The 117026-nt window shown below is 40.5% G+C and overlaps 5 protein-coding genes and 1 long non-coding RNA gene across 16 annotated transcripts; 4 read left to right on the top strand and 2 right to left on the bottom strand.

Moving 5' to 3' along the window:
- The first annotated feature begins 7723 nt into the window (after window positions 1-7723).
- On the top strand, window positions 7724-41778 carry PANK1 (pantothenate kinase 1). 7 transcript variants are annotated; one of them, XM_083865880.1, is made up of 8 exons: window positions 7724-7937; window positions 11648-11760; window positions 24112-24464; window positions 32614-32867; window positions 34310-34486; window positions 34886-35009; window positions 39549-39674; window positions 40305-41778. In XM_083865880.1, exons 1-8 carry the CDS (start codon window positions 7843-7845, stop codon window positions 40362-40364), a joined length of 1302 nt encoding a protein of 433 aa, XP_083722006.1. In that variant the 5' UTR covers window positions 7724-7842; the 3' UTR covers window positions 40365-41778. The 7 variants fall into 7 exon arrangements, with proteins under 7 accessions (XP_083722006.1, XP_083722007.1, XP_083722009.1 ...); XM_083865881.1 differs by lacking the exon at window positions 7724-7937 and adding an exon at window positions 8953-8972; XM_083865879.1 differs by lacking the exons at window positions 7724-7937; window positions 11648-11760 and adding an exon at window positions 16360-16618 and having other exon boundaries at window positions 40305-40404; window positions 40871-41778.
- Window positions 41779-41825: 47 nt separating this feature from the next.
- LOC310911870 lies at window positions 41826-52216 on the bottom strand. The gene is made up of 3 exons (XR_014590598.1): window positions 51881-52216; window positions 50546-50689; window positions 41826-41932 (listed from the first exon to the last, which is right to left on the bottom strand). It is a non-coding gene; the product is annotated as an uncharacterized lncRNA (long non-coding RNA).
- Window positions 50591-82234, top strand: SLC16A12 (solute carrier family 16 member 12). Of its 5 annotated transcripts, XM_083865873.1 has the most exons (10): window positions 50591-50704; window positions 51237-51319; window positions 52238-52290; window positions 69529-69723; window positions 71432-71535; window positions 72812-72955; window positions 75373-75964; window positions 77037-77296; window positions 78388-78646; window positions 81554-82234. In XM_083865873.1, exons 4-10 carry the CDS (start codon window positions 69617-69619, stop codon window positions 81573-81575), a joined length of 1488 nt encoding a protein of 495 aa, XP_083721999.1. In that variant the 5' UTR covers window positions 50591-50704; window positions 51237-51319; window positions 52238-52290; window positions 69529-69616; the 3' UTR covers window positions 81576-82234. The 5 variants fall into 5 exon arrangements, with proteins under 5 accessions (XP_083721999.1, XP_083722002.1, XP_083721998.1 ...); XM_083865876.1 differs by lacking the exon at window positions 50591-50704 and having other exon boundaries at window positions 50848-51319; window positions 71432-71532; XM_083865872.1 differs by lacking the exon at window positions 50591-50704 and having other exon boundaries at window positions 50853-51319.
- A 97-nt stretch (window positions 82235-82331) lies between these two features.
- On the bottom strand, window positions 82332-89672 carry LOC310911866 (interferon-induced protein with tetratricopeptide repeats 5-like). Its single transcript, XM_083865877.1, has 2 exons — window positions 88775-89672; window positions 82332-86664 (listed from the first exon to the last, which is right to left on the bottom strand). The coding sequence occupies exons 1-2, from the start codon at window positions 88777-88779 to the stop codon at window positions 85230-85232; spliced, it is 1440 nt and encodes a 479-aa protein (XP_083722003.1). The 5' UTR covers window positions 88780-89672; the 3' UTR covers window positions 82332-85229.
- Window positions 89673-92318: 2646 nt separating this feature from the next.
- LIPA (lipase A, lysosomal acid type) lies at window positions 92319-104408 on the top strand. The gene is made up of 9 exons (XM_083866223.1): window positions 92319-92489; window positions 94243-94363; window positions 97297-97495; window positions 97782-97891; window positions 98515-98651; window positions 100072-100218; window positions 100474-100545; window positions 101620-101691; window positions 102470-104408. The coding sequence occupies exons 1-9, from the start codon at window positions 92385-92387 to the stop codon at window positions 102707-102709; spliced, it is 1203 nt and encodes a 400-aa protein (XP_083722349.1). The 5' UTR covers window positions 92319-92384; the 3' UTR covers window positions 102710-104408.
- Window positions 104409-110606: 6198 nt separating this feature from the next.
- On the top strand, window positions 110607-111966 carry CH25H (cholesterol 25-hydroxylase). The gene has a single exon (XM_083866690.1). It carries the CDS (start codon window positions 110633-110635, stop codon window positions 111455-111457), a length of 825 nt encoding a protein of 274 aa, XP_083722816.1. The 5' UTR covers window positions 110607-110632; the 3' UTR covers window positions 111458-111966.
- Window positions 111967-117026: the final 5060 nt, after the last annotated feature.

Below are 117026 nucleotides of genomic sequence, written 5' to 3'. Positions count from 1 at the left end.
AAGTTCTTGAAATCATGCTGCAAGACTGTGGCTAACCTTTTAAAAATTATTTTGGTTTCTATCCTAAACAGAATAAGAACTACTGAACTTACCTAATGCCAAATCACCTTTTTCATACCAGGAGAGGACTAAGAATGACTCTCAAAATAAGGGAAAAAATTAATTCCTGGGAGAAAACGTGATCATTGGTGTCTTCTACTTGTTGGAAGGGAAAACTGAGGATCTCAGAATATTTAGCAAGGTATATTCCTAAAAACGTTGGGGTCTATGTCCTGCAGAAAATTATTTTTGCTAAGTTGGGGCATCACAAAGCTGCTTCTACAGGCAATGTTTTGATCTTGTTCAAATTTTAGATTTCTGAAACTGTTTTCACGATGCTGCACATGCTGCATAAATGAAACTAGACTCTCAAAGGACTCTCATCAGGATACTGGAAGGGCAAACTAAACCCCAACCTGACATGTGTTCCCAGCCTCACGCAAACCATGATAAAGAAAACATGAGGTCAGCGTAACCAATCCAGCCTGCTTGGAGTGGGAAATGATGAAACTCCATCTATGTAAATAAGCTTTATGGCTTTCTACCAAAATATTCTTCTTCAAGTGGTTTGTGCAAGGACACCGGTTGCAACAAAAATATCTGCTGCTAAAATAGCATTCAGTAACTCAGTCATCCCTGAAATTCAATTATGTTTCTTTTCAAATTCTTTATAACTTGTGTATCGCATTTGGCACTCACAAGAGGAAAAGATTTTATAAGGGACTTGTTAGAACTGTTACCATTACCCTTAGAAACTTCTGTTCCTTGTATTTGAGACAGGATTCAAAAGTTGTGCGTAGTCTGCTGATGACAGTGATGAGATGATGCCCTATGAGACAGCATATCTCAGCTTGCTTTTACATTGCTGTCAGGGGTAATTAGAGACACAGTCAACATTCCCCAGCATCCTTCAGCACATCTGAGTAGCAGCCAAACCAGAACTGGCTTCAGTTTCTTTGTACTCAACTCACCTTCCCCAGGGAATTAGCCAAGTGCTTGAGTTTTCTCTCATCACTCTTGGTTCTGCTGTGCTTCCCCGTGCCCTGGCAGCACTGCCTTCCATCCTGGGTGCAGGCCAAGTCCTTCTGCAGGGGTCATTTGGAGCTGACTGGCAAGAGCACTCCTGTTCCTTGTCACAGAGATGCCTTGGAGCAAAGTGGTGCATTGTGTAATCCTCCTGGTAGTCTGCCATGCCTTTTGAATTCCTGTCTTTCAGGGCAGTGTGTGTCATTTATCATGTAACTTGCACGGGCTGGTGGATGCATTTCACACTTCCTGTACCCTCATGGCCCCACTCTCATCAGTTGCCTTTAGGCTTCTAGTGCACATACAGCTGATTTTATGAACTCATAACTTCACAGCCTGTTGATTCACATTTTTTTCTTTAGCAATGTTTCCCTTTATCATCGATTTTAAGCAATGAGCTGCTGCTTCAGTCTCAGGAGTGCTCCCTGGCTTGGAAGGCTTTGTCCTGGGGGTCAGGTGGCTTTAGGGCATGGAAATCTCTGGTGCTGGACAAAGAAGAGCAGTTGGCTGAGGCATCAGACCCCTCTCTTGGGGAGGCAGAAGCTTTGTGTCCTCACTCTGCAAATACTGTTGCTGTTTTGTAGCTAATTTCATTAACTGTTGTGGGGTTTCAGGTGGGGTAGGAGGAAACCTAAGAGCTCACAGATGGTTGTGAGGCTATTCCTTTGAGGCTCTAGGAATATAAATACTGTTTGGAAAATGAATCATAGGCTCACTGGCAGAAAGAGGCCTTCAGGAGTGTATTTAGACATGAGAGGGCCAGTCAGGAGCCTGGAAAGGAAGGAAGGGATCACTGATGGGCAGCTGGAGGTGCCTGTAACATCTGGTGCTGGACTTAGGCCTTAAAACTTGTCCTCTGGACAGTGCTTTGCTTGTGCCTCTCACAATGCAGTGAGGCCACCTGGCCCAGGCTGGTGTTTTATGTAATGAAAATGTGCTACATGTGCTCAATATATCATTTTTAAATCTGAAAAGCTTCACGTGGAAATCTGTGCATGCCAAACAGAGTATTACTCCTTCAGCAACAGCTGTGTTGTCTTAGGAGGAGATTTGACATATTTTCTGAGATGTATTTCTTTTGCTTTGCATAATTCAAGACTTTGTCTTTGGAAAGAGTGCAGTTGAGACAAAAAAAGGTATTGCTGTGTCTTCCTGTTTTCCCCCCCACCCTCTGGAATTCCTTCTGTCCCTCTTTGAATTATTGCTTAATTCTCTGATGAACTAAAGAGATCATTTCAGCTGTAACCAACCTTTAAATCTTGTCATTAAGCCAAAACCTTTCAACTGTTCTCTGTAATGCTTTAATATAAATAATCACTGCTTTGAAGGTCAGATCTTGCATATATTTAGAATAATAAATAAGAATATAATTAATAAAATAAGCAGTCAGCAACTTCATCCTGTGAAATTCTGTGTATTTTTATGAGAAAAGATGATTATTCTTAAATTGTGTGCTGTGTGATTTTTAGGAACAAGTGTGCAAGATGGCTTTTCCATAGCTAAATATAATTGGTGGGGCATTTCTGTTGTGCCCCAGTAAATGAGCACCAGCCCAGCTAGACCAGATGTGGGTCAGAACCCTTTGGGGTTGAGTCCTGTAAATGAGGCATTTTTGAGTTACTGATAGTCACATAACTGGAAATCTTGACAGACAGTCCCTGGCAGGAAGACTGATGGCTGCTGTTGAATGGATGGTTAATATTCTTTCCTCCAAGTCAGCATTATACTGATACCTCAGGACACACTCTTAGAAATGGTCTACAGGTGGAATAATAAATTGAATACTGTACTTAGAGTAAATCAGGATGAGCTTTGGCACTGTTTTCCCATAGTCTGCATCTTGCATCTTAGTTTTCCTGTGGATTTCAAGTTCTTATAACCTTTTGTCATAAAAATGGAGTTGTATTGTTGATACAGATGATACAGTCCAGAATCCCTGGCTACTTCAGGAGATTATTTTTAATGTGTGTTGCTTATATTTCATGAAGGGTATTTGAACTGTGCATTCAGCTTTTGTTTGGTTCCTTGAAATGCCTCTTGCATTTTTTTTTTTTTTTTTTAATTTCTAAAGCTGTGCCTAAATTCTGCAAAAGATTTGCATAATGTCTTTTGACCTTCCAGGTCTGAGGCCAGGTATATTGCTACTTTTTTGTATATATGATGTTAACTATTTTATTTGCAGACAGTGTGCTAGCTCCAGGTTAAGGGCTGGAGGTACATTCCAAATCTTATTAGTAAAACTTTATTTCTCCCCATGTGTTATTGATTTTTTTTCAATCATCTGCTGAGCTGCATAAATACCAACAAGGGTAACTATAATTTGAAGGTAAAATCTCAGGGTTGGCTTTTCCTAAAATGAAACATATGTTTGAGTTTTATTTCAATTGAGGTTTCAGAAATTTTATTTCACTTCCAAACTGCTTGTGGATATTCTTCATGGTGTAAGAAATTTAAGCTTTAATCCTTAATATTACTTTTTGAAGAATATTGCTAGGGTTGTTGGTTTGTTTTTGTTTTTGTTTTTTTTTTGCAGTGCTGTGTAAAATGCAGGCTGTAAATAGCTGTCCAATGGTCCCAGAACCTTCAGAACAGCCCCAGAAAATTTTACCAAAGACACTCTGTTAAAAGTTACATTCTCAATTGTTACTCTATCATCTTACTAAAAGCTTAACAAGATAAATAAATTGGAACATGAATTCAATACATATCTAGAGTAATGCAATTCTGAAATAGGGAAACTGGCCAAGATACCTCTAAATATATATCAGATATATAGCTTTTAGGTGAGGAAGATGAAAGAATTCCAGTAAAGGGGTGGGTGTGCGTACAAACATCTGTAAGGTCTCTGTAGAAGCCTGGAGGACTGGATAATTCTGTGTTTTAGAAATATAAGGTGCCTCAAAAAGAAGTGGATCAAGAGCAAGAACTTAACTGCCCAAATAACATGGGCTAAAATCCAAGGAGCAGGTTATGTTGTAGTAGTATTACTCATCTTGCTGGCTCTGACACCCAAGACAGAGTTTCTTTTATTCTTGCCAAGTGTAAGCCATTTGTCTTGCTCTCAGGCATTAGTGCCATTCCCTGACATTGTATACCTTTCCTTGCAATGTCATCCTGGCTTTGGGCACTCAGGACTTCTGCTCTAACTCACGTGAAGATGCAATTGGAGTAGGAAAGTCACACCACTGACCTTCAGATGTTTTAACTTGGGCTTCCTGTAAAGCCTGTGTTGAGAAACACTCAGATGGATTCAGGCCTATGGTAAATTCTTGTTCTTGAAGTGGACTTAAAATACATGATACAGCTAAGCTATGTAATTATAACCCAAATTACACTTTGGAGGAACCTTGCTTTGCTGGCCTCTTAGCTTAGAGATCAAAATTAATGTCTAGTTTTGAGTAATAGGGTTATCCTACAGCATGATAAAAGGGTGAGGAATGAACATTGAGAAGTCATGATTAAGAAACCTGTTACCTTTAAAGGACTGAAAAAGAATGATTCTTTGACAATAGCGAATGGCCAGGGCTTACATTTTACTGTATTACCAGCTGGGCATTAGCCATGCTGGAGGAAAAACAAACAGAAGGCAGAGAGCTTGATACATGCTAGACATCTGCCCTGCAAAGAACAAAATCATAGTCTTGAATAGAAGAGTCTGCATTTGTGCTGTGGAATTGGACTACAGTGCTCCTTGCAGTCCTTGAAGAGAAACACAGTCTTCTTCACTCAAAGTGGACCAGCAGATGAAAGGCTGTGAAAACTCATGAAGTCTCAGTTGCTTCTCGAAGGGTGGATTAATGAGCAGATAATGCTTTTTTTGACACATTCTTTTGCCATTATTTTTAGCCAAATCAGCCAGTAGATCTGCCCAAACAGATGCTGGGACAGCAGAAGAGCAGGCAGAAATGCTGGTGGGACAGGAGGGCAGGGCTGCTTCTCTTTGGTTAGGCAGTCTTGGATTGGCTAAACTGTTTGTAAAGTTGCATCTTTGGCAATTCTTCAGCAAGGACTCAAATATGCAGGTGCCTGCCTGGATTGCAGCCTTTGAGCATATCCAGACTTGCAGAGTTAGAGAGTATTTCCAAAGGTAGTTTAACATCTTGTTCTCAGTTTGATGCTGCCTTGCCTGATGTTGTCACAACATGCTGCAGCCAAGGATAAGCAGAATTTTGAAACGGGTCAGGCTTCCTTACTGAAACTTTGCTCACAGCTGAAATCTGAAGAAACTGAAAGGTTGAGTGTTACTAAGTACTGGCTGATCTGACCCAGTACTCAGAATAAACCCTGTTTTGCAAAACTTGAGAGGTAAATGGTGAAATTCCATTGTTGCTAATTCAGTTTTGTGCATCTGAATTTTCCTGTCTTGTTTAAATAAATTACAAGATCTGACTGCAGTTTCAGTCAGGTGCTTTGTATACTGTTGCCAAGTACTGTCATACTGCCTCACTTCATTATGTATCTGGATGCCCTGAAGAACACACATTTAAAAATTACTGTGAAATCCTTCTGGGTGAAAGACATTATAAAAAGGAGATAATTATTTCAACATTTGATCCAGATATTCTATATAAAGCGCAATTTGGTATTATGAAAAGAACCAAAACATTTAACAATTTGAGGGGAAGAGAGGAGTCCTTTTTATTTTTAAGGATAATATTAGTATAAAGTTAAGAATGAGTCATACTCTAACTAATTTCTAGCTTGGTGACTCATGCTCTCGGCAAACTAATTATCCAAGACTAGTGACTCAGAAATAGATTCTATAGTTTTATGGCTGTTGCTGTTACAACTAAACACGAGGAGTGATTTTGGGTATAACAAATGTAGCTTTACCCTGCAAATGATGCCACAGTGCTGGTGGAGGGTGTATTACACATGCAGATTCCTTTAATCTGATGTTGTTTTTTTTCCTTTTGAGGTAGGTGGTGTAGCTGGCTTCTGGGTGTCTAAAGCAGCCATGGTCACCAGGAATCTCAGGAGTGTATTTGGACAAGGAAAATCTAATCTGGTATGTATTTCTTTCCATCCAGGAATGGTGATTTGTTAAAATCTCTTCACAGGAGCATTTCTCTGATTCAACTTTTCACTTCAGATTCTTAATAAGTCATTTGATGGTCATTATTGAGAATATTGATCTGGAGATGATGGGAAGATTCATGCCATATTTGCTCAGGATGAATACAGTACCAGGCTGTTAGCTGTCATCCTCTCTCTGTTTTGTTTCTTTTTCTTTCCATGCCCTCCCCGCTCCTCCTTGGCTGCGGTCTGTAAAGTCTTATCACAATGCATGTCTGATCTGATGAAACCACAACTAATGCCAATGTGATGGAAAGGAAATCCAGACTACAAACTTGAAACTTTTAGCCTCTAAATAGGTAAGTTTGTCACTTATCTTCCCCTTCACCCCCATCAGTTCCTTTTGTTTCTGTTCTTCCTCATTATGATTAACTCATATTGAAATTCAGTGTCAGTTTCCTGGGAACCCAGTTTTGTCGTGGCTGGGTGCTGGTGGTTAGGAGTGCCATGACCTTCCTTGGAGGAGTCCTGAAAAGGATGTCCTGGGGGACACAGGCATGTTCAGGCCGCTGGAGTGATCCAGCTCTTTTGCAAAAGCTGCATCATTCGAGTGACATGGAAGAAAGGGTTAGAGTCTTCTGGGGGAGTTCTCCAGGAGCTTTATTCCTCAACGAGATCTGGGAAGAGAAGACCAGAGAGCTGAGCAATGCAGGGACTTTTATACAGGGGAGGCAGGGGGCAGGGTTACACAACTTGGCCAGTCGGGTTAGGGATTGAAAAATGGACCAACCAGGGGAAGGATCGAAAATGGCTCCGTTAACTGGGGTGATAAGGAGGAAGGAGGGAAAAACACTGGGCTACAACCAATTAACCTGGTAGGGATAAGCTTTATGGAGCAATTAACCTGGTACTAATAAAGCTTTATGGGAGGGGGGATGGGGAACACACCTTATCACTGTGGGAGACAGCAGTCTCCTAAGGTTTCTTCCCTAGGGGGCTTACCACAACCCTGAAGCTTTCCACAGCCTCCCGTGGCTTAACTCCCTCTACACAGTTCCATTTGGGTGTACATACAGTCTAAAGAAATCACATGTTACATCCATGGTGGGAATTCATCATGCAACGAAAATAGAAAACAATTTTGTTTCAATAGTTCTGAATGATTTTCAGCTGAAGCAATGAAAAGTCAGGCATATTTTAGTGAAACGTTCATGTTTCTAAACTACGGTTTTTAAATTGAGAATTTAAGTTTATAGTAGGATTAGAAATGAATCATAATTATTGCAGATACCTATACAGCCTTATTCTCAGAAAGCAGGCTATTCAGTTCCTGAAATGATTCCTGCAGTGAGACAGGGGAATGTCCTAAGCAAGCTGCATTGGATAGTAGTTTGTATTCTCTTTCTGTTGGTCGGTTGTAAGTCTAGCGGACAACGGATGAAATACTTATTGACGCAGAGAATAACACAAATCATGTCAAACAAGGACTTCAAACACCATGCTTTGAGGTCAATTACCTGTGTGCCTGGAACTTTGATCACTCTGGTAATGGCCAGATGACATAACTTGGGTGGATGTACACACAACGATAAAAAGGCAGCTTTTCACTGAATTTTCAAGCAGAACAAGAAATGTTCTCGTGAAGTGAATATGTGTGTTTCTAATATGCTTAAGGAACTTCAGCAAAGGAAGCTAATACTGATGAATTAATTTGCTGAAACTGCAAGAAAGGTAGTTTGTTTGTTTGGTATTTAAACTTAAATGGATCCTGTTTCCAATAAGCAGCATGAAGGAGGAGTATTTCCAGGACACTGCCATACCACATGGAAGACAGCGTGTTCTCTGCCTGATGAAATGTAAGTTCAACTGCTAATCAGCCTGCCTAGAGCACTGCTAGATTAATAGCCAGTTTTTCTGAGAATACAGCTTCTGGGGAACTGAAGCTGTTTCCAATTTTTTTTTAAAGAAAATTAAGATATTCCAGTGTTTATCAAATAGAAGTCTTTCAGATTTCTGTTCCAGCATTGACCCTGCCTAGGCAAATGAGTTAAAAATCTGAGAGTGACTCTGCAATTCTGCTACTAAATTTTTCAGTTGAGGGGCATGGACGTTTAAATTTCTGGTTTGGGTCAAACTGATCCAAATATAGCTTTCATTTTAGAAGTGAGACCTGTCTGAAAGTCTTTTCTCAGCTCTCCTGCTACTTTTAATTTTAGCATTGTTGCTTTTTATTTAAATGGAAGGTGAGAAGAGCAGTTGTTTGGAATTTGTAAAAGGTTTGAAGATCTGTGTGCACAGAGCACTATGTAGGTAAAAATTATTTAAATTCAGACCTATGTTTTGTTTTCTTCTTTTTTTCCTTATATCAGTCTATGCTGTGACTGAAGTCAATCTGCTTATAATCAAATCTAAACTTGGTTGGTGACTTTTGGGATTTTTGTTTTAATCACAGACTTTCTAGTTCACTGAAATTAGGGTTCCAGCCTGATTTCTCTGTGCAGAAAAGATAAGAGGGTTTTTCTTGATGTTTTCATTAATTGTTTGTCTTTGCCATTCCTATGAAAATAGTCATGATGAGTTCATCACTGGTGGTCTTTGCATTTGCTTCAAAATATGGGAGTGAATCCACTCTAAAAATAACTTTGTCTATGTATGTCTATAGATGTTCTGTGAGGATCTAAGGTCTGTTGATGATAAGGAAGCCATAAATCAGACAACTCTTTTTTTTTGTTTAGGATTTTAGGTTACATGCATCGATTTCAGCTTGTATCAGATTGCAGTTATGCCTGTGAATGAAGACTAATGTCATATTTGTGGGCATTATGTTATCCATCCATGACCACTGATGCCTCATAACCACTGCATCAGTGGTTATACCTTTATCTGATGTGGTATGTGTACTTTCCTTTCTGATCTGTGTGCTTGTTCTGCTTATTCTCAATCTTTTTATTTTCCTTTTTGTGTGTGTGTGTGTATGTTTTGGGTTTTTGTTTGGTTTTGTTTGTGCGGTTTTGGTTTTTTGGTTAGGTTCCCCCTTTCCTTCTAAGAGGAAGTGGAATGAAGATAACATACATGTCTCCTCTGGTATATTAATTAAATTTCATAAATGAAGAAAAAGCAAATCAGTGAGTGCTTATTATTCATAGAGCATTCAGGAAAAAAGGATGAGGGATAGAAGTTTTTGCTGTATCACTTCCGTTTTCAGTGGATATACAAAGGTTTTGTGAACTGAAAAAAAGTATCTTTGTCTTCTATTTTACAGGAGATACACAATGCTTTTGTTTTCTTATTCCATGTGTGAGATCACTGGCACCAAAAGAAACGGTAGCTTCTTTATCTGACATCCAGGTCAAAGTTAAGGATAAATACAATCAATTTGGTTAGCAGTGTTCATGAGATCAAGTAATCTGATTTACCATTTTGGATTGAAAAGAACAATAAATGTGTATTATCAGAACTTTATATGTGAGTGTTAAAGTAACATCCCAGGGTGTTACGCTGTATGTTACAAGATACAAAATCTCTGTGCTCCATAGTACTTGGCATATGTTTCTCAGACACTTCCATGTTAATAATTGATCCAGAGAACTTGTTTTGATCACACATAAGGTATTTTTAAATCTTAGATTCCCGTTAGACCAAGTGTGTGTTTGCATTAGATTTGTTTTAGTAAAATAAAACAAATATTTTGGTAACACCAAGATCCCTGCAGTGAGATACAAATCACCTCCTATGCAGGAGAGACCCTGAAAGTTGCTTTCAGTGGTAGGATGTTTTTTCACAATGTATCTAATGAAGAAACAGAAGTCTATAATTCTGGTATTCTTTTTTAGTGTATACATAGTTTGTATTGACCTTGTGAAAACCTGAAAGCTCTAAATTGGCCACTTGAACATAATAAAATGCACAGCACATTTACTTTAAGGTAAAGTAACTAGTTCCAGAAATATTCAGAAGATATAACTATGGCAAACCCACCCAATGTTAGCATAAGGTTGTTTCCCTTCTTTGTTACCAGGTAGTTGGAGCATTTAAGGACAAATTTGTCATTTGTAGCATAGCTCCTTCCTACACAAGACTCTCATTCTTTGCAAATATTGATTAAAAAGGTATTTTTAGAAACATTAGCATTTGTGTGTTATTGTCTGTGGTTTCAACTTAAACTCACAAGGACATAATAAATTTTTTTTTTTAGCCTAAACAGATCTTTGGCTTATCTGTCTGAAAGCATATATTCTACTAAATTTTTAGCTCCAGGTGAGTTGTGTTTGGACCTAAACCCTGTGCTTAAATGTTCATTCCAACATAGGCTTCCTTGCTACTGGAGAAATACTAAAGGTGTGGTGTGTTTCCATTTTACACTAATTTCCATCTCTTGGCTAGTTTAAAAGAAGGAAAATTAAAGCTCTGTGTCCTTTCTAAGCTCTGATGGACACTGTGTTCCCATCTGAGTTAGAGGAGTAAGGCAGTTTTGTCTGCTTTGGAGGTATGTGTGAGCAGCTAGAATAGTTTAAAGAGATACCTTTTTTTATCTCTTCCAAACATAGGCATAGGAAGTCAGGTTTCCTGTTGTTACCTGATTCATTATCATTAATATCCATGGAAATTTCATGTCAGCATTTAAACCCCCGGAGTACAGACCAATGCATGTAAAAAGTCTCTTGTGCAGCTGACTATTGATAGGAGAACCAGTTTCTCCTCCTCTCTAAATGTGGCAGTGCTGACTAAGGAAGAGGTTGTCTGTTGTACTTGGCAGCCATTCATTCTTTCAAAGTGCTTGTTTTGAAACTATCACTTACCTCCTGATTGCATTGTGAAAGGACTACATGAAAATGCTGAGTTGAAAAGAAAGTGAAGACATTCAGCTGAGCAAAACCAGTATGTATACATACATGAGGATAATTGTCTGTGGGGGAGCAGTCAGGAGCAAAGGCCATTGTTTTTTCTAAGTGCTCTGCCACTTGTTGCAATAATTTATTTTTTTATGATGATGAACATTATTTCTCAATCAGTGGGTTGTGAACTTGCATGTTTTCTAATCACATTTTGTATATTTAAGTTCGATAGTTAAAGATTAGCAGCAGTACACTGAGCCAAATACTTGGGTACAAGGTAGACTTTATGGGGCAAAGGAGAGTGCATTGGAAATGAGTTTTTTAGCTTTTTTCCATACCTAAGAGTTTGAATCCATTAACTGTTTGTTTTCTTTTTTAAAAAGTTCTCTGCAGAATGGAAACTATGGCATGAACAAAAAAAGATTATTCACTTCCAACAACTGTTTTTTCTTCACTGTCTGGTACTTGCAAGAAATAAGGACCCTAAATGCTACTAATATTGGGAGTTTTATTTGAAATGTCTGCACTAAGGCATTTAAATTTTTTGTTTCCTGTAAAAGAAAAGCACCAACAGCTCTTTAACTACAAGGTATCAGTTAAAGTTGTAGAGAGTAAGTGTAAACTAAGTTTTAATTGTTTAGTTGGACATAGAAACAGAGGTACTGGCAAGGGAAGGCTTTAGAGAGAAAAGGTTATCACTGCTTTGTGACTGCTGCATGCTTTTTTTTCAGTTGGGATGAAAGACAGCAACCACAATCCTTAAACTCATCTCAGAACTGCCAGAGGAGAACTGTAGAAACCACTTGGACCACTGCAAAGTCTGGCCACAGGGATGGGCAAGATGGTAAGACCAGCCTACACCTATGTACCCTTCTGACTCATTGCCTAGTCTTGGCTGTTGTTGGATGTGTAAGTCAAGTCTGTTACACAGGCAGATAGTGATTGGACAAGAGGAACAGAGGAGAGATTTACATTAGGTGTTGTTAGGAAGAAATTCTCTATTCAGAGCATAGTGGGGCACTGGAAAAGGTTGTCCGGGCAAGTTGTGGGTGCCCCATTCCTGGGAGTTTTCAAGACCAGATCGGATGGGGCCCTGAACAACCTGATCTGGTGGGTGGCATCCCTCTACATGGCAGGGGGGTTGGAACTAAATGGTATTTTAAGGTCCCTTCTACCCAATACAATTCTGTGTCTTAGTTTGCATGCATTGCAGGTAGCATTCATGCTGCCTTGCCTGGCCACTGAGCTTGGCACTTGGGCCGGGAGATCTATGTATGCCCTATTTGTCATCAACAAAGAGAAAGAACATTCCTCCTCAGGGCTGTGCAGAATGCCAAAGCAATGCTCCTGCTTAGACAGAGTGCCTTTTTCCATGTTTCTTTCACTTGATGAAAAGTGAGGGGGAGATGAGCTTCCCCTCTCTGCAGGGCTTTTCTTCATAACATCAACAGATTTTCTTTAAGTGCCACAGAAGGCATAATTGAAAGAAGCCTGTACTAATAGGTGTGTGAAAAGGGAAGGAACTGATAGTCTCAGTATCTTTCGTGGCCTCAATCTGAGAAAGGTCTAGGCTTATGACTAAATTTATGCCATTCATTTCCTCTGTCATCTGCAATCAGTTTCCCCTCTCGGATGCATTAGTGTTTGGGGGAAGCAGAATTCTCATGTGAGCTAGCTGATAGTAAGACTTCCTTCTCTGAAAAACTTGCTTTCCTGAGTCACACCAATAGTTCCAGAGATCTTTATGTCTGCTTTTAAATACTCTGATGTTGCACTTTCCAGATAAAAATTTTACACAGTTTTAGAGTTTTTTTGTCCTGTTGATTACACATCTATCCCTTGTCACAACATAGTTATGTTTGACTGTTGGTCTTCTAGCCCTGCAATTTATGAGAAAAAGAACTTGAAAAAAATGTGTCCACCAAAGGTCCTGCATACACCAAAACAGTATGGAGATTTTTCCAGTTCTGAAAAAAAGTTAAGGAGAAATAACCAGACTCTTAGACTTGGCACTTTCTATTTGATATGTGCAAAATGTGAATATACCAAAAACAAATCAACAGTATCTTTTTTTTGTGTGTGTGTGTGAGGAATGTTCTAAATAGTTAATTTATTCTGCTTTACTGCATTTGCTTTATTTCAAAGAGGAAAAATTGAGTAAGAACTAGTATAAATGGCCTGCAGTATAGAAACAGGATAAACATGGAAATAATTTGAATAAAAATATAAACAGGAATGGCAGAGTGACAGCAACTGCTTGCTGCTATAAATCCTCAGGCAGCTATAGCAGAAGCCTCTTGCCTTACATTCTTTGCAGTCTTTGCAGTCTGTGTAGTTTGAGAAGATAGGTACATGTGTCTCATTACCACTCCTCTCCAAAATATGGCCAAACATTTATAGCTGGTTGGCTTTGAATTAGAATAATACCACTGGTGCTCTGTAAGATTTTTTGTTGTTGTTTCTGGATAACAGATTTACATATGGACTGCATCTGTTTGGTACTTATTTTAGCTTAGCCTTAGATCATGGATATAGGAATCCCGTGGAATGGAGGGAGATATAACCCTCAGAGGTTCCTAAAAAGTTGCAAGCCAGGTTGCCTGATGATAATATACCTGAAAGGATGGTGTATTTTCTTGTTTTTTCCAGTTGCATTGGTTTTGAAAGACCAATGGAAGACCTGGAGCACAGCACTTTTGAGCGTTCAATGGCAAATTATCCTAACTGCATGGGAGTCAGTAGTTTGCTGAAATTGACAGCGTTAGAGAATTACAGACTTGCCCTTTGTGTTTATAAACAAATAAAAAGAGGTGGCGGAAAGATGAGTGTTTGAAGCACAGGCAGGTATGGACTAATCCATGAAGTGTTTGCTGTGCAAATGTGTAATATGCAGTGAGGCAGTATAGCAGACTTGTTCAGTGATGTCATTTGTGTCCTGGATTGTTCAGCATAGAAGGTGTTTGTAGTCCTTTTCCCAACAAATTGCTGGTTTACAGTGAGATATATAGAAAATATTTTAATACATAAACTAGGAGCTACCACTGCTTCAGTTGAAGAAGAAAGACAGAAATACTGAGTAAGCATTAATTTTGAAAGAACTGAAATCATCCTTGACTTTGTTTGTCAATATTGCACCTAGATTCTATTTAGATTGTCTTACAAGTTTAACTGAAAACTGAACTGGCAAACAGGGTTTGTTTAGAAAGCTATGGTGAAAGGAAGGGGGAAAATTTACTTTAGTTGCACCAAGGTGTTAGAAACTTCACTTATAATAAATGCCATGACTTCATTTACAGATTTTATATGTTCCAGTCCATTTCTATCTGTGGCATGATTGTGCAAAATTAAAAGCGAAATATTAGGAAATACTCAGTTAGAAATAAAGGATTGGAAGGAAGTTCAGAGAGGTGCCTTCTCCTTGCTTCAAGTTTGGATTGGTTCTACGTAAACCATTCATCCACAGATACTTAGCTTCTCTTAAAAATTTGCTTGCAGTGAACAGCTAAGACTTGCAGTTCAGTCTAATCCTTGTCTAACTTCATGCTAAGAAATGCCTGCCTCCAGTGTGAAGTAAATTTCCCTTCCTGCAGTTGCCACTTGAGAATTTTCTTATTTCTCAACAACTGTGATATTTCCTTTGCTGTTACCTGTTCCAGAATGATTACCCCTTAAACTTTCATTTCAGAGACTAAAACCTGATGTTTTCATTTCATGTTTTCATTTCATTCTGTTAGTTACTCCAAAAGTTTCTTAGAAGCCTAAAATTGGACACAGTACTTGAGTACAGTATTCCAGTGAGCCAGTGGAAGAACTGTTCTGCTACAAGGAAATTTAAGTGTGCAATTAAAGGTGCTCTTGCTTTTGTTGGAGTAAGGTAAAAAGTTGCCACCTTTCAGCTGAGACACAGTAACTGCTCATGTGTCTGCTCCCAGCAAATGCAGAGAAAACCAGGTTTGATCTCCTGTTCCATATTGGACTGGCTGTATGTGCAGTCAGTTTCTGTGTCAGGGATGAGAAGGGACAACTGTTACCTGCTGGGGACAGTAGCAAGGATTCCTCATGCCCTGAGAGGTTGGACAGTTTCATAAAGTGTACCCAGCCAGCTGCCTAGATCTGCCATCAAATGACATGAGGGTCTGTGCCAGTCCAGGCAGCAGCCTTCTGCATTGTAGTTTAAACATAATCGTATAAGTTAGGGACTTCTCAAGGAATTTCACACTTTTAGAAGCACTAATCTCCCATGTAGCAGTGAATGTTTGTAGCCTGTCTTCCTTCTTACCCTCTTCAGGGCAGTTGCTTTTGAGCTGGCAATTACAAGTGCTTATGCATAAGAATATTGAGAAAAATCTAAGTATTTAAATCATCTTCAGAATATTGCTTGCAGGCTTTTAGGAAGAAAATTTTACTTTGTTCTCAAACATTCTTTCTTTATTTTCCCAACTTGGTGTGCACGTTTTTCTGTTGCTTGCTCCCAGTTACCTAAACATAATATTCTGATCCCAGCCCAGAAGTGGAGAGAATGCCACATTACCTCTCATGAAGCCATTTCTTAATGCAATATCCCTTTCTGGAGGCAGTTATAATAGCTCTTCATTCTTTGCACGGGTTCTACTGTGGAGGCCCCATGTCCTGAATTATTCTATGTGTAAGAAGGAGCCATTATGAGACCTGTTTTTACTTTAAGAACAACCATGTGTGTAGTGACTGGCACTGTCACTATAAAGAAATGACCTTCATGTGCAGAACAAAATTCAATTAGTGTTTCTTTTCAAGTGCACATGGCACCACAGCATAGTTCACCCAGATTTATTTTATCTCCACTTGATATTTGATATATTCCGTTCAGAAAACGCATTTTTACACTTGGATATTTCAGCGGTCAGAGAATAAATCACAGTCACAAGATTATCAGTGCTGTGCAGGGAAAGCCAAGACACTAAAAAAGCATGAGGTCAGACACATTCAAGGTCACCGTAGTCGCTCTAAGCTGTTGAGTGATGGCACGTGACAACGCAGACAAAAACTTGAACGTTCCTAGCGATGCATAAATAACTTTGTGTGAGGTACAGGGCGTACCTGTGAGCGCCGCACCGAGACACACGGGGCTACCTGAGTAGCGCCAGGGTACGGCGGAGCGAGAATGCCCGCGGTGCCAGGGGCAGCCCGCTCAGTGCTGTACCGGGGCGCGCTCCCGGGGCGGCTGCCGGGGGCCCGCAGGTGCGGGGCGCGGCGCCGGGAGCGCGCACGCTGCCCGGGCGGGGGGGTCGCCGCGTCCCCGGCGAGGGCGGCGGCCGCCCCTGTCTCTGCAGCGCGCTGCGGGCAGGACGCCTGCGCCGTGCGGGGGGGCGGGCGCCGCATCCCAGCGCCGGGAGCAGCGGGCACGGCCGCCGGCATGAGCGGAGCCTCCGCCGCGCCCGGCCGGACCTGAGCCGGGAGACAAAGGGGAGAGGCCGCCGCCATGGGCGAGCAGCTCCGCGCCCAGCCCGCCGCCCCGGCGGGGCCGCCGCCCGCCGCCGCCTCCTGCTCGCTGCTCGGCGGGCTGCTGCAGAACGGCTTCCACCCCTCGGGCCCGCCGCTCGGCAACGGGGAGCCGCCGCACCCGCTGCTGCTGCGCCCGGAGCCGCCGCCGCTCAGCCACGGCTCCCCGGCCAAGAAATGCAGGCTGCGCCGGAGGCTGGACTCGGGCCGGCGGCACAGGCCACGTAAGTGATGAGCGCGGCGGCTCCGGGGAGCGGCGCCGGCCCGTTCCCTCCGCTCCGCGCGGCGCTGCCGCAGCCCGGCCCGGTGCCGCTCCCGCGCCTCCTCCCTCCCTCCCCGCGGAGCGCCGCCCGGCCGGGGCTGACGGCACACGGGGCTGAGGCCGCCCGGCTCCGCGCCGCGGGCGTTCCGCCCCCCAACGCCGGTGCCGGGCGGGCGGAGCGAGGGCCCCGGGCCGGCCAATGCGGCGGCGCCGCCCGGGCATCGCCCCGCTCCCGCGTGGGCCGGGCCCGCCCTGCGCCAATGGGGCGGCGGCGGGCGGGGAGCGGCGGCCCGGCACAAACGCGGGCGAGGAGCGGCGGCCGCTCTTGCCCAGCCGCGCGTCGGGCGGTGCCCAGGCTCCTGCCCGTCCCGCCGCCTCCCCGCCGCACGCATGAAGCTCATAGTGCACAAGAAACACTGTGAGTAACGCCGGGGCGCTCCGGAGCCTGGGAAGGCTCCGCGGGCTTAGTGCCTGCTCCTTTCCCAAACGTTAGAATGAATCTGGGAACCTGGAGCGAGTTATTCTGAGTGGCAGGGGAAAAAATAATATTTCTAAACAGCTTAAATTTGTAATATGCTTCTTATTTAGGAAGTGTTCGTGAACTGGCTGTCCATTTCAGGTTTGGGTTTAAGGCTGGGACTCAAACGTTCTACTTGTTAATTCCGTATTTCCTTAATTCTCTCTGGTTTATTGATTAGTACTCTTTCTTACTAGTAGGTATGAAGGTACTGAGTAATTCCTTAGTAAACTCTGCAAGTGAAACAATCTAGGGAAAAAGTACTCTGTTTCTTTTCACTCTCACTTCACTAGCCCTTCACATAAACCCACAAATGTTTGCTTCTTTGTTACAAGTTCAGCATGTTCCAAAAGGGTAATAGGGATGGTCAGGATCACAGCTGCCTCTTGCCAAAACTTAAAGATGTTTCTACTCAGTAGGAAGCAGTGTGCATTCAGCTGCTCTGGGTTTTGACTTTTTTTCCTTTGTCTTGAAGTGGTTATTTAAAAAGCTTTCCTGGTTAAACAGAACAAAATATTCAGAAACAGCCTTGACAAGCTGCACCTTTCACGGGACTGTGTATTAACCAGTGCCTTTTCTGGCTTTTTCAATGCTTTTGGTGAGCTACTCATGCCCCTTTCTCTTAAATGTTCTCTGATTAATCACATAGTGCTTACAGTACTTGTTGGTAGTTAATTTAGTCCTCTATCAAGTTTAACCTATCAATGCCCTAGTTGCTCTCTGTCTCAAACTGTTTCTGTAGTCTTTGTCCTGCTTCACATTTTCTTCATGAACAAAACCTGCAGAACTTGGCTTGGCTTACATTTGGATTTGGTGTAATTGAGCAGAGTCAGCACTTGCATATCAAACTGTCCATAATAGTAAAAACTTTTTTGAAGCAAAGAATAAAGCTTTTTGGGATTCATGTAACCACTTGATTAAGAAAGAATGAGGACTTTGGAATTTCTTGAGGGAAAAAAGAGCCCATCAGAGTAAAAAGCATAGCTGGCTGAGTATATTGCCCAAGATGTGTGACAACTGAACCTTCATGTGTGGAGTTTTAGTGAAGTGAGGCTTTAATGAAAACAGCAGCTGAGGGAAGTGCTTTGTAGAACTATTTTGTGGGCAATGTATTTGTTGATTAAAATACATGAATGCTTGCTGATATGCTTTTTAATATATAGTTTATTTTGTACATGCAGAAGTTTGAAATTTAGTATTAGTCATATAGGGAATAATCATAGTACATTGTCACCATCTTAAAAAATTCATTACATTATTACCCAAATTATCCTGGTACTGCACACCTTCCCACTGAATCCTCCTCTGGTGAATACTACACAGTACCATTTTTACTGGTTTGTTTGATGCTTTTAGTCCTGGCCTTTGCAGTTGTTTGTTCTTTTCTTAAGGACAGATGGCAAAATGAAGTGCAGTTGCCACATGGCATGTGAGACCAGTATTGATTGCAGGGTTTGCTTTGTGTGGTGGTGAAGATGATGAGATAATTGGCATTTCCCAATATTTCAACAAATGAGGCCTATCTTTCTGCAGCAATTATTCCTTTAAACCCTTATTTTCTTGATTTTTTTTTTTTACTTTCTGACAAAGTGAGGTAGAATTTTATGTTCACAAGTCTTTTTCCCCTGTCAGAAGGGAAGATTCCCCATAAAATCAGTGTACTTTGCTGATAAGCCTGTGAGAGAGGGCTCACCTATTACAGCCTCTGCTGGGAAATCTGTTCTTTATTTTCTTTTTTCCTTAGTTTAACTAGATGGGTCGTCAGGGATATTTGGTTTGCATAGGTTTACTTTTTCTTTAGAGATCAGTTTGTGGTAATATCCACATTTATGTGGATGGTCACACCTGTTTGACAAAATGCTCTCTGCTTTTGGGTTTGAACTTTCTGGGGGGTTGGTCGTAACTTTTGGGTCTGTTGGTTTTCAGTGAGGAGGAGGATGTGCTTATTGCCCAAAGATGAACTGGAAGGCTTCACCTGATATGTGTGCATAATTTAGCTCTAACATTTTAACGTTTGAGGAAACTTTAATTACTAAGCAGATATAATTAGTTTTTGGAGCTATGTATTCTAGTATTTTTCAAAGAAAAAATGCTTCCTTTTTTTTTTTTTTTGTAACTGTGTAAAACATAAAGAAGTAGTTGAAAAATATGTATAAGCTATTATCCCTTTTTTAATAAAAATCATTTTTCAGATGCTGTAAGAATACTATGCCATGTTATGTGTGTGTTGTTTTGATTGTTTTTCCCCTCTGTTACTGTTTTTGGTTCTCTCATCTCTTCTGGACTCAATTAACAGAGGAAGTTCCTAAATCATCAAAGTGTCAAGCAATGCAAATGAAATGTAAATAAAGTAATAGAATTTCAACATATGTGTGTTCAGAAGGAAAAGCAGCTGAAACGAAGATATTTCATCAGAGATACTTATGACTAAGAAATCAGGGTATTGATACCACCATTCAAATTATTGATAAAAAATTGAAATACCTTGCCTGTCTTCAAGGGAATACAGATCTTTTAAGAGAGATGTATAAGCTGAAACAGTTTTGGCAAAAGAAGAAACTGCTGCGAATGAGTCAGGAATAAATCCAGGGCTCAGGTAGAGAGAAGAATGTTCTAACCAGCAGGATTCAAGCACAATATCTTTCTGAATGTTGAGGAGTAAAAAGATTCAGCTAACCTTATGTGGTGGTTGTTTAAATGTATGAAAAGGATTACTCTTGGTTATCTTTTTTAATGGGGGTAAATGTTACTTTGTGACCCAGGAGTTCCCTCTCATTCTCTCTTCTCCTGAGCTTATCTGTGAGGAGAATGTTGTGATTTGATATTTACTTTCCACAGAACGTTGTGATTTGATATTTACTTTCCACATGCCCTTGTTATATTGTATGTTACGCATAAGATTTTTCAAAGTCCAAGGTGTTGAAATCTGAATATAATAATGCCTTGTAGGAATAGGCTGACAGCCCAGAGTTAATGCAGAAAGTAGGTAAAATGTATCGTGGAATTTCTCGTGAGTGAACCTTTGCCCCAGATACACAGCTGTTGGTGTGCATCAGATTACCTCCTTATGCAATGCTGTAGATACCTTCTGTTTGCATTGTCACATGCTCCTGCACTAGTGCAGATTTTTATCTCACCATAACCAACCACTAAGTACTTGGGACACTTTATTAACATAAAGAGATTTTTTTTTTTTTTTTAAGAAGATAAGTACAGTCTTTGATTTATGCCAGACATTCGAGAACACATGATGCATTTTGATGCTTTCTGTATCGATATTATGGAACCTAAAACTAGATTTTACAGTGCTATTTTTTGACTTACTGCTGTGTAGCAATGCAATAGAATAGGTCTGGTTTTGCCACAGTTATAGATTCAACTGATCTAATAGGTATGTTGCATACCTACTGAAAAGAAAGAAATCATCTCATAAGCCTTCTCAGACAATTTTAATGAAAAAGTGCATTTTTTTATGTTCTGAGAACATTTCTCTAACATATCTGGTGTCTTTACTGCTCATAGTAAATTACACAGTTTTGACTAAGTGAGATCAGCCTGAGATGGGCGTGGGGTGGATTTTACTTTCCCCTCCTTGCTTTTCTGGCTTTTCATAATTCAGGGACACTTTTTAAAGTTATCAATGAAATACTGGACTTCCAGTTTAAAACAAACCAACAGAAAACCTCAAACACCACTCCCCCTCCCAAAAAAAACCCCCAAAAACCAACAACAAACAAAAAAACCGAAAAACAAAACCAACCAACGAAAAAAAGCAACCCACCAAAAAAATCTCCACTATTGTCTCCCCATTTTCCCTCAACTTCTTGGAAAACTTACCTACACAAAGACCTTTCTTTCATACCCCCTGTTTGTGGTCCTGGGCAGGCTTTGTTAATTTTGGTGGCTTCTAAATCATCTTACTCTCTGTATTCGTGGAGGCAGCAAACCCCAGGAGCACCTTTAGTCTGTGTGCACACTCCCATTAGCACCACATTCAGTGGCACCAGGAAAGCTGAAGTGTATAGGTACCAGCTGAGATGAATTATATATAGATACAGGAAAAACTGATGGTGGGTCCGAGGTGCATTTTGATTTGGAACATACTGGTAGTTACAAAAGATACAATGAATACATTTTAAAATAATCATTGGAATACAGAAGTCTTACAGAAGTGTTTCTCCTCTCACTCCAGTTCTGCAGAAGTTACATAATTTTCATTGCAACTTGTTAGAAACTTTGAGACTTCTATTTTCTTTCTTAATTGGTTAACCAGCCAAGATGGTTGTTGAATTATTGCAAGTAATTCAAACAGAGATCTAGTGTTAGAAGTTTAGAAGAAAACTAAGCTGGTTTTCTGCATAACTGAAATATCTGGTTTTGTTGTCAGATCTTGGGCTCTTTATTTGTGCTGAAGAAAACTGCTGGTGTTCTAAAAGCAAAGTTCCTTTCTTTCTGCAGCAGTCCATTTGGCTCACAACAAAATGAAAGGAACTTAGATTCACAGAGAGAATTAGCTCAAAAAAAAAAAGTTTCCTGGTATTTCTGCTCACTTTATAAATGCAAGCATTGTGTGTAGCTATCCCAAGAATTATGCAGAGTTGAAGAAACTTCATAGTTGTTTTCTACAGTACTTATTCTTCATGAATTATTTGGTTATAACTCCTTAAAATGTTAAGATCTAAAATGAAATGTCTTGGCAGTCCTTTATGAATAGCTCTCAGCTGTTAGTGCTTACTTTAACACTTTTATTGCTGGGTTTCTATTTGATAGGAGGATGGAAAACTTCTTCCTTTGCTTAAAGATGAAATTTGCACTATGGCTTTAAAACAAATGTTGGTGCAGGTAGAGTGTAGCAGGTTTTATGCCCTTAATGAAAAATAGTGGAAATTGGCATATACTTAGCTACAGGCTGGTTCTGTATTGCATTGTCCAGTCATGCTGCTTTTAAAATTGAACTTCCTGCTTGCAAAGTTGAGATACATCTGAGGAGGAGACTTACTGTTCCAGTGGGTCAGCTTTAATAAAGATTCGTGTAAATCACTAATAGGATTGGCATCCTGAGCTCCACTGCATTGAAATGTTGTGCAGTGTTGACCAGATAGCTTTCATATAAATATTTACCTTGTTCTTTCATAAGTGTTTGAGTTGCAGGTTAGTCTATAATGTATTTTTCTTATTTAAAATAAAACTTCTTTTAAAAACACTTGTTTTGAATTCTTCCTATTTCAAGGAACTCTCATGTATCTCCATAGGATGATGTATCTTCCCAAACCTCAAATTAGACTTAAATTTCACTGTCTTTGTGCTGTTTGTACAGCATGGAAAAAAATAAATTAGACTTTACAACAGATAACAGCTATTTCATTGGAGTTTATGCACTATGCCTGCCTTGTCCATGGGGAGCTGGGAGGGGAAACCAATGATTCAATTACTTGGCATAGAGCAATGGAGCAAAATAACTGTTTTAAATGTATGACATTTAGGGATTGGTTTGGGCAGGGAGAGCATATTAAAAATTGGGGAATTTAGACTTTTAAATTATTCAGCCAGATGATGCTGAGACACTTGTGGTAAGAAAAAAAGACTAAACCTCTTTCAGCCTGAAGCTGAGTAACTTAACAGTGATCTGTGATCATATGAGAAAGGACAGTGTGATAAGTACCTCCTATGCTTATTAAAGTGTTTGTACCAAGTTGTTTATTTTTAGGTTCACTGGCAGAAAAATCAGCTATGCATATGGTATTTATGGTTTCAAGTTTGTATCAACACTAAGTTGAGGTGCCCTAGTTGGTAGAATCATTTTTCTAGCCAGTCCGCCTGATTCTTTTTAAAAAGCAGGAAGGTGACTGTGTGACTGCTATTTTAGAAATGTCTTAGATGTTAATCGTATACTCAGTACTTTTAATTTGATTTTTCTAAGAAACATTGCTAGCTCCCTCCATCTGCAGTGCCTGTGTATAGATTATGTGTTGCTTCATCGATTCTTATTGCTTCATAGTTGCCTGGCTTACTATTTCAAATGTACATGTATATATAAGTGGAGCAGGTAGGCCAGCTTGATTGATTTACTGTCTTCTGCTGGGTGTTCTCCATAGTAATTTTCTCCTGCTATTAACAAAACAAAGATTTTGGAGGACCTAGGCCAGCTGTGGCAAGCTGAGAAACAAATGGTGGCATTTCTTTTATAATTGTATGATAAACTAACGCATATGCCAGCAAAGGGAGTCTATGCTCAAAGGACGGGTCTGTCAGTGGTAGATACTGAATATTAGCCAGCTCACTTTTGGCTGCTCTATGCAAGTGTTGCAGTCCAACAGAGCTGCTGGTTCTGGTGGGTTGGAGTCTGGAGGCCTCCTGCATAATGGGAGCTCTGTATTGCTGCTCTTCAGACACAGCCCTGTGACCGTGGAAATTCTGACTGTGCTTGGAAAGGCAATTGTAGATGTTACGCTGTGGGAATATGACTTGAGAAATCTTGTTCTTCTGTTTGTTTGGTTGTTTCTTCCTCCTCCTCATCCCCTTAATTCTTAGCAGAATTGGAGCCAATTGGGTGAAACACAATTTCATTTAATTTCTCACCCATTGGTGCCGATTGGGTGAAATGCAGTAAATGTTCTCTGTCAAGAGGTGGTAACTGAAGAGTAAAACAATTTCCTAGGAAATAAAAATGTTTTAATTTTATTAAAACCTGCTTCTTCAGACAAGAATAGTTTGAGATTTTCTTTATTCTTTCTCTTAACTTAGGCTTTGTGAAGGCTTAACCTAGAGATGTGTTTGAAGCATATAAATTGTATGTAAGTGACTCCCAGTTCTCAGGAGTAGATACTGCTATGGTGACTGCACTGAACTGTCATTCAGCAAATGATTTAAGTGATTTGTCTAGCCTGTATGTTTATAGTGACTTTCTCTTTTTTCCTCCCAAACCCCCTTGTTCTTAGCGTTCCCATGGTTTGGAATGGATATCGGTGGAACGTTGGTTAAACTGGTCTACTTTGAACCTAAGGACATTACTGCAGAGGAGGAACAGGAGGAGGTGGAAAACCTGAAAAGCATTAGGAAATACTTGACCTCCAATACAGCCTATGGTAAAACTGGCATTCACGATGTCCACCTGGAACTGAAAAATTTGACTATGTGTGGACGCAAAGGAAACCTGCACTTCATCCGCTTTCCCAGCTGTGCCATGCACAGGTTCATACAGATGGGTAGTGAAAAGAACTTCTCCAGTTTGCACACTACGCTCTGTGCCACGGGAGGTGGAGCTTACAAGTTTGAGGAAGACTTTAGAACGGTACGTGAACAGTTCACTGGGTTCAGTGGGAAGTACTTTGGGAAAACATAATGAGAGCCCATCTCTTAAAACTTGCTGGGAAATAACTTTGTTTTTAGTCCATCCTAACTGATTAGGAGCAACAGAATCAGTTCATATTTGTTAATTGGTGGCATTGCTGGACACATGGAGGGGAGAGGGAAGGTTATTCTATTTTCTGGGTATTCTATTGAAGTATTGCTGCGCAGAATGTTTTTAGTAAATGTGGAGGTTTTTAATGATACAGTTGTGATGATCAGATGCTTCATAATCAACTGAGGGTAGGTTATGACAACCTAGAAGCCTGACACTATAGCTACTCGCAAACTGGTTATCTGTTGGAAACCAGATACGAAACCATACAGGATGGAGATTTGATTCAGGCTCCTTTCCGTTTGTATTAACCTTCAAACAGACTGAAGTCAAGAGTATGGAAGACCCACCATGGAGCATGGGGGAGAAACAGTGTGTGGGAGCATAATAATACCAGCCAGCTTTTGATTTCTGTTCTGTGAGTGTGCCATTTTAAGAAAGGCAGTTCATGAGATGAGTAGGTCTCAGATCCCCAAGGATTTAAAAATAGCCATTTGCAGGGAACTCCAGAAGCTGATGTAAATGTGAAGTTTTGCGCTAGAGTACTCTTCAGAAATTGGTTGTGGTGCAGAAGCATGGAAGAGCTGTTGGACAAGCTGTGTTGAAGAGAAAAAGCATTCAGGAGGCAGTTGTCTGTTGTGTATCCATCTGTATTGGGACAGATGTATCTTCATTTGTATCTTCATTCATATCTTGTGTATCTTCATTTATTTTCTGTGAAAAAGAGACAAATCTGATTGTCTCAGAACAGCGTCACTAAGAGTAATGTGAATGATTTACTTGATTGGTGGGTCTGGCACTTCTGTCCATAACTTTTGACTTGATCTTGGGGCTGAGGGATGGCTGCTGGGTATGACAGGTTACAGCTGCATTTCTGTCTCTACTTCAGTGCAGGGAGCTCTCATACTGAATCACCAGCTTCTGTTGACTGCAGTCCTTGCCTCTGTGTGCTTAATTTTTAACTCTAAGCATCCATTCCTGCTGTACAAGAGGTTTTTTTCTTTGTCAATACCCTTCTGTCATCCTCACATACCAGATGACCTGGATTCTGAGGGGAAAAAAGGCTGCTGTAAGAGCTCACAATGAATTCCAGCTGTTAGGCTGTTGTGCAGTCACTTTCACTGAATGTTAGATTGTTTCCATGTCCAAGGAAGGACTATCAAGTTTCTGAATTGGTCTAGGAGTCCACCACTAGTGGACTAGCACCACTAGTGCTAGATTTCTTGTTGTTTAGGTTGATTGCAAGTCCCTTACAAGTTAGTCTGCTGAAGTCTCAAAAACTTGTTTGCCTCACATTGTGTAAGGATGTTGGCACCACAGTAGGAGATGAGTTTTAGTTCTAGTCAGTGTGGCCTCAGTTTGGGTGTTTTTGAGTAGATTTTCATTGTCCTGGGAATGATTCAGGCCACATTCTTTAGTGACAATGGGAGGTCACTTCAGGACATTCTGAAGAGGCTGACTGTCACCTTGGGATGGTCAGTCTCTCTGAATTCATTCTTCCTGCATCATGTAATAACAGCCACAGTTGCTTAGTAAGGAAGTTCATGTCCCTTGTTCCCACAGCTGTAGAAATGAGCTGGAAGGTACCTGGTGGCTCTCACAGCTGAGCATTAACTCTCTGTAGCTTTGGCTTTACAAGCTGGAAATATGCATTCTACAGCAAGGGATCAGTCTCATCTCAGCTGAAACATAGGCAGTATAGCAAGGGAAGCCATAGCTGGAGGAATTGGGGCTGTTTGCCAGCTATTGAACACAAATATGACTTTGGCATGAAATTCCACATCTCTGCAGTGTTGTTAACATCCTGTGTGCTACAACACCTGTAGGTAGTTTAAGACAAACCCTATAAAGGCTGGCCAGGGAGTTTTCTAGCATAAAGCAATCAGTGAAGTGCACTCTCACTAAAAGGAGGGTTTTGGACACCTTACAACTATCCAGTTCCATACCTTCCTTTATAGCAAGTGTTTCTTGGCTTAAACTGTAATATCCATAGAGAATTACAGAAACAGAATATTATCTTTTACATGGAAGTTTCTTGCTTAGTCTCTCTCAAAGGGCAAAGTGTTCTGGGTCCTGGCACTTAAATTGTCACACTTCATTAGCCATGGTATCAGCAGCTGGCTATCAGTGTGTTCTGCTCTAACAGCTTCAGGAGTTGGTCAAAGCTCTGAAATACCTGTTTCAAGTATTTGACCACTAATTCATCTCTAGAAGTAGAGAATATGTGCCAAGTGTAAATCTTGCTGTTGCAGGATTCAGTATTGTAAAATGCCTTATGTGGAGGAGACTTTAAACCTTCCTGTTTGTTACTTAGAAGCAGTGTGGAAAAACTAAGGTATGTTTGTGAATGTTGTTACTTTCATTAAAAAATCTGGCTAAATGCTAGTAAACTCATTTGATCTAGCTAACAAGCTTTTGTTCAGGCCCTTTATTTTCCTGTGTATATACTTTTAAGTTACTTGTCTGTCAGAGTATTTCTCAATGTGACTGTATGATTGCATTGATTTAGTACAGAAGATCCAATATATTGCAAAACAACACTCAAATCCCAAGGAAGGAAGCCTTCCAAGATTATAGAAGCTTTTTCTCCTTAAAATAGAGAGGCAAATACCCTGTTGTTACTTGCCTCTGTTCCTTTGTCTGGTTCTGAATCCCTAAATGAGTTAAATAGGTTTGATCTAGATATCTCTGTTGGTTTTGTGTATTAAAAAAATAGCATAAAATGGTGAGACATATTCTGTTTACCTTAAGACTAATATTTTTATTTTTTTTATTAAAAGGCAGCTTAATCTACAAATGCTTAGCTATTTCACCTCCCTCTTATGATCTGCAGTGTTGGAGAGGTGGATCCCTGAGGAAGTCAGGGATCTCCATGGTCTGCTTGCTGACTGCTGGCAGCGTGTTGGATCTTTCCTCAGTCAGTAGCTTGGCAAATCATCTGACTCATTCTGAAGATCTGAATGCTTCCCCTAGAAGTAGGGAAATTGACTCTATTCATTAAACTAGACCACAGAAATAATATTACCAACCATGTGGTTATACTTAATGTTCATTGAAGAGACCATCAGTAAGTAATTCACCAAAAGGACTGTTTCCAGCCTAGGGTTTTTTTTCTTTTGTTTTTGTTCTTTTACCTCCTCTCTGAATGACTCTGAATGATCTTTATGGCTGGCTGACTTTATTTTCAGGTAACAGTGGTGTTAAGGCATGGATGAATCTGCAACTTAATTCTGGTAATCCTTCCTCCTTTCCCCAGCTACATACTGTCACTTCCCATATGCTTTAAATGTTCAAGTAACCACTTCTGTAACAGTAAGGAGTACTTAGACTGACTTGCTTGTGAGATGAATTTGTGACTCCTCCATGATAGCACAGGCACATTACTTGCACAGAAGTTTGCTCTTAATGTAATGAGGAATAAATCTTTAGTTTTACAAAACTGCCACTCAGTTTTGTAAAGGAACTCATAATGAAGGATGAGAAGGAAGGACTATTCAGACTTTTGATTAAAACCTGCTCTATTATAAAATTTCTGTTGATTGCAGTGGCTCAAAGGTGGGATCTCTGTATTCATTTCCTGAACAGACACCTGCAGAACCTGACTTGTCTTAATAGAAATTTTACTGTCTTCACTGGGAGCAGCATCTGTGCTAAAAATCCCCAATCACTTAATCAAGAACATTTGGGACAGGGGGAGAAGGAAATCTCCTACCCACACAGACTCAAACTCAGGCCTTGACCTTCCCATAAAGGAAAATTCTTTAAAAGTGAGCTTGCCTGTTGGATAGTGATTTTCTTGTGCCAGTTATAGCTTATTAGCTAATTCTATGGCTTGACTTTGTGGTATGAGCTGAATGCCTGAGGATGACTTATAGACTGTGTTCATCTTAAAACAAATAAACTCACTGGTCTGTGTTGTAGGATGAGTGAGCTGTGTAACTCTTTCACAGTCGGTGTGAGACACTCAAAAAATCTTCTGGCTGGAGGCCTCAGGCTGTAGGGGCTGGGCTGGAGGTGAAAGTGGCATCCAGAGAATGGGTAAAGTGACCTCTTCAGAGGGAATGGAGGGAAACAATGTGCATCTCTTCCCTACCAGGACAGAGGAGAGATCCTTGTGGCTCACTGTGCAAGAGGGCAGAGCTCTGCAGAGGATTCCTAATGAGTGCTTTTTTTGCCCAAAGCAGAGTGAATCTTCTGCCTCAGTGAATGTTGGACTTGCAGTTTATTTGCATTAGACTTTGTCTTGTTTGGATGTGAATGGTTATTTTCAGCTCCATAAAGTAGCAGGGTTGGAGGTTGAAGTGAAGATAAGCAAAATATAAAGAAAGCAAAGTCTTTATGAAAGTGGAGGAGAGGTAATGGGAAAGAGATGGAAGGAAAAGCTAGATTGTAAGCTCTTCTAAGAAATAAAACCTGGAGCAATGCCCAGCATACATAAAAGCCAGAATGATGTAGTAAATGAGACTGTTATAATTGATAATTAAAAACTTCCAAGATGTTATGTTCCTTACAGTTTTTTACAGGAAAAAAAAAGATATTTCTCATTGCAAGTCCAAACAAAAAATGAATAGCATCTGTAGGCAGTAACAACAGACTGTTTGTATCTTTGAAATCAGCTGTGTTTCAGGAGTTTATTGCTAAGATTATAGGGAGAAGTGTTGGCTACTTTCTCTTGGTGTGTTGCACCTGCTTGCAAGCATGGTTGAAGTCCTAAGTCACTCCTTTTGATGGTCCTGGAGAGCTTCTTGAGGTCTAAAGTGTTTTGTTCCCTTGCCCAGTATTTAAAAAGCAGTCTTAGAGTAAGAGGAATAGCTACAGTCTAGCTATAATGCAGAAAAAATATTCTTTAAAAAAATGTACGTGTGGTTTCCTTGTAATCATCATAAATTTTCCCTCCAGTGAAATTTGTTCTGCAGTTGTTCATCTCATAGCACAACTTTCTGACAACCTCTAGAGAGGCACCATGCTGAATATAGTTATGGGAGTGCAGAGTAGGGCAACTTGACCATTTTGCTGTCTGCCTTCACATTAGCAGTTGTAAAGGGCTGGAAAAGACCTGCAAATCCATTTTGTAAACGTTGTAGGAAAAACATCCGATTAAAATGTGCTTCTAGACACAGCTTCCATTTTTGTGTGCTTGCACATAAACTTTGGCTCCTCTAAGGGGAAGCGGTTTGAGCAGCTGAAAGTTGAGGGTGAGTAGAATGTGGTAGGTCAGGTGATGGCAGAAGAAGAAATTATTGCCTACTTGTAAATTAGTTACAGTGGTTACAGGTACATCTGTTCTGCAATGCTGCTTTGAGACATTGTGAGCAAAACCACAGTTGTATATGCAGGGAAAGGGACTGAATTGTGACAGTGTCTCTATCGTGGCTTCTTGTACAAGATTGGGTTACTACATTTCTTGAAACTTTGCCCTAATTTCTGTTTAGAAATAAGAACAGTGGTGGCTCAGTAAGCTATTTGGAGCCTTAAGTGTCTGGTGGCTGCAGAGCTTTTGGTTCTCTGAAGGAAGGTGGATTGACATAATAGAATACTGATGACCATTTTGATTATTCCAAAAATTAAAACCAGACTTCTGCAATGACACAGGAAAATAGTTTTTCAGTTTGCTATGAATATCATACATGAAAGAAAGCAGTAACAGGACTTCCTGCTTACAGTATGTCAACTGTTAAATATAGCACAGAGCTATAAAAAGCAGAACAAATTTTAGTGTGTCTTTTATATGTGGAGGGCTGGGCCTAATAAAACCTCTATGTGTAGTGCTTGAGAAAGAACCTGATGAGTTTCTCTTGTTCTGTTCTTACAGAATTGGTGAGGTGACTGGAGAATTTGTAGAATCAAGGGGTTTGTCTGTGGTGTTGTACTGATGTCAGAAGTGTTCTACTCTGACTTCTATTACTTGTTTGTGTCTTGCAAGATCTCTGTAAAAGTGTAACATGGATCAGACAAAAGCAGCTTGTGGCTGGTGTTTGACTTGCATTAGAATAGAGGTTTGGACAGTAGGGGCCATAAACTTGCTACTGACTCGTCTTTGTACAACAGCTCCTGGTTCACAGCACATTTGTGCATCTGTGTTAGATCATGTTTGGCCATGCTGCATCCAACTTCCTCACCAAGGTGAGGAAACTGACACTGTACAGCACATAACCTAGGGAAAGATCATGGGCAGTACAGAATATTTCCTTATGTCATCCAGGTATGTGCAATGTTTGTTGAACTAAATAAATCCTGTAAGGAGTGATGACTTAGTGGACTCCATGCAATGCTCATTGTGATAAGGAATGCATGAAGGGTTTATTATGCTGATACCTTGCATCATACCTAGTCTTGTGTATATATCTTGGGGCTTTTCCTCTTGGTCTAATAGAAATCAATTAAATCCAAGATATTTGCAAAGTAGCCTTAATAATTTTGTAACGTTTCTTTAAAAACTTATTCTCACAAATTATGCTTATTCTTTGTATTTGCCAGCTAAACGGTTCAAGTCTTTTATGATGCATTTCTTTAATTTTAATTTGTGTAGCAATGTGGTAATAAAAAAAAATGCAGAAGTGGCAGGAGGAAATACAGAAGCAAGAGGAAATATTTCCCACCTCTCTCACTTGTCCTGTGAATAACTGGATCTATATTGAGGTCTTTGAGACTGCTGGTTGGGGTCTTTTTGGTCTTATTTCTTTTCCCTCATTACAGGATTTGAAGAGTGGCAAGTAAAACAAAAGGACAGACCCAAAGAGTGGTGTGGCTTTCTCTTAGAGCAAGTTAGAGCTGTGTACAAGTAGAGCAAAGACTTAACAGGGGAGGTTTAAATAGCTTAAAAGAATGTAACCTATTGACCATGCCTGTTCCACAGAAATATCTTCCCTCTTTATAGTGGCTTAATATAGCTTCCAGAATTAAAAATAGGACATGGGTACCCATGTAAATCTTCTCCATTTGCTATTAGGAGAACTTCCTGCAGTATGCAAATGCTGGAGAAGCAGCTGCGTACTGTATAACTCCCATTATACTCTTGTTGCCTTTTTTTTTTTTTTTTTTTCTAGAAAATAGAGTTAGGCAAGACCTCCTTTGCATGCGTGAGGATGAAAATGACCTCAGGATTTGGGTGGGCAACTTTATGGGGTTTTTTGCCCTCTCCTCTACCTAAAAATGGAAAGGAGACTTTCTGCAGTTGGTCAGTGAAAGGGATGTTATTACCATTTGAGAAAGGGATGTTATTTTTAATTCCAGTGAATAGAATGCTATGGTGAGTAGATATGTCTGTTGAAGTACAGTCATGGTGACCTGTGAGATCTCAGAGAGAATGTCTTTTGTCAGCTTTTGTTACTGGTCATCTGCCTTTTCTCTCTTTAAGTTATATTCTAATGAGGGCGTGGGCCTGACAATCTTTTTGTTTGGATTTTTTATATGGTTTTTCACCAAACATAGGTGTTATGTCTCTGTTTTTCATGAGGCATTTTAAAAAGTGCTCATCATAATTTAAAAAAATAACCAGAATAACTACTGACATGTACTAAAAAAAAAAAATCCACTGTATATTTAGTGCATATTAACGTTACGTGCATATCTTAATGCTTCTATTGAATATTTCATTAAATTGCTGGGAAATGTAGTTGGATGATGAACACAAGTACTTTGCATCCTGAGGAATGCTGCTGTGTAGGCATATGTGTGATACTGCCCAAAAGCTGCAGAACACAGCTCCTCTTGGGCTGGGAATGAGGGGAAAAACATTTATTGCATCAGAATATTAAGGAGGAGAAATACTTCCTGCTTGCAGAGCCCAGAATGTCTCAAAGGCAGAGGAACTAGATGGCATTACTGCATAGCACATCATTGTTTTGGGAGGTCCCGGTTGTCAGGCAGATAGTGAATTTTTATTTCAGACTCCATGCTTAGATCTTCGTACTGCTAAAATAGCATAATGTATTACTATCAAAGTGATCAGACTGCTTCAGTGGAGCCTTTTGTCCTTCTCAGTGTTGTATTGTACTAGGAAATGTGTATTTCTTAATTTCTTGTTATTCTTTTACAGATGGCTGATCTACAGCTCTATAAACTGGATGAATTGGACTGTTTGATCCAGGGCCTCCTTTATGTTGATTCTGTTGGTTTCAATGGCCAACCAGAGTGTTATTATTTTGAAAATCCTACAGATCCTGAACAGTGCCAGAAAAAGCCTTACTGCCTTGATAATCCATATCCTATGCTGCTGGTTAACATAGGCTCAGGGGTCAGCATCCTAGCTGTGTATTCTAAGGACAATTATAAAAGAGTTACAGGATCCAGGTAAATTTACTTTTGTTTCTCTTAATTGTTTTCTTTTCTCCTTCACAACTGTGCAGGTAGAATTAGAGAGTGTGATCGGTAGCTACAGCTCCAAATTGTGCCTGTATTCCCATTTCTTTTAAAAGCCTACCAGTAGCAAGGAAAATATCTTAGGATACCTCTCTGAAAATATCCTAGAATACCTTCAGAGTGGGCATCTATGAAAGGGAAATCATTGAACTGTTTAACTTTAGACCTGCCTTAGTCTCTTTTTGGTGTTCCTACCTATTTCCTATCTCTTGCTGTGAATTATCAAAATTAAACTGTCCCAGCAAATGAATCTTCTCTCCCCTGCATTCTATTTCTCTATATGCAGTGCAGATGGACACAAGTTCAGTGGGAGGCATTAGATTTCTTGCAGTTCTGGGTCTTTTTCAAGCACAGAGATTTTGGCATCTTTGGTAGATGTTCTTCTAATACTTTCTACTATGGAAGGAAAAACATGACTGCAGTGTGGTGTTGATTTGTTATAGATGATGAAATCAATACTGACTTGTGGCTAGTGTGCAGAGCTTTCTACTGTTTAGATACTGAGTATAGTACAGTGCTCTGAAATATGTTCTGAAAAACCCAATAATGCAAGAGAATGGACTAAATGGTGTTCCTATCTCACCTCCTGTGCTTTTTCATGAAGTGCAAGTGTAGTGTCTCACTGACCACCTTCTTTTCAGTGCTGTGATTGCAGTCACTGTAAATAAGCTAACTTTGTCAGTGGCCAGGAAAGAATGAGGAAGGATGTAGAGATAAGTAAGTTGAAGTTCATGTCTGTAAGACTGAAAAGTCTAAAGTACAATTTTACTGAGTTAGCAACACGTTATGCACAGTTAAATACTCCCTGCTAAATTTATGTAGTCAGTAAATATTGTACTTCAGCTTTTACAAAATATTCAAGTGAGTGCTCCTTGCTCAGAGTTCTTGCAGGGAAAGAACATTCAGGACTGATGGTGGGCATGCTTTGAACAGGAGCCAGCCAGGCTGCTTCCTGCCACTGGCTAGGGGTGGGACAAGATCTGTCTTGGCTGCCAGCCCTTACAGATTTACCTTTGTTCACTGATCATTCTTTCCTCACTCATTTGAGTGCTCTGCTGGAAAACTTTAGTTAGGGCGCTACAAATAGCGAAGTGGTATCTGTGGTGTTGGATTGGACCTTAGTCTTAGCTAACCCTTTAGCATAATTTCTCCTATTTAAGGATTGAAAACTCAAGTCTAGTTCAGTTAAAACCACCCTGGATGACACTTGTGTTGAATATGAACTCAGTGTGGAGTGTCTGTGTTCACTCCTCTGAGGGAGGAGTTGTGAGATATGGTTGGCTCCTGTGTACAGCATGCTGTAAGTGGCAGTCTGAAGGGTTGTGGTGAAAGCTGGTTGAAGCTGCTGGTCTGAAGGGACTGTGCTTTTCTAGCCTTGGAGGAGGAACGTTCCTGGGCCTGTGCTGTTTGCTGACTGGCTGCGAGACATTTGAAGAAGCTCTGGAAATGGCCGCGAAAGGAGACAGCACCAACGTGGATAAACTGGTGAAAGATATTTATGGAGGAGACTATGAGCGGTTTGGCCTTCAAGGATCTGCTGTAGCATCAAGGTCTGTGTTAATTGAGCTGTTTGTAACAGTCCCTTGAGAAACTTCCTGTGCATGCTAAACTGAGTGCATAATCCCTGGACTATGCACCGTGTCCGTGGAAATGTTACTCAATGTATCATGGGGTTTGTCCTTAGATCTCTCACCTACTTCTTGCTCTTTTTTTTTTAAACAGGTGTAAATAATGCCTGATGCAGTTTGCTTCCATTTACATTGCAGTTATTTTGGAAGTGTCCTTACTAATTGTTCTGCCTTTCTAATGAAATTCCTTTTCACATTTCAAATCTGTCACAAATGAAGAGTTTAAATCAAATCCAAGCAAAGCTTGCTAAGTGATAATATTTTAAGGGCTTTTATCACTCCTGAGTATCTCATGTTAAAGACATGATCTTCCTCACACAGCTTTGGTCATATGATGAGTAAAGAAAAGAGAGACTCCATCAGTAAAGAGGACTTGGCCAGAGCTACTTTGGTCACCATCACCAACAACATAGGTTCTATTGCTCGTATGTGTGCATTAAATGAGGTAAGTTATTTACCATGAGCTTAAAACCTTTAGAAACTACATAGTGAGATTATCATGATGCAAGAATGCAAATTGCTGACACAGTAGATGTGTCACTGTCTTTGGTAGATATGCATATATATAATGTCATGTCATAACTCTTGTGACTTGTTATGTGTGTGCTTTGATGCAAAGTGTGAGGCTGTTCAAGCTTCAAAGCTAGGGAAGAGGGGAGAAAAATTCTGTGAAGATCTCTTTGAGGCATAGCTTCGGGCTGGAGTGTTCAATTGTTCTTAAGCTGTAATACATAGATATTAACATGTTTGTAATACTAATTATTACTTTTTTACTTTGTAGTTATTTACAAGTTTTACTATAGCATGACAGAATTTATTTTGAATACTATTTTGCTTGGATTGTTTCCCTAGCATGATGAGTTCAAATCATGTATTGTGTTAAATGTTTGGATAGATGCAAGTTCCATTGCATTGTGTCAGAAAGGAGAAAAATGCAGTTCATTTTCCTGCCTCAAACTCCTATCAGATGTTTATTACATTCTTTTCATTAGGCATGATGAATAGGGATGGATTGTTCCATCCATTCACTACAGCTTCCAGCAGCTGAAATAAAAAACAAACCCAAAAAACCCAAACATTTAGGCCCTTGCTTTTATCTGCAGATTGCATCCTTTAGTTAGTTTATTAGTTACCACAATTATGTATTACCACATGCACAGCCAGAAAAATTGAACAAAACAAACCCAAGAAACTCACTGAACTGCCATCTAATCACTTCATTGGGTCCCATCTAACTAATGGCTTTATCAGAACTAGTAAATAATTAATCACTAGTGCTTGTGGTGGGTGTAGGTTTTGATGTGATTTTCAATTAACCTTTGCCACATCTCCCTCTTGGTCTTTCCAAGACAAAAGGTCCTAATACTTAGTCTCCTTACCTGAAAAAAGAGAAGACACACTTTTATGCACTGCTTCGTTTTGTCTTTTTAATCTTTTTATGGTTGCAATTTTAAGATTGAATTATAAGATCTTCGTATCCTATTCAGAGTGTTGTTGCTCAATGAATTTATGTGATGGCATATTGATAAATTTTGTGTTCAGAGCTCCTTTACTAACAGTTCATAATATTTCATTTTTGTGAACATGGAACTAATTTCCAAGAAATCATCAACAATCCCTCTATGGTATCATCTTGAAATGGCTAATTTGAAGCCTTTCATTGTGTCTGCATAATCAAGTGTCTCTGTCTTTCCCCCTTTCAGCTGTGTCATTTCACTTTTTTAATTTGAACTTCATCTCCCATTTTTTCCTCAGTCATGGGATATGTCTCTCAGCACTGCTATGCAGTTCATTTTTTATTCTCTTTTGATCTTGTACGCCATTATTATGTTTGTTGCTCATATTCCTCTCTAGAGGACTTTAAAAATACATTGATCAGCGCAAGTTGTACCGTATGCCCCATCAAATGCCACTGATAACCTTCCTTCATTGTGAAAAGCGGTTACAGACATGTATTATTTTTTCTTGGCAATTCAACTCTTTCTGTCAGGATGATTCTCTTTCAGTGTTCTCTTTGCTTTCAGCTTCTTTACAGTGTTGCCTTGTGGCATGGAGTTCAAGCAGCATTGTACAGGGCTATCAAAGCATAGAGAGTTGCAGCAGGGAACCACATGCAGTGCATTCAGAGGAGGAGATAGGCTGCTAACGAAACTAATGCTTCTGAGTCATTGTGAAAAGGTTCCTAACATCTTTGTTCTGGGGCTGGCCTCTTAAAAACTGATGTGATCCATAGAATTTTGTGGAGGAGTGTGAATTGATGTGTTAAATATTCTTCATTTCACAGTGTCAAAGCAGAATTTCTCTAACACTTGAAGTAAATTATTTTGTAGTTTTAGAGAATGAAAACTTTGTTTAGTCACTTTACATACTGTTAAAAAGAAAAAACATGCAGTATCATTTCAAGTAAGCTTATCTTCAGATAGCTTGCTCTTGGGGAAAAAAATCCTAATGCTATCATTCTGCTAAATATTCTAGACATCTAAATTGCCTTTGGGACACATGGCTCTGACTTACAGCAAGCTTGATGAATCAAATCCTCAAATAAGAGCTAAATAAACTGTTGAATATGATATTCTTTTGTGGAGCTTGTATGTATTAGATTAGGGTTATGGTAAAGCTCACTTTTAGGCTGGCAGAATCAATTTATGCCCTGAAGCAAGACTTTCTGATAAGTTTTTCTCAATGATTGCAGCTTTAATATTGTGTTGAAAATGACTTGCATATGTGCAGGAAAAAATGAGGCTGGGGAATAAACGAAATATTCTGTCTGCAGAACTTCAAAGCAAATTTGCTTGCACGAAGTTGGCAGGGGGTAGAAAAATTCCATAGTCTGGAACCATTTGGCCACAGACCCTTTGAAATGGCCTGTCCTAGGCACAGCAGAAGTACATAAAGGAAACTGATCTCCTGGTTTATACTTTTCTTACTCACAGAACATGATAGTTTGCATCTGAACAAAGCTGCCTTGCAAAAATATGTGCAAGGTTTTTTATTGTGTTATTGATACAGATATCCCTGTTCAATTATATTGGGAAATATGTGAATATACTATATTAAAGTCATACTATAGCTGTGTGCTGCAGGGTAGTTGAACAATTTAACAAGACCCCACAGAGTGAAAGAGTGCAGGTCTTTTCCAGGATGCTGTAATCTGATTAGTTTAAATAAGTATGTCACCACCATCTCTTCAGCAGTTTAATATTTCTGTCTTTCAGCTTTGAAAGTTTCAGCAGTGGACAATTTAAAAGTAAATTGACAAGGCTCCCTTAAGAGTACCATTTTGAATTCTGAAAAATGCTAAAGTTGTTTTTGGTTCAGTTCAGAAAATCTGGGAAGCTTTATATTATTAATACAATTTTTAACCTTGACAACTCAAGGAATGTTTAAAATTGAAATTTTCATGTTGATATACAACTGTTATTCAAGTAGACATGACTAGTAATTTTAGATTCAAAATTTACAGTAATTTTTATACTCTCTGTTAGGTATTGCATCTGGTAACTGTAGCTTTGTTTTTATATTCAGAGAAAATCATGCCCATGTGAAATTGAAATGTAGATTCTAATCAATTTTATGTGGTGGCATTACAGGAAATTAATTAGTTGCATATTTGTCCCTCCTTTGTCTGAAGTTGCTTCAGAGACAAAACTGCCTTATCCAAGGATGCAGGGTGCTCCTGACCATGTTCCATAGCAGCATTTTGAAATTGAAGAAGTTCTTATTTTCATTCATAAATTCCTGAGTATGAATGCTGACGTGACTGCAGAGTCTAAGGAGATACATGACTGGAGTTAAGTTATTTCAATAAAGTTTGTGTTGCTGCTCAGGCATGTCCCTCACTCAGCAGAGACTGGGTGAATGAGTTACAGCTTCTGGGGGTCAGCCCTCTCCAACACTGAGTATTCCAGTGAGGATGTTCCCTGGGCTGTGACACACGCAGGGTCCTGGACATGGTACCACTGTGGCTGTGGCACAGGAATTGCTGCAGAGCCAAGTGTTGGGCTTTATAGAGCTGGGTCAGTGTAGAGTTTGCTAATTCTAGCCCCATAGCAGCCCTTCTGGCAAACTTCTGCAGAAGACTCTGGAAGATACATTCCTAGGGCTCTCCAAGACTCCTATAAAAGCTTTTTATCTCCAGGATGTGGCCTCCTACTGAATCTTCTAGACCAGTTCTAGTGTGTGATGAACATCTGGTACCAATGTAAAATGCAAGTGCAATTTTGTGCATAGCAGGCAGAACTGGGCTTGGTAAGATAGTTATGGGCATTGTTTAAACACCACACAGAACCACTGCTTACATGTGCTTGTGTGATGTACATACAAGTAAGGATGGTCTGTGGCTTTCTCATTGGCAGCAAGTGCTGATGATTCAAAAACCCCTTAATTTCCTGAATGAAAACTGAGTTTAAATGAGCTTTGAAACAAAGGAATGCCATACATATCAAGTATTATGTCAGCCTCATTTCACTTGCTTTTTGAAAATGGAGTCTCAGTCCTGATATAAGATAAGGAAAGATGCTCCTTCCCATCTCTAATGTAATCTTTCTCAGATACCCTTCAGAGGTTCTCCATCTGGATTTAATAATCATAGTGAACTCTGGAAAGTTCCTTCATTCAACAGGAGGGGTAAAATGTCTTCATTGTGGCCATATACAATTAAAAAAACAAACACCACCACCAAAATGCTCATAATCTGAGTCCTGTTAGGAAGACTGTGATATTTATTAAATATTTTAAATAAATATTGATCATCTATGATAATAGCGTCTCACTTTCTTTGAAATAAAACTCCCTGCTCTTGCAATGTCTCTTATATAGTGTGGTCAGTAACTGCAATATTTTTTGACTTTTGATTTGGAAGTATTTAAATGTAATTTAAAATTCCCATTTAACTTTATGGTAGAGGCAGAGGTACATGTTAAATGAGGCAAGTCATTTAGCTGAATATAATTTTCTGGTATGTTTTTCAAATTCAATTTTACAGAACATCGACAAGGTGGTGTTTGTTGGCAACTTTCTCAGAATTAATATGATTTCTATGAAGGTGCTAGCATATGCTATGGATTATTGGTCCAAGGGACAGCTAAAAGCTCTGTTTCTGGAACATGAGGTAAGCAAATACATATTGAATTTCTATTTATAAGTACAATATTCTTGTAGTTCTTTATTTGCTGAACTTGAAAGGGAGAGAAAGGGGAGAAATGTCATTGCTTTGAATTGAATGCACTAGCTAAGTTCGGCATAAATGCTATTTAGTTTACAAATTCATTTGAAAATAATACGTGTTAACTCCTTGGTTTGATCACTAATCTTGTGGTATGTGCTGTTAAACATTGCCCATTTCTCATATTTGCTTTCTGACCTTTATAGCAACAATGTTCATGTGGGCTGGTATATGAAGACCTCAAGTATAATTCATTTTTGTAAGCATAATTTTAGGTGGCTACCAGATGGACAAGTCCATAATGGAAACAGCCCTGCCTCAGTTACAGCATCAATATTACAGTTTTGTAATTAATTTTTTTTTTGTAATATTGGAGAACTGTGTAAGACTTTTTCCAGTATCAGGCCCTTTCTTCTATCTAAGGATGATCTTATAAAATCATATTTTAGATATAGAAAATGTTTGGCAGGGCTGACATTTTTTTAGGACCCTTAACAGAACTGAAAACTTGGTGTTCATGTAATGTCTTATTCTGGAATTTGATTGGTTTTGGTTTTCTTTTGCTTTTGTTGAAAGGGTTATTTTGGAGCTGTTGGGGCTCTTCTAGAAATGCTTAAAATGACAGAAGATCAGTGATGAATCTGTCTGAAGAGATTCCTACTGCGGATGCTGCTGGGTAAGAGTGAAAGCCACTACAAGGATGGAAATGAAGCCATTATGGTAGTTCTACCTGCTGGATTTGTAAATAATTTAAAATCCTTTTAGCTAATCTTTAATTTCTGGATTTTGACCTTATACTTCAGAATTCATAATGGGAATTACGAGGTTTTTTTTCTGTACACTGTATTTTTTAGGGGGAAAATGTGCAAAGTGGCCAAACATACAGATTTTATGAATTTATTTTAAAAAAATGGATACTGTTTAATGTAGGACCTGTGATATGAAGCATCTGCTTTTCTTCTGGGGTTTACTGATTAGTGTGGTAATTTTAACTTCATTTAGTAATCACTCTAGGAGATTTTTTTATCTTATTTTCATGACGTTTCATGATTTGTTCTTGGTTTCAAATGAAACTACAAAACTGATGCATTTTACTGTGAAAACTAGTCACTGATTTTTTTTGCCTTTCCTTTCCTCATTAGATGAGACACTTTAACATCTCTCTGCCCCCCCAAAAATAAATTTGCAAACCATTCTGTGGTTAAATGTGTTTCCTCGAAGGACTGTGAGGAAGCTTGGTAATAGCAGGGGGTTTAAGTTTGTAATTTTTCAGTAGTCATGAACTGCAACAGGAAGAGGCTGCCAACTGGTTTTGCAGGGCTGATTCTTCTCTATAATAAAAATTTTAATGAAGATGTGAACTAAAATTTTAATTATTAAATTGACACTAAAATGAAAATCTGTTTCTGATGAAAACCTCTGATCAACATGAAGAGTTCTGTAGTAAAGATGTTATTCACCCTTGGTATTAGATGGCAAAGGGAGATTGTCTTCTGTTATTTTTCTGTTGTCTGCAAGTTTTAACTTGTTCTTAATTGAAAACAACTGATAACACATAATTAAAAGCCCAATTACTAAAATTAGAAAAATACTGACTAAAGTATTTTCTGCTGTTAAACTAGTGTTAACTTTTCCTCCAGGACACTAAAATTTGGGTGTTTATTCCAATACAGTATTTTCTACCTTTTTTGATCTGTGGACCTCTCTAGATTTTTTTTTCCCAAGTTGAATTGAGATCCCTTTGAAATCCCTGTACTTAGGTTGCTACAGAGCACATATAAACTTGCTTTCCTTGGACACCTTGAGAGCTCACAAATGAGAGGCTGAAAAACAGTAAATTATTTTGTCTTGCAAAGACTGTATGTGATGTCACATAATGTAAATGACTCATCAGAGGGACAGTTTAAAATTCAGTATATTTTTGGAAGGGGGTATATTTTGCTTTTTAAAGTCATTAACTTACATATCTCCCAAATGTTGAAAGATGGTAATATTAACTGAAGTGTTAACTTGTCAGATGGAAATAAAGACCACTACTGTTTGGACAGTTTTAATGTATCCGTGGAATTCATTTCTTGAAAGCAATGATGTGACATACATAACACTTTCTTTGTGACTGCTTATTTCCATGGTAATCATTTGTTCTTCATAACAAAGCTTTAGTCTTTGAAGCCTTTTGCCTGCTTGAAGTTGACTTTAAAGGACTGTAAACAAAAATATGAGATAATATTAATATATAATAATAATATTAGCATATTAATATTATAATGAAATTGATATTTTCTGTAATAATGAGCTTGAGATAAGGGCAGATGGTTCTGCTCAGTGCCTCTATTTTTTTAATAAAGAAAAGAAAACTGATTAAGGTTATTGGCTAAGTTTTGCCTGTGTATAAAGATGTACTTGTGCACTGTTTTGGTTTTTTTAAGGAAAACTTCAGAATAAGAGGTAACTGTGCTTCTTACGATAAACAGTAGAGGGAAGCACGACATCAGCCATATAACTGCTTGTTTCAGAGAAAGATCCTGTCTTTTTCTTGCTGTCTGTTTTTGAAGGGAATTTGATACGGGAATGTCTGTCACTTAGGTGTTGTTGCATTCTTCCCATTTGTACTTGTGAAGGAAGACTATAATGTTAAGTAAACAATTATGAAAAGAACTGCCGTTCTTTTAAAATTAAAACCCTCCACTTCTCAAAAAAACTCCCAAAACAACAACAAAAAACCACTCCTAAAACCAAAACCAAACAAACCAAAACCAAAAAAACCCACACACATTCAAAAAAACCCCACCAAACCCTAGCAAGCTATTCAGAGAAATATATAAGGATTCTAAAGATGCACGAATTGAGGCTGGGTGGTTAAAGAAGAAAAGCCAGAATCACGGTGGCCCTGAAGTTAGCTCTAAGATTCTAGGGACTGTCAGGTAAGTTGATCACAGAGAAACACAAAATAAAACTTGACCTTAAAAATGCTGATTTGATATTTAAAATGCTTAATAAGTGAATTTCTGTAGTTAATGGAATGAGAAAAAGTACTCTGAATTGTATGCTGCATAGATTAGTACACCTGGTTGGGAAAAATACGGGCAGACTTTAATTAGGGTAGAGAGTTGTGGAAAGTCACAAAGTAGGAAAAACTAGAGGAAAATGACACTTTATGTTCAATTCAAAGCCTGATTTCTTTGTTGCCTTGAAATCTGCAGTTGAATGCTCTTTCTTGTTCATATGAATCTGCTAGTAGTATAACTTGCTTCTTTACCTTCAGACTTTGCCTGCCTCCACTAATCCCAGCTCTCGGTTTCCTCCTCTGTGTCCCCCTTCTGTAATTAAGGTAATGGATGAATGACAGTGTGGTTGATTTCTGTCACTGTTACAATATTTTTGCCATAGGGGAAAGTACTTTGGGGCATTTCTAAGAGCATTGGGGTTGTCTTGAATTTTTCTGATTGAGTTTGGTATTGAGTTTGGTATCCAGTTGCTGTCTACAGTCATCTGTTGGAAGGGGTTCCCCAAGGTGTCCCACTTCATCAGTCATCCAGTAAAGAGTCTGAAAACATTCTTGCTCAATGACACAGATAAAAACCTCTACTATAACAGGTACAAACTGGAAGTTTGTGCAAGCAAAGTTCAACTCCAGCACTATCGAAGAGTTATTACTGAGAACCTAGAAATATCCAGATTCTTGGATCTTTTTTTGTTTTAGGAATGGTGAAGTTGAAGAAGCAAGCTTCCCTAAGGGAGATCAGTGAGTCTGCAGATTTAGTATGTGATGAAAATCCTTGTTTTGATATAAATTAAAGACCTCTTAACAGGCCAAGCTTTTTTTATTTAGCTTCTCTTCCTGAAACATGGTAAGGTAATTATTCAGGTAAGTTGGAGCAGAATGAATCAGACTCATCACTCTAAATTGTCATGGCCTGTGCTTCTTTTGGATTTGAACATTTGTTCTTGAATCACATGCTACTCTCTTCATTCTCTCCCCACCACCATCAAGACAGCCCAATTTTTAATGGTTTTGACAAAAAGTCTAATTACATCCCCTAGGAAGAAAGGGTCTGTGTTCTGAAGTAAGATTTTTAGACTAAAGTATTGGGAGAAAATCCCTAGTGCTGGATGAAGAGTGAGAGACAACTAAGAGTATTTACTTTATCAGATTTGATAGAGAAGGCTAGCATGGGGTGCATGGGGGCATTACAAGAATCTGACTCCTGGGACAAGTAGGGTGCTTGCAATTCATTCCAACCTCAGCAAAGCTGTCCTGGTGTTTCACTGTTATCAGCACTTCTGTTCCCATTAGACTGTCACAAGATACTTGCAAGTGATTTTTGGCAGGACACAGCAGAACTTTAGAGATGGGAGAACCATATGGGGTTGAACTGATGACAAAATAAACATACATGATTGTTTCCAGTCGGATGAGGAGTTCTACTGGGTTCTGTTTTTAAAGTACAAGGTGTCTTTGAATTTGGAATTAAATGAAACACAGGCTATGAACAAGACCGTGGTCTGTTTTGTGTCTTGGTACCTGGAATGAAGGTGGGTAAACAGCATGAAATGGCATCATATTTTACTTAAAACCATGGTCACTCCTTGTTCTTAAGTGGTTTTGCTTATTTTGTTGTGATGAACAGGGCACTTCCACCTTCAAAGTGTCTTTCGTAGTTGACAGCTTCATAGTTTTCCAGGTTTTTGGGTGGGTGACCCCTTCATTTCTTTTCAAACTTAAAAGTTTGTGTGAATCCGGGCATCTAATACAAAGCAGAAGTTGCCCTTTAGCAGATGCTGAGGTACCAAAGCAGCCTTGGCAGGGCATGTCCAGAGTAGAGTTTACCCCTGTTACTGAAATTTCCATTTATGCCCATCCATGAAGACATGGTCTAGGCTAACCATGTTACCGCTTTCTCATATAATATGTTAGGATTTTCTTTTTCCAAATGGCATGCTTTTTTGGTTTAAAGTCTTTTCTGAGATGAACTTTTCCTTGCAAGGAAATACAGATTTTCTGTTGCACCCTTGAGAGCAAGACAGTCTCGTCATGGGCAGACAGTGGTTTGATAATGTGACATTTTGTCACAACAGACGTAATAGTGCTTCAAGTGACAAGATGGTGTGGCCACTGGTGTGCTGTGACTGGTTCAGGGCATTTGTTTTGCATTAATATATTAACAAATTGCACAAAAATAATACAGCTAGTCTCAGCTTGGAGGAGTTCTGAATGCAGATGCTAGGTTGGGTGGAAGTGGGATGAAGAAATTAGTATCTTGAGCCCATAGGAAAGACATGCTGATCAAAATTATCTTTCCTACAAGTTTTTAGAACAGCCCCATCAATTAGGAGACAGCAATCAAAATAGTCTCATGTAAGGCAGTAAATCATTACCAACCTATAAATGTAATTGTGAGTTGGATAGTGATATTGTTATTTTTATCTGCCCCCTCTATCCTCCCACTGGAATGACCCCACTGACATCCTGATTGTCAGCAGGAGGCAATGGAGGCAGCACAGCCAAGGTGGTCTGTGAACATCTGTTTTGTGAAATGCAGTCGTGTAATTTGGGCAAGGCAACTGAAGCTGTGAGAGGCTTCACCTGGACATAAAAACTTATTAGTAAGTTAAACCCTTATTATTGGTATTGATTTGAACACTGAGAACACTCTCCTCAATTTTGAAAATTGTTCTTACTCTTTTTATATTAAAAAAATTAACTGTGAAATAATGTGTATTAATTTAAAACTCCCCAAACAAATGAATATGGCATTTTCACAGGTGACTGGCTAAATGAGTCACAAAATGCTGAGTGTACTTTAAAAAAATTAATTCCTTTTAGTAGAATTGTTCTGTTTTTTGAGCAACCTCACCCCTACTGCTATTTGAATAAGTAAACAAAAACATGCTGTTCCTATGTCCTAAGCATGGAGCATGCTGTTACCCAGCTAGCTTTCAGCATATTGCACTTGGCTACAAAAGGCTGTGCACAAAAAAATCCAGAAGTATTTACAAGATAAACCAAAAACACTCCCAAATTTCCCAGTATTTGTCACTTTTGTTTTAGCTTAGAAAAGAAGTTTTCTCTTCTCTTCAAATCTAGGAGGTTTGTAGACTTTCCCCCAGCAGATTTGCCTGTGCAGTGTAGCAGCCCCCAGGCATCACTGGTTTGCTTCTTAGAAGGGAGAAAAGCAGTGCAAGGGAACTAAAGCTTTCTCCTGATGATGGCTGCAGGCTGACAGTAACACACTTCACACCTCCTCTTTTACAGCCAGGGCAGAAAACATTCAGGAACTGAATTTCTCTCCACTCCTTGCTCTCATCACATAAGAAATTGTATCCAAAAAAACTCAAGCAGAAAAGGCACCAAATCCTGCAGACTAATTCACTTTTTATTCATTGGACAAATCATAGAGGTCAGCTTAGTTTTAGTCAAGATGACTTCTTTTTTCAATTTCTGATCTTCTTCTCAATTTGGAACTTGATTTTTTAAAGGTGCCATGCAACATATCTCTCTGTTCCAGCACTCCTACCTGAAAGGCAATTATAAAGTGCCTTTGTGAACATCTGGTTCACAACATTATGGGAAATTTGCTTAAAGTTTCATTTTATGTACATTACTATAAAGTTCTAAGACACCAACTCTGGCACTATAAGCACCTTTATCAGGCTAGGAGCAAAAGAGCTGTTACTGATCCTGCTCTGTGGAGTAAAAGTTTGTCCTGTGTATGGAGATTGTTAGGCAATTAAAATATCTTTGTTCACAAAAGTGTAAGATCTGGCTCTTCCTTTTCTAGCCTATTGCCTTACTGAAGGTAACTTAGAGGTAGTTCCCTTTCAGTTCCCTGACCATTCCACTTCCCACTGCTAGAAAGCAGTGGTGTGTAACTGGCAACTCAGTAAAGGGACATTCGGGACACACACACAAAAAGGCACAACAGCAGAGAACTTTTAAAACACAAACAACAAAACACTAAAAAGTTGTAGTAAAATACAACTCAGGCTTGAATCAGCAATCTGTGGATGAAGTTTCTGTCACCAGTTACAAAGTTAGCAGTGGCTGTAGAAGAATGAGGTGGTAGAATGAAATGCTGCTGCCCTGTGAGCAGAGGGAGCCCTGGCAGTGCTGGGATGGCAGCAGCCTTGCAGCCACGTGGCTGATACTGAAATGCAAGGCCATGGAAAATCAATGTTGTAATATTTACCAAAATATTGTGCTACTCAGAACAGATAGTTTCTGATGGACTTTTAGCTAGCTCTGATTTAGGCCTCTGTCTGTACATGCATAACTCACAAAGAAAAAAGGAAATGAATGGGTGGGAAAAAAGTGTACCAAGCACAGGGTGAAAAAAAATTATCTGTAAGGTTCTGTGTTGCATAAGTGCCCCTGGAACTAATCTGGTAAATCTCCAAATAAAACAGAAATCTTTGATGCTTGTAATTTTCTGTGTGGAATGACAATAGTTTCTGTGCTTGTTAACTCTGTAAATGTTTGCTGTAGATACTATCAATAGGAATATTTTATTTAAAGGAGTGTATTAAAGTTTAAACTGAAGAAACTTCTCCCCCAGCATGTGAACACAACAAATACAACACTTAGGTAGTAAAAACTGAATTGAAAGTAGTCCTAGGTGTTGAGCACAGCATACCCCAGGTTAGGAAGGAACTCTCTCTAAAAGCCCCAGCAGCAGCAGCAAACACCAGCCAGAGTTTTGTCTGAGGTACAGAAATTTTTTACCAAATTATTTGTTTCCTGTGTTGTGGAGGTGTGAAGAATTGGCAGTGGTTTACCATCTTCTTTACTTAGTTTTGTGTGCTGATTTGCTGAATAGGAAAAGCACCACCTGCACTGCCTTCAGGCCTTGATCCCAATTCACCCTCCTTTAGCTTGTACAATTCCCTGAGAGCTGCTACAGGCAAGGGTGTTGATGATGAGCAGGATAAGCTGCTAACACCATTTCTTCTGCAGAGCACAGCAGGCCATACTTGTGATCCAGAACAGAAACACAATGCTATGAAAAGTTGTAGAATGATGGAAATGGTCAGGTCTCCTCAGACTGCAGAACCATTACAGCCTATATTTGGTGTCAGATTCCTGTATGGATTGAAGTAGCCCAAGCTTCTGGTCCACGGTTGGGTGAATATGGAAGAAAAACTGGAATAGCTGTGCAAAGGCTTGCTTCCAAGTACAACTAATACAAATTTATTATTCCCATGCTGTGAAAAATTCCAATGTCTAATTAAGTTTGTCTTCTGATGGGAAATTTCAAAATGTCTACATTTCATTTCACTTTCTCCACTGAAATAAAGCCTGCTAGCAAGGAAACATAGCAGACTGCCAAAAGCAAGTCGCTTGAAATAAAACGGTTTTTTAAAGCTCCTGCGTTTCTACAGCCAAATTTTGTTAAATTATGTTTCCATAGGACATATGTAGTGATGAATCTTTGTTTTCCAGTGAAAAATTATTGCACTTGCTAGCTGGAATGTAGATCTTTGTAAAATACGTGCTTATAAATGTGCCCAGAAATCTTACAGTGTGTGCTTGGACCAAGGACTTCTGTGACACGTGGATAAAGAGGAGCAAGGCAGAAGATTGGAAATGTGGAAGTTTGTAATCATTAAAAGGAGATGAATCATCCTCTTGTTCAACTAATACTAAATATTGATCTGCTCATATTTATTTTATATCAAGAAGGAGAGGATACTTCTGCCAAAATTTTCTAATATTCTGAAGATGATACACTCTGTAGGTAGCAAGACATACCCTCATCTAGTTTTGAGTGTCATTAGAAACTGTCTGGTTTTAAATGCATCTTTTGGTCTGATGCTGAATGATGGTCTTATGTTCCAGGAATTGCTAGTGTCCATGAAAAAATGAGGAGGTCATTACATACCCTCTTTTTTCTATCCCAGGCTATGTATATGACTTACACAGCCACGTATTTTTAGGAATTCATCATAGTCTTTTGATCCCTTGCTAAAATCTTGTGTGTCAGTAAGAAACAGAGCTTGCCTCCACTCCAGAAAGGAGCCTCTGCTCTCAGGTGGTGAGTACTTTACCTTCTTGCCTTGAAGTTGGCAAAATCTGGACTATAGACACAGGGAGGGGGCTGAAGGAACCATAGGGAATTGTAGTTTCCCCAGTCTTTGGCTTAAGTTTTTAGAGAAGCCAGGGAAGCTTGGTTCCTTTGGCTATAGAATACCAAAGGTTCTAGATCCAAATGTTAGTGACCAGATGTGGAAATGTTACTCTGAGCTTTCCATTGCAGCATTGGCCCTGTGCAGCTGGCTGGCTGCAAGTGCAGGGCTGGCTGGCTCCCAGGGAGATGGGAGAGGAGGGCAGTGGAAGGAGGGGAGTGAGGTTTTCAATTTCCAACAAGTGTTTGTATATAAAGGTTCAAATTAACATTCATTGTGTAGGGAGGCCATTTGTCCACTGTACCATGGCACCTAACCATTCTTCAAACTGCAAAAACTTTTACTTTACCTGTTGAATTCTATAGTATTATACTTTCTGTTTATTTTTGTGGTTTGCAAAGTGTGAAAGAGTGTAAAGGAATTACTCTCGTTTGCACAGGAACCAAACCAAAACAAGTCCCTGCCCAATTGTGTTTTCTTTGCCTGGTCAGGCACTCCAGGTGAGAGCATGTGCTCCATTCCTATCTTGATTGCAGCTCTAGAGAAAGCAACATGCACAGTCCTGCAACTTTGGGAGGATTAAGGCCATTATTAGTGACTTCTTTTGTGTTGCTTGGTATTTATGTGGCTTCAGCAGCTGAAACTTGTATGAGAAAAATTAGTGACAAAAGGGAAGCCTGTCATGAATGTGTAATCACTCATGTAACCCAAACAGTGGTGTTTGTATTAGAGTTTTGATCCAAGAACCAAATGAAGTCAAGCATTTTGATTTGATGATATCTAGCTTCTGATACTTCAGTGCTTAAAATTAATTTATATAAAAATTAAATAGCACAAAAGTGTTTTAAAGTTGTTGTAGTGCCAAGGGCAGGTCAGCAGAGCATGAGTGGTGTTACTGCCTCTCTGAGTTTCCCTGGCATTTACAATGCACAGTGTTGTAGTGCTCTGACAATACCCTTTCCACACCACTTCTTCAATGCTTCCACCAGTGCTTCCAGAGAAGCATTACCTGTTGTTGAGCCAAGTGTCAAAATGTCAGTAGCCAATACAGATAACCACTGCCATTCCCACTGCTGATAGGGAGTTGTCACAGAGATGTTGCCAACCAGAATTGCAGAGGAAGTTCACTGCAGTGTTGAGATCCCCAAGCTCTTGACCAGCAGCTTAATGCCCAGACCATCTTGTTCCAAATTTTATCTTGCAGTGTCAAGCAGTTCAAATAAAGTCTGCTGCAATTATGTTAGTAGTGTATTTTGGCAAAAAAATCTTTCAACATGAAGCACAGTTTAATATAGGTAAGGTTAAAAATCTTTCCAAAATATTAATGAACCATTAAAAAACCAGGGGGACGGGGGAAATCAAAAACGCAACAAGATACTAAGAGTTGCACTTTTGTTGTTCAAGGACAAGTTTTATGCCTGGTGGGGAAAACCTGGCCCCTTTTCTCTTGAACTGCTGGGGCCACATGCCACAGGAGGGGCTGTACTTGTGTTAGGGAAGATGTGCAGACGTGGTGTGCAGCTTCATGCCAGCTTCCCATGTGCAAGACGGGGAAGATGAGTCTCTCCTAGATCTCCTGTGCTTCTGTATGGCACAGAGTAGCTCCAGAATCACCTATAAAGGGAAGTCTTTTCCAATTAATAATCTACCCTGAAGCTGCCATACTTACCCAAATCATGTATGCTTGAATTTACCCTGAAGACCAGCAGAGCAAACACCTCCCTGCCACCCTTCAAGGGCTCTGCTTGCACATTCCTGGGAGCTCTGCACTTGCTCTTCATCTCAGCACTGAAAGGCTGCAAGGTCCTGGAGAAAGACAAGGACCAAGCAGCTCTTGTCTGGCAACAAGAAGGGTAAGGAAAGATCCCATTTTATCTTTGTTCTCATGGAAAGTGTCACAGGATGTTTAATGTCCTTTCTGAGCAAAGACCTGCTGCTTTCCAGATCTTGCCCAAAAACACATGCAGTATTCAGCAGGCCACTTAGTTTATCTTTCTTGGATAAACAGAAGGCTGCTGGAATTTGAAACTTGTTCCAAGAGTCTAGGGTCCAAATCTGTGTGAGTCCTTCCCCTGGTCTGGGGTTTTGAACTGAGTTTGAAAATGTAAAAACGACCAAACAGCAGCATGATTCCTAATGGGCAGGAAGGGCTGCTGTGTGTGACAGAGGACCATCCTTATGCACAACTTCTGGTGTTATTTCCACTCTTGAATGTTGCCTGACTTTGGAACCGCTTAAAATACCTTACAAAAATCCTGAGAGCACTGATCCACAAATCCCAGTGCTGATTTTGCCTCCATGGGAAAGAAAAAAAAAAAAAATCCCTCTTAATGCGATGAAGGCTCCCGTGGCACTGCTGAGACGCACTTTTTCGTGTTGGTGAAGGTACCACGGAGGCGGGACTGCGATGACAGCTTGACTGAGCCTGGCGGGGGGCAGCGCTCGGGGAGAGGCGACCAGCCGGCCAGGTGGGCGACCAGGGGCAAACTCCGGCGGGGAGGGGACTGAGCCAAAACCGAGCGGCTCCGCTGCCTCCCGTGCTGGGGGCCGCGCTGGGGACCGCGCTGGGGGGGCAGCCCCCGCCCCGGGCCCGCGGAGCCACCGCCCCCGCGGGGCAGCGCGCTGGGCGGCCGCGGGCTCCTGCCGGGCTGCTGCCTGCCCGTGGGGAATGGGGGCTGCAGGTGGGGTCTGCGGGGCCCGGGGGCTGCAGGTGGGGTGTGCAGGGCTGCAGGTGGGGTGTGCAGGGCCCGGGGGCTGCAGCTGAGTCGCTCTCTGCCTGTGTCGTGGAGCCTTAGAACAGGGGAAACATGGAGAAAAGCAATAAAAATGAATGTAAACGCCAGTATTTAATGAAGGAACTGTATATACGTGCGTACATATATGCATGTATATATTTATAAGGTGTTGGTTAGTTAAGGCGCTAGTCGGGTAAACAGCGTTTAAGGATATAAACAGCGTTTCAAGTTGCTGGATGGTATGAGGAAACTCGGGTGTCTTTTATTTCTGTTGCATAAGCAGAACAAAAGTACCTGTTCAGAGGCAGGTGTGAGAGGCAGTGCGGTGCCTTGTCCCTGTCCCCGGGATGGCGGTGAGCGGCTCTGTGCATGTGTGTGTTTGTGTTTGTATTTGTTTGTGTGTGTGTTTGGGTGTGTGAGTGTGAGCGGCTCCCAAAGGGCTATGCCAAGGCACAGGCTGCTCAATACCGGCCTCTGGCCTTCCACAGGGACAGTTCGCTAATCACAGCCATCCCTGTCCTCGACAGCCTTGATATTTCTTCTGCAATATTAACATAGTGAATTTCCAGGAGAATTCTCAGTCCCATGTAGGACACCCAGGTGTGCAGTAACTAAGTGGTATGTGTCTTGTTGGAAATTGTGTGTCCACAGGCTGAGGAAATTCAGGAAACTTATTCAATGAAAAAAAGAAGCCAAAGGATACAGTGAGTACTGTCCTTACTTTGAACTTTCTGATAATTTTCCACTCATTTATCGACCTGTTCTGTTTAATATCTCTACAGGTAAGTTGTTAGTTAGCTATTTGGGATGAATTTGGGTTTGTGTGATATCATTCTGAATTGATTTCGTTTAAGTTAACAAGCTGGTTGGGACAGCTGACTATTGTTGTTGTAAGTCCACTCCTACAGTGGCCATGAGGAAACGTTTCCGTTAGCGCTGGGAAATTGGAGGATAACATGAAACTTAATGAAGTGAAACAGGATTGCTTTTTTCTCAGAGTGGTTCTATTATGCCTCATTTAGGGCCATGTTATTGCTCACCTCAAATCATTAGCTTTTACTGTCTTTTTGGTTTTTTGGTTTGGCTTTTTTTTAGTGCTATATAACTCATAATGTGTTCTTATTTTATTTCTTTTCAGTTGCATTGTATTTAATGTTTACTTTTCCATTTTTTGCAGCAGTGTAACAGAGGCTGTATTTTCATGGAAGGTTTCTCTGAGCTTCCCTAAGGGGTTTCCACATTAATGCCTTTAAAATTCAATCATTAACTTTTGCCTTCACCTGAAGGTGGAAAGTGATGATGAAAAACAATATTGCGCCGTGTGTAATTTGATTTTACAAAGCTTTATCAGAGTTGATTGAGCTGATATGTAAACAGGGAAAACCTCAGGAACTTTCTTTTCGCCCCAGCTTGCACATTCACCTCAGCTTCAAGCTGTGCAGAGTTTACCTGACAGCTGCCTTGCTGCAGCACAGGCTCCAGGCTGACGGGATTTGCTGAGCTGGTTCTTGTCTGCAGCTGTGGGGAAGGGGACCAGGACACCCCCAGGGATCCCTTCTGCATCCGTATTCTCAGGCCAAGGTCCAACAGACTGGGCACAGGGGGGGAAGATTTTTCAGATGTTTTGGTGCAAACACAATTGCTTCCTGAGGGAGAGATTTGGCATGTGTTTCCTGAGAGAACCGTGCTTGCGTAAGCAGCCCCCTGCCACCCTCTGAGCTGGACTAGCACAGCCCTTTGTGGGGCTCTTGGGGAACTGCATCGGAGGGCTGCACTGGGTTCAAAAGCACCTTTTCTCCTTTTTTATTCATAACTTTTTACCCTGGGCTATGTGACTGTGTGGCCGCTCTGTCAGGGCTGAGAAGGTGGCCTGAAAGGAGGGAACACGTGGCAGGGAGCAGGAGGTAAGGGCTGTTTCTGCCATCATCACTGCTGCTGAAAGAAGTAATTGCTTATCAAACTGTGGTCAGAGGGAGATGATGACTTGTGGTTATGGCAGTTGCCTGGAAAATGTAGCTGGATGCTCAGATATCCTAATGCAGTTGTGTGCAAATGCAGTTAGTTGGCTGTAGACGCGAAGATATGATTCTCTGTTTCTGTTGTAACTCTGAGTTTTCACCCAATAATTTTACTTTCCTGATGTATAGCTAGGTGTACAACTTAAGGATATACTATTCTCTCTTAGTATATTCTCTCTTTTCTGGAAAATAAACCTGGGCATCATAAGAGTATGAGTTTTATTAATCAGATTGTATTTAGCTGGAATAGGTGAATGCCTAAAATTCTAAAAGGGAAGATTAAACCACCTCTTAAGAGGGTGCCTCTAATCCTAGAGAGCATAATTATTACATGCATTCACTTTACTCTGTTTTACATCTACATAAAATGTTAAATATACTTTTGAATGTAGAGTAGACTTGCTGTTAAATTATGAATGACAGAAGCTATTAGACAAATAGCACTGTTTTAATTGATAGGGTGAGACTAAGAAGTCCATTTAATGTAAGATTTTTGTAATCTGCTACCGTTTATTTTAGTCTGGAAAGCACTGATGCTTTTGTGCATTATTTTAGGACTTGTTTTCATTCCTACTTTAGACACTTTGTTTCTCTGTCATGATCCTATTGTAACCAGGGAGAAAACACAGCATATTGTCCGTTTAGGAAGAGTGTGTATTTAGAGGATAATGGTACATGTTCTTGTTCATAGAAATTGAAGGAGAAATTACATGCTCTTAGTGTCTTTATTCAACAGAGAAAAATCACTTTTTCCTTCCAACCTGAAACAAGAATCTTCATGGCATTGAAGAAAAATATCTTACCTTTACTGTCCTGTGGTGGGTCACTACAGCTGCAGTTTGGATTATCTTTGTAGAGTCTCATGTAGATTTAAAAAAGCAGATTAAAATAAATAAAAATATTAACTTTATCCATTTTTTCCCAATAGGGTTTTCTTTACAGCAGCCTTATGAGAGCAAAATACATATTTTATGAGCTATATTGTTGCCTGTGTTAATTGGCACACATTGATATGACTGTGAGCAATAGAACTGCAAGCTACAGCTTGCCTTCAGGAGATGGGGTCCCAGCCTGTGGGATGGAGACATTTGGAAAGGTGTAATTTTTAAAAACCAAAACCGAAGCTGTCCAAGCTAATCACTCTGTTTTTCTTCACTGGAAATGAAGGTGCTTCCTATGGAGCTTATTGAACTGATAGTTTTGTTTTCCTCTCTGAAAGCATTCTGCTCTTGCTGTGAAGTGGGAGAGCTGTTGCTGATGGGACAATGAATCAGCTGCTCTGGGTGAGGACACCCAGGTGGAGACTGTCTTTTCCTGGACTGGCTCCTTGTCTCTCTGCAGCTTGTAGGATGCTGGATATAACTGCACGCAGGGAAAGCTGTGGTCTTCTAAGTATGAAATCTTTGGTGTTCAGGTCCTTCATCCTCCTGTTTTTGGAAGAAGTATTTCTCAGCACTGGAGGGTGGTGCTGCTCAGATGACACTTGTCTGGCACAGTCACAGACACTGTGGCAGTAAAGAGGAGCCCACAGAACTCAGGGATAGCCAGAAGGCACTTATCTTTCCTTACACTGTAAGATCAAAATCCATCACTTTTGTCTCTGCAGCATTTTAAGCTGTGCAGGCCCCTGAGGCAGCAGATAATCTCTTCAGCAGCGAGATGAGCTATTTATTGGTAAGATTAGCCAGCAATTTGTAGCAGATTTCTTCCCCAGAGCCTGCAGCAGCTGGGAATTGTAGAACTGGCTTGAGGGCATGCAACAGTATATTTTGTTAGTGAGTTGGGATGAATTTAGTCTTCATTAGTAAAACTCTATCTGTTACTTTGCATACAATCCAAGTGCTCCTGAATAGTTGCTTCTCAGCTGCAGTTCAGTGTTGGACAACTACAAGTTATCCACAAACGAGATAGTCTTACTGCTTTTACTTCACTTTAAAAAAAAGCAACAGCATTTTTTGTTCTTTCTTGGTTTATGTGTTGTATTTATTAACTTTTGTTTGGTTTTTTTTTATGAGATAATGAAGTGAGAAAGCAGTAAATGAAGAGTCCTTAGTGTTTACCTTTAGACAACATTACTGGTTTGCACTGAAAAACTTGGTCTTTTTCCTTGTTTGGTGTTTTATTGTAACATGATTTTCTGGGCTTTGGTGAGAATGCTGTCTCAGAGCATTATGCAAATAACAGAAAAATGAAGGAACTGTATTTTTTTTACTGTGTGTTGTATGTCTGGTCTATGTAAGAGATGTACACCCATGTTTATATGCACCAGGAGTCAGGCTTACATTCTGCATCAACTTGCAAGTTGAGTAATGCTATTGAAGTAGATAGGATTAAAAACTAATGTAAAAACAAGACATAAGAAATAATCTGGCCTCCTTTTACTATTAAACATAATTTTCTTTTACTGTTCTCATTGTCACTAGCATATATTCAGTTTCTGGGGAATACTGTCCTTGAATGCTTTTTGAATGGTAAATACATTAGTTGCAACCAGAAGGTTGTCATAATTGTCCAGAAATAATGATCATGGCAAGCCCTAGACCATATGTGGATATTTATTTATAATGTACATATTTGTTCCTTTAAGCTACTGAGAGGTAAATTATGGAAAACCCATTTACCACCCTTTTCTTTCCAACTCTCCAAGTTTCTTGTGCAATCTTTGAGTGACTGGGATACCATCAAAATTATTGCCATATCTTGCAATAATAAGAGATGTGACCAAACTTCAGGGATTCCTCAGCTTTTGTCACAGAATGGCAGTGTACTTGCCTACACACATCATTTATACTCTATTTCTTCTGGAGTAACAGTGTACCTAAAGATTGAAAGCTTTTCTCAAATCCATTTGAAGCATTAGATGAGAGTGCAGATGAAAATATAGTAAAAGAAATTTCAGTTCTCGATTGCAGTGTCAGAAGCAAAGCTCCTGATAGAAAACAAATAGGAGAAGAAAACATTTTCTTTGGATATTTAAAAAATGAAAGGTGTTTCCCAGCTCTTGCAGAATGTCCTAGAGGCAGGTTTGGAGTATCAAAACAGAGAAGATGTTTTAGCTAACAACCACAAAATCACTGCATTCCCCTTTCTGAATAGGACCTGGAAGTATTTTTGGAGTTGGGAATTCAGCTCATGCTCAGTCCCCAGCAGGACAGTGCTGACATTTTTCTCTCTTTTTGTTCAAGATGGAAACGATCTCCTGTCTTTCGCCTTTTTTTTTTTTTTTTCCTTAACTCGAAGTTTCCTTTCTTCCTGCTGTTTCTGGATTTCTCTAAATGTTGATGTAATGATTCACATTTCCCAGATGTGAAATGCAAATGTGGGAAGTGGGATCTTTTCTCTGCCTCTCTAGGGGTTTCTTGGAGTCTGTGGTGTTCTTGAGTTTCCCAGTTAACATCTCTCCTGATTCAAATGGTGTATTCCTGCTGGCCACAGTGTTTTGGGGGCTATTTCAGTACCTTATTAGTCATGTCTTAGAGTGTTCATTGTAAACACATTTTAAACTAGGTTGCTTTGAGAGCTTCTTGAAGACATCACAAAAGTCCTTAATTTAGTCTGTAGACATAGTCAAATGCCTCCTTCTGTCAAATGCCTCCTTTAAACCTTATCTCATCAAGCTGTCATGTTTGACAATATCAAGCTCCTCTCTCAGAGGACTGCTTGGAGCTTGTTCAGGTAACCTACTGGTGGGTGCACAGCTGAGAAGGGGCAGTGCAGGGTGTGCTGCTTCTCCATGGTCACTGTCCCAGCTCCCCTCTGCTCTGTCTTCTTTGGCTGATACTGCAATGGAATATGGATTCCATATTTGTGTTACTCTTATGCATTCCCAAAGGTACCAGAGTATTTGGATTGGTAATTCCTTGACTTGGTGTTTATTCCTGTCCTCCAGAGACCCCTGTTATCAGCCTTTCAAACTCCTCACCTTTATTTCCCATAAAAGCCATTAAAGTACAGGGAAAGGAAGACCTGAAATAAGGAGAGTCAAACCCCAAATGATGAGAGGAGCAGCACTTTCCCTCTTGAAAGGACTGTTAATACAAAGACCAGGTAGTTTCTCCACTTGCCCAATATCAGCTCCAATAGCAGCTGGAGATTGTTGTGGGTTTATTTTATTTTTTTTTTTTAATTTTTTTTTTTTTTATGAAAGCTATTTTCAGTGTTAAGTATAGAATTAATAATTTTTTTTTGTTTCCTCATCTAAATCAGTTCAGACTATTTCTCTGTGCATCTGGTATTTTGCATTGAAAGTGGCCCAAATATTTAAATTGGGAAATGCAGCTGCCATAAAATACAATTTGATGACAGCAGAAAATTTAGTATTGGATGAACAATGTGTTGAATGTAGCATCACAGCTGATCACAAAAGACCCTGAAACTCTCAGCAAAAATATGCAGTTTCTGTCATTATGTACTGAAGGACCTGGCTTCCACCCTAAATACGTGAAAATCTAAGCAGTCCAAACAGGATGCAGTTGGAGAGCAAATAAATTGGTCAAATCTCATTTTCATTTTTGCAGGTTGGCACGTGGCTGTGATGCAAATTGGCAAAGCAAAAACGCTTTGTTAGCAGAGACATCCCTGTGAATCCCAGACAGAGCCAGCTTCCTGTAGAAGCAAACACTGTTATTTCTGTACTCTGTTTAGCTCTGTGGGACACAGCACAGATCCAAAGCTTTGAACAGTTCCCCTTCTGGTTAGCTTAGGGATCCAGATGTAGAGTAGGCAGGGCAAAGAGCAAAGCAGTGCAAGTGAATGGGAGATCTAGAGTGAACTGTGACTCATTCCCTGCCTGGTCCACCATCCTTTGCTCTTCATGAAGCCAGTGTTTCCTCTCTTGTTTGTGACCAGAGTTCTTTCTATCACTGCCCATTTAATTTAGCCTGATGGAGTAGCAAGTTGGAAAGAATAAATAGAATTATCCCACACAGCTGGTCTATTTTTAATCAAGTTAATGGAGTGGAGAGTAATCTCTCAGGGGTTGCAACCCCTATGAGGTAATTCTGCATTTGGCTTATGGTGCAAGGTACGCTACATAAAATCAGCTCATGAGTGACTGATGGAAAAATGACACTTGTTAGTTTGCAAGCTTTGTTTGCTCGAAAGCATGGGTTAACAAAGTATTTCAGATGAGAGGTCTTGCATGGACATCTTGGGCATATAAGCAGAGGTACTTTGCAGGGTATTCCTTTAGTAGGCAATTTTTACTTTTATCCAAATGAGAAAGTAAACCTTGGGTTTTGAAAACTTGGTACATGAAGCAACTCCTAGAAAATAAAACATCCCTTAGTTTTACTGCTTCTAGAAAATATAGCAAGCATGTAAATGCTGTTGTCAGTGTATCAATGCTTCCTGACAGGAAAGGTCTGTGTTGTTGGCACCAATGCACCAAATAAAATCTATGTGGGGAAAGAAAACAGAGGATGTGAAGGTGGTGACAGACAGGACAGTGTGTGAAACCAGTGGAGTGTGTTTTAGGGTGGCAGTGGAGGTGGAAAAGGAAATCTGCCGCCACTTGTGGACTCATTAAAAGTCTGTTGGGATTCTATTTTTGTTTCAGGTGAATTTAGAACTTTGCAGAAATTTAAAATTTATTAAGTGCAACCTACCCTAATGTAAAATGACCATTCAAGAAGAGAAATTGCCTAACACTCTGCTGGAATGTGCAACAGAGCTTTTTGTAGCTTCAGAGGCAGGTGTTGCTGCCAACATCTTTCTAATGTTTTTCAGGGTACACCAGTGGTACTTAATTGGAAATGGAAACTTACCTCAGTGAGACATCTTATAGCTGAAAAACAAGATAATAATTTAATTTGACCTTAGTTTTTGTCTATCAGTTTTAGCATGAGATCAAGATTATAATTTTGTTATTATGGTGCAAATAAATTTATGGGTGAACCAACAACTCTTTTTTGGGATGCTCCAAGTTATACTTTCAGGTAATTCAGAAGATGCAATTTAAATAATACTATCTTGATAGTTATAGTTTATCTCCTGTAGGGGGTGAATTTCCATTGTAAGTAGATGTTCTTGAAAAAATCACTAAGACCTGTTTATTTTTACAGAAAAAAAATTAATTTCACAGTGAGAAGACTTTAAGGAATATCATACTCTGAGTATCAATATATAAACACTGGTTTTTGAAATGATCTTTGCTTTCTGATAATGCTTGAGCTATTTTTTGCTCCTTTTATCATCCATTTAATAAGCTGTTTAAAGTGAAACTGATCCCACTGAAAGGATTATTGATAACGAGATCTAGGTAAGAGACAATTACAAGGTTGGCTGGAATAACAGGATAAGAGGATAACTGTTGGGTGTCCTTTTAAATCTTATTTTTTTATTCTCAAGCTGACATGTGGTGGGACTTTGACCAAATGATACTCTCATGACTGTCCAGTCTAAACAGGTACCAAATGCATTTCTTCACCATGGCTCTTTGACCAGTAATGTGAATAAGGAAGCTGAGAGTGAAATCCCAGGACTACTCTCTTTTTTCTTTTAGCTTTCTTATAACTCGTATGGAGTACATCCTGGAGCATGGTACCAGGTTGAAAGTTAGTTCTACAATCTATTCTTTAATTTTTAGCCTGGTTCTTGTTTTTATAAACTTTCCAAATCAGTGGCTCAAGATGCTATGATAAATGCCCAGCAATTTGGCCTGTAGGATCAGATGAAAAAGCAGAGGCTGCATAGTTTGATTCTCAAGTGTTTCCATTTGAGAGTTTCCCCATAGGAGCCTTTGGGTGTTTTATGGCAGATTTGGCAGGCTGTGCTGGTTCTGGGGTTGTAAATATTCAGCTGCTGTAATTAGGACTCGGTTTAATAGGAAGAAGAAACAGAGAATTTATACCAGTGTTTTTATAACCAGTTCTTACATAAATTTCTAGGTTATTTTTCTTAGATGGCATCAGCCTCACTCTTTCTTTCCCTTTTCAAGTACTTTAAAATGTCACCTTTTATGGGCTCTCTTATCATTGCTAACATTTAACAAGACAACTCCCTAACATCTTGTCTTGCTCCTCCAGATGGGCTCTTTCCCTCCTTCTTTTACAGCTATCTGGCTTTACAGTGTAGATGTTGAAGAGAAAAGACAAATGTGATACAATCTGGGGAAAATGGTTTCCTGTTTTTCTACATACTGTCTCATTTACTGCTAGAGTAACTCAAACTCCTCTTCTGTAAAATTTCTGCCCTCACTACTTACAGGTTTGTTTTCCTGCCAGAGGCACCTTTGGGTCCCTTGGTGCAATGCCCTTGGTCTCATGCTTTTTATGAGTTAGATAATCCCATGCTTCTTGTGGTCAGATATTTTTTCAAATATTCTTTCCAATCACATCTCCATCACAGGCTTGTTTGAACACTTAGTGTAACACAGAACGCCGTGTCTGCTAGCTGACAGTTCTGTGTGTCTGTGGAGCTGAGAGGATACAAGCTAAGGATATGTATGGGAACATCAAAGAAAATGGAAATGGAGACTAACTTTTAAAGAAATTAAAACAGAAATCTGGAGCGCAATGGCAAAATATATATGAAGTGTAAAGGGTGATTTTTCTTTTTCTGTGTTTCACTTACCAAAGCAAAAACATTTTATGAAGAGAAATGTTCTTTAACATAAAATTGAGAAACTATATTTCTGGGCTGCAGTGCTGACTTAGCAGGAGCACACCCTTAAGTATCATGGAAAGTTCTTGCTGATTGTTTCTAAAAATGATGTAATCGAGCAGCTGCACCAGTATTCACTCAGCAAAGGGAACCTGGGGCACTTCTCTCAAAGCTTTAAAGTTTTCCTAAAAACTAAAATATGGTAACAAACAAGGATCTAGTTGAAACGTGGATGGCTTGGTGGGGCTGAATGGAAGACGGAGCATGAAGAATGTGCTGATCTGCCCAGGACACTTTGGCTGTTTGTTAACTTCCAGCATGTGATTTCACCAAAACAGTTACTTGTGAGTAGATGCATATTTTCACTGTGTGTGTGCACTGTCAAATACATTCTTGCTGGTCAGAGATATATTTTGTATGGCTTGCTAAGAGTTTTTCCTCTTGATTTCTATCTGTTTCCTGGTCTTTCATTTTAGTATTTAATGTTTCCTTCCCAGCTTAGTAGCTTCCCTTTTGTTACTTTCTGAAGAGTGACACACATGTGAGCTTGCTTGAGCAGAGATGTATTCATGGATTTATTATAATATATTATGCTCTTTTAATAAGGTAAATGTGATTTGCACAATTAGTTTTCAGAAATACCTAGCCCTGTAAAACCACGTTCATCAGTAATTGCTTTTGGAAGTCTGTTTCAGGAAATGACAGACATCCTGTTTTTTTGTCTCAAACAATTGTCTGTCCAGTATCTAGAAATTAATGCACAATTCCAATATACAATGATTATATATTACCATTATTAAAGGAAAAATAATTTGTTGCTCTGACATGATAGTAGGGCTATCTGACTTTTTCAAAGAGTTTAAGATTTCAGCTGAAAATCTCCCAAGACAAGTAATAGTCACAGTGACAGCTTGCTATCATATGGTGCATATTGTCCTTTAGAAGAGCATGCACAGCATCAAGTATCCTAATAGCTTTGTTTCAGAACATAAGCTTGTGTGAACAAAAGGAAATAACCTGCCTTGCCTTTCCATGCCTGATTAGCTTTGGCAAATATTGCACATCGAAGATGATGATGAATTGACACCAACAGCAGCCCTAAACCATCAGACAAATAGAGAAAACCTTCTGGATAGCTTGTTCTGTAGGTACAGAATTTATTTTTAAAACAGTCATCTCCTATCCATTTAGAAAGCACTCGTATAAGATTCACATCTTGAAAATTAACCGTGAAAAGTATTTTTCTGGGTGAATTGTTAAAAACCCAGCAATGCCACTTGGCCTCTGAACTCTTCAAGAACATGGGGAAAATATGTCTTTATTTAAGTGCATCTTATTAAAACCCAGCCAGGCACATCAAGGACAAAATTATAAACCAGATTAGTTTTGCATGGTTTGAACAAGGTTTTTCCATAAACAGAAAGGCTGAAGAGGTGATAACTGTGAAAGAGCTCCAAGTAGAGATACAGGTTCTCTAAATGTATCACTGAGACTTCTAGGCGAGGCCATGCAAGTGTCCCCTGGCCTTGCCTCCTGCCTTCTGGATGTCCTCTGCTGAGCAGGAGCTTGGACTGGGTGTCACCTCTCCCAGACACTGCAGAAGGGCTGTCAGTGCTTCCCCAGGCTGGGGCTCCCCACCAAGGATGTTTGCTGGAACTGGTGTTCATCAGCACTCATTTCTTATCAGAGACAAGACACAAAAGCTGGCAGCAACCACAGCTTTTGGGTGGCCTTTGGCACTTCCAGGTATGTTCAGGGAGATGTGTCACCATGTTGTCAGCCCCTCAGTTTTACCCAGGCATAGATACACTGTGGGTGCCTGAGCACTCCTGGCGTGCCTGAGAACACCCCAGTTTTCTCTGGAGGGATCAGATCAATTACCTAAGAGAGGTTAATTTTTGCATCCCTATCACCAAAGTAGAATCTGGGGTGCAGAATCAGTGAAGAAAGGGGAGAGTAGTGATTTCCACAGACTGACTACATAATGATCTGAAAAAAAATGTGCTATTCTCACATGTTCCACTGCAGCTTTGCAGTGGCATTCGTTCTCAGGGCAAAATTGTCCTGAAAATGGAAAAAATTATATACCAGATGTGGGAAAGGTGACACTTGAGGACCACTTTGATTAAAAAGCTTTTTCAGAATTTCTAAACAAATACCATCTGATGTTAATGTTTCTTTAGGGAAATAAGAGTGTTGCTGCTCTACAGCCCTTCCTTTTGCCATCTTTTTCACATTTCAGCTCTGAGTATTTTTACTTTTGAGTAAAAAGAGAGTATTCTAAATTCTTGCCTTTCTTTTGTATCACCCCACTCACCTATGCCCCTCTCTGGCATCTCCATTCTCTACCATCTGCTTAGCATCCCCTTTGCTTTCCAGACTGCTTTTCCTGTTCAATGTGTCCAGCAACCACCTCCCTCATGAATTAACTGAAGCAAACAAAGAGCATTTGCTGTTCAGCATAGTGATAGGAGTTCATAAGCTGGGCTGTTACACATTTCATCTTCTCTATCTGGATACATTTTAGATGGAGAGCAAGTTTTATCAAGTGTTTGTATGATGCTCAGCCCTGTGACACTGCATTCTGATTAGAAGCCCCAAAGTACTACTGCAATACAAATTGATTATTAATGTTGCTTTTATTTGGTATCATAGGGGAATCACTCCCTAAATGTATAAAAGTGGTTACACATTTTCAAAAAAAAACCATCCGGATTTATTCAGGAATATTATGGATAAGAAACTGGAAAAAGTATGAAGCACTTATTACAATCTGTCTTCATGTGCTTCTTGTCTTTGTGTTATGGCAATTAAAAGTCAGGTTGAATTTTGGTTTTCTTTTGGGATTTTTTTAGATATTTGTTTGTTTACTTTGATTCAGGTACAATTCCCTAAATGAACTTTCAGGTAAGCAGTTTTTTTTTAACCATTTGTAACAGTGCTGGAGAGAGATTGATTTTATGGAGGTCTGAGAAGCTGAATGTGTACCCTGCTTGTAAAGACATGCATAATCTGCAAGATTACTTGCTCACAAAAGGCACATTTCCTTGGATACATCAGCCATTCTTTTCAGAAAAACATAAACTTTGTTTGTGTCTAGAGACTGGACAGACACATATTTAAGCAGAAAAAAAAGCTGACATTATAGAGTGCTTAAGATGCGCAATGGAGTATTTTTATTTAGGAACATAGGGTTGAAAAGAACCTCTTGGATTGTTTTTAAACAAGTCAAAGTCATAATCATATAATTCTTGATAAATAGTCTCTGCTGAAATCAAAACAAGCTGTTCTTTTTGAGTTAAATAGCTAACTCAGGGTGCAGAATGAGACAGCTGTTGACTGGAGAAAATAGATTAGATTAGAAATAGTGTTTGTATCTCAAGAGCTGTACAGAATTGAAGTCTTTCTTTTCCATGTATTTAAGAACAATTTAGGATTTAGCTGCCTCCCAGAATGCTGGCTGTAGTATCTACCATGGTATGCAATTGCTAGTGTGGGAATATGGGGAAGAAAAAAAGCTGAAAAAGTGTCGTATTTTTTTTCCTAACTGGAAAAAAGCCAAAAAAAGAATACCCGGTTTTCTCCTAACTAGACCAATCAACAGAGGGTTTGCATCTGTCTGCATCTTCTTTGCTGATATCAAATACCATGTCCCATTTCAATGTGCTCTATTGTTTAAGTCAAGGTAGCTAGCAAACTTCTGGGAAGGACTCTGGTCAGTGGTCACACATGGTCATTCTTGATCCTTCAAGGCATGCAAAAGAAATGAACTCTTTCAAAATCTGTAAAATATTCAATCTTATACTCCACTGTCACACTCTATTTTATTAGCTAGCTTTTTCCTTCTTCTCTCTTCCTCTTCTGTCTTTGATACTCATACCATGCCCTTTTTGTTTTTTCTTTTATTCATAGTTCTTTAGTTTGTTTATTTTTTGTTTCATTAAAGATGCAGCAGTCATAGGGAATAGAAAGCAAGAGGGTATTAAAGCAAGAGGTCAACTTGAATATAGCAAGTGCCTAGAAATAATATTTGGTGCAATCTGAAGAACAAGAACGATAGAAGATCTATCCTAGAGCTATGTGAATAGGGTGAATACAAGAAGCTATTAAACTTCCCTAAAGCTAGGTGCATAGGTTAAATGCAGTAAATACATGCAATTTTGTTACCTTTCATGCATTAATGAATCTTCTTCAGCTATGCTTAAACTGCTTTATACTTGTTCTTCATAAAATTCATCTGCACGAATGTTCTTAAAATGACTTTGAAAGCTGTGTATGTTGTTGTTCCCCAGAGGAGTACAGTTTAAATTCATTGGTGTGAACAAACCTGTTCTGGAAGTGTGTCCTGGCATTCTGGGCACAGACTATCACTCAGGTTTCTCAGGCTTCTCTCACCCCATCTTCATGGTAAAGGCAGCAAATGGCACATACAGTTTAACTGTGTGGATGCATCTCACACTGGTCCAGAAAGAAAATTCTAGATAAGTCTCTTTCTTATTCTAACACGTACATCTCTGCATCTCAGCATTATAGAAAAGGTAAAAGTAAGTGTTGGATTCTGTGCTTATTTATGTTGATAATACATATCTGAGCCAGCTCTGTTGGGATAAACTGCATGGACTCCTATGCAGTTCTGAAAGAAATTGCAAAGGCATCTAAACACACAGAGACATTTTGATTTTGTGTAATCAGAATAGGGTGAAGAATAAGCAAATAGCGGAGTGGGATCACCACTGTGGTCTGGGATCTGTGTGTTACTGCTGTGGGGCAGCTGATACAAACCTCACCTATGGCTGTTCCTCTGGCTGTATCCCTCTGCAAATGGAGCATTTTCAAAAAGCACCCAAACTGTCAGACACTGGGGGTGGTATTTCTTGAGATAAGGGAGTTGCCAGGTACACCAACACCGTAAATGGAGCAGGTGAATAAGGCAGGGAAAACGCCACCCTTGGTCCCCAGGCAGACCAGTGAGACTGTACCAGCTGTTCCTCTGTCCTTTGTCATACAGCTGCTTTGCATCTTCACACTGTTGTGATATCATTATTGAATGGATTTCTTTAAAGAAGGAAAGCTTTAGGGTGGCTGGAGAGGTGGGCAGAGGGAGCAGTGAGCGCTTTGGCCGTGAGCAGTTTAAAAGGTCAGTGGCTCCTGTCGCTGTGCTGGCTGGTTGCTAAGCTGCCCTGGATTTTTGTGCTCCTTTTCCTGGCAAAAGGGACCTCGTTATGAGGTACAAGGTGTTATGGCAGTGCCTTTTTAGTAACCTCACCCACTCCTTTCTGCTTGCTGAGTAACTGAGTAAGGGAGATGCTCTCAGGAACATTTGTTTTCTTTCTAGGCTTCTCAAAAACAGCTGCTGAAGTAATTGATAAATTATTTATCCTGCCAAATTAAACCTAATGTTTTAACTTGGGGGAACAGAGTCACTGTTTAGTGAGCTGCCAGGGCACATTGGGTAACTAAGCCTTTCTGAGGGATCAGCAGAATTTGTGTAATCTTCACCCCACTTGCATCTTCTTTGAACTCACAGCAAAGCACATTTACTTAATAGTTGGGTGAAAAATTATCTAGCAAAGTATAGAGCTGTTTCAAGAGATTATATTTTAACCCTGCTTTCCTTTGTCTGTCTCAAGCAGCAGGAACTTTCATGTACATCTGAGATACATTATAATGTCAGCCAACACAGCCAGGCCTTTCAGCAGAGCAAATATGCAAAAAGAGTCTTATCCTATACCAGAACAGTTAAGGAAAAGATGCAGCATGAGAGCAAACTGGCATTTGGGAATGGGGAGGACACGATTGCTCAGATAAAGTGTGCTTTCTTGCTTTTCAACTTCATTTGCAGAGTCCACAATCTGTACTATCCACCATGCAGATAATTAGAAAACAGCACCGGGCTGTAAGCAAATGAAGTTTCCTAACCTTCAAATGAAATAGTCAGGTTGACATAATAACTGCTTTTAGATGTGTAGAGCAACAAGAAAGGTAATTATTTAACTTGCCTATTAGTTCAGCGGCTGTGAAAGGCACAGCACTCCTTGAAGCAAGTGGGGAGTCAAGGAGATGAGGTTTGCACTAATCTGTCATAGGGAGGCTGGGTGGCCTTTTCCTGTTGGCCAGCCATTTTTTATAATATGGTTGTTTTCAGTTGCTTGTTACCTCATTAAATGTTTGCTGGCAGGGTTCTGGGAAAATAACAGCAAGTAACCATGTAACCAAATAGCTAATCTATGTTTACTTAGCCTGGTATGTCATCAGATCTTCCCAAGTACGTTAATGTACAGCTAAAAATGTGAACTAGGGTCTCAACCCTGATCTTGCCAACCCTGAAGCTTGCCTGGGAAGTTGGGCCAGAGATCTAGGCTGAGCCCATGCCACCCAGCTACTACTGTTTGTGTATTAAAATTAGTTAGGGCTCTGTATTTGGAGGCTGTTGACTCCTCTGAAAATTTTTGTGTATATTTCTGCTGATCGAAGGTTACTGTTGTCGGCATTCCTGGAAGTTCCTCCTCCACCCTAAATGATCAGAATTTAAAACAAAACAAAACAAAACAAAAAACAAACCAATAACTGCATTCCTGTAGAAGAGGAAATGAAAGATACTGCTCAGACCCAAAATAAGAAGCCTCTCCTTAGCAAGACTGCAGAATTGCTGCATACTTAACATCCGTTGTAGTCAGGTGAGATAGAAAATTGAAAGGCATCCTGGATATTCTGCTTATGTCTTATAAATCTTTGATGCATCCAGAAGCTAAGGGCTTGCTGGTGATGGCAGAAACATGGACTGAAATCCAGCACTGACAGCCAGCACTGTGTGTTCCTGCACTGAGGAAATTGGGGCACTTGAGGTCCCTCCATTGAGCGCTGCTGTTCAGCCACTGGTGCAGAAAGGACTGAGGACAGCTGGTCCCATTAGCAAAGCACACGACCCAGTGACTCCCCTGGGGTCCAGTGGGTGTCCTTTGGTCTCCTGCAGCACCCAGTGGGCATTTAGAGAGCATTTTATGGCCTGGATGCAGACACAGTTTGATTCCAGTGGGTAGGAGAGGGGTGGCTGGGGGGACAGAAGTGGTCCCCTGTGAAGGCGTTAGAAAGACTGGCTAACTCTAATCTTCTGTGAACTGTCCATGCTCACAAAATTCAGTTGTTGTTGAATTATTAAAAAACTATGGATATTGATTTAATACTAATATCTAACTATGACGGACAAAGACTCTCTAACAGTTTAAAGTTAGAAAGTGTATGTTTATTACGACGCTGGGCAGCGTGCGGGATCGCTCCCAAATACACACCACAATTTACAGATCATCGCAGGGTCTTTTATGTACAGGAGTATTGAATACACAAACCACAAATGCATAGTCATAACTCTGGTACATCCTATTCTTCGCTTTGTATGGTAATTAGTCAAAAAAGCCATCAAGCATGTGTAGTTTGTTTTTTGAAATGGGTCAGTGGTCGTTTTATGGGGTAGGGTCTTAAAATGATGAAGTAAGATAGGTCTTCTTCTCTTTGACTTTTTAACTTTTGACAGCTGAATTCTGTTTTCTGGGACTGTTTGATTTATGATTGTATTGTATTCATGGGGTCTATTGATTATTCAGGATGCAAAAGCCTAGTTTGACAGCTTCCATGATTTATCAGTTCCTTCAATGATTTATCAGTTTCTTTAGTCTGTCTTCTGTTATCAAAAGGGAAGTTTTAGTTTTCTTACTTTAGCAATATTTATTTTAACTAAAGTCTTTAATTCTTCTAAATTAGTGCTTCATTGTGTCCTGCTGATTACAGCTTTCATCTGGGGTTTAGCTTGTTGGGAATATGGAGGTCATTTTATCGTCAGATCTGCTCTGGTGGTGGAGTAAATATTCCCTCCTCGTATAAAGGTGAAAACTGAGGTCTCTCAAACAAAACTTTTGCGCTAAATTGTGTACAAGGAAGAACAGCTAGCTTGAGTAGAGATTGGAATTGAAAACACGGTTCAGGCCAGGGCCTGGCATGGGTGGGGAGCCTGCTGGAGGTGAAGGAGCGACTGGCGGCACTAAAGTGACTTTTACATGTTTGCAGTGACACGTAGGGGGAAAGAGGGTGTTGTGTACTGGGATGCAAGTGCTGGGCAACTTACCCACATGATCCAGAAAACCGTGATACCAGACACTGCCTCAAATCCTGACGGCCCTCTTGCTTCCAACAAATTTTCCTAAACAGCGTGTGAAAGAGAAGGCCGAGTTCCCTGCAGTGGGTAGGGCCGAGGCAGGACGCGGGGCCAAGCCGGGTTACGGCGTGTGCCGAGTGTCCTGACTCCCTCTCCGGCTGTTTGTCCCGCAGATGGGCGCAGAGCCCCGTGCCGAGCCCCGGGCCAGGGTGCCGGGCCTGACGGCCGCCTGCAGCCGCTGAGGGAGCGAGGGATCCCGCCATGGCCTCGTCCCGCCGGGCCCGCCGCGGCCCTCCCGATGGCGGCTGGGGATGGATGATTGTCGCCGGCTGCTTCCTCGTCACCATCTGCACCAGGGCCGTGACAAGGTAAAGGCGCTGCTGCTTGTCTTGTTGGCCTCTTTGTGCCATTAGCTGCCTTTTTTTTTTTTTTTTTTTTTTAGATTTTATTTATTTATTTTATTTATTTTAATTTTTTTTCATTTATTTATTTATTACTATTATTATTATTATTATTTCCCTGCCGTCGGAAAAGTTTTTGGGATCTCCCCCGGCATCCTGCAGCTGACAAGGTTATTCCGCTTAGGTACAGACTCTCTCCCGCTGTATTTGCCAAGGTTTCCTGAAATCCCTAAGGCTGCAGGGACAACCAAGGGATTGTGAGCCCTCTGGCTTTAGTCTTGCCTCCTCTGACAGCTCTCTGGCTTTCAGCACCCACTCCTTGATTTCTCACAGAGTCAAGGCCCGGGGCAGGTAGTGCTATTTCAGGCTGTGGGGGTTTGCCTGGGGAGGGAGGAATCGTGTAGGGTCTCTTTGGGTTCACTGTGCCCCTCTGACCCCACAGCCATGCTCGTTTTTGCCACTCCCAGTGAATTTTCGTGACCTTTCTTTTGTCCAAAAGATGCAGAAAATATTTTCTCAAAAATAGAAAGAACAGGACTAGACTTCTGCCTTGCATAAATATAATGCAATCTGGGATAAGGCTGCTTTTACAGTGACTTTGATGTCAACTGGAGATACAGGAGCCTGGTGTGTGTGAACATGGAAAATTTAGCTATATTAAGCAGAGAGATAAGCACACTGGTAAGTGAGAGAAACTGAAAGAGTGTCTATTTGGACAGTTAGTATAATGTAAATATAGTGTTTCCTACCTAAAATTATTTTTTCCTTTAAAATAAAGCTCCTAGGTGTAAGTCTTTAGGGATTCAGGATCTTGGAGTCAACAGCACAGAAGGGGATAGAAACACACAGTGTTAGTTAATGCATACAAATGTACCAATTCCATAATAACAGCAGGGAATTCCTAGTGGAGTGAATTCCTTGTTTATGTGTTCAGTGTGTTACATTCAGGAAATCATCTAATGGCTGGCACACATTAGACTATATAGAAGAGTGACATATGTGCAAGAAAAAAAAAGCAGAAGAAAGTGATCATTCACTGATTTGGGAAAAAGAAAAGGGGAAAAGGCCTCTCTTGTTGATTCAGAAAAGAATATGAAATTATGCAGCCTTTTAATCTGTTCTGCTGCAGGGACATGTTGAACAGTAACACTTGTTAAGTTGAGCAAAGTAACTTCTGGAAACATTTTATTAACCTGATGGAAGGTCCACAGGCTCCTGCTGTGTTTTGATTCTCTGTGAGGAGTTGCTTTGTGCTTGTCCATCCACGAACACAGAGCTGCAAGTGGTGGTTGCTGTGTAGATATTATATTGACCCTCCTCTCACAGTTTGTGTGGGTGTGGAATAGTGAGCAACAAGGTCAGGGAAGAACTCTGAAGCCAGGGCTTTGTGTGCCAAGGAAGCAACATCATCATATGGGCTATAAGTTGCTGGTGAGAATTAGTAATTTCAATTTCCTTTTAGTTCAAAATACTGTGAGTTATAAAAACTCTAGCAGCAGATACCTCAACATGAAACATGTGATATTATAATGTTCATGACCACAGTTTTGTCTTTCCTGGGAGCTGGAGAGGACCTTCAAGTGGGTACTTTTTATACCTGAAGAGTGAGACCCGCACTTTCCATGAGGCAAATATTCCATATTTAACAGATTGGTGTTCCTGTTTTCTGTCCTAGGTGCATCTCCATTTTTTTTGTGGAGTTCCAGGCATACTTTGGGCAGGATTATGCCAGAACTGCTTGGATCCACTCCATTGTCGACTGTGCTACGATGCTTTGTGGTGTGTATTACCCTTTTAAGAGTAATGTGGCTGCTTTTGCATCAGCTTCATCTGGTTTTAGCATGCTCACAAGTTGGTGGAGTCAGCTGGGAAAGAATGATACTATGGGATCTCTGGGGTATGGTATATCCGAGCTGCTTCCCCCAACACAGTTGTGCAAGGGAGTGTCTTCATACTACAGAAAAGAAGCAGAACTTTGCTTTGTGAAACAATCTAATTTTTCAGAAATGTACTTTTGTTGAGGTCTATTGGGACACCTCATGTTCGAGAGCTATTAACTGAGCAATTGTTTCTTTTGCCTTTTGATTTGAGTCATATTTGAGATGTAGCACAGAATGTAGTGCATCTTGCCTCCAGATCAAGTCACAACCATCTTCCTTTTATCAAAAGTGTATGTTTACAAATAGTCTTCTCTCTTAAAAGAAAATTTGATATTATTAAAAATCATGTGCATCAACACAGCAGTTGTACTGAATTTCTCATGGATTTGCTTTAAACCTGTACATGATTTGGTGAAAATCCATGTCCAAGTCCTGTAGAAGAGATTAATCCATAAGAATTGCTAGAAAGGCAGAGGGACACAACTAGAATGAGACTCAAGAGCTCACCTGTGACAGCCACGTTATATCTTGGGCAAAATAGAGAAGTAAGGGTAACTTTGCCCTGGCATTGCAGGTAGTAGAGGGGGAGAGGGCTGGTGATGACATCCCATGATAGAAGAAGGGTGATCTGGGAGACATCAGTGTTTGCAGAAGTGCTGGAGAAGTGCAGGAGGAGGGTAGCAGCCCTGGAGATTGTCCAAAAGATGTGTGACCTCTCCTGTTTGGGTATAATCCCAGAGCCCACAAGGCCAGGGAGCTGTGAGGAAGGACACCTAAAGTTACTGAGGGTTGAAGAGCAAATTCCATGTGGGCAAAAGTCTGAGTGTTGTAAGCATGGAGTAATGAACAGTGCAGGCTGCTGCTGTGGCCTGTCTTGACCCCTTGACTCTCAGATTAGCTGTGTTCCATAATGACTTTGATCTACAGAAATGGCTGCTGAGAAAGCTACTGTAAGATTCAAGTTTATCCTCACTTTCAGGAAAATTTCTTTTAGAACTTTTTTCTTTATATTTGGTGCTAATGCCATCACGACAGGGATATGTTGGAAGACCACTCTGTAGCTGCAATTACCATTTTCTCCTGCTTCCTCCCGCTTCCTTTTCATTTATAACTGTTGCAGTGAACTGTGTGTGAGAACCTGCCATTAACTACCAGCTTTATTTGTTTCCTTGAAGCCCCACTTGGGAGTTTAATCAGTAATCATGTATCCTGCCAAGCTGGTATCATGCTAGGAGGGCTGCTTGCATCTACCGGACTAATTCTGAGCTCATTCGCCACCAGCCTGGAACATCTCTACTTATCATTAGGAGTCCTCACAGGTAGGATGCATTCAGCCCCTTTGCTGCTGCCAGAACACAAGACAGGAATGCAAAAAATGATGGGTGATCTCTTCTCCATGTCACATTGACACTGCACTGGTCAAATAGAGATAATCAGGCCTGTTCCTATCGTTGTAAAAGAGAGGCTGCCCCAGCGAGAGCTTCAGCACTGACTGATCTTACATAACGTAAATGCAGCACCCTGCAAAAGCAACTCTTACCCTCTATTAGAAAGAGGACTGTCAATAAAGTTCTGAAATTATGGGAGGTCAGGAAGGACTGCTGTTGCAGCTGATATACGAGAAAAGATTTCCCTGTTTTGTCAGGGTTTGGGAGGAGTTTGTTATAGCAGTCTAGACTGTCCTAACATATTTGCATATTTGGAAAAAAGTTTAAATCAAAACACAAATGTAGTTTGTAAAGTAAGTAAGTAAAGGGTAGAGGAGCTCTTGGTGAATACCAGGCACCTCAGCTGTATGCCTTATTTTGTCTGCATTACATTCCAGTTGAAAAGCAAAAAAATTGCTGGTTGGTAGTCTTGCTGTAGCAGCTCCTCCATTTTTGCTCAGGTATGGTGAAAACAAATCTTTGCTCTGTCCTATCTGCCTGTGTTTGTTGTGCACAGAGGAACTTGAGAGGGGCCCGTGGTCACACTGACATTCCTTCCTCATTAATACTGACCTGGTAGCCACGGTGATATAAGACCTTGTACTTGGTTCCCTGGAGTTTAGTAATGAGTTGGTGGAATTACTGCAGTTCACATGCTGCCAACAGCTTATTTGTTTAAAAAAAAAAAAAAATCCTTATTTTAGTGCATGTTGCTCCTGTATTACGATGTTAATCTTTGACAAATGTGTTCATAACAAATAAAAAGGCTTCTTGTAACTCGAGGGACTATGCTGCATACCATGCTAATACTTCTGAGGCTTCCTTAGTGGGAGCTGCTCTGAATACCGAGGTGGAAAGGCAGTTACAATTTCTACATGAAGTAGTAAAGAGCCAAGTTCACTACAAGCAGTGAACTTTTAGTCTGTGGGGACTGATTAACAGGGAGGTGAACTATTGGTAAAGGCTAAATGTGGTGCCCCCAACCCAGAGAGCAGATGGGACACAACAAGTGAATATCTAAGTCCATAAAAGCAGCAGGACTTGAAACCAAAGAGTGAAGCAGGTAAAATAGGCAGAGCAGAGTTCCTTCTAAGAAGTATGATGATGTTTTCCACCCTGAACTTTCCACTTTTCACAGGACATTTGTTGGCTTTTTTGAGACCTATTTCCCCCTGGTGACTCATAAAAAAAAAAAAAAAAAAAAAAAAGTTGTGTATGCCTAATAGAGTATGATTTTCATAGCTCTTGAGTGATGATGTCTAGCTCAGGGCTGCTCTTCTGGCTCTGCTGCCTGTAAAAGTCCAGCCCCAGCTCTGTGCCCTGCTTCTCCCCTCACCTCCTGAGGAGTGCCAGACTGGGCACCCGCCGCCCAGAGTCCCTCTAATCCTCTTATTCCATCCTGGCAGTTTCCCTGCCAGCCCTGCACACAGTGTGGCCTTTGAGGAGGATGTGGCAAGCCGGTTACGGCACTGGGGACTGTTTTATCCTCTATCTGCAAGCTCTGCCAAAGGCACTGGGGACTGTTTTATCCTCAATGTAGGACATGCTCCAAAACCCTAGTCAGGAACTCATTTCTACTGATTCAGGAATACATATTTTAGTGTTAGGGCAACCACTTGATGATTAATAGCTGCTCTCTGATTCTGCAGCAGAGACCACAATCTTTTTCTCCATCCAGGAGATGAATCTTGTTTGTTTACTCAACTGGATCTGGCTTTCTGAGGCTTTTCTCCCCTCTTTACTTGTAGGCAGGGATTTAAAATGGTCAGGACTCCAAGCAGCTGGTGCAAGGAGTTTGTTTAGCAGACCAAGAGAGGTTTATTGTAGAATATTAGTAACAGAGACAGGCTCTTTGTACTGTGTTTCAGAGACCTGAAAATTAATGTTCAGGGTTTCAACAGACCAAAATACAAACTGGTGCCTCATTAGGACAGCGTGTCCAGTGCTAGCATTGGTGCAGACCTTGGGGAAAGACCTCATCTTGCATGCAGGAGAGGCTGGCACACCGGTTCTGTCATGTTTAGTGATCATCCTTGTTCTTGTTATGAAGTGAACCCCATCACTTCTGTCTGAGTCTTGTTATTGTGGATTAATGGTCATCAGTTAGGTTTGGCAAGTCAGTGACCCTGCCAGTGGAAGAAAGACGTCATCCTAGTTTCTCATCACACTCAGACTGGGCTGTGTGATACAGAATCAGAAAAAGCTTTCTATTCATTTGAACTAATGAAAATACATTATGTGGCCTGATTTAATATGTTCCATATGTCATGCTTAGTATTAAGCCATCTGCACTTTGCTTTCTCTTCTAGGACTTGGGTTTGCACTTTGTTATTCTCCAGCCATTGCGATGGTGGGCAAATACTTCAACAAAAGGAAAGCACTGGCGTATGGAATAGCCATGTCAGGAAGTGGAATTGGTACCTTCATCCTGGCCCCTGTGGTCCAGCTCTTAATTGAGCAGTTTTCCTGGAGAGGAGCTTTGCTCATCCTGGGAGGTTTTGTTTTAAACCTCTGTGTCTGTGGTGCCTTGATGCGGCCTATTTCTCTTAAGGAGGATTGTAAAACTGCTCCTGAGCATCTTGAACAGAATTATGTCCCTGAAACAGAGAAACAGGACTTAAAGCAAATGTCCATTTGTTCACCTTTGATCAAATTATGGCCTCATGAATGTTTATGTTACTGTTCATGGAAGGAATATGACTTTTTGCTGATGCCTGGTTTCATGGTGCTGGCAGTGTCAATTTTATTCATGGCATATGGCTGCAGCCCTCTTTTTGTCTACCTAGTGCCTTATGCTTTGAGTGTTGGAGTGAGTCATCACCAGGCTGCCTTCCTCATGTCCATACTTGGTGTCATAGACATCATTGGTAACATCACCTTTGGATGGCTCACAGACAGAAGGTAAGGGCTTCTGGCTGGTCAAGTGTAAGCTTTGGCTGGTGGGAGGCTGGATGCAAGTGAGGTATAATACATATAAAAGTTAACATTATGGACTCTTTCTGTAGCATGTGTAACCTAAAAAAAAACCCCAACAACACAGTCTAACTTTCAGAAATGCTTGCTATTTAATCTTTTTGTCTCTTCTGAGTTTGTTCAATTCTGCTGGCTTAATATTTTTTTTCCCCTGAAAAAGTGATGTGTTTGTATGTTTGATAGTGGAAATGAAAACCCTTGCCTGAGGTATGTTGAGCATGATTCTCTGTATCTATTTCCTAGGGGATTTCACCCTGCTTCCTCTGTCTTTCCATCTCTTTTGTGCTGCTGAGGTGGCACAGAAGTTATGGAAGAGGGTCCAGGGTCTAGCCCAATATTGTTTGGCACATACTAGGAAGAACTGACTGAAAATTGTTATACATTTTCCAGTATATAAGAACTCACCATGCTTTGTGAACTCAGCTCACTCCAAATGTCAGTATACAGCATCTGTAACATCAGTAGATATTGGTCAAATTAACAAGGATTTTGATTCCGAAGGATGCATTCTTTGTGCTTATTTAGTTTGTGGGAAAAATCAATTATTGATTTTGTGGAGCAGGAAGGAAGGGAATTGACATCTCGCTTAGCTCACACTAACTCAAATTTAAGGGCTGACTGGAAAGGTGACAGCTAAGAGAGGTATACTGCAATATGTTATGCATAACACTGGGAGCACCTTGCTGAGCTGGGATGTAAAGCACAATGAAGTACTGCTTTGAACATTTAAACTTCAGGGGACTGCAAAATCCTGGCAGCAGGGTTCTGTCACTAGGAACATCCTGAAGAACTCTGCAGGCAGCACAGCTGCTGCTGGCCAGATATTTCTGCAGCTTTCCCTACCTGGGCTCATCTGCTGAGTGAAGACTTGTGTAAGGAAATGGACTTAAATTGGAGCTATAGAAAAAGAGAGAGAGAGCAAGCACTGCATGCCAGGGCATAGAAGCTGAGATACTGGTTTCAGTGATAATGTTTTCCTTTTCTGTTTTGAAATTGGCAGGTGTCTGAAGAAGCATCGGTACTTTTGCTACCTCTTTGCTGTGGGAATGGATGGCCTCTGTTGTCTGTTCCTGCCAGTTCTCCAAAGCTTCCCCTTGCTAGTGCCTTTCTCATTTACCTTTGGCTACTTTGACGGAGCCTATGTAACGCTGATCCCTGTCATGACAGCAGATGTAGTGGGAACTTCTTTGTTATCATCAGCCCTGGGCGTTGTGTATTTCCTTCACGCCATTCCATATCTAGTTAGCCCACCTGTGGCAGGTCAGTTTTGCCAAATGACTTACCTGTATCCTTATCAGATTTACCTATTGGTGTGAGGTAAAAGGGGAGGAAGGACAGCAAATGCACAGTGAATGTGAAGGTAGCCTCTGGGTAGAGGAATAACACATTCATAAGTCTTTAGATCTCCCATCCTTGACTAGGTGGAATGATTTCTACATATAGAGTGAGATGGAATTTAAAAAACCAAACCAGTATAGTTACATCTGTTACATCATCACTTCACGTAGTTAAGAAACTGTGCAAGTAGAAGGAATAAAATATTTCACTGTGAAATTATATGATTTTGTAAAATATAAATCTCTCTGAAGAGTTTAATTTCAAGATTTTTCTTTTTTGATTTTTTTTTAAATTTTTTTTTTAATGTGGAAGACTTGATCTTTTAGTCTCTACATTGCTACAACATGTGGGTGAGTCAGCTCCACTCCTGTCTGGTCATAAGCTCATCCCTGTAATATCTAACCATCATTTTTCCCATCCATACCATTACAGTGAAGTAAGGATGAGAGCTGTACCATTATTTTTCTTTAGAAAGCACTTGACACAGTTTTTAATATTGTAAAAGGTCTGAGATCTTTTTCAAACCATCAAGCTTGCATATTTTATCTGATGTTTGCATCAATTCTCAATTGACCATTGCACCTGAAGCTTTTAATTTCATTTTCCATAGCAAAAAATATTGCAAAATAGAATTGTTTTAAGTGAAGCACGAGCCTGGGCAGAGCTCAATAAATGTTTCTGCGTGAAGACCTTAGAGCTCTCTAAGCCCTCTAAAGACTGCCAGTTAAATCCATGCAGTTGGAAGATGTTTATTTAATAGTGTAGTGATGACCGCTCTGCCTTTTCTTGTGGATTTGACCTCCAAACAAAAGGCCATAAGGATATTATTTGCCTGCTGAGACTAAATCCCTCTCTGCCCCAGGATGTAAAAGTATAGTGATGGTGATGAAAACCTGTATTGTTTGATTGTATTTATATGTGATAACTCCAAAAGTTTATAACTGGGTCATAGGAATTGTAAATTATCCACCAGAATACTGATGGATCTCTAAAATTATTTTTTTTCCCTACAGGTTGGCTTGTGGACACAACTGGCAGCTACACTGCATCATTTCTCCTGTGTGGATTTTCTATGATATTTAGTTCAGCACTGTTGTGCTTTGCCAGACTAGCAAAGAAAATCAAAAGAACACATTTGCAGTCCCTCACTGGTAACAGAGCCTTGAAACAGCACATCTGGACAAATGGAGCAATAGCTTATTCTGTCACAGCAGAATTAGACCAAAGGGATGCTGAAGGTTTGGCTGTGGACACAAACAGCTACAGCAACAGGTGACAAGTGCTGTTGAGATTCAGTACGGCACAGCCTGAGACAGATGTGGCTCTGTGGTGGTACACTGTTGAGGATACTTTCCTGTGAAACAAGACATCTCTCATTTAGATTTTTCTGTCGTGTTTTAGTTGGCTTCAATCTACATACAGCAACAGTAATACCAAGTTAATGCAGTAACAGAAGAAAGCTAGGCTGAAAATGGAGTTTGTAGATACAAGTGTTCACAGATTTATTTGAAATGCAATGTCGACTCCACAGGTATCAGCCACTAAAACTGAACAATAACATTTACATTTAAAAATATTATTATTGGCACAAGCTTTTTCATTTTGTGGTCTAGTATGTTTCAGTGGACTAATCATAAACATCACAAAAAAATCTCTACATTTATCCATCTGCATGAAACTTTGCAAATGAGCGTTTCAAATGCCAAAGTCATCTGTTTTTTTTTTTGTTTGTTTGTTTGTTTGTTTGTTTTTTTTTGTTTGTTTTTTTTTGTTTTTGTTTTTGTTTTTGTTTTGTTTTTAAGAATCTGGCAGAAACTGATTTATGCTGAAAGTATCTCTGGAGCAACTTTAATTTTTACAGTGTGCCTGAACTTTGTATATACATTGCAATTTAATTACAAATATGGTTTTAGACCTGCTTTCCCATGTGCTCTATAGCAATTTTTACTTTTTATCTTTTTTCTTCTGGATACCTTTAAAATTTGTATTTCTAAACACTGACATTCTGGGTATGATCTTTCAGCTGATCCTTGTCTTGGAGGGTAGAAAATGAGCTGTGGTGGCTCTACTGTGTGAAGAGGAGCAAATTTGTGCCATGGGGCCAGGCATGCTGATAGGCAAATGTGCTTTAACTACATTAGTTGGAAGAAGCCCAAAGGCAGCCCAAGAGACCAGAGAAGCCCCTGTGTTTTCAAACACAGAGCTTCTTCCTCTTGCAAAATCAGCACCTATTAGAGAACTTTAGAGTCCATGAACCAAATGGCTGAGAGATTGCCCACCCCACAGGCTGATAGTGGAGAGGATGTTGGCAGAATTGTTTGTTATTGCAGTGGCCGGTGTGTCTCTTTTCGGACCCAGAAGCTGCATCTTCAGGTGGCGCCAATTGCTCATTTGTACCATGTGAAGAGCTGTCAGGTCACTTTTCCTTGATGGCCAGAACACAAGAGCTGTAACTTGCTGATAGCTTCCTGCTACTTGTGTGAGGAATATACTCCAGTTGGCTGCTTCACAGGTAGTGAATGTAGCTCCTGGAGTGAGTTACTGATGTGATGGTCTAATAAATACTGGGATTTTCTACATTTTTAGAGTGAAAACATTGTCAGCAATGGAAAAATTCAGATTCCATGATAGAAATAGTTTCAGTGTTTTGATGCTGTATCAAGCTGTATTCTGTTCATTAACAAATTGATCAGAGTCCAAATAATTTTCATTTACACTGAACTAGTTTTGTTAGTCTGCAGTGTGTTCAATGGCTGCTCATGGTGTCCTTTTCCACTCTGTGCCTTGGAAGTGAAAGCAACATAGACTGATGTTCACCAAATTGATTTAGAACAAGAGTACAGCCATAGGAGTATAATGTATTTATATATACACACACATATATGTATGAATAACATGTGTATGAAGTAGTTTTATTATCCAAGTGTATTTCAAATATAACATATTAAAATTGTTTCTGTTTAAATGAAGCATTTCTCGCTGTCCTGTTTTAGGAATGTAGTCAGAGCCAGTAGCATGATCTGTGTGCACAGACCATAGAATGAGCAACAGCAGTGCAAAATCTTCTTAAAGCCCATGACACAACTTTTCTTCAGCTCAGCATGAAAATTGAGTCTTGGGCTCCAGTTTAGTTTTTAACATATGTTTGGAAAAAAAGACAAAAATTATCTGTGAGTGTTTCTTAATGAGTTAGAAAAAATATGCACATTTTGAAAATAATTATTTTTTTTTAATTAGTACTGATGAAGATAATGTTTTAGATCTTAATATAATATTTTAATATTAAAAAATAAGTGGGGAATAGTGTGGTCAACAAAAGATATAATTTATTTTGAACAAGTTATAAATTACCACTGTAAATAAATTTACAAAAATGTCATTACTTTGTTTACCACATCACAACATGTCACCTATTGTTCATGTCATGTTGTTCATGCATATTGTAAAGGCCTCTTGGAATAATACTATATGCATTTTAATCATAGTAAATTGTACTCTGTAATACATTCTTTATTATGTCAAGGTTTTTTTCATAGGCTTTTCCCTTTATGTTTTTTAAGCAGTACTTCTTGTTTTAAATATCTTATTTTGCAGCAAACATTCAACTGGTTTAATCCAGAGACCTTTTCTAGAAAATGGTAAAATTCTTTCAGGGCCTTCCACCACTGTTTCTGCTCTGACTCAATGGAGAAAAACTTATATACTGGAATAAAGACTTCTGTGCATAAAACATACTGTGAAATATCAGCCTTGTCATGAATGCCTCCAAGAAACAGAAGGAAGGAAGCGTAGCAGGAAATGACCTGCAAGTGGAAGAAATGGGAATACAATCCAGGCTGGTGAAGTCTCATGCCAAACTTCTAGCTCCTGCTCCACACACTCCAGGTTGAACAGGTCACCTTTATCCTGCTATGTGAAATATTTCAGGCAACTCATTGTAGAAATCTCTGGCTTACAATAGTTTTAAAGGATGATTAATTGTATCGGCAGTATGTTTTTTCAGAGATCATTATATTCTGGCTGTCCTCCATGGAGGGCATTTCCTGGCGTGGCTCAGCAAGGGAATAAGCCAAGATACCTGAGCTAGCTGTGAACAATTTGCCAGATGAACACTACATGTTTGAGGATTTAGGGGTCTTTTCCACCCTTAATGATCCTGTAATTCTATGTTCCCAACAGCCCTGATGGACACAAGCATTGAAGGATTTGAGCTCGGCTGGAGCATTGCACTGCTGAGCCTCTCTGGCTTCCCAGGACTGCGTGGTGAGACCTGACTTGGGGTCACATCTGTCCAACACAGATTCTACCTCAGATGGATCCTACCTGGAATTATGCTCAGTTCTGTGCAGTGGACAGAAATTCAGTGTAAGTAACTGAAACTGCCTACAGCTGCTGAAGTTATCCCATCTGTCTCCATTCCATGAGGTTTGAAATGGGGAAATAATAATTCTTTTGAAATTATTTATATTCTAGTGATAATCTGGAACATTTAATAAATGGTGGCTTGGAAAATTGAGTGAAAACAACATTGGAAAGAAATACCTTCTGTTGAAAAATGACCTTTTTTTTCAGAAAAAGCATTCCTGAAACATTCCTTTCAACGTGGATAATAATTTATCTCCTAAAAGACAAAGCTGTGTTACTATATGGTGAATGTATTTTATATTGCCACAACGATGCCTTGTTTGCTTTCTAAACTAGTACCAATTAATGTGAGAAGGAAGAACATGTTTAACTTAAAATGTAACACTACTTCAGGATCAGCATGGCAAACTCCTTATTCGAGTTTGCCTCAATAAATAATACCTTTTTCTCAGTGATTATTCCGATGTATTTCAGTAAAGTTTTCTTTAGAAGGTACTTTTGAGTCATAAATTTACACTTCAGTACTTCACTTTATTTTTTTCCCCCTACATTGCTAGCATCAGCTTCAGTGATGTTTTCATACTTGGGTGTGAACTAAGAGGTGTGCAGTCATGCCTCTGTGCAGTTCTCGTTGTGCCCAATGAATTTGGACTCTCTAAAATGTGTATTTCATTTTGTCTACCTCCCGAAGCTCGAGCTTAACCTGCTCCCCATGTCGGCATGCCAGGCAAGGCAGCAGCACCACCCTGTGGGAAATAACGTTTTTCCTCATCTACAAGTCAGGCAAAATCCAGACGGTTGTGTTTGCACAGTGCTCTGTGCAAACTCCCCAGACAGTACTGCAGTCCAGAGCAGTCCTCCAGAGTACAAAGGAGGTGAAGCACAAGAAATACACTTTTTGCATCCCTATATCTCACAGTCAGTTTCTTCACTGTGCAGATTGAGCTGCTATTACTCTTCATAAAAATTCAGGCTTATTTTTTTTTCAAAACAATTTATAGCTTATCCTTATTTCTTCAAGGTTCTTTTTTCAGGAGTCATCCTGGTGGCAGTGTAGATGGGAGAATGGATGTGCCACCATGGCTTTGAGAACCTGCACCACCTCTTCCTCAAATCCTTCCCTGCTGCCTTCCACCCTCTATGCCCTCAGCAGGGTTTAGATAGCAATGATGCTGAGCTTAGGAGCCCTCAAGATTCACAAAGGCAGTGAGGTTGTCCAACAGATCCTTTTGTCCCCATAGCTGGGCACAGCAGTGTAGTGTCTCCAGTTCCTGACTTTACCCCCACTGTTGTTCCAGCCAGCTTTCAGGAGGGGTCTGCAGAACTGTTCCCAGTTCTCCCTCCTCACTGCTCCTTCCCTAGGCAGGGTTCTAAGAGAGCAGCTGGCAGGTGGCTGGGAAACAAGGGTGGATTTTGCTCTCCAGCTCTTTCTTAGGAAGAGAGTGTTTGCAACTATGAACACTTGATTGCTTTTGCTGTGTTATGAAAGATTCTCTGAAGGAGAGCTGAGAAGGAAGAGGTTTACTGATATTTTGTGACCTGGGATTGGTGTTTTGCACTCCCTCATGTCTTGTCATCCTGTCTGCACAGGGGTGCTGTTGTGGGTGCAGGAATGCTCCAGGATGGCTAGAAGCTCATGTGCACATCCTTCCTGATGGGCTCTGTCACCAGTGTGCTTCATGCTACACTAGTGGCTAGGGCTCACAAGTGTTTTGGAAGTGCAGCATAAGTTTTCCCTGAGTACTATTATGGAAGTCTGGGGGCCTGAGGTACTCTTTTAGATTAGAGTGAGAAAAACTTTCCTCCCATGGACCTTTGCAGCCACATGTTTGTATTTCCTGGGTTTTGATGTTCTGTTGGTTTGGTAAGTTCATATCAGCTTGTTCAGCCCCTGTTCACCATATATGCACACCTCCCAGAATGTTCTTCATTCCTTTGGACCCCACTGGGTTATTTTTGCTGCAGTACCCCACCCTTGTCATCCTATTAGTCCTCCTGGTTCCTGGCCACCCCTCTGCACCATTTTCCCCCATCCCTGTTGGACCCTGACCCTCAACACCACCCATTTTCCTCTGCTATATAACCCTGGATCCTTGGCCCCATTTTGGCTGTGGTCCCTGGAACACATTGGAGGCTGTACCCACGATGCACAGCCTGACAATAAACAGCCCCCATTTCCAAACAGGACCCTGTCTCTTCACCTTCATTGTCAGCCCTTTATTAGCAGAGTGCTCTGGGCCTCGAGGCACAGGTCGCTCTCAGGAACAGGCTGCTGCACGATCCAACATGCTCTGGTCTATCAAAGGTACAGTACTGGGGAATTAGGCCAGGATGTTGCAAAGAATATTGAAATTTAGTTGGATATCTGAAGACAATCACCTTGTCAATTCATTCTGTCATTTCAGCCCTTTCTTCCATTCATATACACCCACCCCTGTGGACACCCACCTTTTTTTTCCACATGCCGTTTATGTTCCCCTGCCCTGCTCCTGTGGCACCCACCCAACTCTGCTCTGGCTGTGCTCTGCCCTCCATGTCCAGTTCAGGTCATTTTTTGTGTGTGTTTGCCATCCCTGGCCTGTTTCACAAGCATGGCCACAGCCATCTCTTTGCAATCTCAAAGACATCCTTCCTCTCCAGATGTTTGCTGTTGTGGTTCCTGATGGCGTGTTTTGGGTAAACTAGACAGACGCTGCTTTGTGCACAGTTTAATTCTTTGGTGCAATGCCCCTGGAGCCAGCTTGGCTGAGAAGTCAGGGAAAATAAATGGGGCTGTCTCCTCAGCCTTTTGTATCCTACCAAAACTCTATCCTTCTTGCTTTTTCAAATGGCTGTTTCTCTTTAGTTAATCTACTAACATGAAGGCTGGTCATCAGAGAGATACCCAGAAGCATCAACTGGTGGATTCAACAGACTTTAGTAGTTCTCAACAATAATACACGTTTTGTAAGCTTTCCAATGGACTAGCTGAACAATGTTTATTTTTCATATTTAAACAGCATGCAAGGTAGTAAACTGAAGAAGCCTTCAACAAAAGTTTCTTCCACAAAGGTATTTTTGAAATGCTTAAAAGAGATTCCCAAATTCTGTTTATGTATAAGCATGTCCTTCAAGTGTACAGAAAAAACACTACAATATGATTCCTTTATCTTTTTCTCAGTAGAAGGTAATATTTGATTTCAGCACAGTAGTTCTGTTTTCTAGAGACTATCACTTAAATACATTTATAACCATGTTAGCATCGAGTTTTATTATATGTATATTATATTTATTATATAGTTATCCAAGCATGCTATCTGTTAGTGAATGAACAAATATGCAATCATTGTCTGCAGTTTCTACATTATGAGTGCCGTGAAAGTGATGCCATCTGTGTTCCCTCTGGTCATAATGTCTACCTTCAAATGAAAAACAACAGAAGGAGTTTTGAGAGTCTGTTGAAACGTCCTTGGTTTGGGGGATATTTTGGTACATAGGATTTTTGTGAGCTTTAGCTTGAAATGGAAAGTTGTAGCTCAACTAATGCATTCTGATACTCTTCGTTGTTGGGATCCAAAGCAATAGCATTCTTATAGCATTCAATTGCTTCTTCTTTCTTACCATTTAGTTTATGAACCAGTCCAAGTGTACCAATATCTGAGGCATCTGCTAAACCACTCTGAATTTTCTGTTTCAACAGTTTCTCCACAGCTTCACTGCACTTTTTTTTCCCAGGGGAATCTTTTTCTATTTTCAGACCTTCAATGTAATACTTAATGGCTTTTGATTCTGACTTCATGTCAAAATGCTGAAAATTGCCATAGTTGAAGTAGATTTCTTGTTTGTCACCACAGGGTAGATCATTTCTCTGAAGCACTTCCTGAAATGTCTCTTCTGCTTCTTCATACCTCTTGCCTAGTGCATATGTGTTTGCAAGGTCAGCATAGGCAAAAAAAAATACTGGCTTTTTGTTTATCACTGTTTTAAAATGAAAAATGGCAAGCTGGATGAGATTCTCTACTTTCTCTTGAGGTGTGTATCTTGTCCTTTTCAGTTGCATTACCTTGGATCTGTAGCAGAGTCCTAGTTGATGATGCAGAAAGACAGAATTTGGTGTCAGTGCTAGGGACTTCTTCAAAATCTCCACTGCCTTGTTCACTTCTCCTTTCTTTCTGTAAAAATTAGCAGCATATCGCAGGAAAACAGGAAAGTCAGGGGTTTTCTGCAGTCCTTCTTCAATGTACCTCTCCCCTTCATTACCTTGGTGTAATCGCTGGAGTTTTAATGCAAGTAATGCCAGAATGGTTGTGTCCATGGGATTCAGTTCTGCTGCCCTCTTCAGGGCCCCAAGGCACGGCGTGATCTCATCACCATACCTCTCAGCACAGTCTTCCAAGCGGTACATTGCTATTGCATAGCCAGCATTAAAATCTGGGTTATTGGGCTCACTCTCCAGAGCATTTTCAAAGCAATTCTTTGCTTTCTCAAAGTAATTCCTCCCAAAACGTAATAATGCCCATCCTTTCTCAGCACAGATCTCTGGAAGCTGAATCTTCCCATGAGCCGTACTTGAAAGCTTTTTGCGGCTGTTTTCCACTTTGCTTACATAAGTTTGAGCTTCTTCATATCTCTGCATGTGATAATAAATCCAGGCATAGTTCCCCCAGGTAACAAGACTTCTCCTGGCAATTTCACCTGGATGATATTTTTGAATAGCTTCTTCAGCTTTTCTGAGACTTCTCAAGGCTTCCTCATTTGAATTCTTCAGGTGACATACATAGGAAAGTATATTATAATCTCTAATGTTGTATTCTACAACAAACTTGATATGATCAAGAATTGTTTCCTCTAGGGCCTCAAGACCCACATCCTTCTTCAGCAAAGTCCATGTAAAATGACATTCTAACTGCAGCAGGGAAGCCTTCAAGGAATCCTTGGAAATGGTACTAGAAGAAATCAAAGAAAAAGCTGTTTAATACCCCATTTGATTTTTGCTATTCTTGTTTTTAAACCAGGTATGGTGTACTTTAAAGGCAGGCAATACCTTACCTGGTGCCCTTAGCCCACAACACTTCAAACAAGTCAAAGCTGTAGGGAGCCCTAGGTCCAAAGTGCTGAATAGTGATTTTAGTGTAATCCTTCTTGTGTGTATGAGGGCACCTCTTACATAGGAGCAGATGTTGCTGTGCATGTCAAAGTGGAGGGCTGGTCTCTGGAGTAAAGCTGAGGCCCCAGGAATATATTTGCTGTGCTGGGGACAATTGCTAAAGCCTACCCAAAAGATGTAATCACAGAAGGTTCCCTTAAACTATAAAGACTGTTACGTAGTCCATTTCCTAAACCTTTGTACATGTTATGGTTTGTATTATAAACATGATTTTCCTGCATTTTTAACTGCTTGTATGTTAGATCATAGCACCATTCTTATGTAGTGGTTATACTGATTCTATGGTTAATGTATTCAGGAATTGGGTCCCAGATCTCACCAGCCTCTCCAGTTGCTGGCACTTGGATGTACAGGCCACGAGTATGCAACCCCTTTCCACTTGCTGGTACAAACCACACACTCACTCTCTCACCCTGTGGCTCCTCAGATGTTGGCTCTGGACATCCAGTGTCTCGTTAGGGAGCTTCTCTGTCTCCCCAGGTGCCTCACCCCTAGACACACACACTCACATCCCTTGTTAACCAGACCCTGGGGACATACAACTGGTCCTTAATGTCCCTTTATCCCTGGTGTGGTTTAAGCCCAGCTGGCAGCTAAGCATGATGCTGCTGCTCACTCATCTCCCCCTGCCCCCCACTGGTGGATCAGAGAGGAGAATCAAAAGTAAAAATTGTAGGTTAAGATCAGAATGTAATAATTTTTAATAACTGAAAAAAAATCAATAATAATAGTAAATATTATTCATGAGGCTAAAAGGAAAAAATAAAAGTCAAAGAAAAAACAAGTGGTGCACAGTACAACTGCTCACTACCTGCTGCCCGATGCCAGACTCTGTTCCTGCACTCCAATCAGCCCCTTTCCAGGTAACTCCCCCCATTTATATACTGGGCACGATGTTCTCTGGTGTGGTATATGCCTTTGGCCAGTTCAGATCACCTGTCCCAGGTGTGCTCTCTCCAGCTTTTTTGTGCACCTCCTCAATGGCAGAGCATGATACACAAAAATGTCCTTAACTAGGTAGGATAAACACAACTACAAACTAAATGTGAGTTATCCACATAATTGGCATAAGGAACCCAAAACACTGTACCAGCTGCTGAGAAGAAATGAACTCTGGACCAGATGAAATCAGGACAATCCTTCTTCATCTTTCAACAGCTTTTTCTTCCCAAATGGGGCACGGGAGCCACCAGGGCAGGGTGTTATTTGGGTTTTCCCTGCTGCCATTGCCTACCTGTGTCCCTGTGTGGGTGCACAGACTGGCCTTTGTCACACAATCAAGGGGACATTTTTACATCACAGAGATGACATTTTAGTCCACACTGTGCTTTCCCTTAATTAAAGAAAGAATGACACACAATTCTATTACTGAGGCTTCTCAGTCAAATCCTCTTTTCTTGGAAAGACTTTCTTGCTGTCCCTCCTATAACATCTAGCAGTCTAACAGCCTGTGGGGCACAGCATGTGCTGCTGCTCAGCTGCACAGTCAAGCCTTTTGGGTAAAAAAAGGACTGAGGGGAAAGACTGCAAAATTATGAGGAGGCAAATCAAGGAGGAATGTCACAAACACAGGTTTGAGAGACAGATTACACCTCTTTGGCTGGGCACCAGCTGCACCTTCTGCACCCTGGATTTCATCCCCACACTGCATGCACAAAATTTTTCTGACTTTCTGTCCTACTCACAGAGACCAAACCTCATTGAAGAAGCAATAAACATGACAACATTCAAGAGCATCCTGATTTTATTTTGATTCTTCTCTAAATATTCTGTAAAATATTTTCTGTTGTCTGGAGGCTCAAACTCCTTCACGGCTTACATTTATATAAATAATGTTTCCTGTGGCATAGAGAAAAAAGCATCTTTCAGAGGCTGGATTGCTTTCTTACCTCATGGTTTTCCTTCTCTGCTCACTTGTCTTCAGGCAGCCTCAAAGAGAAAGGAGTGCTGCCCACTGTTGTTGTGCCTTCTATTTTATTTGGTCCTCCCTCATGTGATCTGTGGTGAAATCACTGGGAAATAGAAAGTGAAACTTAGCTTTTCTCTGGATTTGCCGAAGCAGAATAGTCTGTGTGCAGAAATGAAACTATTGAGTCACTAAGCTGCTCTTTTTTCAGCCTGGCTCTGTGCCACATATTACTTTGTATTGTGGAGAATGTGGCACAGCTCCTAATGCTCCCAGCATTTATTATGTTCAAAGGCAGAGACATCCATGATAAGGAGAATATTTCAGGCTTGTGTGGGCTGACCTGGCCATCATGCATAGTCTGGGGAAGGGTCTTTTGCTCTTTGTGCCTCTGCTGATTCTGTGCCACGCTGTAGGCTCCTGTGTTATTGGTGCTGTGTCACCCACATAACACACACAAACACACACAAACAAACAAACCCTTATCTCCCCTCTCTCACTCCTCCATCCTGTACCTCCATACCACGAGGTCTCTGCTGCTGTACCAGGCCTGTGTATTTCTGCACTTTGCCATTGTCTAAGAACACTAAATATCCCATCCATAGGAAATGTTTCTTGCTGCTCTCTACATAAACCCATGACTATCCTCTCACAAGTCAAATTAGACAGAGGCAGTCAGTTTGAGGAACTGCTGTGACAGTTGTGCCAAGGAAAAGAAAGCTGCAGGCAGGTCAGGGCAAGGTCAAACTGAGCAGACCAGGCAAGCCTCTGTCCCAAGACCATGCAAAGGCAGGGCAAAGCTTACAGTCTGATGCTGGCAAGAGCAATGCCTGCTACAGGCTACACACATGGCAACAGAGATGGGAATGGCCTGGGGACTGGAGCATCTATGGACAACTCATTGATGCTTAGTCTAAAAAAATAAAAAATGCTCTGCAAAATTGACTTTGGGGGTAACAAAGACAGCCAAGAAAGAGTCTGTAACATAAGTAAGTGGCACTATATATAGCAAATTCAGATGTAACATGAAGCTGCAGACTAGGGAAGAAAAAAAAAAGGTGTAAAAGTGTGTTGGCAAACTTATAAAAATGACTCAAATTAAATCTGGTGAGAGGAAGAAGAAACCACAATCACCAGCATGATGGCAAAGATGTTAGTACCTAGTAACTGTTCTTTTCTCTTCTTTTCCTCTTCCCTTCTTTTCCTTCCTTTCTCTCTTTCACCCTTTCCCTCTTTAAAAAAACCCCAACAAACAAATCTTACATATCAGAACTTCTGGTTTCTACAAGAACTTGGAGAGCTTTAGTAACACCCACCCTCCCACATGTGTCTCATTTAAGTGTCTCTTGTGTTTGGGTGTGTGTGTGTGGAGGGACTGCTGGAGCTGATGTTCCACAGCTCAAGACAAAGGTTAGTACAGCTACTACTCTTGAGCAGCATTCGAGATTCTAGCAACCAGGTATTTTATAGGTGATGAAAAGAGGTAGTGGACTGAGAAGGAAAAGGATTAGGGTACTTATTTGGAAAATAAAGGTTGTTGGTAATTACAGAAAAGAAAGTGTTTGTAAGTTTACTGCAATGCCAAAAATGAAATGTGGACACTATTGATTTACTATGCTACTAAGTATCTCTGGGTTTCTTGTCTCTGCTTCTGTCCCAGGCATCTGTTTTCCTTGGTACACTGCTTGGTACATATGGGGAAATGCAGCTATCTTCCTTCTGAAATGCAGAACTTTGCCCTCGTTTCCCTTATTTCTTACTAATTTAGCTGCATCTATATGCTCTGGCTTGACATGGATGCCTATTAAATCAAGTCAATGCAGGAAAGTGCTTAAATTAGAACAAGTAAGAGAACAGTTATGCAATGCCTTTCTGCAGCCATCTCTGTAACTTGCTGGGCACTGCACAGGAAAACTCAGAAACCTTTCTACAGCTCTGTAGCTTTCACTTCAGAGCAAGCTGTAGCTGGGCTGACTGCTTTCCAGAAGAGCTGCACTGCATAGCAACAAATGCAGAAGCTTCTTGGAAAACATGTCAGGAAATGGGCTGGGAACAACAAAGGCATTCATATTTAATAAACAGTCTTTGTTTACTTGAGTGAGCTGTAGATACAGAAGAATAGGGAATGTCTTCAAACATATCTACACATTTTATGAGAGAAAATTCCATCTGGACATTTCCTTGGAGCTGAAATGGACACAAGCCGACAAAGAATTCCCCCAGAAGCATTAAGTCAGGCAAGCAATTGCCTGAAATGCAGTTTTTCCTTTTTAAAAATAATGTAAATGAACTATACCATAGTAAATGACAGGGTCCCTTTACATATTTTATACTGCTTTCCATTTAGCCTCGGTTAGCATATAATTACTGTGTTTGGCAGCAGCAATTGTGGCATTTTACAATTCGGGTTTTCGCTTGGCAGGGAAGAGTAACCTGTAACTAATTTGACAAAAAAAACCTGTGAATCACTGTGAGCAGTAATTTTCCCACCCGTGTTCCTTAATATCAAACAGTTTTAAGAAATGGCATCCAGGAATGCAAAGAGTGAGATAGTATCTCTGTATCTAGTGACATATCCACATATCAAAACATTTGGGTGGTATGAAAACTTCAATGATTTTTCAGTTAAAATCTCAAAGCCTTCTAAATAAACAGAAACGTTTCTGTTCTTGACACCCTCTTGCTCTAGTGTATTTGGAAGGAGTTTTCTGCATTATTCAAGGATATTACTATGGGCCAGGCCAAAGTAACACGAATATTTATTTTAAAGGGATTGAATTTGTTCCAAGCCTCTGCAAGCCCGCTCACACATTCCCTGCCCACAGAAAAGCTTCTCTGGGAAATTACAGCTGCGCAACGCAGCGCCTGCAATCCATTGCCGCAGAGCACGGAGATAAAACAGGATTGCTGTGACGGTAACCCTGCACGCAACTTAATCCCGTTTGTATAAGGTTCGGTATGTTTAGACAATGCCCGGAGGTGACGGATGGGTGTACGATCCGTGTGTGTGAGGGCAGCAGTGAGCGCTGTCCGCGCCCCGGGCCTGTGGCAGGGCGGGCGGTGCCTGAGGCGGTGTCCGGCCCGGAGGACCCGGGGGATGCTCCTGAGCCCTTGGAGAGCCGGGCAGGCCAGGGGGCACCGCCGCTTTCCTCTCTGGGGCCGCTTTCCGCACAGAGCCCGCTGCGGAACACCGCGGAGCCCCGCAGGGCGGCACTGTGAGGGCGGCAGAGGCTCCCGAGGCCCCGCAGGCGGAGCAGATGCAGCCGAGGAGGAGGGCAGCGAAGCACATCCACGGCCGCCCCTCTGGAGGCTGCGAGGCGCCTGGAAATGCAGCCCGGGGGGCGGGGGGATTCACACAGGATCGCTGCGGAAACGCTGAATCACGGCGGGCCCCGGGCCGGGCGGGCGGGCGGGGGCTGCGGCGATAGGGCCGCGCCGTGTGGGCTGAGCCCGGCCCGGCCCGGCCCGGCCCCCGCCCGGCCCCTGTCACCGCGGGGCGGCACAAAAGCCTCCGCCGGGCCCGCTCGCAGCCGCCCTAGCGCCGCCAGGTTCTGTTTCGTCGCCGTGTGCCGGCTCCTTCTCGCAGGACGAGGATGCGGGGCCTGGTGGTCGCCGCTTTCCTGCTGCAGAGCATCGCCGGCTCCGGCGCGTTCGCCGCGGGGAGGAGGAATGTGGACCCCGAGAGCAACATGAACATCGTGAGTGGCGCGGGGAGCGCGGGGTGCCCGAGCCCTGAGGGCTGCAGCGGGCGGGGGAGGCCGGGAGCCGCGGGGACAGCCCGGTGACAGCCCGGGGACAGCCCGGGGACACCCCGGGTCACCCCAGTGACAGCCCCGGTGACAGCCCGGGTCACCCTAGTGACTGCCCCAGGGTCACCCCAGTGACACCCCGGGTCACCCCAGTGACAGCCCCGGTGACACCCCGGGGACACCCCGGGTCACCCCAGTGACAGCCTCGGTGACAGCCCCGGTGACACCCCAGTGACAGCCCCGGTGACACCCCAGTGACAGCCCCGGTGACAGCCCGGGGACAGCCCGGTGAGAGCCCCGGTGACACCCCGGTGCCACTCCAGTGACAGCCCTGGTGACACCCCAGTGACAGCCCCGGTGCTTCAGCCACCTGCCAGCGGCCGGCCCGCTGCCGCAGCCGCTCACAGCCTCGGCTTTTGCCTCCTCTTTCTCTGCTCCCCGTTCCAGGCCCGGCTTGGTCTGCCGTTGGCTGTATTCCATCTTTCTCTCACGTTTTTGCTGCCCCAGACCCGTGGGGTTATTGCCGGCGGCTCTTTGTGGTCTTTCGGAACCGCTGGAAAAGCAGGTGGATGTTCGTGAAGAAATTCCGAGCACCATGTTCCTGTGCTCTTACCCACGACTGCTTTGCTCCCCATTTGGGATTTACTCGCCTAACTTTGTTCTCCTTCTGAAATATTTCCTGAAATATTTCCTGTTGGTAGCCGGTATTAGTTGCTCTTTCCTCTGCCGTGTCTAGATTGAGCCAGTTTTTCACATGTGTGAGAAGATGCTTCAAGATAGAAATGCTTAAGGTGTATGATAATAGAAGTGCTTGGATCACGTAAATACAGGTTGAAGGACTGAAAATAGTAATTCAGTCTAAGGCTAATAGCATAGGAATAGCACTTAGCCTTAAAATAATTTTGGAATGTTAATGTCATTGTGAATAATTAAAGATGTATTTTAAAGAAATGGCATGCTTCATTAAATTCTTCTTCTCTTCCTTGCCCAGCAGTCTAAGCGAATGATCGTGTCTTGCATTTCTTAGATTTTCTCAAGGCATGGTTGGTGTCATAAAACCAATGACATAGCAAGTTCACTGGCCTAGAAGAGTTGCATGAAAATAAAATAACATAAAGCCCAAGACATAAGAGACAAGATATTAAACCTAATAATGAAATCATAGCATTAAATAGGTGTGGAGATTTTTATTATTATTTTCCTGTTTGCTTTGACAGCAAAGTCATTTAAAAGCTCTGCACTGGGTGTAAGGTTTGAGGGGAAAGGTAAGAAATGGCACATCCTTCTCTCCTATATGCTGCAGTGGTGCTAGAGACTTTCTTCTGTTCTCACTTGTTTGCTACTTGTTTTCTTGAGAGCAGACAGTTTCAATTTTTGTCTGACAAAATCTGCATCTCGGTGTTTTACCCTGTTACCATAATCTCCTTTTCCACACTTCATCTTCTTTCTCACTGTAAGCATCATGTAGCTGGGACAGTCTAGGGAGTCCTTGAAGGTTCCTAGGATTCAGTCTGGCTGGTTCCTGAGTCTCTACTGGGATGTGTTATTAAGAGAATCTGCCTGGTAGGCAGATGGCACATTACTACCACACCCTTTAATTCCACATTCCAGTCTTTAGAAGAAACCCAGGGTACTTTGCATGTGTTCCTGGACTGAGGAGCCTGGCTGTCTGGTTCCAAGATGCCTTCTGTTCTCTCCTCAGAGTGAAATTATTACCTTCAGAGGATACCCTAGTGAGGAATATGAAGTGACAACAGAAGATGGATATATTCTTTCCATTAACAGAATACCCTATGGAAGAAAAGGCCGTGAAGGAAGCGAAGGTAAGATTTACGTCTGTTTGGAAGAAGAAAGAATGAAAATTAAAAAGCTGTTTTTGATTTATGACACTTTTGTTCCTGTAATAATCCAGATGAAGATTAAGGACTACTGTGGTTTAAGAGCATGGAGGAGATGCAGGTGGTGTACAGGTGAGGAGGTGTGGGATGGAGAGAATAGTGCTAATGTAAGTTCAAACTTACAAGAGAGCAACATAGGCAAAGGCTTTTGTGAGGACTGAATGATAGAATGCTTTAAAAATGAGACAGATGTGGAAGAAGAGAGACACACACCTTTTGACTTGCTATCCTTGTACACTGAGTATGGAATTAACGGTCTCTGAGCAGTGGCTGAATTTGTTGTCAGTCTTGCCACCATCCCTTATAAAAGTTCCTACAGAAATTCATGTAACAGCAGTCCATTTGCATAGAGGTTACATATTCTAAGGATTGCCTCAGAATACTTTGGACTGAAAAAATCCTAGGATTACTGGTAAAAACATGACGCTCACAAAAGAAATTTATGATTGTCCTATAGCCTTGGGTGTGAACGAGACCTGTGGAAAAACCCTCTTCCCTGTCAAAGGCCAAGCAACAGCCTTCCTGAGCTTATCTATTGGTTTTGTGTGAGTTAGGATGTTTGCACTGTCTGTTGTCTTTCACAAGGAGTGTGTAAAGATCAGTGCATGGACGAGCCCCGTCAAAACTGGCAGGTGTCTTTGTATTTGATTTTAGAGAAGCCCACAGGAAAAACGGCTGCCTTTGTACCTGCTGATTTTATTGAATCCTTCATTGATGACATAGGTAAACAGAAGTTTCCTGACTTCTGGGAATTCTTCCTTGTCACACCCTTGACCCCAAGTTCATGTTTTGCAGAGTGCTTTAATTTGAAAAAACAAGGATTGCTGACCGCATTTGAGGAAGTGTAAGCTTCTGGGAGAATGAAGATTTCAAAGTTCATGTTGATCCTAAGTTTTTATAGACTCGGTATCTTTTCTCAGAAAGATACCAATGATGTGTTACTGCTGACCCAGCATATATATGTCATATTTTCCTTTTGCAATACCTGCATAATGTGAATAGGATTCCTTGGAATTACGTATCCACAGGATGTTTTGGAACAAAACCCACAATTTTTCAGGAAAAAAAAAAAAGGGAAATATACAGAGAGTCTAAAAGCAAAACATCAAGGATTTTTGGTTTTACTAAACAACCCTAAGAGAACTGCATAGCATGGGTAAGAAGGGCGTGGAAGTAAAGCTGTCTTCAGCTTCTTGGGTCTGTAGTGAAGGGAACAAAATGTTCTATGCATTTTGGACCCACCTTTTTATTCCACCTCTGGGGTTTTTAGGATCATAGGTGATAGAAAATCATTATTATTCAAGTCAGGTTGTCATATGATTGTGCAATTCATGTGGAGATCTGGTGACTGCTTGGTAAAGTGAAAAAGGAACTGGCAGAAATTGGAGGTTAATATGAGAACAGATTTAAAGCAGAAAAGCAGTTAAACAGTTTTCCCCTTCCCATGTTACAAAACACACAATGGCATCTTGAGCAGAGCCTGTTCTTCAGAAATTCAGAAGTTGGTTGATCTGAGTTTAGTGAAAGGGAAGAAGGCATCAGTGGTAAGTGGAAAAAAAAATCAATGTGAGCTTTGACAATCCTGTTTATAAGACAATAAAGTATTAGTGCAGCAGAGTAAACAGTTATGTTGAACTGTATTGTCTCCAATGCCAGTTGAGCACTGCTGGACCCTTGCTCTGCTTGCCTGGACAGTATGCCATGTGAGTTTTTTAACAAAGTAGGAAAAGCAGGCACTCAAAACGTTCCTTGCCACAAGTGTAAAGATTTCCAGAAAAGGGGAATATTGTTAATTTGGAATTTGAAACTTGCAACAAACATTTATGGACATGACGTGTGATGGATGGCATAGGTGACTGAAAGTTGTGATTGACCTGTTTCTGCTGAAAGATCCAAGTCTAAATTATCAATGGAACAAGGACTGTGTGAGTCTGTATCAGCAGAGTGATGTGTCACTGGAGAAGGCAAATTCCTGAGTAATCTCTGGTGTCGAGCTAGTTACCATGTTACCTGTTTTCAGTTTTCAGAGCAGAAGTAAAATCCAAAACACCTGTGCTTCTGTGAGAAGCAGAGACAGGTCTTTCTAGTTTCTGAAGGCCTTGTTTCTCCCAAGGGATTAGATGTTAATTGATTTTCTTTATGTAAAAGCAGGAACCTTCAGTTTTTAAATCTGTATTCCATATAATGGTGCCATTTCCCTTTTCAGGACAGGGAAGGTAAGAGAGTGTTCTTAAATTCTACCTGGGTTTTAACTGTGGTTCTTATAATTACTTAAATTAAGGGGTGAAAGTCCTCTGAAACACAGATTCCTTTGCTGGCTACTGAACTGCTCTTCAGGTTTTGCCAGAGCTTTAGTGATGGAAGGGTGTTGCACAGAGATAATATCAGTACCAGTTGCAGAGGTTTCCAGAGCTTAGCACAGTGGTTTGGCATTGCTTTGACTGGCAATCAAAGACCTCAGTATCACATATGTGGGAATGCCTTGCCCAGGTTTGGGGGCAGGGCAAAGTCCATAAGTATTAAAACTGCTGCTGTGTTTGGCCACTTTTCTGAGTCTGTGAGTTGTTTCTCATGTTTATTTATTGCACACTTATCTGTTTTGAGCTTCAAGTTATGAAATTAAGAAGTTGCTAGTTTAAAATTCTTAATGATAAAAAGTAGCTTTTGGTGAAAAAGCACGTGATTTCATGGCACTATGACCATTGCACAAATTCTTGTTCTTACTAGATTAAGTCAAGTAGATTAAATACTCAAGTGCAAATCTAAAACAGAGTTGCAATCTTTCAATAGCTCACTTGAATTATTCTTAGGTATGCAATGCCAAATGAACAGGAATCTATAAACACTTTCTTTTTCAGGTCCAAAGCCTGCTGTGTTTCTGCAGCATGGCTTGCTTGCAGATGCCAGCAACTGGATCACAAACTTGGATTACAACAGCCTTGGCTTTATGCTGGCAGATGCTGGCTATGATGTATGGCTGGGAAACAGCAGAGGGAACACCTGGTCCAGGAAACACACCCACTTCACAGTGAAGCAGGAAGAATTCTGGATTTTCAGGTATCCTTGTTTTGCTATCCAGTCACATTGTGAACTGACAGGTTATTTCTTTTCTGCTTACATGTGTTGTCACACATGTAGGGACAGTAAAGGGGAGTGTTGAGGTTGGTGTAGTGTGCTGAAACTCATAGGTGGTCAGGAGAAAACTGAAAACTCAATCATCAGAGTTCTGTTTCATAAAAAAAGTTTTTCTTTATGTCCACACAACTGATCTGTGCGGGAAAGCTCTGTGCAGCTGTTCCTCACTGATCTCTTACACAACTGACTTTCTGTCTTTGCTTTGTAGCTTTGATGAAATGGCTAAGTATGACATTCCAGCCTCTGTGGACTTCATTTTGAAGAAAACTGGCCAGGAACAAGTCTTTTATGTTGGCCATTCACAGGGCACCACAATGGGTATGTGGAGAGATGCATTTATTAGAACATACTGTGTTTAAAATGGTATCAAGTTCCACATATGTGGTTTAGTAATTAAAAACTAGGGCTCTTGAAAACTACTTCTTTTGGTTTTTAGTGTCTTTCTGGAATATTCATCAGCATTAAAATGAAAAGACTCAATCTTTCTGTGTTTATTTGGAATGATAAATTGAAGTCACAGGTAGCTGGCAGTACAGCTTCTATTAAAAAAAATGAATTATACATGATAAAATTATACTCATCAGACACAGAGAATAAAGATTCCAAGAATTTTTTTTCCAGAATATTTGGCTAAATATAAGGCCTGGCTCATGTGCTTTAGATAGACCTTCTAGTGGAAAGAGCTAGGCATGTTGGGTTAGTAAGCATTAAATTGCTTTCTAGAAGAAAGGAAGTCTCTGAATTACTGTGTTTAATTTGGGATTTGTAGTAACTAGGTTAATTTACATTATTTAACCTAGTACTAGATACTGCAGTCGAACTATGAATCTAAAAATACTTTTGCATACTTTCTCATAGATTTTTGTAGAATATCTGCCAGATAAAATTCTTATCTAACTTGTGTCAGTGAGGTCTGTTAATTGTTCTTATATTATTTACAGCTTTTATTGCTTTTTCAACTTTGCCACAGCTGGCTAAGAAAATCAAAATGTTCTTTGCCTTGGCACCAGTAGCTACAGTCAAGTTTGCCACTAGTCCTCTGGTAAAATTGGGACTGTTTCCTGACATGCTGCTCAAGGTTTGTATTTAAATGTAAATATTTCAAGCCAAATGATGTATGCCCCTTTCTATCTGAAAATAACATATCAAAGAATGTTAATAACTGTGGATTAGAGAGTAACATATGGCAAGAATTCTGAGTCAGTTTTATCATAATGATGCTATTGAAGTCAGCAGTGTCTTCTGTAGCTTTATTACTGTCTAGTGAGACCATTTGCATCAGTTTAAAGTAGTATTTTACAATTACAGCTTAATAGATGGAATAAAATTGTTTTTCCTTTACATGTTTCTAGAATTTCAGCTAGGAAAATCATATGATGAACTAGTCACTGTGTTTTAGAAGAGTTGTATAATATCTTTATACAGAATGCAGTTCATGAGTTGTCATGAACTTTAACACATTTGTTTCACAATCAGCCATTTAGTATTGGAAGAGGATCCTTCAAAGAGTGATTAAGAGCAGCAGCTTTATTTAGGTGCAGTGAATCATCCACTGGAGGAGTTCACCTCTTCCCCATTAACATCAAGGGGAATGAGGCAGGCTGCAGTAAGTGCCTGAAGTCAGACGTTGTGAACACCCTGCTGTGTGTCATTTTTAACCATCGCTTTTCTTTCCACCACCTGTGGAGATTCTCACACAGACCTGTTTGTTCTGTGACATAAACCTCCTTCTGATCTAGTTTAAAATTGATTGAGTCTGTCTGTAGTACTAGTTCCTTGCTCTAAAGGCGGTTAACATAAAAGCAACACTAATCATTGTGATCTCCTATTTCTTGAATAATGAACTTTGTCTAATGAGACTTGCAGCTGATCAGTGCCTTGTGCAGATGTTGTGCTGAGGAATTTGATTCTCATGGTGACTTGCAAAAAACTGGAGTGCAGGGAGAACCTGACAGTGACAAACCCGTGGATCAGTCATATCTTTGAAGAGCTGTGTCACTTTTAAGGAAGTTTTCAGTGGGACATTTTAAAGTCCTTGAACATTGAAAAATACCCATCAAGAGGAAGTGGTCAGGACATCTCATGCAATTTGTTTTTCTCTCATGGTTTGAAGAGAGGAAGTTGCAATACAAATCAAATTAAAATTAGCAGGCAGAGCTTAACATACTTTAGCCTTAAACAATCCAATGACAAAAAAACTGTAGAGTATAACTGTAAATTATTGAATTTAAAATGTATTTGAATTTGAGGTTAGGTTTGAAATTCTTGCCAGATTTTCCCAGTTCCCATGTACTTTTTATGGGGTTAATGGATTGCTACCATTTGTAGCAGAAGCACTAACCATGCCAGCACTGATAAGGAGATCAATGATTTTCATATGACACACCTGCCACCAGTGCCAATGCAAATAATTACCTCAAGAGTATTGTAGTATAAAAACTGAAAATGGGTCATTCTGCGCAATTACATGTTTGTCCTGTGTGTTTGTTATTTTGTAGGACATGTTTGGAAAGAAACAATTCCTCCCTCAGAATTCCTTGCTGAAGTGGCTTGCTACCCACGTTTGCACCCACAGAATACTCGATGATCTTTGTGGCAACCTGTTCTTTCTTCTGTGTGGTTTTAACGAGAGAAACTTGAATATGGTGTGTTCTATAGACTTTCTTTAATAGCTAATTTATTGTGAACTTAAAATTCAGCTCGAGAATTCTGTTGTTCAATGCAATTAATCCCCCAAATATTTTAACTTCTTATCTCATTTGTATGTATGGCTCCAGTTAACTTTTGTTTATAACAGTTTTAAGTGGAATGAAATAGTTGGTTACTTGTTGAGGAAGCAACAATGGGTAGAACTGATGCACTTTGAGGAGAAGTAAACCATGTTCATGATCTTGTTGCAGAGCCGAGTGGATGTGTACTCAACACACTGCCCTGCTGGAACATCTGTACAAAACATGATCCACTGGAGCCAGGTAGGGTTTCCAGAATCTAAAGTGCCCATGACTCTAGTTTGTTCGTAGAATATTGATGTGTCTGATATTTAAATGAAATAAAAGGGGAAAATATATGTGCAGCCCAGCCCAATTGAAATTTGGAATTGCCAAAAGTTAGAATGGCAGCTGTTGACTGCAGCTGTTTTCATGATAAGGGTTTATGGTGGTTCACCCCTCTTCTGTATTTCTTTGAAAATGTTGTACCTGGAAGTACCTCAACCAACAAAAAATACAGCAGAATAATTCCCCTCAGAGAGATGCTATAATGAGTATTTGTTTCCCTTTCAGCAAACCCTGTTTTGATTACAAGTTGTACTTTTAGCCAGTGAAAAGCAGCAGATTTTCTGGTCTATTCTGTTTGGCTTAATTTTATATTTTATTAGTATATTTCGATGTTCATCTCAATGCACAATTTCATGCCTGTGATGCTGTTGTGACTGAAGCTTGGTCAGCAGGTTGACAAATGAGACATTTGCCATGGAATCAGAGGTCAGTGCTACTTGTGATCTTGTAGCTGGACTTGGTTCCCTAATGAGAGGCAATGTGTTCTGCTGTGCACAGCTGTTCAAGGGTTGGCTCAGAAAGAAAGTTGTGAAGGTTTTTGGTGGTTTTTTTTTTTGGTTTTTTTTTTCAGTTCCCTGTTATATAAACTTCTGTTTCTGAAAAAATAATAGATGGTAAATTATGCAGAGTAGGTTTGCCAAGAAAGCTCCCTGCTTTATTCATACACATTTAGACATAAAGGTAAATATTTCAGAAGTAAACATGGAGCTGTGACATCCTGGCTTTGGATACATTAAGCTGTTTTCCTTAATCTTTTCTACCATTGCTATGAGGGAGTCTGAAATCTTAAGGGACAAAGTCTAATGGTATTGAATGATAATGTTTTCCATTCCTGTGACACTGGGCAAAGCAGTGACACTTCTTGTTAATATCTGGCATTCCACTGTTTCTTGTGTAGGTTGCCATTGCCAGTTCTCCAGATGACTACACTTTTTAATTCTTGTGGTAGTAGTGTTGCAGTTCTTTGTATGTTTATTTTTTTATTTCTAGGCTGTGAGGACTGGGGAACTCAAAGCTTATGACTGGGGAAGCAAAGCTGCAAATATGGCTCACTATAACCAGGTAGACATCTTTTACATCTGTAATTCTAGAGTGTCACAGAAAATAGTCCTTGGGCACTTCTCTGGGTGCTGTATTTGTGCTGCATGCTAAAGAGCTGTTAGTGTTATGCAATAAGCAGACTGGAGATCTGCTTTTTCCTAAACAACAAAAAGGAAACCAGCTGTGACTGTAGAGCTCAGAGAGTCCCAAGTCAGTGTGGGGATCACATTTGGATAGGAAGCTGTTGTGGCACACACTTTCTTGAGGGGAAGTCCTGCCAGCCTAGATCATGAGACCTCCCTCCCCTGCACTTCTCATCATAAGGCACAGGCTGTCAGTTCATGTCTGTTGTTCATCTTTAGTCTGTTTAGTCTCCATACATTTTTGTTTCTGAATTGCTGCGTACAATGCCAGCAATATTTTACCCCTTGTCACTTAGTGACTGCAAAATACTGCAGTATCGTACTTTGAGAGTAGCAGTCACTTTTGACCTTAGATTAGAGTTAAAATACCTTGAAAGGGATGCATTCTCTGAGATCCTGCTACCCAGCTGTCTTTGTAAACTCCTCAAACCACATCTTTACTGCTTCACATGCTATAATATTGCAGGACTCTTGCAGTTATATTTTTGGTCGAGCCAGGACTCAATCTCTAGCTGTCCAAGAGAGAAAATGAGTATCTGACACATTCTTGCAGTTGCTAGTATGTTACACTGGCAGTGTAGGATCATACTAAAGATCTGAAGTTGTTTTTTTTTTTTTTTTTCTTAATGCTTTCTTTTCACTTTCCCTCTCCTCAGTCTACTCCCCCTTTCTACAAAATAAAAGAGATGACTGTGCCAACTGCGGTGTGGACTGGTGGACAGGACTGGCTGGCAGACCCAAAAGATATTGCTATGCTGCTCACTCAGATCACCAATTTGGTTTACCACAAAAACATTCCAGAGTGGGAACATTTGGATTTCATCTGGGGCCTTGATGCACCTTACCGCATGTATAATGAAATAATTAACATGATGAGGAAGTTATCTCTAAACTGACAGACAGTATTTCAGAGTATTGGTTCACCAGGAATTGGTCAGTTTTTGGAAAATACACTTTTCTGGCAATAATGCTATATTGCTTAGGATGATGCATTTTTAAAATGCCAGCAATGACTAATGAATTGGATTCATAGTTGGTTGTTTTTCCTCAGTATTATTTCTCTCTCTTCACAGTATTTTGCTGATTTTGCACACAGTGGTACTCAAAACACAGCAGTAGGACTTAGCACAGAAGGAGTACGTTATGTGCACATAAATTTAGTCACCTGTCTGAAAGACAAATTAGACAAGTTAGTCCTTTCAGCATCTCAGGTGCTTGACACTTATAACAAGTATTTTTCACTGTGATAAAACACAGCCATTCTCAGTATGTGACCATTTCTAAGTACCTTTGAGAAGTACTTCTTGTACTGCAGTGACCTATTTGGTGCTGGCACTTTACAAAGCACTTAGTGACTTTTTGCTGTGGTATTATTTTAGCCATCACATAAAATCAGATTATTTCCCTTTTCAATATTGCCCAGAAGAGCTGTGGTGAAGCCAGAGAAACCACTGTCAGTTAAAATCTCAGATTTTGGAACCGATTCATTGCTGCATTTTCTTGCTTTGATGGTGTCCTTGAAGCCTGTAGTGCCTCACGTACCAGCTGTGGATAGAGGTTGCAATTTGCCCTGGCAGATTCCTGGAACAAGAGTAATGTTCAAACAAAACCACTTTCAGTTAACTTTGTCAATAGGTTATGGCGTTCAAGGAGAGTGATGTAACATACTTGTGTTTTGCACTGACCACTAACTATAAAACAAGGTCCCCCAGTCTACTGCTGCTGAGAGAAGAGCCAAAGCATTAATTCTACAGCTTGAGCGACTTAATTTCTGTGGACTTCTCCCCTCAATCGTCTGCTGCATTGAAGATCTGTTTACTTCTTAACTGCTTATAGAGTGTTCCCCACCACTGTATTCAGGAACTGAAAAACAGCCTGGAGAAGCCTGACAGTATTACAGCAGCTTGATTTGTCTCAGTTTTTACTGGGGCTAAGACCCCATTTAATGGGGAAGAGGATTCACATCTGCCTCAGGGGGCTGACTTTGGAGCTCTTTCCACTGATTGTACAGAGGACTTTGGTTTCTCTGAGATGCATAAAACTTCCATGCCAAATGAACAATCTCCACAGTCAGTTGCCTCAGTCCAGATGATAATTTCTAGCTGGATGCAACCCAGATTTCTTCATTATTCCCAACAGGATAAAATGCCTTTCTACGTGTCATAGGAAATAATGCATTTTAAATTGAGATGAACTTATTTTGTAAAAAAAAAAAAAAAAAAAAAAAAAAATTGAAAAAAAATATTGCAGAAATAGACACAGGTTGTAAATTAGGATTGGTTTTTGGTTTTTGGGTTTGTTTTTTTTTTTTATTCCTAATTCAGACTCAGGGAATTCTCAGGTGCTGTTTAGGGACAAAGTGGTTCATTGGTTCATGAGACTTCGGTTGTGATTCCTACCAGGACCTTTAAGTCTGCTTTACATTTGTGTCAGCCAGATGTGCTTTACTTTGCTGTGCTGAAAGGAAGCTTCTGTAGGAATTCAAGGTGGCTAATTTAACAATTGTCTGGGTATGTGGTGTGGCAACAGCCATGTGCATCATGTTTATTAAGCTTGAGCTATTTCAATAAACATGAGACTTGCTTGGAGTTTGAAGCTGTGTGGTGTTTCACTTTGTGTTTCATGAATGCATGGGAATCTTTGGGACAGAATTCAGAAAGCCAACTTTATTTTTCACAACTATTAATCCATAGAACAAGTACAGAAAAAAAAGTAAAATAGCTAAGTAAACTTCCATTTTACTTTTTCCCTGAAAGAAGGTTTTCCCAAGCTTAAAAGGCCATTCTTATCTAGGTGAACTTCTCTGAGACTTTTAAGTAAGGTACTAATAATAAATAATTACTCACAAGAGGGAGTAATTTTCTAAGCCTTCAGGTGGGGCTTCTTTTGAACTACTGATGTGGTGGAAAGCTTGTTGTATCATATTCTTAAACCTTTGGTAATTGGATTACTTAACAGACTGTCTGGTAATCTCATAATTGGCATTAAATCACATAGTAAGGCAGGGAGCTAATCTTCACCACAGTACACATGAACCAACTTTTGACCTTTGTCACCTTCAATAACAAATGTGCTCAGGCTATACTTTTCTTACATTCTAAATACTGTAGTTGTACAGTTGAGACAGCAGAGTGTATTAAATCCTATGTGTTGCAACCTTTGTCAGCTGATGAACACCCCATGTGCCTGGAAATAAAGCTAGAATACTGGAAGCCATTATGGAGCTTCTCTGCTTCACTGGAGTAAGGAAATTGTGAGCTGCTGTAGTTCTCCCTGACTCACTAAAGTTGCAAGCCCTGTGTGACAGAAACTTGGAGAAGGGTCAGTGGAAAGATTTGTGCAAAATAGGACACCCCGAACATAGAGGAGACAAGTGAGTAGCTTGGTCTATTTAGAATCACCTGTGATGAATAGTACATTTTTCTAAGCAGATCTTAAGTACTGAGTGCCTGTTCCCTGTGCTACAGGTATATATGTATGTGCTGTGGAAGGCTGGCTAAACATCAGCTTTGGACAGTAGAAAAGTGCACTGGCTTAACAGAGGGCATGGGACACTTTCTGCTGGCTTGGTCTCAGCATTTAGTGACTGCTGGAAAGCCAGAAGAAAGTAGGCCCTGTTCAGCTGATGGATCAGCAGACTCACAGACCTGTTTGCAGCTGAAGAGAATGCATGGTCCAGGGCTTTGACTGAGAGATGTACAACAACTGGACCTGTGAGGGATAACACAGACATAAAAACGTGGTTTTGTGCTCATGTTGTGCTTGGAACTTGACAAGGAGTTTTTGTAGTCATCTGCAAGTATATTTACAGTGTTCATTTCATGCAGAAGGCCTAAGGATGGTGGAGTTTGTGTTTGTTAGTGGAGTGTATTGAATGATGCTTTAGCTCCAGGCAGAGCATTTTTACACTGGTTGGTGATTCCAGGGCCTGGAATATATGTAACACTGATAAAAGTTTATACATCAACTCAAGCAGTATAGAAGTGCCTCAGCATAGGAAGAGGTGGTAAAACAGACCTCCTACTCCACTTGGGCCCTGTAAGAGAAACAGTTTTGTCAGCTTGGGAACAAAATTTTTCTATAAATTATTTGTAGTGAATGTGCCATACCAAAAAACAAACAAACCAACCCCAAAGCCTCCCAAAATGAACAAAACCCCTCAAAATGAAACAAGTGCCTTAATATCATACAGAGTTACAAATGGCTTTACTCTGTAAGATGTGAGAGAGAAACCTTGATGGCTGGATAGGTTTTTGGATATCTAATAAAATGGCTCTTGGTGGAAGATATTCTAGTAATGAAAGCATTTATAATGACTTCTACCTTCATTGTCTTATAAAATACAAACTCATGCTGCAGCATTACCCATCAGGAGCTTGCCTTTCTTCCTGGCAGCCTATTTTCATAAAACTTTATATGACCAAAATCATTGAAATCATCAATGAAATAAAAAGAATTATGAAGGTTGAATGGCCACTAGCCACACCTGTAACATGATTGCCTAATTCTTATTTTCTGTGTGGAATTGTCTGCATTGTGTTCTGACTCTTCCAGAAATCATGTCTGTAGGTTGCTGAGAATGCAAATCAGTTTCTCATTCCTGAGTTATGAATTGTGAATGAAAGAATTTTAGGATATTTTCCTGATAGTTATTATTTTGAAAACTGATCCTGTTAAGGTAAAACTTGAGAATTAGCAGTTTACTTCACTGGCAGTTTTCTATCATCAGCCATTGCTCAAAATTAATTAAAGTGACCTTTGATTGTGCTTTTTACTGGCTGGAGAGGTTTTCAGTGAAGCTTGGTTTGGGAGGTGGAGATTAAAAATTTGGTAAAGAAAATGTGTTGGTTATTTTAAGAAAACTATTTTGTGTTTAGGCTAAAGTTTTAAATCAAAACTGAAAAGGAATGTGTGTTTTTCATCCTGAAATTCTCAGCATTCCCGTGGGCTCAGGGTTCAAGCTGCTTACCAGGGATGCGGGGAGGAGAATTTCATCTCGCTTATTTGTATCCAGATCCTGCATTTGAATATGCAGATTACCTAAACAGAAGGGCACTGCAGGTTAGAATCCTAGAATCATTTCGGGTTGGAAAACACCTCTAAGATGGAGCCCAATCGCCCTCCTTCCCTCCGAACCCATTACACCTGTACAGCTGTGACAGACCCGTGCCTACCGACTTTCCGTGCCGCTGCAGAACGGGGTGTAGTGTTATCCGCGGAGCCGTGAGCCCGGAAGGGTTTCCCGGTGCCGTTATCCTCCAGCGGGCGGCGGGAGCGCGGTGGGCGCTGAGCGGCGCTGCCGCCCGCGGGGAGACGGCGCGGGAGGGACCGGGCGGGGCTATGGGCGGGGCGGGCGGGGCTATAGGCGGGGTGGGCGGGGCTATGGGCGGGATAGGCGTGTCCGAGAGCGGGATGGGCGTGTCCGAGAGCGGGATGGGCGGTGCCGAGAGTGGGATGGGCGGGGCCAAAGGCGGGGTGGGCGGTGCCGAGGGCGGGTGGGCGGTGCCGAGGGCGGGTGGGCGGGACCAAAGGCGGTGTGGGCGGTGCCGAGGGCGGGTGGGCGGTGCTGAGGGCGGGATGGGCGGGACCAAAGGCGGTGTGGGCGGGGCCGAGGGCGGGGCCGCACGGGCTCGGCGGGCAGGTGAGTCTGGGCGTGTTGTACCAGTGATAACAGGTTCCTTTAAAACGAGAACAGGCGGTACCGCTGCTTTCCGCTGCTCCTGGTGCCTGTCCTGCTTCCCTGGTGCTGGTCCTGAGCAAGCCTCCAGCCCTCTTCTCCAGCACGCTTTTCCCGGTTAGAAGGCTCTATGTTCTGGGATGTTGCTTTATCTCTGGTACAACAATAATACTACCATACAGAGGGGGAGAAGAGGAGGATGGAAAAAGAATTTTTCCCTCTAAAGCTGCATTAGTTTTAGTATGTTAATTCTAGTTTTCCCTCCCGCTAACTTGCCCCCACTTTCCTACCCGCTGTGGTGTTGTGCTGTTTACGTTGTGGCTCGTACAGTGCAGCCTGGGGTAGGTGCTTGCATCTTGTGCTCATGTGGAATCTATTTAAGACCCTTTGTGGGGCCTCATTCCAAACTATGTGCCCTTCAACCTAAACTCTGTAGCAGGAGTGAGTTTTTGAGAGAGCCATTTAGATTCTTGTAACACATGGGAAACTTTGGCAGCGTTGCAAGTTAAGTGAAAAAAAGCTGGGGTCGTGTTGCTGAGTTAGGTACAGAAAGGGTTTGTATGTACTTTTTCTCTTTTTTTTTTTCTTTTTTTTTTTTTCTTTTTTGTTTCTTTTTTCTCCTTTTTCTTTTTCTTTTTTTTTTTTTCTTTTTTCTTTTTCTTCTCTTCTTTTTTCTTTTTTCTTCTCTTCTTTTTTTCTTCTTTTTTCCCCCTTTTTTCTTTTTTTCTTTTTTCTTTTTTTCTTCTTTCTTCTTTTTCTCTTCCCTTCCCTTCTCTCCCTTCCCTTTTTTCCTTTCTTTTTTTTTTTCTTCTTTTTTTTCCTTTAGTAAAATTTTTATTTTTGCGTGTATGTCATACCTTGTCCTGACAAGGAAACTGAAGTCAGCAGAGCGGAGATACGTGGTAAATGCTATTTGATGGCTGAGCCAGAAGGCTTGGGCTCGGGTTCTGGAGGATGAGGGTTTGCCCTCTCCGCGGGATGAGGATGCTGAGCTCCCTCCCCCGAGCCGGGGGGAGCCGTGCGGGGAGCGGGCTCGGGGCGGCGCCAGCCTCCCAGCCATGGGCTGCTCCCTGAGCCTTGCTGGGGCTTCATGCTGCAGGAAATCCTAGAAATAGCACTGCAGAATGCCGTTATTTATCCTTAAGGGATTTAAGGATATTTCTGTATGACCTAATCTGCAGGCAAAATGCCTATTCTTTAAAATTTAGCTTGTGGGCAGCAATGGCTCTAAAATTTTTTGAGACTTCATGTATCTGTAGGGATTCGCCAGGGGAGTGTCTTTGAGGAACCTGAGCAATTTATGTCAATCTCCCTTTGGTGAGATTTGGAATATGTTATAGCATAAATTGATTCCCTGCATAATTTTACTAAAAGAGAGGATCACTTATCCCATCTGGGAGACTTAATTTCTGATTGTGACTTTATAAATCAACAGAAATCACATGAACATTCTTGGACCCAGGTGGTGATCATGCTATAAATGCCTTATTGTGGAATAGAGCTTAGGATAAATGCAGTCAGAAGATTAAAATGAAACTCTTGGATACTGATCTTTATCTGTTAAATTAGTGTCTTGCACCAAGTTTTAATTTACAACAGTTAATGGTCGTAATAAATTAATTCAACAGAACAGTCTCATAACAGCAAGGAATCTGAAATCCAAAATATATGTGGAATGGGTAGAAACCTGTCTCCAACAAGGACCTACTGATTACCTGAATAACAGCGCAATATATGTTACTGTTCAAGTAAAAATCTTGGAGCCTAAGGAGAGAACAGAATCTATTGAAAAGTAACAGCTGAAACGGAAAGCAAACTTAAGTGTTACAAAGTTGTGCATATTCAGAAAAGGTCACTGCTAATTAATAATTCTTAATTATTCAGAAGCAAGGAAGTACGGTCTCACATTTGCTCCATCAGATTTATTTTTTGATTAGCAAAGAAGTAAAATCATCTGAACAAGCTAATAAAGTCATCTAGGAAGTTGACCTCATTTCCAATATTAGAATAAATGCTTTACTGACAAAGGAGGTGAGTTCATAGGAAGCTTATGGCAAGCTTTGTTTCCCTAAATGTTCAAAGCTTTGTTTTTCTTTTTCTAAAAGCACAAAAGAAGTGGTGTCTTAGTGGTTAAATAAAAACTTCCATCACTTGCTTCTAAATGTTTTTAGAAACTTAGGAATGTTGGAGTCAAGCCTGCTGTCTTCTGCCTTTGGTGTGCTTGCCTGTGGTCAGAGGAAGGTCCTTTAAAGGACATAAGCTTAATTGGTAGATCTTTTAAGTGCATATGTTAGTTTAACACGTGGGTAAAGGGGGATTTTTATACCAACTTGCTTATAGAGCTGTTGAGATATGGAGAGAATATTGTAATAATGTGATAATACTGGTCACCAAGCATCTGTCTGGAAGAGTAATGAGATTTTACCCTGTATTCTTCTCTGCAACTGGGGGATCTTAATGTTGTTCAGAAGTGGTTGGCACAATCTTGCATCTAGTTAGGTCAGGTGAATTTTTCCATGTCAAGTAGATACAGGTATGTAAAGGAGAACATGACCTCATATGTTGTGTTAGATGGAGATAAGTCATAGCCACCACATCCGGACTACAAGTGTGTTGTAGGTCTCCTTAAGGTTTTAATTAAGGCTATTTTATAACCAAGGGATTATTAAGAAAATATATGTTTGCACACAGCCATTATCCAACAGATATTGATGGGTCAGACCTGGAGTTTAGGTAGCAGTCATGCAAAAAAAAAGTTAATTTTTATTGCCTTATCTATAAAGGCAAAAGGATAACAAAGGACAACACAATTCAAAATCAATAAGAAACAGCAACTTTTTAATTGTCTGCATTAAGTGACTAGAAGATGTTCCAGCTCTTTCTCTGAATTCCAGCATCAGAGTTCTGCACTTCTGCTTGTTTGCTACTGTGCAAGCCTCCTGTTGAGCTCTGCTGCTAATTGTGGCCAGCTAATTGTGTTCTGAGATTGTAATTCTATCACAATTCTATATGACAGGGCAGGGAACTTCCCCTTTAACGATACCCATTGCTATGTGTATGCTAAGACTTTCTAGGGGCGGAGTCACTGAGCAGGCTGAATAAAAGCGTACGGGATTTCCAGCTGCCTCAGACTGCACTCAGCATGAACTGCAGCCTGCCACACCGAGTGCTGCTCGGCTCTCTGATGGAGGGACAGCGGGACAGGTTGTGCCTGCAGTCTCTTTGGGACTTTGTCACCACACAGGAGCCATTGATCAAGTCACCGTTTTTCCCAGTGCTGTTTTCTTTTACAGCATACATGGCTTTCTGTCTTCCTTATATTGCACTGGACTTCTTAAGCATTAGACTACCAGACTTGAGAAAATACAAAATCCAGCCACAGAACTATCCGAGTCTTGGAATGATGGTGCCTTGCATTATACAAAGTGTGTATCACCATGTTGTTTTGATCTTCCCGGTGACATTTCTGCACTGGTACTGGAGACCCATGAATCTACCAGTGATGGCTCCAGAGCTGCCTGAAGTCCTGCTGCAAGTAGCAGTTTGTCTGCTGCTCTTTGATTTTGAGTACTTCCTGTGGCATTTGCTTCATCACAAGGTGCCTTGGCTCTACAAGACCTTCCACAAGGTGCATCACAAGCACGTGTCGACGTTCGCCCTTACTACACAGTATTCCAGTGTCTGGGAGTTGCTCTCACTGGGATTTTTTGCTGCTATAAACCCACTGCTCCTCGGATGCCATCCTTTGACAGAAATGATTTTCTTCCTTGTAAACATTGGCTTGTCAGTGGAGGACCACTCTGGATATGACCTCCCATGGTCAACTCACCGGCTTGTGCCTTTTGGACTGTACGGAGGAGCCCCACATCATGATCTCCACCATCTGAAATTCAAATCGAACTATGCTCCTTACTTTACACACTGGGACAAACTCTTCGGGACATTCATGGAGTCACATTCTAATTAAGAATATTTACCTGTGGATGAACTCTTATTTTTTTTATAGACTAAACTGGGACATTATTTTTTTAAAGACATACAGAAGATTATATATTTGAAGCTGCCTATAAAAGTAATAGCTATTTATAACAAATCCTCTTAATATATGTATTTGTGTGTGTACTTGGAAGTGTCTGTGTTAAGGGACTGCAAATGGGAAAGTGAATATCTGTTGCCTAAATTTGAGTCAAAGGTTTAAGGGAAGCATTAAGAGATATTCTCTCTCCTTTCCTTCTTTCCAGCTTTCATAAAGCATGTATCATGTTGCTATATGATGTTTTACACATATGCCAGAACATTATCTTACTGTTGTAGGATGATTTATGATGTGAACAGAAAAGATGCACATCATGGATTTTGTGGAGTTTAATCTGCCAGGGAAAATTATTATGCAATGATTTTGCAAAATATTGCTGCCAAGTCAGGGTGGTTGGCTAACTTTTAAATGATTTTGATATTTATATTTTTTACCTTGGTGTACTGTCTCTTTTTAATAGAGAATAAATATGTTCATTCTTTTAAAATCGTATCATGTTTCATTTTATTAATTCCTCTGTTCATATTAGGAACAGGTATGGTTCCTTGTGCATAGGGGTAATTTATTTGAATTATAAAATCATATAATTGTTTAGGTTGGAAAAGACCTCTAAGATAGAGTCCAACCATTACCCTAACACTGCCAAGTTCACCACTGCAACCTGTCCCTGACTGCCACACTTACACATCTTTTAAATACCTCCAGGGATGATGAGTCAGCCACTTCCCTGGGCAGCCTGTTCCTGTGCTTGACAACCCTCACTGAAGAACATTTTCTTAATATCTAATAAAAACCTTCCCTGCCACAACTTGAAGCCATTTCCTCTTGTCTTTTCCCTTGTTACCTGGGAAAAGAGACTGCTATCCATTTTAATTTCAGAGTTGCAGACTTTTATTATTAAAAATATTGCAATATTATTTCAAGGGTGAATAATTTACTGTTTCTCCAGAGTCGTATGTTATTTTAAAATAGTTTTCAATTTTGTAGAAACATAATATTGAAGAATGCAGTTTAAAATGTCATAGTGAAATTTTATTACTATTTTTTTTGAGAAGCTTGAATAATTTTTACTAAGCAGCTCTTTAAATGGGACCATTGGTCCTTCACAATCATAGCAATTAATTGTTACTTGCATGCAAAATCCTGTCAAAGAATATAAACAGGGTTTCTACAAACTAGGTGGTTCTTTCAAGCAAATTTCAGGGGGCTAGAATCAAACCTTTCAGGATCTTAAGACGGAACAAAATGGCTATGGGTTGCTAGAAGAACAGTTACATACAGAAGTTCAAGATGTATCTCACAGAAGCCACACTGAAAAATTAGGCATGAAGTGATAAGCAAGTCTTTGATGTCTCATTCAGCAGAAATCCACACGGATGTCTAATATCCACCACAAAACATTTTAACACTTGTAATCATCTATCCTGTATTACTAATAAACTTCCCAGGATAATTATGGAAACAGAGGAAGCATAAATAATGTAGAAAGTGTGGAAAGAACACTTAAACCATCATCCAAAAACCGAGGCTTAAAATAATTCTGGAATCTGCCATTCATCTATTAAGCTGTGAGAAAGAATCCCCAGTCTTTCTGATGGTTGTAATCTTAGGTATTTTGGTGTGTTCTAGGAAGAGAGAGGTCTTTCTTTTCTGCTGAATGCAGGAGGCAAAAAACATTTTCTGATTTCTTTGAGCTGTTTAGCCATTTTGAGATGTCCCAAAGTTATCCTTTCTGTTCTGGAAATCCCACCTAATTCAGCTTGGCAAATTGTGAGCATCTGGCAAGGGATAATCTGTGGTTTCAATGAGTTATACCTTACACTATATTTTGTAACAGTACACTATAACAATCTGTTTCATGTACTCTTGGCTCTCTGAGTAAAGCAAGGGTAAGGCTAACTAGTACATGGATATGTTGCCGTAGGAAGCCTATGAGCAAAACCCACAAGAAAGGTTGTAACTGAACTCATGAAGATTATTCTGCTTTTTTTTGTATGAAGCTTAAGGATTGATATAGTACTTTACTCCTGTAGAGAGTTCCAGTCAGCTGCAGGCAAAACCATGCCTGCTGTTGTCAAGTCAAGTGAGATGATTGTCTGATTTGGCATTGGCAATGTAGCCTGACAGGTACTGAGGATCATCAAACTGGTGATGAAAGGAGGCAGTGTGCTGCACAATGATCCTGCCTGCTCCCCACATCCTCAACACTTTCGTCACTTCAGACACGCACCAAGAATGTGTTTCCTTAAATATGGAATTTCCCACAGGTTATATCTGTACCTAATCTGTAGCCAATCAGAACTGGAACCTCAGTTGAAAGACTTGTTATTGCAAGAATTTGGAATACTCAAAAAAAAAAAAAGGTTGTTAAATGAATATTTTATTTGACTTATACATGTCTGGAATGGTTTTTTGAGTCCTGTATTAGAAATATCTGTATTTCATCCTCATGACATAATCCTAGCATACCTTTCCCTATTTCTTCAATGCTTTTGAAGGCAATTAAGTTCTAAACTCTGAGGGATTAAATCCATTTGTGTGTTGTGTATGAAGTGCTTTCTGTTGCAGTTTATTTTAGTCTAAATTTAGTTGTGCATGTGAGAAAATTCATGAGCAGAAGATGCAAACAATCACATAACTGCTGGACTTGGCAGTTCAATGAAAACATATACTGGAGATAAAGCAAATAAGGGTTGGTTTTTTTGCTGTTTTCAATGAAAGCTCAGCATATACTGTGCCACTGAGCACGAGAGGACAGTGAGTTCTGTATATTGATAGTGGTGAGATTTTAAAACAGGATTTTATAAATGTTACTTCCTATATTTGCATTTCCCCATGGTCTTTACCACAAATCTTTAGCAGACAAAGGCATGACATTTGCTTTTAAGGGTTTATGTAAGAAAACCAAACCCAACTTTCTCTCTTCTGTTCCAAAATTCTAGCTTCCTTCCTCTTTATAATGTGACATGTTCCACACAGACTTCCTACCTAATCTGCTGAAAGCTAAACTGTGTTCATTTGTGAGTAGAGGATGTTTGCAGAGATGCCTGAAGCTATGCAATGATTTTTTTTTTTTTTTGTGCTGTTATTGTCCACTTTATATCTCCAGAATTTAATAAAGCTCAAAGAAATAAGATTTTATGCATTTCTCTATCTTAATTCTTAGGCATGTATTAAATATTGAACTCTTTGTCTGCTCTTGTGAATTGCAGGAGTTCCCAAATTCTCACTGGCAATTTAGTTCTATGCTTCTCTTGAAATTGAGTCTGAGTCTTTCAAATGATACCCAGTTTGGCAATTTTGAGATAAGAATATAACACTGCAAAGGGACAGATTTCTACTTAGTGGGTGTGTTTTCAGTGCTGCTGTAAAGGGGGCTCCTCATATGCTTGGGAGTGAACCTATGATGCTTAGAGCCGTGATGAGTCAATATTCAGTGCTGGAAAAGACTTGGTCCTCCCTCATGTTGATCAAGTGCAAGAACTTCTTTACAGGGGAAAACTTACACAGTTCTGGTCTGTAACTATGATTTCTTATGATTTTTTAAATGATTTTTATTACAAAAAATAATCTGTATCAATAATGGATTTAGTGACTTGGTTAATCTAGGTTAATCTTGGTTCATCTAGGTTAATCTAATCTAATTTTAGTTAATCTAAAGAATGAAAACTAGCACCTCTTTGGGTAGTGCTATCTCTAAATTAGTTTTGAAGCAATTTGTGCTTGACAGAACACTTACTTGTCATCTGTTGCCTCTTGATATCATTGGAAGGAATGAATCACTCTGATGTAGCTTTATCTTAATTGCCTCAGCAGTCACTTCAGTTTCACTTATTCTTTCTTCCATGTACAAGTATTAAGCCTCCACTATTACCTGCCCAAATCCATGCAACTCTTTTTGAACTAGTAATGGATGTGTATCTGAAAAAGTTATCTGTCTTGGACTCGCTGAAAATACGAACCCCCAACTGGATTTATTCAGATTTCCTCGGAGGAGAGACTAACTGGAGCGTGAACCCACCATCACATTGACATGTAAACCACGTCAAAGCCCTGACTTTGCATGCTCAAATATTGACGCTGGTCCTGCATTGCTCAGCACAATCCAAATTGAAAGGTATTTGCAGCACAGTCTGGAGCTGTGCTTGCAGCATGGTTTTCTTGTAAAAGCAGCTGCCAAACAATTGTTTTCCAAACTTGAATGTGTTTCTAATTTACGGAAATTTCAAGTTGTTTACTGAAGAGAAGTCCCATACTCTCCCCCAAACTAACCAGCGTAAGCATTCCAGGCTTTAAAGGGAACAGTACCAATGCAGAGGGCCCTTTAGTTGTGGAAAAAATTGCTGAGTTTTTAGTCCTTCTTTTCAAACTGTTTTCTTCTCAAGGAGAAGATTTTAAAAGCTTACTAATCACCTTGTCTCCCAATCTGGAATGATTGCTGTGATCAAGGCTATAGGAGTGCACAGGAGAAGAAGAGAAAGGAGGATGGGAAAGCACTTTTATTTCTGTCCCTTGGTGCAGTGCACGGTGCTGTCAGGTACGGATGGGGTGTTGCACTGATATATCCTTCCCACCAGAGCACAGATGGCTTCAGCCCTCAACTTCTTACTGCTGGAGGGGTTCAAACTCCACATCTACACACAGCCTTTCCTTACTCTTATCTCTTTCTTTCTGGAATTTCCCACAGCAGCAGAACACAGTGACCTGCAAGAGGGAACTCTACCTTTGGTCAGCATAAATGCAAATATATTTTTGTGTCACCAAGCATAAGACTAAGTTGAAAAGATCTACAGGCACATGGATTGGAGTGCTTCTTCCATGCTCAGACTTGAGATAGAAGGTTTTACTTGTGGAAAATAAAAAAGCCAGCAATCCAAAGGGGATGGTTAATAGGCCAGGCAGGCAGAAACACAACTACTTTGGTTTCAGTCTATTGAGAGAGACTTCAATACTAGGGATATGTGATTTAAAGGGATGGGAAAAGATGGGCTATTTGTACTTCCAAGGAGAATTTAGATGGCACATATTTTTATTTGTCCTCAGAACTAAGCAGCAAACAATTCAGGGGACTAAGTAGTAAAAAATTTAGGATGAGCTACAGAAAAACTGTGTTTAAGGTGAGCAAGATGCACCCTCTTTATCAAAACAATATGAAAAAGCACTGCTAGAAATTTTGTTGGTGTCTGTTTACACACCTTTTCAGCCATTCACAGCAGCTGTGAAAAATTACACCCCTAAGAAACAACACACATGGGTAGTTTCACAGCCCCTTTAAGGGATTTATTTACAAAACTTCCGGAACTAGTCTAAATAGCTGAGACAGTGGAATTTGTCAAGTTCTCTAGACAGACTAACTTAGGAAATGGAATGATTTAAAACCACACAAGCAGCTCCCCTGACACTTGCAACTTACAAAACCTGTAAGATCAGAAGTATCCTTCTAAGCTGAGCTTACAGAAGAGGCAAATGCCCATCAGCTACCTTTCCCTCTGTTTTTCTC

Source organism: Zosterops lateralis (assembly GCF_965231275.1).
Source record: "Zosterops lateralis genome assembly, chromosome: 8".
Classification (NCBI taxonomy): domain Eukaryota; kingdom Metazoa; phylum Chordata; class Aves; order Passeriformes; family Zosteropidae; genus Zosterops; species Zosterops lateralis.
This window is presented reverse-complemented; position numbering and strand designations above follow the sequence as displayed.

Bases quoted from the DNA above. Each gene is read 5' to 3' on its own strand.
- PANK1 (XM_083865879.1), top strand. From the start codon at position 16,375: ATGGGCGAGCAGCTCCGCGCCCAGCCCGCCGCCCCGGCGGGGCCGCCG. The intron at 35,010-39,548 runs GTAAGTTATTTA...TCAATTTTACAG, and splicing joins GTATGTGTGCATTAAATGAG to AACATCGACAAGGTGGTGTT. The intron at 39,675-40,304 runs GTAAGCAAATAC...TTTTGTTGAAAG, and splicing joins CTCTGTTTCTGGAACATGAG to GGTTATTTTGGAGCTGTTGG.
- SLC16A12 (XM_083865873.1), top strand. From the start codon at position 69,617: ATGGCCTCGTCCCGCCGGGCCCGCCGCGGCCCTCCCGATGGCGGCTGG. The intron at 69,724-71,431 runs GTAAAGGCGCTG...TTTCTGTCCTAG, and splicing joins TGCACCAGGGCCGTGACAAG to GTGCATCTCCATTTTTTTTG. The intron at 77,297-78,387 runs GTCAGTTTTGCC...TTTTCCCTACAG, and splicing joins AGTTAGCCCACCTGTGGCAG to GTTGGCTTGTGGACACAACT.
- LIPA (XM_083866223.1), top strand. From the start codon at position 92,385: ATGCGGGGCCTGGTGGTCGCCGCTTTCCTGCTGCAGAGCATCGCCGGC. The intron at 97,496-97,781 runs GTATCCTTGTTT...TTTGCTTTGTAG, and splicing joins GAAGAATTCTGGATTTTCAG to CTTTGATGAAATGGCTAAGT. The intron at 100,219-100,473 runs GTGTGTTCTATA...ATCTTGTTGCAG, and splicing joins ACGAGAGAAACTTGAATATG to AGCCGAGTGGATGTGTACTC.
- CH25H (XM_083866690.1), top strand. From the start codon at position 110,633: ATGAACTGCAGCCTGCCACACCGAGTGCTGCTCGGCTCTCTGATGGAG.